Below are 121,839 nucleotides of genomic sequence, written 5' to 3' on the forward strand. Positions count from 1 at the left end.
ACACGCGCGTGTCCGTGCGGGTGCGTGAGTACGCAGCCGTGTACCTGACTGCGTGCACGGAGCGGCTCGTGGAGGAGGTGGTGGTGCGCGCGCTCCACTCCGAGCCCGGTCCCGTGAGCGCCTCGCGCCTGGACTCCGCCGTGGACCTGGACCCGGAGCTGTGGCCCCCGCTGCAGGTGCACGCGCAGCTGCTCAGCGGGAGGAACGCGCAAGGTCAGTGACGTCCCGAACATCTCTTTACACCGAACCAGGAGTTTTTGTTTCTGTTTTAAACTACATCATCATGAGTAAAAATTACCTCAGGGCTGAGCGCACGTGCACCTAAATATTCATGGATGTAACCAAACATTTGGCCTTGGTTTCACAGAGACAACCTGTTGGTCACTCATCACATCAGTCATAGACTCTGATATTAGCCACATATCTGTAGCAATGGGAACAGAATATTATTTCATATTAAGTTCAAATGATATCATAGTGGTAAGTGGTGCCTATGATTAATGTCTGCTTGTTGATGAAACACGACTCTGTTCCTCTGTGTGAATGTCATTGAGCCACAGAGCCATGAGAGAGGGCTGTGTGTTGTTAACCTTTGACCTCCAGCACACAGGGCGCTGCTTCACCTGAACTCCTCTGAGCCCTCTGTGTCTGCTCTTCAGCCGGACTCTGGTGTTACAGCCCACGTCACATCTTCACAGCACCTTTATATCTGTAAAAGTTCAAATAAACGAATGCTAAGTGACCTTCCTCCGCTCTGCCTTGGTGCCTTTGGGCCTGAGACATGTTGTTGTGTTAGCCAGGGCCAGGCGGGGCCGGTCTGTGAGAATCGCGCGGGAACCTTTTGTTTTTGAGCAGAGCGGCTCGGACTCACTCTGATCAGGAAATCCCTCAGACCAAGGCTGAACCGGGAGGTTTGGAAGAATGTCACGGCCTGTGTGCAGTTGTCCTCAAGAGTTTACATACCCTGGCAGAATTTAAATTTTTAGACAATTTTCAAAGAATATGAAGGATAACACAACACAAGGATAACATGATCAAAACTTTACATACCCCAGTTCTTAATCCTGTGTATTGCCTTTAACTTCAATGACAGCTTGGATTCTTTTGTGGTGGTTGTGGATGGGCCTCTTCATTTCCTCGGAGGGTAAAACTGTCGATCCAGTTCCTGTACATTCTTGGGCGGTCTTGCATGAACTGTATGGTCTGGGTGGCTCAATGATCTTGAGGTCAGGAGACTGAGATGGCCACTCCAGAACCTTACTTGTCCTGCTGTAGCCAATGAGAGGTCGACCTTGCCTTGTGCTTTGGATTGCTGTCATGTGGGAATGTTCAAGTGCGTCCCATGTGCAGCTTCCAGGCTGATGAGTGAGACTTTTCCTCCATTATTCTATAACAACATGCTGCATTCATCCTGAAATCAGTTTTCCTGTAGCTCACACATCCCCAGAACATCAGTGATCCACCCCCGTGTCTCACTGTAGGAATGGTGCACCCTTCATCACAGGCCTTGTCGACTCCTCCAAATGTAACGTTTATGGTTGTGGCCAAAAAGTTCCATTTTGGTTTCATCATTCCATATGACATTGTTTCAGAAATGCTGAGGCTTGTCTCTGTGCTGTTTGGTATATTGGAAGTGGATACTGGGGAAGTAATGGCTTTGTATTGCAGCTGAAGTTATTGCTTTGTTACTGAGTTGTTACTGAATAGAAGAGAAGCTTCGCACATCAATTACTCAAACGTTGACCTATCCTAATAAACTATTTCTGCAAGGTTGGCAGTGTGCGGGAAGTTTTATGTATTATGTTTACTGGAAGTTGTTACTGAAATGTTTGTTGGCCAACCTGACCGTGATTTGGTTTCAACAACTGCTGATTGATACTCTCAGTACTGTGGATATCTTTTTTTTATATCCCTTTCCCATTTTGTATAGTTCAACTACCTTTCTTGCAGATCCTCTTAGAATCCTTTTGCTTTCCTCATGACTCAGAAACCAGAAACATCAGTGCAGCTCTGGATGACAGATGCAAAGGTCTGTCAGGAGCGCAATAACTCACAGCTGTGTCAACTTGCGTGCATATTATCAGGACAAGATCACCAGGGTATGTAAAACCTGGGGGCCATTTTGGTAGTTTCTTTTTTCATTATGATTTAAAAAGAGTAAACTCAGTAGTTCTACCAACACTACCACTAACTATGAGTGAAAAAAAAAAAAATAGTATGGTATGGTATGTAAAACCTTTGTGCACAACTGTAAGTACAGTGAGAGGAAAAAGTGAGTACACCCTTTGGAATTTCTTACATTTCTGCCTAGATTGGTCATAAAATGTGGTCTGATCTTTATTAAACGAATGAGTAAACAGTGTCTGCGTAATACCACCCAAACAATATCATATTTTTATTGGCCACAACATGTAAACATAGACCAGACAGCGAGGATTCTGATTTTGTATACAGGGAATTTAGGCCTTTTAAAAAAAAATAATAATAAAAACTAAAATGAGCAAAAAAAAGGGAAACTTCCAATAATTCTGTTTCCACCCTAATATGTATGTTCACCTGCAGCGTCTCGCCTTAATTTGACTGAAAAAAGGAAAATAATTTCAAATGCATTTTTTTAAATAAAGCACTAAAGCCTAACTTTTCATCCCCAGCTCTGGTCGTATTCTCAGATTTATTACACTCATAATAACCTTCCCCTGGTGCTCCCTGTCGCTCACAATGTCCCGCTGTTATTGTGCCCTCACAGCCTCTGCATTGTACAGCCCTGTCCCGGGACCCCCCCTCTTTCTCTCTCTACGGGCCGGTCCCGGACAGAGGAGCGCGTGTGGGGGGCTCCCAGTGTAAGGGGCATGGGGGGCAGTGAATAGGGGCTTGTTCAGTTTGTAAACACTGCAGCCAATCAGCACAGCTCATTACCGGGGCACAAAGCTCAGTGTTGGGAGCCTCCATACCTGTGAAACGCCGCCTGTGTCGCGCCCGAGGGTCAATATTTATGGACCTGATGACTTCATTGGCTCAGTTGTTCATTCAGGGACTGATGCGGAGACTAAAGCCCCGTTTTGTTTCTGAAACTCGCACTCAGCAGAAAGTATTCAGCCGCAGAGAGAGAGGACGACTGTGTGAGGGCAGGCTGCGGCACAGCTTTGGGTTTTGTGCAAAGGAAACTCAAGTTGATTATTCGTGGTTCCGTAACTTTACGCACACTTATTAAGTAGCAATAATAGCAATAAGTAGCGCCTCCCACCCTCATAGAAGTTTTTCTTGTTGAGGCTCCAAAGGTTCTCAATAGGGTTGAGGTCAGGGGAGGATGGGGTCCACATCATGAGTTTCTCTCCTTTTATGCCCATAGCAGCCATGAATGAAGATGATTTTGAAAGCATGACTCCGCCCCCTCCTTGCTGACGTCACAGCCTTGTTGGGACATGGTGGCCATTCACCAACCATCCACTACTCCATCCATCTGACCATCCAGGGTTACATGGCACTCATCAGTGAACAAGACTGTTTGAAAATGAGTCTTCATGTATTTCTGAGCCCGTTGCAGCCATTTCTGTTCATGAGCTGCAATGAACAGTTTAGGGGAGGCCCAGATAGAAGGTTTATGCACAACTGCAGCCTCTGTAGGGTCCTACACCTTGATGTTCGGGAGACTCGAGAGGCACCAGCGTGTCTGCTGCTTTGTAGCCGCTGTTCTATTCATCTGATGTATTTGTCTGGCAGAAAGGTCGAAGGTTTTCACACCTAGACCAGGGCATTCAACTATTTCTCGCTTTTCATCAGCAGATAGATCCTTTTTCTTTCCCATATTGCTTGAAAATGATGGTCTGCTTAATAAAGTGGAACGGCCTTTTTCAGTGGTTTTTCCCTTAACTGGGGTTAACCTGGAAACTAATCATCCCAGGCGTCTGAGATTGATGTCAGTGATTCAAAGAGCCCTGAGACACAAAACCATCCTTTTTTTTTTTTTACCTTGACACTGAAATACAATTTGCATAATAATTTGGAATGTGGTGTAGATGAGACAGAGAAACTACTACACTTGTTTTCGTCTCATTGTTGTAACCCTTTTGGCACTTTTAGATTTGGGTAAAGCCAGGCAATGTGCTTGGTTCAGGTGGGGGGCAAGAGGTTAAATACGGAACTAAACTCTAAAATGGACAATGGTGAAAAACCTCCATATGGACCCTTGGCTTGACTTTATTTGTCAGTGATAAATATGTTTATAATCCGCCAGAAAACAGCTGAAAATAGTTTAAAATTGTGACTGTGTGCAAATGAGAGGTTATTATCTCCATCAGCAAATGTGTAACCATCTTCTTCTGTGTCGTAGGCGAGCTGTGTGCCCCCATCCTCCAAATCCCGCGGACTTCCCCGGACTCCACGGATGTGTACAATCAGATGGAGCTGCAGTGTCTGGAACAGACCCTAGGAGGCGCCACAGCAGGCAGCCTCCCCGAGCTCTGTAAGTGTTGACTTTTCGTAAACGCGTAACTCGAGCTGTTGAAAAGGGGAAACCAAAAGTCTGGACTCTCTTTGACTTCAGGCGACTTAGTGTCCCGGGCCATGCGCCTCCTGTTCAGACCACGCCCCTCCCCGTCGCCGTCAGCCAATCATGTGCCGATGTCGTGGAGCCCGGACGCTCTGCGCACTCTCTATTACTTTGTGTCCGCCCCTCAGGCTGACCCTGTGGAGAACCTGCCATCTCCGAACATGACCCTCAGTAAAGACAGGTGAGACCAGGGGCGACAAAAATGAATATCTTTTTATTTTTGGGGACTTTGTTGCTGCAAACATCTAATTTTGCATTCCTTTTTGCTCAAAAAGATCATTTCTCCTCATTAGTTTCTGAATTTTAACAATTTTCCCCAATATGTCTTTTTTTCCCCTATTTTTCCGCATTTGTTTTCTCCATTTTTAACGAATAATTATTCCCAAGTGTTTTCCCTATTTTTCACTGCCTTTTTTCTCTCAATTTTACCAATTCCCTATTTTTTTTCCTTTTTATTTATTTCTTTAATTTTCTCAAAATATTCTTTCTCCAGTATTTTTTCCCATTTTTTCCCTCAATTTTAATATTTTTCCCCCAATTTCCCCCCATTTTTCCCCCAATTGTTTTTGTCCTATTTTATTTATTTAACAATTTTTTCTCTATTTTACTTCCAAATTTCCCCAAAATGTTAATTATTTTTTCCTATTTTGTCTCTACCTTTCCTAAATTTCCTCTCAATTTCTTCATTATTTTTCTCCAATTCTTTTTCCAATTTTAACAATTTCCCCTACTTTCATCCCTCAATTTTGTAATATTTTTCTCTCAATCCCCCCCATTTTTATTCTCCATATTAATCCCCTTGTCCCTCCACATTTCCCCACATTACTTGAAATTTGGGATAACCTCGACATTGTAAATCTGCATATCTTCCAAAAAGCAATTCCGATATAATCTTGTAGACAACACATGCTCCACAAGACACATTTCCTTAGAACATAAAAAGAATGAGTGTTTGTGTTTCTGAATGTTGTGGTTCTGTCCAGGCCGGCCCCTCTGCTGCCTCCTCTGTCCGAGTGGATCCGCGTCTCCCTGGTTCATGCTGAGCACAGGCGCAGCTCTGCCGTGGCCCGGGACGATGTGAGACAGGCCTCCAGACTCCTGCTGCAGCTGGACTGTGAGCCCAGGCTGCTCAGGTAACAAGTACTTCAGTATCAGAAGGATGTTACAGTGACAGGACAAGACAGATCAACAAGTAATAGTCTTGGAAATGTAGTTGTTCACTTTCTAATACATTTCTTTTGTTTTTGTTTTTACGCCTCAAACGACTCCCTATCATATTTAAAAGCCAAAAAAAAAAAAACTGACTGTGTATAAAATTGAATGGCTATTTATCACATTGGGTCATGCTGTACGGTCGTACCATCTCTGCAGTATTATAACCTTGGCTCTCAGGCGCCGTTTGTTTTGGCCTGCATATCAGTATGACGCACAAGGAAGGTCACTCATCCCTCTTCATGTGGAAGCAAAGCCAGACTCTAATGGTCAGATTAGCTTTATGTCTTTAGGATGGGTAATTCACGACAACCTCTCAGACACATTTGTTTTCTCTCTAAAACAACTTTTTTGAATAGCCGACTGTACTGTTGACCTCATAAAGCGAGACCAACAGACCGAATTTCCATGTGTGTGTGCTGACTTACATTCAGGTGACGTGCTGTCATACACAATGTCGTTGTCAGGAGCTGCAGGATCTTGTCATGATGAGTCTCCTCTGTGGCTTGGGTCCATTAAAAGCCTTTTTTGTTGTTTGCTGGAGACGTTCAGCTGAGGCCTTTCCTCTACACTGCTGTTGCTTCCTCGATAGCGTCGCTAGCATCGGCTCGTCCGTTCTGGGCGTAGGGCATGGATCTATCAGGCGTAGGGCCACTTCCCATAGAGCAGGGGTCCTCAAACTACGATGATTTAATCCGGCCCCCAATTTGTAGAGCACAAACCGTATGTCAAAAAAAAAAGGAAGTCTATAGCCCATTCCTGTGCGGAGTTAGGATATTTTAACTAAATAACCAGTCACTAGGGAGCAATTTGAATAAATAGAAAATAATTCCACAGGTGTCCAGCAGAGGGCACTTACATAAGAGGTCAGAATAACACATTATAGCCCCGTGGTAAATTAAGCTTATCACCACAGAGTGTGGAGAGAATGAATAATGACTACAGTACTTTGAGAAACTTGTGACACAGGCTTGTAAAGCACAATACAAGTGTAAGAAGTTATTACTTTGGTCACATTACATAATGAACAAATGGAAATTAAAACAAAGTGTGAAGACTTGATCACTATTTTTGCAAACCACTACAGTGAAACAAATATGTGCCTGAATCAAGTGTTGATCTTGTGGATATAGTGGTGGGGAGGACTGTGCCAGGCGAGTAATCTCTACTTCACAATGAGGCATTTGGGTCTGGGTCATACAATGCTATGTTAGAGCCACCCCGGTCCGGCCCCCCATCAAAGTCAGGAACAATAATGTGGCCCCCAGAGAAAAAAGTCTGAGGAACCCTGCCATAGAGCCTACCTCTACAGCAACTAGCAACACAATGACAACTAGCAACATTATCCCAACACACACACATGTGACCAGAGGGAAAGAAGAACGCACACACGGTCATTAGTGCCATGGACAATGACTACGTTATATTATCCGTAACCTGCACACACAGCTTACGACCACAAACAAAACGCAAACAAATCCAATCCACTGAACACACCACGTTAGCTTACCACGTTAGCATACAGCACAACAATGGCCTCATCAAAAAGCAAACAGACACGATGGCACAGCGGCCACCAGCGAAAATAAACAAACTTTCCCTCACCCGTCTGTCTTTGCGGGCCTTTTGCTCAGCAAACTTGTTCACTGTTGTGATCAAATCCAGTTTCGTCGCTCAGTTCTTTTTTAATGTTTTGAGTTATGCAAATCCGCGCTACATCCTTCTGTCTTAAAACACGCTCTGAAACGTAATGGTCAGCAGGGGGCGCTGTGCATGCTTACAGCCAATGGAAAAGTGGAAAGGAGATCCGCACAGCTGTAAATGCTCACCAGTTTTTACTGTTCACACCGGAATGCTTACAGCCAGGGCGCACTGGAAAAGTTAGCCTGGAAAGTTAGCCTGGAAAGTTAGCCTGCAAACATTCACTGGTTTCACGCAGAAAAACAAACTTATGCAGGAGCGGCCTCTGTCAGACACCCACGGGGAAGCATAATAATGAAGCCACACACACACAATGTCACGCCCCCCATCATGATCTCAACTAAAAGATTCTGCAAAAAAACGAAAATCACCAATTTTCAAAAAATAACCTTGTTTCTCCATTTGCCGACTTGTGTCCCTGGAATCCGTGACGGGGCACAGATGTACATGTGACCCTTTATCTGCTCCACACGCTGAAAGTCGTTCATCCACATAAATATTTCCACCACTTTGCCTTGTCTGTTTTTTGTTTGGCCCATTCTCTTTCCAATTGGGTCATGTTGTCGTGGATCTTACCAGGCTTTGGCAACCAGTCTGGATATCTAGAGTCTGATTTGCACAAGAGTCTGATTTGCACAAGCCCCAAAAGTCCTTCTTCTTCTTCTTCCTCTAAAGGCGGACTGCTAGACAAACTAAAGCACATGTCGCCACCTACTGCATCATGCTTAGTCCCTTCGCGTTGGAACATGACTCAAGTCATAGACACGTATGCAAAATGTGCACTTGTTTGACTGGCTATACACCCCATGATGCTTTGAGGTGATCTATTTTTAGCTCCTGTGAAAGACACTATTAGCAGAGATTTACATGAGGGAGAGTGCACTCGAGAATGCCCCCACATTTGTCATCCTGACCTGTTTTGGTGGTCAGTGTTGTGTTCAGTGAGAACTGCATAGCAACAGTTGTTTCCTGGCACTGCTTAGAGAAAAAAACATTGCATATTGCATTTTATTTGGAAACATTAAGAACGCATTAACATGAGTCAAATCCTTTGCATTGCACTACATTACGGCTTGTTAAACTAATGTAAAGAGGGGCAGTGAAATGAATGTAAAAAAGGAAATAGTTCTCGCTCTGCGTTAACCGGTAAACGTAGCCCCACAGCGCCTCCTGTCAGTGGATTCCACAGCAGTTTAGGCCGGTTCATCCTAAAGGCACTCGAAACATAAACCAGGACTAAATCAACCCAGCTATTCTGTGTGTCCTGCAGCTGTGACTCCTCTGTCTCCTCATGGCGCTCCCTGGACGCCGCCTCGGCCCTGGAGCGCTTCAGCTCAGACCTGGGCTTCAGGATGCTCCGCTCGGGCCGGCCCGATCTGCTGCCGCAGGCCTCTGCTCTGCTGGGAGAGAAGGGCCTGGACGCGATGGACGAGAGGGTGAGACAGAGGACCTCGTCACTGATAAACAGTTGTAGTTGTGTGTCATTTAAAGCCTGTGTTGGTTTCAGGGGATGACGGCTCTGATGTACGCCTCTGCAGCCGGGGACGAGGCTCTGGTACAAGTTCTGGTCCAGGCCGGAGCTCTGCTGGACCTGCAGGTAACGCTGCTCCTCACAGGAACCTACACACCTATACAGTTTTAGACTCTGAGTAACACATAAATGCTTAACAATTGAATTGGAATAAAATCTCTTCGTGTGAGTCAGACCTCACTGGTTTGTTGGTTGCTGTTGCAGATTCCCGGGAGCTCGGCGAGACACCCGTCGGTCTCTGCAGGGTCCCGACACTGGACGGCTCTGACTCTGGCCGTGCTGCACTCACACCTCTCTGTGGCTCAGGTCAGGGCTCATCTGTTACACCACAAAAACTCGATGTATCGTATAAACCACACACTGGGTTGGCAAGTTTATGGATCGTGGACCTTTTTTAGCGCAACCAGAGCTGGGTACTGTTTTTTTGTTGTTACCAACACCAGTACGATACTTGGTTTTGATACAAATACCTATAATAAAATATTTGTCATCTAGAACCAGAAAACAGAGCAATAGTGTGTGCAAGATCTGCAATATTTTACAATATATACTCCAATGTCAGGAAATATGTGAGAAAGGGGGAATAATTTGGGGGATTTTTTGGGGGGAATAAATTAAACATTTCTTCTAATTTGTAGCAAGAAAAAAATTGGGGAAATGGGGAACATATTAGTTGTTAAATGAAAAAAGAAATTGGGAGAAAAAAAGGGAAAACACAAAATTGTGGCAAAAATAAGAAAAAAAAATGGGGTTAGCAGAGCAAATTCTTTTTGAAAAAATGTAAAAGAAAAAAACAAAACAAACAATTGGGCAGAAATGGAGAAATGGAGCCTGAATTTAGGTCACTATGTTCCCCTACTGCCCTGCACTACTGCACAGTGGAGCCGTCGAATAGCCATGGCGTACAGAAGGGCCAGCACCGGCTCTGCCTGCTTATAATCGTACCTAAACTTTTAATCATGGAGTAAATATTTATTGACTAGGTTCAGGAGCAGGACCACGCCATGACCACCCACTCTTGCATTCACCTAACCACGCCTCTTTGTTTGAAACTGTTTTACTCCACACAAAGTCTCGATGCACTTTGTTGTGGCGTGTTGCTGTAGTATTTAGAACACTCTTTGGTGTAATTCTATTTGTTCAAAACCATGTTGGGCCTGACTCACCTCACTTATGAACGGACTTGTGAACCTGAGTTTTGAATGTGTCTGATACAGCTGTTGTTGGAGGCCGGGGCGGATGTGGAGGCGCAGGTGTCGGGGGGTCAGGGCTGTCCCACGGAGACGCCCCTGCAGCTGGCGTCCTCCGCAGGTAACACCAACACCCTGCGATAAACACGACAGAGAGAGAGAGAGCGTCCTGACGGTGTCTCTCCCCTAGGGGACTACGAGATGGTGAGCCTGCTGCTGTCCTACGGAGCCGACCCCCTGCTCCCAGTGCATCATGGGAGCTCTCTGTCGGAGGATATGAACTGCTTCAGCTGTGCCGCGGCGCACGGGCACAGGTCAGACTGGCAAAGACTAGTCACACACTAGGATTTAGAGACAGGTTTAATCATCCTCAATGGTTAATCCGCTTTCACACAGCGCAGTGACTTTCCAAGCCAGCAGGGGGCAATGTGGCAATGTTGGATAGAAACCATCAAGTTATAGCCTCTATGTCCTAATCCTAGTTTCTTTGCGGCACAGTGGCTTATGGGATGGCACATAGCTCCTAATCGCCGGTTAGTTAGCACCAGAGGTCACTATGCTAAAGTAGCTATGATAGTTAGCATACAGGCTCCTTTCCCTAACTCCTTCCTAACTGACAGCCCAATTCGGAGGCTTCTTATCATGGCGGACGCTGACTCACATCCGGTTTGGCGTTAGACCTCTTGCCAATTTACTGCTTTCGGATGGGACAACAGAGGCGAACCTCAAGATTAAATTTTGATATTGACGGCGCCCCTCCCTGGAGATTTTGAGGATATTTGTGTTGTTTTGGTTTCACCAGTTGTTTGGGTAATGTTTAAACTTTGTAACATTGCGACGTTAGCGTTACTTCTACACCTAAATGAATTGAATCTGCACATTACCCGCCTGATTTTCAATACCCTGCCCCTAGATACAAGTTTATTTTCATGTCTCGTATGCTACTTGATTAATTGCTAATGGTCAAATATTACTCCCATACAAATAAAAGTTGCTCAATCAATTTTTTTTAACTTAAAAGTACTATTCAAAGAAAAACAAGTCTTTTTGAATAAGTGTAATGAATGAAACTTTCATGAAGATTACACCCAAATTTAGTCACCAGAGCCAGTTTGTTTTCATGAGCACGCCCAAAACATCTGGTGAAAATCACGGAAAGAAACAATAACAGCGATCCTCCCTATTAAGCCTGAGCAAATGGCGCCATTAATACAAAAATAATCTTGAAGCTCTGATCAGAGGGCGAGGAGAGCAGCCGCTTATGGGAAAAGTCACAATGACACTTCTGCTTTTTGTGGCATGATCTTTCTGTCAAAAACTTAGTATGACCTGTCAACTTTCATCCCAATTTCCAATAGTTCCAATACTTTTTATTATGAAACTGACTAAAACCTTTTGAGTTTTTGTCGACTAAAACCATCACATTTAGAAATGACTAAAATATGACTTGACCTAAAAGCATTTTCATCCAAAAAACCACCTCGACTGAAACTAAGAGGGCCGCCAAAAACAACACTGCATGTTTCCATCTCCGACAAAAGTCCACATTCCCATTTGTCATAAACAATATCAACCTCCACGCACTGAACTGTCTGAAATCATCCATGTTACATCATCTCTGACAGGAACATCGTGCGGAGGCTGGTGCTGCAGCCCGAGCCCTGCAGAGAGGACGTCCTGTCGCTGGAGGAGATCCTGGCTGAGGGGGTGGACCAGGGGCACCCGTGGGAGCAAGGCACCACCCGGAGGGGGACCCTCCGCGTGTGCAAGGCCCGGCTCAAGGCCCTGCAGCAGGCCTTGTACTACAGCGCGGAGCATGGGTACCTGGAGGTCACGCTGGACATCAGAGAGATGGGTGAGAACTGGAGGACATTTGCTCATACACTCATGTAGAGTATTATGGGATTAGTTTCATTGCATCGTCTTGGTTTGTGAAGTGTAATTCCCCGTGTGTCCTGCAGGGGTGGCGTGGAGCGCACACAGCTGGCTTCAGTCCGTGGTCAGGGCCCACGAGCAGAACAGAGACGAGGTCCTCATCTCTCTGCTGCAGGACTTCGGCTCCATCTGTTCAGAAAACTACAGCCCTGAGTTTGTCCTGACAGGCGTCCCTCTGCTGTTCACGCTCCTACACTCCACCAAGGTTCGTATGTGCAGACAGGAAACAGTGCCACTCGGAGAGTACGCTGAAGCCATTTTAGAAGAGTTTTGTCTCCAATAAAGTTAATATTATTTCTATCATTTTTCATGTTACAATGTTGTCCCCTCATCAAAAACAGACCTGGAGTCATGTTTCGAGCCATTCCCTTGTGTTTGAGCCATCTTCTCTGGGACTGTTCTAAGAGCCACAGGGCCAGCTTCTACATTGCTCCTTCTGTGTTAACCCGAGCTCCTCCTGCAAATGGAAGTTACCACACAGCAAGTTTTCTGTGAAGTAACTCCCTTCAGAGTTAAACTTTAGGTTAGACACAATGAGTGACAGTAACATTGTGCTCATTGTTTTCAGTATAAAGGCTTAGGCCTCATTGCCCTTAAGTCTGTCACAGACCAACAGGTGAAGAAGGAAGTCATGGAGATTCTGTTTTAGACAAAACTTCTGCTGGATGGAAGAAGTAAACACGTGAAAATGAAATTGAAAATTGAAATTGAAAATGTGTGTTTATATTATAAGAAATATTCCTTAATTTCAAAATAAAATAAAATCTATAAACAGAACACCACTTCTATCCAAAGTAGTCATGTGTGTCGCAGTTCCTCTGAGTCGTGGTGGGTCCTGGTGGACCGTGACAGATGTGGACAGGACTACTTTTACTATGGTGAAAATAGTTACTATAGTAACTGTTGAAGAAATGAACCTCATGAGCTTCTTCTGTAACATGGGCCTGTCCATCCGTCCTGCACCTGCACCATGACTCAGAGGAACTGGGAAACACAAGACTCTAGAGCAGATACTGTTTACATGTTTTATAAAGTAAGAGTAATTGAGTTTTAATTTAATACTTACTAATTTTGCTACCATTAATCCATCAGCAGAAGTCTGAAGTTCTGTCTAAAGCAGAATCTCCACGACTTCCTTCCTCACCAGTCTGTGACTGAAGAGCAATCAGCCTCAGCCTTTTCATTGAAACCGAAGAGCACATTGTGTTTAGTGTCATGTTACTGTCACTCATGGAGTCTGACCTGGTAAACTCTGAAGAGGGTCACTTCACAGTCACTCAGAGAAGTGTGGATTCATGTTTACACACAGGGTGTTAAAATTAATTTGCTGTGCAGGTTTTCTTATATTGCAAACTCTTGCAAAGCTCCTCCTTCCATTGATGAGCACCTTCAGAGAAAAACAACCACTGAAACTGAAAAAAATCACTGTTGTGCAGGAGCATGTGGCGTTGGGGTTTGAGCCAATTACAGATTACCGTCAGAGCTTGTTCTGTGGTTGTTGATTGCGGCTGTGAATTGCTCTACATTTGCATAGAATTTAATTCATTTAAACACAGCACTCTCCTGCACATTATCAGCCTGCTCATGGAAACCCACTCTCATCCAGGTTAAGAATCTACTTAAAATTATTTTATTGAGACTTTAATGTCCCCAAAACCAATTTTTCTATTGCTTATCTTTCTGAACTTGATCCCATGTTGTGTGAATGTTGACTACTTTCATGAGACATTTATTTCTATCAGTCAGGATAACGTTACAGACTGTGAAGTAGAAACTTGAATGTACAGAGCATGCTGCCTCTTCATTTTTCTATTCCCCTTCTTTACGTGTGTGGACAGGACTACGTGCTCCTGCAGCGCGTGGCCTCAGTGCTGAGTCAGTGCTATGGAGCTGCTGCTGTCCCGCCTGTGCCTGCTCTGGACACCGCTCTGTCCACTCAGCTCGGTAACTCGTACACCCCCCGCTCCAGCAAACACTGTCTCTGTCACTGACACAAACAAATGAACAGATCAATGACAGCGCGTGTCTCTTCCTGTTACAGACGTGCACTTCCTGAACAATCCGGAAATGTCCGACGTGACGTTTATGATCGAGGGCCGGCCGTTCTTTGCTCACAGAGTTCTGCTCATCTCGGCCTCAGACAGGTGCGACGCTTTTAAGATATTGTTCTATTTTCTTACATTCTTCTTTACGAGCTTCTCATTCTTTCTCTTGCGGTGAACATTTTGGTGATTGGGTGAAAAGTGCGGAAAATATATATTTTTTTGTGCTGTTAAATTGTGATCCTTAAGCCCGAGAAGTAGCATACAAGACATCCATCCATTTTCTTCCGCTTTATCCGGGGCTGGGTCACGGGGGCAGCAGTCTCAGCAGAGATGCCCAGACTTCCCGGTCCACACACACCTCCCTTAGCTGTTCTGGGGGACCCCGAGGCGACACCAGGCCAGCTCGGAGACATAGTCCCACCAGCGTGTCCTGGGCCTTCCACGAGGCCTCTTCCCAATAGGACATGCCTGGAGCACCTCCACCGACCAGGAGGCATCCGGAACAGATGCCCTAGCCACCTCAGCTGGCCCCTTTCGACGTGAAGGAGCAGCGACTCTACTCGGAGCTCCTCTCGGGTAACTGAGCTTCTCACCCGATCTCGAAGAGTGCGCCCAGCCACCCTGCAAAGGAAACTCATTTCGGGCCGCTTGTATCCGCGATCTTGTCCTTTCGGTCATGACCCAAAACTCATGACCATAGGTGAGGGTGGGAACGTAGATCGATCGGTAAATCAAGAGCTTTGCCCCGACTCACCACGACAGACCGATACAGCGACCGCATCACTGCTGACGCCGCACCGATCCGTCTGTCGATCTCACGCTCCATCCGTCCCTCACTCGTGAACAAGACCCCGAGATACTTGAACTCCTCCACTTGAGGCAAGGACTCCCCACCGACCTGAAGAGGGGAAGCCACCTTTTTCCGGTGGAGAACCATGGCCTCAGATTTGGAGGTGCTGATCCTCATCCCGGCCGCTACACACTCGGCTGCAAACCGCCCCAGAGCGCACTGGAGGTCCTGGTTCGTTGAAGCCATCAGAACAACATCATCCGCAAACAGCAGAGATGAGATCCTGAGGCTCCCAAACCGGACACCCTCCGGCCCCTGGCTGAACCTAGAAATTCTGTCCATAAAGGTAATGAACAGAACCGGTGACAAAGGGCAGCCCTGACCAACACGCACCGGGAACAGGTCTGACTTACTGCTGGTTTTGCGAACCAAGCTCCTGCTGGGTCATACAGGGGACAGACAGCCTTTAGCAGAGGGCCCTGGACCCCATACTCCCGGAGCACCCCCCACAGGGCACCACGAGCGACACAGTCGAACGCCTTCTCCAGATCCACAAAACACATGTGGACTGGTTGGGCGAACTCCCATGAACCCTCGAGCACCTGATGAAGAGTATAGAGCTGGTCCAGTGTGCCATACAAGACATTATGTTTAGCAAAACTGTGAACAAGTCAAGTTGCCTGACTATACGCTGCAAAACATATGAATAAGTTAAATGAATGAAATCAACACTTCACTGATAAACAACTATGACGGGCAGATCAGACATAAATAAGAGAGTTGTGTTGTGTGCGGCAGGTTTGCAGAGCTGCTGAGCGAGTCGCCCGACAGCATCGTCCACATCGGTCACATGACCTACTGCACTTTCCAGGTCAGACGCTCGCCCGTGTCCGTTTGTGAATCCTGTGAACGGAGATTTGACTGACGGGTGTGTTGTGCTCCTCAGCTCATGATGAAGTTTCTATACTGTGGGGGGACGCAAGGAGTCACTCTGTCTCACGCCGACGCTCTCAAGGTAAACTCTTTAAAAAAATACACAAACCGTTGGGGGAGATGGAGAGGCCGTGGAGGGTGATGTGTCTGCTGCTGCGGTGGGTGGTTGATTTGAGCGGTGGTGCGTTGTGTGTTTTCCAGTTGCTGCCGGTGAGCGCGTTCTTCCGGCTGCGCGCTCTGCAGAGGAGCTGCGAGGCCGCTCTGTCCCAGAGTCTGAGCGTGGACAACGCCGTGTCCCTCTACAGGACGGCCAAGGTCATTACAACACCTCACATTACAGGCGTCGCCCCTCAAGGTCTGCGGGGAATTGAGTGTAAAAATGTGAACATTTACATAATAAGAATTTGCCCCAATGCAGTTAGATCAATCATGTATTTAAAGCAGTACTAAGAAACTCTTGCCCCTAGAGGCCATAAGCGCAACTGCAGGTGTCACAGCAAGTCGCGATTTTTTTGCTTATCAATTTTCCGTGAGAGTTAACACTACACTGACAGAAAAGACAAAGGGACAGAGGGATATTGCACATCCAATTACACAATGGAGATCATTTTTTTCACTCAAACTTGGCTGTAAATGCTGTTTAAAGTGACGTTAGCCTGCAGTTAGCTTTTTGCCCGTTATTCCATTGGTGTGTATTGGTTGCTCCGGTCCGGTGGCAGTCAAGTTGCAATTGTGGTTTTCTGGCACCAGGGGGAGATGAAAGACCCCATTAACACTTGTATTACCCCCAGAGGGACTACGGGAAGGATTGATTAAGGTGAACAAGTTACTTGGTACTGCTTTAACATGACCTGACCAAAACAAAACTGCAAGAACGTGGTCACATGGCATTATTATGTGGAAAAGACGAATTAAAACGATCGATTTAGGTTTTTAAGTAAACCCAGCCCTAGTTGAAGGTAACTGGAAATAACAAAAAATAACAAAATAACAAAGTGAATAAATAAAGTGATCGTAAGAGGCCTCATCTCTCTGCTCCTTTTCATTTAAACTGCTTTGACTGTTTTGTTGTATATGTTAGTGTCACTTTTGAATGAAATAGGTGACTAAAATGTTTAAAATTAAATAAAACATATCGAGCGGTTGGTCACGGTGTGTCTGATCCACCTCTTCACAATTTGGTGTAAAAATATATAAAGATATATATATATATATATATATATATATATATATATATATATATATATATATATATATATAAAGAATATAAAGATGATATAAATTATGATTAAAAGACTTGAGGCTGCAGTTTGCCCCACTTCTGATCCAGAACATATTCAGCTGCAATTTCATCTGAAACTAAATATATTTTTCCATTTCTCTTTCCTCTGTTTGATAAAATGAAATGCGCCAATGTCTGATTGAAATGACTCGCACTTCGATTGCTTCGATTGCAAATTTGACTCAAAAGTTTTAGTACGAGTCAAAGTAAAAGTCCAGTTACAAAAACAACAAAGAGTTCTACTTCCTCAGCCTGAGATGCTTGTGTTTCTTTTGCAGCTGAACATGGCGTCGTCGCTCCTCGCCTTCTGTGAGGGCTTCTTCCTCCAGAACCTGTCGTCTCTGCTGCGGCGCGAGGACTTCCACCGCCTGCTGCTGGGCGGCTGTGGCCCGCGGGACACGTGCCCGGGGACGCCGCTTCCCTCTGGGGCAGGGCTCGACCGGGACCAGGACCGGGGCCCCACGTCCGGACTCCTGACGGACCTGGAGACCGCACTCAAAGACAGAATGGTGGCCCTCTACCCGTCCTGTCGGGGCTAGAGCTGAAGGCTTTTAACCGTTTAAATTATGAGAATATTTAAGTTTTGCAACGCACGCTGATCAGGCAAAACATTACGACCACAGGACTCAACGGAGGCTGAGTCCAGATCTGTAGGAATCAGGCTTTCCCCAGATTCCTTCCAAAAAAAACCAAAAAACGATATCACTTTTGGCGCCAGGACTTTCCCCCAAAAAACATTCTGAATTTCTAGGTGAACAGCATTTGTTTCATATCAACAGGAAACAACTGCTGTAGGCATTAAAGGAACAGGCCACCGTTCTTCCATACTGTGATATGTTCTTACCTGAGTTTAGACGAGTTGATGTGTACCTGTCTGGTCTTTGTGCGTGCACGTGGAAGAGCGATAGCTTCCAACTTCACCCCTGTTTGGAGCTATAGGAATACATTGGGAGAGGCCAAATGCTAAACAACTTTGGTCGTGTTGCATGACTGAGGGCACGCACAAAGACAAGACAGGTACACATCAACTCATCTAAGCTCAGGTAAGAACATATCTCAGTATGGAAAAACAGTGGCCTGCTCCTTTAAAGAAATACTGCAAGTCCTCTTTCATTTGATTCATACATTGATTCATTTTATGTGTAAACCTGAAGAATATATCAAATATATGGGTTCATTTTGTGGACATATTAGAGAAAAAAAGAATAAAGGTGGATTATGGATATGTTGTTTAGACTTGCTCAGTCTGAACTAGGCTTAACTGAGAAAAAAGAAACTCAGAAAAATCCTTTGTATAAAAAAAAACTGAGGCAAAACATAGTTAAAGCCACACTGTGTAACATTTCACTCAATGAATACAATAAAATACAAGGTTAGATCCTAGAAATAAAAAGGAGAAGCTCCTGACGTACATCGATCCTAATGTAGGTGGACAATTAGCAAGTTGGCTAGTCCTAGAAGCTGCTCAGAGTCCGTTAGCCAATTGACGATCCAGATGTTTGCAGCTGTTGTCCACAGCTGTTGGAGATTTTACTTTCGATACAAATTAGCGTCTAAAAGTGTCCTCTTAGCTAAATGCTAACTCAAATTCAGTTCCTGCTTTTTGTGGGTCAGATACACATCCAAATACCATGAAACATCATCTTATGAGATGTTGATGATAAAGAAACCACAGAAATGACAGAAATGCCATAAAAAGGACAAAACACTGTTCATTTGTGTGGAGGATGAAACGTTCAACTGAAAACAGGTCCGGGAGCCGTTGGCTAACAAAGCTCAGAGCTAAAAGCATTTCTATGATTTCTATGAGTTTGAGCCTCATCTCAATTTATTCTTCGATTACCCACTGTTGGCGGCAGCAGTAGAATCCAAAATATTACACAGTGTGCCTTTAAGTAAACAAGACTAAATCTGCAGAACATACTTTAAGTGCGGGTGTGGAGGAAAATGCATAAACCTTTTATGTTACAAATTCCCACATCAATCTACGGGGAAACACTGACTCTTCTTATATGTAAATATTTAAACATCTCATAGTGAAGACGAGGCAGTTGTCTCCAGATTAAACTGAATATGCCAAGAGCAAACTGCAGTGTCTCCCTCATTCTAACCTGGCTCATACATGCCACACAGAACCAAATCTGCTACTCGCCCACCGGTCGTAATGCTTTGGCCGATCTGCGTGCAAATCTATCCTATTTAAAGCACTATTTATATATTTACAATCTTTGCTTTATTTTGTTACTTTTGTCAAACCCAAGTGTGTGTCCTTTTGGAATTTGTACGTGAACTTTTCTAAATAAAACCAAAACTAAAACAGAGAATGACGACAGAAGACGCGCGGAGTGAAAGTCGACAGGTTTATTGTTTTAGCTTTAGCGCTGAAGTCGTTCACAGTAAACATCACAAGGGGGGAGGGGGGAGTACAATGCCAGTGCAGCGGTCCGAGTGTGCTCTGGGTAATCCCACGTTAGAAAAGGGTCGGCGCTCGATGAGTCCGCTCGGGAGGGACGCTTTATAAATGAGTTGATTGGTCTGAAAATATGAATAACCCTAACCCTATTGCCTTAACCCTAACCTTAGCGATATCCACGTTCCTAAACCTAAACTTGTGTCATGGAAATCTTTTGTTTTCACAGCAGACTGCCCCTCCCGAGCCGGCCCTCGAGCTTTTAGCCTTAGAAAAGACAGAGATAGAGAGAAAGAGAGAGGTGTGGAAAGAGTATTGCTTTAGCTGGTCGCTCTGATGGGCCCGCACCAGTCTTCGGCTGAAGCTTCCTCTCAGACAAAAGCGGCGAGTGTGTACCGGTCTATCTAAAGAAAAAAAACAAGTCCCGAAAACGCAGGGTTCCCCAAGACAGCTCCGCCTGCCTGTCCAGCCAGAACACACTGGCCAGTGATCCTCCATGTTAAGAGATACACGGGGAATCGGGGATACAGCCTGGTATTGTGCCATTTGAATTCCACCTTACAAGGAGTACGTTTTGGAATCTTTTTCGATCAATGTACGTTGGGAACGGGACGAAAAAACTTACAGTAAAGTGAAGCTATTACTGCGCGGATGTTGAACTACTGGTATTATTGCGCCTTACAATATAGTTCCCCTCTTTATCCGCTTAGGAAATCCACATTGTTTAATTTTGTGTAATTATACTTTGTAGTGTAACACTACAACGCCATGTTCAGCTGCAAAAGAAACACAAGCATCTCAGGCTGAGACAGGTACAAATGAACTCGTCTAAGCTCAGGTAAGAACATATCTCTGGACCCAGACATGTGACCGGAAGTGGGTGGGACTGTTGAGCTCTATAACGTTTTCTGTGCCTCCATGTCGCCTTAAAGCAACAGGCCTCCATTTTTCCATACTGAGATATGTTCTTGCCTGAGCATAGACGAGTTGATGCTCCCAATATATTCCTATGGCTCCAAACGGGGGTGAAGTTAGAAGAGACCACCCTCTTCCATGTGCACTCACAAGGACCAGACAGGTACACATCAACTCGTCAAAGCTCAGGTAAGAACATATCACAGTATGGAAGAACTGTGCGCCCTCAGTCACGCAAAAAGACAAAGATGTTGTTAGCATTCGGCCTCTCCCAGCATATTCCTATAGCTCCAAACACTGGGTGAAGTTGGAAGCTACCACGCTCCTCTACGGGCACGCACAAAGACCTTACCACAAGAGATCTTACAGTTAGTTCAAACCGACTCAAATTCAACATAAAGTACCTTAATTATTATTCCATTTCAATTTCAATTAAGTTTTTGTCCTCCGAACAGCTTTTGTGGGGGAAAACCCTGCGCTTCAAGGACCTGCAGACCGCAAAGTGAACTGAAACCACGTGAAACTCTGTGTCGATATGAAAACAATGCAACGCAGGAGGTGAACTTTGGAGAGAGGTCACGCGTGGGAGAAGAGCGGCGTGCTGCTGACGGACCACGTGGTGAAGGCGTCTGGAGCCGACAGAATCCTGGTTTCCAACTTTGAGGTTTTTATTTACAGATGAAAAGAGAGAGAGAGAGAGAGAGAGAGAGAGAGAGAAGGGAGGTGTTCGTATGGGCTAGACTACATTCCTCAAAGAACTCAAACATAGATCACAGAAAAAAAGTGAAAACGGTTCACAAATATTTGGAGAGTTTTACACAGAAAGAATAAATAGGAGAAAATACAAGTTCATAAATAAAGCCGTGTTTCCAGAGAGAGGCTCCGCAACCCGGGTCGGTTTTTACAGAAACATTGACCAAGTTACATTTGAGTTCTAGTGCCTTTTCGCCTGCGGGTAAAGTGGACATATCCTGCAGATCTGAGACGTAAAACAATCAATGCGCATCTCGGTGTCGATGTTTTATGTTTGTAGTAATGTCTGTGTAAAGAAGAGACAGTGAGGTCTGAGTGACTGGGCCACAGATCTAGAAAAAAACCCTCTAGATATATAGATAAGGCGCCATTGGTCATCCATCGGAACAAATGGTGGCCATTCTACTCAAAAACGTTGATTTTCTTTCAATTGTCATAATTGCTGTTCTGCGTTCTGAGCAGTTCTGAGATATTTAGGTTTAAGGTTCCGACCACTCATAGAACGAAATGGGTTATTATTATTTTGCTACTGAAAACCTTAAACATTTAGACAAAAAAGTCAGATAGAACCTCATAAATCTAAGAGGATGACTTTTTGTTGGCCTGGAACGCCCTCTGTAGGCAGCAGTGGGAATGACAGCGAAAACGAGCTTTCACTTCGCTTTGCTACAAAACAACGGCGCATTGATGAAAACACTTCCTGGTCCAGTGATGGATTATGAGTTTATATAATCTGTTGTAGAGTTTCCTGCTCCCAAAAGGCCAATCGCATGAAGAAATGGCCAAATTAAAGCTGTGTGAATGAAGCAAAATCCAAAGCAGACATGTTTTTGACTAACAAAGGTGATTTATGCGTGATATGTCCACTTATTATTTCATTTTGGCACACATGATCAAACCTAACCCCAGTGACCGACCGGTACGGCACCCCTCGTCTGGAAAAAGCCTTCGATAACAGAGACTGGGAACACATTCTTTGTATAAATAAGTCAGAATAAATTAACAACCAAAAAAGTACAAAAATATACACGTCTATTGTCTGAATCCTGCAGATAATTCAAAACAACTCAAGGTATGAAATTATAGTTAAAAAATACTAAATATATCAGAGGTGGAAACGAAAATACAAAAGTGCGTCCAACAAAAACTGGGAAAAAAATAAATAAATAAAAATCAACGTAAAAGTCAACAATTACACAAACCGTGGAGTCTAATGTACAACGCAAGTTAATGTCATTCATTCAAATCACGCGTCCTTCTTCACCCCACGCCTCGCCGCTGACCCCGACCCAAGCTGCTGTGACAATCTACAGTTTCTCCCGACGCAGATGACCGGAGAGCGCCCCCGAAAGGCCCGCACAGGAACGGCACGCGGAAGGAACCCGGTCCAGACCAGAAATGTGTTAGCAAACATGATACACTGCCCGACCAAAAAAAAAAAGTCCACTTGGATTTATCCAACTGCTGTGATCTGGGGCTGTTGGTCAAGTCTAGGTTCAGGAACTCAAACAAGGGGGCGTGGCCTAGCCGAGGGGGGAGAAAACCTCTCGTGGGAATCACAATTTTTCACAGTTTTCTGGCGGACTATGAATATATTTATCACACACGATTAAATCAAGCCAAAATCAGGTCCAACACAGATATTTTTTCACAGCAAATTGCTCACTCCAAGTGAAAAAACTGCACTCTTTGCTAACATTTGCATATGTAGCATTAAGCTAGCGTTAGGATACTGGTTAGCATTGCCCGTTCCATGTCTCTGTGTCCATATTTTGTAGAAAAATATATTCAGAATTCAGCGAGAAATGGAAGAAAGTTATTTTTCCCCCTTCTTTGTTTCCGGATCTCTCTTCTACAAATGCTGAATAACAAATATGTTTTTGTACAACTTAAGATACTGAGACATGGAGAGGAGCAAAGTGGATCAACCCTAACCCATAACAATGGACAATGCTAATCAGGAAGCTAACAAAGCTAACGTTAGCTTCATGATACAAACGCTAACGTTAGCGATGTGTGTCGTTTGTGGCTGCTCCTGAACAATTTGCTGTTAAAACACATCCATGTGGACCTCATTTTGGCTTTACCTTATTGGTGTGTGATAAATATGTTTATAGTCTGCCACAAAACGGCTAAAAAGTGGGGGGGAAATGTGATTCCCATGAGGTTTTTGTCCCTCTCTCCGCTAGGCCACACCCCTTTGTATGACACATGACCACCTATGTACCTGAAGAAAGAGATCAGCTTTTACTTGAACACCCTGAATGACCAGGCTATTTCATCAACGGGTTGCTTCTTCCCTGATGGTGCGGGCACATGATGGATTGGCTGCCACAGAGTCCCGATCTTACCCTCAGTGAGAATCTTTGGGATGTGCTGGAGAAGGCTTTGCGCAGTGGTCGCACTCTCCCATCGTCGACACAAGATCATAGCGAAAAGTGAATGCAACACTGGATCTTTGGACGTTGCAGACGCTGATTCAAAGAATGCCAGAACGAAGTTAAAGGCGAACCAAATCTTAGAATGAACTTTTTTCTTTAGTCAGGCAGTGTTGAGTAATATCATTATATCCCCAGAAATCAGAGTCCATACTGATAATACATCTAGTTAAAGATTGATTGAAGTCCAAGTACGCAAACTGGTACGGTCCGAGTGTGGCATGCCGCTCCTGTGCGGTTGTGATTAATTCGCAGTAGTGTTGTAGTTGTTTGTAATGGCTAAAACAAAAATGTCAGAAAGGGGCAGAGGTTCCGGGTTCAAATCCCGAAACAGTGTGAGGGGCCTTTCCGGGTGGGTTTCGCACGCACTTTACAATCGCTATGGGTGAACTGGAGGCTCAAGATCCCCTGACGCTGCACGAAATTTGCCATGGCAGGTCTAACTCTAGTGAAATTTAAAGCCACACCGCGAAACATTTTAGTGAATTAAAGACATTAAACATTTCATTCATCACCCATGGATTTTGGTGGGGAAAAAAACCCTTCAAAAACCATGTGCAAATAGCAAATCCACGAGGTTTAAATTACGTTAGATCCTGCTCCAAATGCAGTATTTTGATAACCCATCGCGAAAAGATCATCGTAGACGTTTTCTTTTTGAATGTCGTTGACTCTCTGGCCTGGGTTTATCACTCCTATAACAAATCTTCTTCTCACTCTTGTAATCAGACTGCAAGACTAGTAAACAATGACCACAAGTGCAAGAAGAAGCTTCTGAAGATAGAGGCGAAACGTCTTTCACTCTTGCCCAATAATAGCAGCATGTTTTGGCAGGTAAAAGAAAAATCCAAATGTTATTTTAAGAGTTGGTTGCTGTTGGGATGTATCGACATATATACGTGGGAAAGTTCCGCAGCGTGGCTTTAAAGACGTATTCAATGAGAAGCTAGATCAGACAAGTTTTACTGATCCAGCCCAGATTTTGTTTGAATCTTTTCCTGTTGAATAAATTAAAGAAACGAAACAGATTTTGGTAAAGTGCTTGTTCCATTCAACCCAGTGTCAATCGATTCAACAAATTTTAGTCAGTTTGCGCTGGAATTTGGAAGGAGATCAAGGGCAATTCTAGCAATAATTACAAAATCTATAAATACTTTTTGTTACCACAACGCTACTGCCCGAACAGAAAAGTTGTAACAATGACAAGGAGCTACTTATGGGATCGACAAACATTACTGTCTTAAGGCCTTAAGTCTGTGACATCTGCTTTCAGGAGTCTTTATTTGGGTGGGACCCCAGGGCTGGACCAGGCTGGGGGGGGTTGGGGGAGTGGTAGTACTTGAGGTGGAGGTTCCCGTGGGTGCAGGGCGGCGGATCCCCATGGCTGCCCCCCCACCTCCGGCCGCTGCTGCTGCTAAGAGTTTTTATGGCCTATCCCTGGTGGCAGAGACAGGTGAAGCCATTACAGACACGATTAGGAGAAAAAAGCTACATGGGGCTACTTATTTATTGTAAAATACTGCTAGGAGCCATTCCCGGTAAATATAGTACAAAAGTTCTTAGGCAAAAGTAGATTCTCTTCTTGTATTTGTAACTATAATAGGGGCGGAGAGGCGGCGGTGGCTGCTGTCCCGCGCTCATGCACACAGCCACGCCGCTCCGGGTCATTTCATTTCTGAGCTTGATCTTGAGTTCTCCCGCCGGTCTTAGCTTTGTCCTTGCCGCCCGTTGGCCTGGCGTCGCCGTGGGGGGCGGCCTGGGGGCAGGGTGATGTCGGGGAGGTGGCGGAGGGGGGCTTACTGCTGCTGTTGGCGCTGCCGGTCGGCAGCGGGGCATGCTTGGTGGCGGCCTGGGAGCAGGGCGAGGAGGCGGGGGAGCCGGGGGAAAAGTTTTTCTCGTCTGTGAAAAGCTGTTTTATCACGTCAAAGAAGTTACTCAACGGGCTGCCTACACACAGGAGAGAGAGAGAGGAGAGAGATGAGACATTGGGATGCGGTACAAGCGGGGCGGGGTTAGGTGTGGCTGAGGGGAGGCTGTATAGTACGGAAAAACAAAGAGATGAAAGGACGTGGCAGCGGCTCGGACGTAAACACCAAATACCATTAGTAAAGGAGATTATCAGGGTTCTCATGGTTTCATTTTGTCCCCCATGGTCTAAAAAGTCAAATTTCATGTTTATTAGCGTTTTATTAGTATTGTAATTGATTTTTTCCAAGTATCGTCAACTGTCTGGACTGGGTTGATTTCGTTGAGGATGTTTCTTCTTTCCACTCTTGCGATATAAACGGCCCATTGTGCTGATGACAATAGTCTCGAGGAACAAAATGATGAGGCGTTCAACAATAAACACTGCTTGCACGCGGCACTCGCCTCAGCTAAACACTCGCGTCTGGAGCCTGACACTCGCTACAACAAACTTTGGCCATAGCTACAATTCTCTCTTTGAACGATTTTATAATAACACTTATGTCTTGATATGTAGCATTTAAAATGTGTATGCAATGAGAAAGACAGTTCAACTTCCTGAAAACCTTTAGATGTTGCGGCTTTCCGGGGCAGCTCTGGCGCATTCTAACATATAAAGTAAGTCATTAAAGAGTATTTACATACAGTTATTGGAGTAAATATAAATGTGAGAAGCCTGAAAACCTCATATTTTGCTTTGGTGAATTCAGCCAATCTGTGTCCAGACCGGAGCTAAGACATGACCATTCTTCACTAGTCAGAGCGGGAACGATGCTTACTGTAGTATAAATGTTTTTGTTTTTTTGTACAATGACCATTATGTCGTCCTGAAGACCAGTAAGGCCATGCTTTTGGTCTGTTTGAACTTATCACCCAATGGCATCTACCTTAGAAAACTCTTTGTTATGGAAGGTGTTCAGGCCCATTGGCATTCCCAAAGGCCTGAGGCTGTTAAACTACTACAAGAGCGAGACAAAGCTCCGGAAGATGGACACGAAACATCTCAAAACTAAATCAATCCAGTCCAGTCGACGATACTTGGAAAATCTCTACACAAACATGATACATTGTACTTTTGGCATCCGTTTGGTTCTTGAATGATCAGGCTCTTGGAACTTGCACTTGTTGAATGTGACTTGCTTCAACATCCTGAATGTAAGATGGGAGTTCTTTGCTCAGCATCCGACCCTTCCATAATTTCATCACCGTGACTGCCGCGTCCTTTCCTTCTTGTTTCCGGAGTCTCGGCCCCATTGACAAAAGGCTTGACCATGAGATTTCAGAGACTTTCACGGGCGTTCTGGCGCGGAAAGCCTTTCAAATCTCATGTTTGCTTTATAAAAAAAAGATCAATCCAAACAAACCCGAAGTGATGCAAAGTCAAGTTCCAGGTGAATGGACACAAACATGCAACAGACACGTTGATCAGTCCTACGTTTTGTCATCCTAGTCATTCAGAAAGGTGTTTTTTCAGACAGTCCCATGCACAGGGTTAATCTCAAACAGTCTCGCAAACATGTCCATTTTCTCAAGACACAAGTGCTTCAAGCGCAACACTCAACGGTTTGTTCAGCTTTACACCTCCCAAAAGCTTTGCACGGTCATTTAAAATATAAATATGTGATAAGAAGGTTTTTTTAGAAGAAGGAAGAAGGTTTAACTTTGACCAAATAAAGATTTTTTAATAATGTTTATCAGTTTCTAGGCAGTGGAAAAAATACCATCTGATCCTATATATAGATGGACTTAAACATGCTTGGAATTGACAGTGATTTTCAGTAGATGTGGACTATCGAGCCAATGGAACAAGAATGACTTTTATGTCTCATTTCAAATGTATGAGATCATTTCTCTTATGCTTATTCGAATGCTTATTCCATTGGCATCTTATAATAAAACTGTCCAAACCTACTCAAATCAGCATAAATTCTCTTAATTCAAGCACATTTTAAGCCCTTTACCTAGGACAATATTCCATTTTTTCCAATGTAAGGCTAGGGGACCCCATACTGACTTTTCTGCCTCATCAGATATTATCATTTCAACATGCTTAGTTTAAAGAAGATTCATTTTCTAGCTGAAGTATGCACTGGATAATGGTCATATAGGCAATTAAGAATCTCCAAATGACTTCCCCCAGATTCCACAACACACGTGTGAGCGCTCCGCCGCGAATAAACTCCGCACACAGTAATTGCGTCGTAGTCAGCGTTATTATGTGTGAAGACTTAGCTCCAGGGCACGATTTGCCATTGTTGCAATGCATGAACAGTTCCACATCCTCTGCAGGGTTACGCCGCAGGTCCGCCGCACTCTTTGATGCTAATATGCAACAAATCCAATGTCTTTTCTCCTGGAGTCCGACCCGATCTACCTCTAGACTTTCTCTTTTTGGGTCACAGAAACTACACAATTCAATCTTTTTGGCTCTGATAGCTTTTCCCCGCCCAAGTGTTCTTCGGGAATGAGGAAAAAACATGTAGCTTTCGAGGCAATCTGAAACACGACTTCCTTCTTTGTTGTTCCTTTATGTCAACTCTCGTTCCCGCGCAGTCGGTGTTTTAGTGTGCAGTAGAATCTGGGGGTCACGTCACAAATACAGGGCCCGGTTTGCACTATACTAGAATCTACTCAAAATGAACATGTTTCTGGTTTATGCCTCAGTGAGTTAGTACGGGGGCAGCGGGGGCTCTTCAGATGGAGCTCCAGAGAACTCCATCATGGGAGTGTTTGCGGTAGGGTCCGGGACATGGGGCTTGGTCTGGGATTTTTTTTTTTTTTTTTTGGTGGGGAGGGGGGTGTTCTGGATCTTACCCCGTCTGGAGGTTTTACCAGGAGCAGGGCGCTGTGGCTCATCTGAGAGGAGAGTATGTTCAGTGGACCGTTCACTTACAGTTTTCACGCTGACGGACTCAGGAAATGTTCACCTCAGTTTACGTTTGTCTTCCAATAAATCCCACTAAGAGAGGGTTTAGGAAGTGGTTCTATACACTTGGCTGTGATTGGCTAAAACGAGGCGCGCTTGATCCAATCACCTGCACATGCACTGTCAGTAGGTGCTAAATGTTGAACTGTTGAATCAGAGCAATAACAGACCTTTCGCAAAACCCCGCCCCCAAAACGGTCATTGTCCAATCAGACCTCATAGCAACCGTTGCGTCTAGACATTCCTTCGGTGTTCTCCTGTAACGGGACCTGTTTCTCCCCTTTCATAGCTGACAAACAAGCTGGAAAGCACCGTCTGCTAACTCTTGAGCCAAGCTAATACTCGTTTACCATCCGTCTTGTTGCTTGCCGAGTTTCATGAGCTTTTGTTGCTGGATATCGTTGCAAAAAGCTTTTTCTGCCACTGGAATATCTGTCACGTTTACTGTTTTAAGTGCTGCCACTGTCTCTTCGGGCGTCTGTCAGCCACTGCCCGCACATCTTAGGTTAAATCTGCGACTTGCACCTACCCCAGACTGGACACAGGTCGTAAGAATTATGAAGCCGTCACTTTCAGATTCAACCTCTTAACCCCCGTCTTAACCAGTCGTATTTTCCATCCATCCATCCATTTTCTTCCGCTTTATCCGGGGCCGGGTCGCGGGGGCAGCAGTCTCAGCAGAGATGCCCAAACTTCCCGATCCACACACACCTCCTCCAGCTGTTCTGGGGGGACCCCGAGGCGACACCAGGCCAGCTCGGAGACATAGTCCCACCACCGTGTCCTGGGTCTTCCACGAGGCCTTGTCCCACTAGGACATGCCTGGAACACCTCCCGCGGGAGGCGACCAGGAGGCATCCGAAACAGATGCCCGAGCCACCTCAGCTGGCTCCTTTCGACGTGGAGGAGCAGCGACTCTACTCCGAGCTCCTCCCGGGTAACTGAGCTCCTCACCCGATCTCGGAGGGTGCGCCCAGCCACCCTGCGAAGGAAACTCATTTCGGCCGCTTGTATTCGCGATCTTGTCCTTTCGGTCATTACCCAAATCTCATGACCATAGGTGAGGGTGGGAACGTAGATCGATCGGTAAATCGAGAGCTTTGCCCTCCGACTCAGCTCCCTCTTCACCACGACAGACCGATACAGCGACCGCATCACTGCTGACGCCGCACCGATCCGTCTATCGATCTCACGCTCCATCCGTCCCTCACTCGTGAACAAGACCCCGAGATACTTGAACTCCTCCACTTGAGGTAAGGACTCCCCACCGACCTGTAGAGGGGAAGCCACCTTTTTCCGGTGGAGAACCATGGCCTCGGATTTGGAGGTGCTGATCCTCATCCCGGCCGCTACACACTCGGCTGCAAACCGCCCCAGTGCGTGCTGAAGGTCCTGGTTTGTTGAAGCCAACAGAACAACATCATCTGCAAACAGCAGAGATGAGACTCTGAGGCTCCCAAACCGGACACCCTCCGGCCCCTGGCTGCGCCGAGAAATTCTGTCCATAAAAGTAATGAACAGAACCGGTGACAAAGGGCAGCCCTGGCGGAGACCAACACGCACCGGGAACAGGTCTGACTTACTGCCGGCAATGCGAACCAAGCTCCTGCTGCGGTCATACAGGGAACGGACAGCCCTTAGCAGAGGGCCCCGGACCCCATACTCCCGGAGCACCCCCCACAGGGCACCACGAGGGACGCGGTCGAACGCTTTCTCCAAGTCCACAAAACACATGTGGACTGGTTGGGCGAACTCCCACGAACCCTCGAGCACCCGACGGAGGGTATAGAGCTGGTCCAGTGTGCCACGACCAGGACGAAAACCGCATTGTTCCTCCTGAATCCGAGGTTCAACCATCGGCCGGATCCTCCTCTCCAGCACCCTGGAGTAGACCTTACCGGGGAGGCTAAGGAGGGTGATTCCTCTGTAATTGGAACACACCCTCCGATCCCCCTTCTTAAAGAGAGGGACCACCACCCCGGTCTGCCAATCCAGGGGCACTGTCCCCGACCGCCACGCGATGTTGCAGAGACGTGTCAGCCAAGACAGTCCTACAACATCCAGAGACTTAAGGTACTCAGGGCGAATCTCATCCACCCCCGGAGCCTTGCCACCGAGGAGCTTTCTCACCACCTCGGTGACTTCAGCCCCGGTGATGGGCGAGCCCACCTCCGAGTCCCCAGCCTCTGCTTCCTCATCGGAAGACGTGACGGCGGGATTGAGGAGGTCCTCGAAGTACTCCTTCCACCGTCCGACGACATCCCCAGTCGAGGTCAGCAGCTCCCCACCCGCACTGTAAACAGTGTTGGTGAAGCACTGCTTCCCCCTCCTGAGGCGCCGGATGGTTTGCCAGAATTTCTTCGAGGCCGACCGATAGTCTTCCTCCATGGCCTCCCCGAACTCCTCCCAGACACGAGTTTTTGCCTCTGCGACCGCACGAGCCGCAGCACGCTTGGCCTGCCGGTACCTCTCAGCTGCCTCAGGAGTCCCACAAGCCAACAAGGTCAGGTAGGACTCCTTCTTCAGCTTGACGGCATCCCTTACTTCCGGGCGCCACCACCGGGTTCGGGGATTGCCGCCGCGACAGGCACCAGAGACCTTGCGGCCACAACTACGAGCAGCCGCATCAACAATGGAGGAGGAGAACAGAGTCCACTCGGACTCCATGTCCCCCGCCTCCCCCGGAATCTGGGTGAAGCTCTTCCGGAGGTGGGAGTTGAAGACCCCACTGACAGAGGGATCCGCCAGTCGTTCCCAGCAGACCCTCACAACACGCTTGGGCCTGCCAGGTCTGACCGGCTTCCTCCCCTGCCAGCGGATCCAGCTCACCACCAGGTGGTGATCGGTTGACAGCTCAGCCCCTCTCTTTACCCGAGTGTCCGAGACACGCGGCCGGAGGTCAGACGACACAACTACAAAGTCGATCATCGACCTCCTGCCTAGGGTGTCCTGGTGCCACGTGCACTTATGGACACCCTTGTGCTCGAACATGGTGTTCGTTATGGACAAACCGTGACTAGCACAGAAGTCCAATAACAGAACACCACTCGGGTTCAGATCGGGGAGGCCGTTCCTCCCAATCACTCCCTCCCAGGTCTCACTGTCGTTACCCACGTGGGCGTTGAAGTCCCCCAGTAGAACAATGGAGTCCCCAGTCGGAGCACTATCTAGTACCCCTCCCAGGGACTCCAAGAAGGCCGGGTACTCTGCACCGATGTTGGGCCCGTAGGCCGAGACAACGGTGAGAGACCTGTCCCCGACCCGAAGGCGTAGGGACGCGACCCTCTCGTCCACCGGGGTGAACTCCAACACGTGACGGCTGAGCTGGGGGGATATGAGCAAACCCACCCCAGCCCGCCGCCTCTCCCCGCGGGCAACTCCAGAAAAATGGAGAGTCCAGCCTCTCTCCAGGAGTTGGGATCCGGAACCCAAGCTGTGCGTGGAGGTGAGCCCGACTATATCTAGTCGGTATCTCTCAACCTCCCGCACCAGCTCAGGCTCCTTCCCCCCCAGCGAGGTGACGTTCCATGTCCCGAACGCCAGAAGCTGTGCATGCGGACCAGGTCGTCGAGGCACCCGGCCTCGACTGCCACCCAGTCCTCTTAGCACCCGACCCCTATGGATCCCTCTGCGGGTGGTGAGTCCACAGGAGGGCGGGCCCACGTCGTCCCTTCGGGCTGTGCCCGGCCGGGCCCCAGTCGTATTTTCTCAATATTAAAGTTTAATGCATCGGTTTTTATATAGCGCTTTTCTGGACACGCAAAGACGCTTTACATGGCATTATTCATTCACTCAATACTCGATAGTGGTGAGCTGGCTGACGCTGACGGATGCGAGGCAACCAGTCTGCGCCATCGGCCCCTCCGACCACCACCTACCACTCGCTCTCACACTACATTCGCTAGGCTTCCTGGTGTTACTAAACGGTCTCCCATCCAAGTACCGACCAGGCCCTTCCCTGCTTAGCTTCCAAGGTCTGACGGGATTGGGCAGAGCAAAGGCAGCAAGGCCACATACATTACACATTACCGTCTCATTTGAAAGCTAACACCTACAAAACTGATCTCTACGGTTCTTTGTTGTTGTGTTGTTGCAATCTTTTCTGACATTTCTTTTCATTGCTTTTTTGTTGCTCTTGTGTGGCGTTTTTGTCACTTTTTCATTGCATTTTTGGCACTTTTTCGTCACTTTTCTGTTACTCTTTTGTGGCTTTTTTGTTTCATATTTGTGGCCTTTTTGTCACCTTTTGATTGTATTTTTGTCGTTTTTTGTTGCATTGGCGTTACGCATTTTCATCCTTGTTCTCTGATCATTTTTGTCGCTTTTTTGATACTTTGTTCAAAACGTTTTAGATTTGGATAAGGCCAAATTGGAGGAAATGTGCCTGGTACAGGTGGGGGTTAGGAGGATATGTTTGAACAATAACGCTCATATTTTATCAGTACTGGACTAACTAACCAATAAGAAGAAAACTTACCCAGTAGTGCCGGTCCTGTGCTGGTTGCATTTAAGGTGGCAAGTTTGTTTTTTTCCAATTAGCCTCAGTAGTTAGTGTCCCCTTCGTGACACATTTTAAATATATTCCTACCGCGCTGGATTTGCACCAAAAAGAGTCACTAACACATTCCCCATTAACACATGTGGTCGACTGCACTTCTTACCGGGGCTAGCTAACAATTGCTAAAGGGGCAGGGCTTAAGCGAAAGGTTCAGTTGCACACCTGATTGTGAAGACTAGTCGATTTATTTGCTTTCAGGAGAAGAAAAAGTGTATTTGTTATGAGAGAAAACTGGCCCAAAGTGTTGCCAGCAGCGTCTCTTCTTGACGCTACTGGACCAAGTGTTGACTCTAAAACATAAATCGCAAAAAAAATACATTTAGGTATTTTCCCCCACACTGCTCAGCCCTTGCCTGTCGTGCACTGTGCCTTTCGGTAAATGTATATATCAGTGCTTGGCTGTAGTCAGAAGAGCCATGGCTGCAGATTGGCAGCTGTATTTCCTGTCTCAGGGCAGCTGCGGCCACCGAAAAAGCTAACCAAACTTTCATAGAAGTAGCGAGTTTAGTACAGTAAGTAAAATTGCCGCTCTGAAATGGGGTGACCTCATTGGACATTGACATATGGTACTGCTAATCCATAAACGGCTTCTGTAAAATAATGTCCAGCGTGTCCTTAATGTAACCTCATATTGAAAATCTGCTCACAAAACTAAATTACCTCCCATCGATGGCCCGTTTCTTGGCAGCTGACGCCGAAGCTCCGTTCAGCTACGGTTTTCGTAATTGGATTGTAAAATGAGGTGAACATTTGCGGTGCGGCTCCTTGGGTTAATCATGTTTACTCGTCTGGGGTTACACAGCTGTATGTTCCCGTTGACATTACATGCACTTCATTTCTTATGTTAAAACCCACTGCAGTCAATCATGCTGTTAGCGCCTTCTCAATCTGGCAACCCAGGCACGAGCATTAGTCCGTTAATGCCGCCGACCACTCAGCGCTTGGCCCGACACCAGCCGCGTGGCTCTCGGCGCGAGGCCAGCAAGACGGCGAGAGTGCAGCTAGCATGCAGTCCAGAGGGGGGCGGCACAGAGCGGGGTGAAGCCGAGGATGGAGTCAGTCCGGGCGGAGACGGAGTGAAGGGGGTATGCAGTGGTGTGTGGATGGTGAGAACAGCCTCTAGTGGTGCGAGGGGGTGGAGAGAATCACAAAATAGGAGAAAGAGATTCCACTGGGGGAGTTTATCATTTGTGTATGTAGAAATGAGAATCAAAGAAGCTTTATGGCAGTGGCAGACATGTTGGCTCGGAAGTGGTCTCTGCTTTTTCTTCCTATTGTCAGAAGACGGGGTTGAATATCCCAATGGTGACCCAAAGAGATATTCACATATTCTTAAACATATGTGTCATGTGCACTTTAACAATCTGGAGGTTTCATAGGACAGTTTAAAGAGACAGTATTTTTTGTGCTTTGGAGTACCTATGCTCCAAAAATATGATAAACATGCCTCCTTATTTTATCGGAGAGAAATTGCACAAACTGTTGGCTCACGTTTGTGATCATAACTGTCAGTTTTACAAACTTTAAAGGAACAGGCCACCATTTCCATACTGAGATATGTTCTTGCCTGAGCGTAGACGAGTTCATGCGTACCTGTCTGGTCTTTGTGTGTGCTCTGAGTCACGCAAAAAGACCAAAGATGTTGTTAGCATTTGGCCTCTCCCAATGTATTCCTATAGCTCCAAACGAGGTGCGGCTGGAAGCGACCACGCTCCTCCACAGGCACAAAGAACAGACAGGTACGTATCAACTCGTCTAAGCTCAGAACATATCTCACTATGGAAAAACGGTGGCCTGTTCCTTTAAGTATTATCATTTAATACTCTACATCGTATAGTTCCCAAAGTGGGGTCGGAGGCACTGTAGGGGCCCCCAATGTTGTTTACATAACAAGCAAATAAGCTGTCCATCGATAATTTATTTAATTGGATTAATCACACTTGTGAAATTCGATAAATCACGGTTAATTTTAATAATTCTACTCATTATTAATACTTAATACATATAAACCCATTTCATTAACCAAATATTCAGTTTCATAACTCTATGAGAAAAGCCCAACAGCTTAATGAGGATAATAATGAGGATCTCTCCAGCCCTTTCCTGGTTGCTCGCTCAAGGCTTTCAACTCCTGGACATGTGCTTGATAATCACATTATAGATACATTTTCTCTGGTGCTGAACATTTTGAATAGAATCTGCAAATGTTTATGTCAACATACAGAATATACGGTCAAAAAATAAAGTCATTTTTATTGAAATAGCATCATTAGACTCTCTTTGATGGATAAGCAGCTCTCTGTTGCTTTTGTTTCGTAAAACTACCTCATAATGTAAAAAGGCTGGCGACCCCTGGCTTTAATTTATGTTAGCAGGGGCCGTGACCAGCTGGACTTGAAAAAGATGTTTCAGTTTTGTGGATTTGCCTCTTCAGTCGTGTAGTCAATAGCCAAATATGACCTATCACATGACATTTGGCGATTACTTCAAATAAAAGCTTGATCTAATTCGAGCTCAGAAGTCAATGCATTTACTCCGACCCACCACCAGAGGACAGTGTCGTCACATGAATATGCACAAACGGATGAGCGCCAGAACCAAGGTGACACTTCTCTCTCTCTCTGTGAGTCCTGAGGCAGCCCCAGTCCCAGCTCGTCATAAATCTGCTGAGTCACCACGCCGAGTACTGCCACTATACGTACTGCAGTCTGTCCGTATCGGAGGAGGGTGTATTTGAACGCCCCGCAGTGTACGGTGCAGGTGTAAAGCTTGTGCATGCAGCTGTAGTGGCCCGGGACACCGACACGAGTAGACATAAAAAATAACTTGATGATAATTCTACAACTCAGTAGTGATGTGTGGTTGTGATTTCCAATTCATGAATGCTAAAAATTAAAGGTGCACTATGCAACTTTTTATGTGAAAAATAAAGTTGATATTTGTGTGTATCTGACCTTGTAGTGACCCAGTGGCTGTATGAGTGGTCAGCATGACGCCTTTACTTTCCATCACGGTGGTCCCTACAACGCCCAGGACCAATTGTTTTGTAGGTTTTCTGGTCAACAGTGAAATTCCTTCCAAACAATTGAGCCTGGAGCTTCCTAGAGACCCCTACATGAAACTTTCATAACTTTAAAATGTACACACAGGGGCACAAGTAGCTATATATATATATTTTTTTTAACTCAAGTGAGAGTAAAGATATTGCATTACAATATTACTCAAGTAAGTAAAAAGTACTGAATGATACAACTACTCTAATGAGTACAGTTTCTTCAAAAAGTTAGTCAAGGTGTTGTGCTTGACTCCTCTCTGGCTCAGTCTAAATCATTTGTCAACAGTTAATTGAGCTGACAGTCCACTTGTGTCTGGTGTCCTGGGACAGTGGCAGGGGGCGCTTGGAGGAAAGGGGGCAGGCACGGATCTGTGGGGAGGGGGACTGTGGTGGAGGACTTACCCGATATCTGAGGCTGTGTCCCGGACTGGTCGCTGAGCAGCTGGGCCTGGATGGTCTCCACGACGCGCTTGAACCTCCGACTGGGACCTGCATCACGGGAAACGACCAACGTTTCGGTAATGATATAAGGTCCATTTTTTCACGGGCTTCATCTGGGCTCGCGGCAAACTATTTCTTGCTCCTTTTAGTTTTTATCGCTCCAATCGCGGGAGAAGAAGACCCTCTCAAATCCTGTCTCATTCAGAACAAACTTTAAAAAAAATTTAAGATGGGGTCGAAACGTTGAACCGAATTATTTGACAGTGGAACATTTGTGGATGGATTTCGGTGCAGGGTTAAACCTTTGGATCCCAGACTACGGGTGAAGTCTGGCAGGCCAAGAAAACCTTTTGGTATACAAGATGTGTAGGTGTGAGGAGGACAGCATTGGCCTAGTTTCGGACCTACTTGTCAAACATGTCCTATTCTGTAAAGGTTGGGGACTTCTTATCCTCACAGGCCCCAGTGTGCTATGGAGTACCCCAAGGGTCTATTCTTGGGCCTATCCTTTTTTCTTTACAAATCTTGCCATTTTAAACAAACATGGTGTGTTGTATCTTTTTTATCCGGACGACTCGCAAATTTATGTCCCTTTAAAGAAAAACGGCTCTCTGGAACCCCTTCTAAACTGCTTGCATGATGCCAAGGCTTGATTGGAAAATAACCGTTTAAGTTTGAATGAGTCCAAGACAGAAATTATTGTTTTTAAACCTCACTCTTGTTTTGTTTTTAATTCTGACTTAGGATCTCTTCAGCATTTTATTTGCATGGACTGGCACCCGCGTACATCTCGGACCTCATCCTTACACTCCCGCGCTCGCTCAGGTCTTAGAACCAGCTCCAGCTCACTGACTCCAAAACCAGGCTAAAAAGTAGAAAGAAAAAGTAGAACTCGTTTGGGTCAACGGCCGAAATTCAGCCCCCACAACGGGTCGCGGGCCGCTTATATTGTAAGGGACTGTGGCCTAAAAAATAACAACATCTTACACTTACTGAGCTTTATCAACCTGCGTCACAAGTCATTATTCATTTACTCCACACTTGATGGCAGTAGGTTACTATTGTAGCCACAGCTGCTCTGGGGCAGACTGACCATATACCACGTGGCTATAATATGCTGTTTATTTCCTGATCTCTTATAATGTCAGTGCCCTCTGCTGGACACGTGTGGAATTCTGTCCTTTTTTACTTGAAGATGCCCCCTAGTGGCTGGAGTGAGCAAATGCGTTATTTTGTTAAAAATCCATAACTCCGCACAGGAATGGGCTAGAGACCCCCCCCCCCCCCCCACACACACACACACACACACACACACACACACACACACACATATTTCTTGACATTGGTGACAAACTCCATATTGCACATTTGCATATCTTCCAAACAGCAACATTTCGATATTGTCTTACAGACGATACATTGCCCACTTCTAAGTAAGTATAGTATATTATTCAAATGTGATATTTCCACGTAAATCTCTCCAGGTGCCGTAGACTCTAAACCAACCATATCTGCATTAATCTCACGATGTAAAGCTAACTGTGCAGTGACCCACTTACACATATATCAAACATTCATGAGCAGCTATTGTTATTGTCGCGGTTGTCTCTCCCTCGCGGTGGAAAGAAGCCTGGTTTGGTTGACAGTTTGCACCACACTTGTCTTCCCGTCTGTTACTGTTGAAACTCTGCAGAGATAAACCAGTGTTTACTGCTGCCCCCCCGCTGTCACTGCTACCAACACTGTCACACTCACTTCTAAAGTGGGCCGTGTGAGATTCAGCCTGGCATGAGGAGAAATAATGGAGAACTAAAGATATCTGGACCTATTTTTCATAGGATTTTGATGCATTTAGTTTAGTATTTACTTTTTGTCCTGTCGTCAGTTGTATGTTTTTACTTTGGTCAGGTAGTGTATTTAAGAGCCGCTGTAAAAATTAGAGATTAGTAAGGAAATCTGCAAAGTATTTTCCATCAAAAACAAAAAATCTGAATTCTCAATTTGCCATTTCAACTTTACTGAGCCGCTGAAGTAGAGTCTGACAGACCAGATTAACAATTACTAAACTAGATTGTTTAAAGAGTCAACGAGTCGGGATTCTCCCTATTAGTCGCTGCAGGCCACCCTGCCCCACATAAGGTCTGGTGCGTGTGTGTCTTTATCCCTAGCAGCATTGGTTGGAAATCTATAAGAACAACTTTAAAGTGACAAGTTGCAAGTTGGTAACTTTTGTACTCACTACTGCCACCTCAGGTCTTACGCGTAACTGCTGGTTCTATATTAAAGGAACAGGCTCTGGCTCATATCTCTGTTTACATACAGAGATATGTTTTTAAACTATGTGTAGTCCCCTAAAGTCCATCTCAGCTTTACCTGACAGAAGCGTGAATGTGACGGAGTAGATGCCGTTCTCTTTGGTGGCGCCGGAGCTCTCGCTGTATGTGATGTCCACCTGGAACTTGACCGGTTTCTGAAAGACCGTGGGGCCGGCCGAGGACTTGTACTCCGCTCTGAAAGTGGTCTGAGAGATTACACTGTGGCTCAGACTCGGGATCTGCAAAGAGAAGACCAAGGTGAGTATAATTCATGAGAAAATATCGCTCTGCAATAAGGCTTCGGAAAATATGTATATAAGTAATGAAACAGCAATTAGAGTTTTGGTTTCATTCTTATGATTATTTTTGTTGTTTGGCTTAAATAACTGCTGCCTTTGCGATTTCCCTATTGCAAACATGCAAATGCAATCTCTTGCCAAAATCACACTTTGGTGTTTGAAAAGGCAAAAATTCTATTTGTTCAAACATTAGGACAGCAATTCAAGTAGATGTATACTGAATCAAGTTGGAAAAAGGATGTCTATCTCGTCTCAACAATCGGGAGGCTGGATCAACTACTGGTGGCCAAAATGTCACCATGAATAACAAGAGAACTTAATTGGGTCATGGGGTAGGAAACATAACATTTTATTCAAAGTGCCATTAAAAGAGGAAGACATTGTATGATGAAGTTTAGAAATGAGTCAATTGCAAAGTTACCGATAGAAACGCGTGGACGATGTCTGCTTTGATGGAGCTCAGAGGTTTGTCCTTGATAACAATGAATATCTGCTCCTCCTTCTCCATGTTTATGAAGTTACCGAACCATGACTTCTTTGCCAACCTGCATCAACAACGAACCAAACATGTATGGATGCAGAGGTGGTAATTACTGGATTGCTACTCTTAATTAAGGTAGGGGTAGGGACTTACTCTGGAGAAGAGTCTGGTGTCAGGCTGGACATATCCTCCTGTGTGGGAACTGTCGACAGAAATATCACAAATTCAAACATAGACAACAGACTCGTGGCAATCTCTGACCACTTTTCGTCAGTTCTCTGTGTATTGACGGGTAGAATTTGCAGAGGCACCTTCTGGGCCCTGTTCACCACCCACGCTTCATGAAGTACTCATTAATGATATCTAAACTTCCAGTCTGTAAGTTCGATGATAAGTGCAAATACTTATAGTGAAAGAGGGCATCCCTGGCACGTTCCTCTAATTCACAAGGTCTATTGCAGTTGCAGTTTGTGTTTTACTGTTCAAAGTGTTTAGTCTTTATCATGTACACAGAACAATGGGATCATTATTTAATGAACAATTGGAAATGACAATCAATTTAATGTTTATCAATATGCATCATCTAAAAAACTTTTTTGCACAAGTTGAAGTTTGTGCAATATGTGAGATTCTTGTCTGTTATTGTTAGTTTTGTGAAACCTCTATCTTTTTAGGATAAGGACTGTACCAATCCCTGTTGTGGCTCAGATTCCGCTCAGGATATCGGTTATTAAGTTGTATCATCAATAAATGTATCACCGGAAGACCACTTGACACTTATCATTGTGATTAATGATTGGACATTATTAGTTTTCATTTTATAATAAAGTTAGAGAAACACTATACATATTAGCTTTTCCTGCTTACAGTTAGGGATGTTTACAATCCATAATTTTTGAGTCACGATTATTGTGAGAGAAAATATTGCAATTTTACAATTATTCATGATTATCAACCTAATAAAAGGAAACAACTGATATTTGTAGTTTTGATATTTAAATGCTTTTTAATGCTTGAATTTGAAAAAGGCTTTACAAAAAACGATGTACAGTTTACTACTTTATAATTATTATAATTATTATTATTTTATGAGCCTATATTATTATTAGGCCACATTCTAGGCTAGGTTTTATGTTATCAAAACTTATGCATGGTAATCGTAAAACTGGTTAATCTTGACATCCCTACTTACAGTGCATATAAAATACATCAGGATTTTTCCACTCTCCTCTACCATCCCCAATATCTAAATTAGCACCGTTACCCACAGCACTTGCATCACTTGCACTTAATAGATAGAATTAGTATGCACAAGTAGTTTCCCTTCAGGCCAAAAGAGAGACTGGCTTTGTTTTACAACACACAGATCAGAAGCTAATTATTCATTAAGAAATAATTAGCATGTGTTTTGAAGGGAGTGTGGGAGCGAGAGATAACCTGATTTTAGGGCCCCAAGAGTAAAACAAAGCACCTGCAACCATTACCATTTACATATTAATCAGGCCTGACAAGTCATTGGCAAAAAGGTCATTTATGTTGTCATAGAATTAAATAAAAAGGAAAACAGAAGAACCCACTTTTGCTGAACTTACCTGGAGAAAAAAAATGATCAATTGCAAGGTGTTTTTTTGTTTGCTATATACTAAAGGAGGACAAAACAAATTTAGTTCCGCTACTTGAAAAAAGTGCCTTTAATATAAAACGTCACCAAAAGTTAGTATCTTATTTAGGTTGTGGCTTGTCATGACAAGTTGAATTCAGGTCCTAAAACTACACTTGTTAAGAACCAGTGGTCTAAAAAAGGTGATTTTACAATTAAGCTGTTATTTCGATGAATAAAAACACATCATTTTTCATAAATATGATTTTATAGTTTGGTCTAAGCCGCGGACTTACCCTGCATTTTCCGGCGGTGGAAGCGTGGCGAGCCCAGAAAGCTGTTCTTGATGGAGTTGAGGCGCGTCCTCCAGGGCATGCCCCCGATGGAGGGGCTTGGCGGTGGCGTGGGGCTGGGTGTCCCGGTTGGGCTGTCCATGGGCGTGTGCCCTGGGGTGCCTTTGGGGGTGGGGAGAGGACTGCCGCGTGGAGAGGGGTGGGGCGTCACCTGTGAGGGCGCAGCACATTTGCCGTTGCTGTCAGGGTGCAGGTGTCTGCGGCGGGGCGAGGCCACAGGGGACAGCGGGATGGACAGTTTGGGCGGCACGGTCAGGGGCGGGTGGCGTCTGACCCGGGGGCTGTTGGGGGCGCAGGGGGCGAGCGTAGGGCATGGCGTGAGGGACTGGCAGGGCGTGGAGGGTTCGGATTTGTGCGCGGCATGGGCGGGCGTGGAGCTGGGCAGCGGGTTGGAGCGGGTGGTCTGGAGGGGTTTCTCTGATGGGCGGGGTTTGGCGGGGAGGGTCTGGGTGCGCGGGTGCATGAGTGGAGACGACAGGGGGGTCCGCGGGCCGATCCCGTTCAGCCGCGGCTCGCACGACAATGGCGACATGGGCGAGTTCGGGGACTGGCAGAGCTCCGCGGACTGTGGCGGGATGAAGAAACGCCTCTGCGGCTGCGATCGGTCATGCAGCGGCCAATGAGAGAGGGAGGCAGGAAGTGGGCGGGCCAATGAGAGAGGAGCGGGGAGTAACAAAAGCGCAGGGAAACACAGAGGCGAGTGGTGAAGGTGGAACGGATGTGAGGTGCAAGAAAGAAAGAAAGAAGAAGACATGCCATTAGCCAATCGGCACGCAGCAGTGAGGCAGTGATCGGCCAATCAGCACGCAGCAGTGAGGCAGTGAAGCAACGACAGGGATGCACTGGGGATAAACAACTGCAGTACTGTCTCTTTAATGGCCATTCAAATCCTTTGCCTAGCACCTATACCTGTATATTGCAACAAGTATTCATGGTGAATGATGCCTAAAATAACATGTGTTTACCAGTGTTGTTGGGTTTACTCCATATAAGTAATACAACTACTGATTACTTGCCTTAGTTCAAAAGTAATCTGATTGCTTTAGCCATAACTAAATTTTTGGGGTAGACATGTTAATGTGGTAACTATACATTTCACAAGTAAAGCAATATTTGACAATACTGCAATTGAACTTAACCTCAAACTTTGCCGTCTCCGCCAGTGCATCCCTGGTGAGCAGCAGTGTGTCACGGCTCATGCAGCAGAAGCACAGAATGAAAAAGCCTCCACATCTTCACACATCAAATCAATACAACAATGTGAATAAAAAAAAAGAAATAAAAACAAAGCCTTCTCATAACAGCACATTTCTTCATATTCCTTCTAGCAAAAAAATGTGCTTCATTTGCGTCAGTAGAACATTCCTAAAGCAGCTGTATGAGAACTCATGGTGAATGAACATCGATTTTACGTGGAGTTGGATGAAGCCGGTCTCTTCATCTTGTTTTTTGGGAGACACAGTCAGGCTTTAAGCTGCTAACACCGCAACGTACAAGACATTTCCAAAAGCCGAGAACTAATCATTTGATATGCCGCTTTTGTTCCAACTTTTCGAGACTTTTCGCTAATATGAAGGTCCAAATTAGCACTAAAGGCCTGTAGCTGTAAGTTCTGTTCATAATTCTGTACATTATGGTGAACCATTATAAATATATGGTGTGTATTGTACAGAAGTTTGCAGTAGGAAGGTGTGGACAGCCGAAAGCCTGACAGCTCTTAATGGATCGATGCAAATAGAAAGACTGGGCATGAAAAGCATCTGGTCACGTTTGAACAAAATTCTTTAAAAACGTAGTCACCCAGCCTGTGGCTATTCTTGAGCTGAAGACATTTCTCCTCTCATCCAAGAGGCTTCTATAATTCTGAAGTTCCACTGGTAAGAAAGCTAGAGATGAGCTAGCACCGGTTGTTTAGCCTTTCTTTGATCAAAACCGTCCGTTTATGTGAAAAAGAGAGAAGGCTTTGGACAGATGTGCTGGTTGAAACTGAATAGTATTTCAATGTTATCTTAAAAGGGCTAGATGCAAGTTCGCCATTTTATACTCATTACTGCCACCTCAGGTCATACGTGTAACTGCAGCTTCTATATTAAGCTCGTGCATGACGGCACTTCAGACCCGAATTAACATCTTTTTGAGTGACAGTGCAGGATTTTAGAGGCAGTTGTGGCAAACAGGTCTGAGATTATTCTATTGATTGATAGAATCATTGAATGGAATCACATATTCATTTTTGAAACATGTAGGGGGAGGCAAATTTTAACATTTGTAAACTCTGTATAGTCCCTTTAATATTAAGTGATGTTGAATGATGAATACTAAATATTAATATGTCTGATTTTAGTTGATCACTTTCCACCTTATCAGTATACTTTTTGCTTGGCATAATTACATCTTTCATAAATAATGCCTTCAATGAGAATCAAATAGTCAATAATAAAACTTTTGACCGGTACTGTACTGTAAATGAGACCCCAAAAAATTACATTTATAAATGATCATGCTATTCCATCCATCCATTTTCTTCCAGAGGGATCACTTTTCTGTTGCCGGGTCGTGGGGGCAGCTGTTGGAGCTGCCCATATCACATCGCACCACCCCCTTATGGCTCCTCCTGCAGGTGGTGGGTCCACAGAAGGACGGCCTCATGGTTCTAACCGGGCCTGTTGTTCTCTCATAAGGGGCTTCTGAACTGCTCTTTGTCTGACCCATCACCTAGGACCTGCCATGGGAGACCCTACCAGGGGCACCAAGCCCCCGACAGAGCTCCCGGATCATTCGGGCGCTCAAACCTCTCCACCATGTTAAGGTGGCGGTTCATGCTATTCCGTGGAACATATCGTTTCCCGACCCTGCAGTAGCTCTGAGTCTTGTCAGTGCACAAATAAACCAAAAATATGACTTTTTACTTAGGCACCATCTCAAAGACAGAATCAAACAACGTGAAGGGCCCGTCCCGTGTCACACCAGTGGAACTTCAGAACTGATGAAGCCTCTTCGACGAGAGGCTCAAAACAACCCAGTCCGGACGAATGGTACGGGCTCTTGTCACATTATTCGTCCCAACTCGTCTTGCGCTATGATCCGACCTGTTCGAGCGGGCGAGAGACTGAAGAGGAGGGGAACGGTTCATCTGTAAAAAAAAAACGGCGCTGAGGAGGTAAACATGGGGGCCGGCCGTGACCAGCGCCCCCGTGTGGTGGGAGGGAGTCAGCGACACTTACCCTGGGGCTGCTCAGCGGGCTGGTGGACAGGCCCGAAGACGCTCCACTGATGGATCGAGACCTGGGCATATGAAAACGCTCTGTCATAACCTGGGCTTTTTTTTAAAAATACACAAGTGTGTGAAGTTTTAATCATTTGATTCAATGGATGATGAAGTTAGGATGAGGAGGGGATGAAACGGCGCACACTTTTCAATTTGTGATACAGTTCGTTGCACTTTACATTACAGCAGCGGCTTTCAAGGTAGGGTGCTCCTTTCAGGTGACACTCAGGGTCATCCTTCTTCATTTTAATTAGCAATAACACCATTGACGCTTCAATATTTGTCATTTATGTTGTGTAGTCATAGTTTCCAACCAGTTTAGAGAGATTCTGGTCAGGTTTTAGACTGTTTTAGGCACTTTCTTGGCCCGATTTAGTTTGGCCTTACTTTGAAAAGTATGAGAACCGCAGCTTTACAGCACAGTGATAACGATGGAAATAACATGCCGGCGAGAAGTCAGGACATCATCATAACAAAACACATTAAAATGACACCATATCGCAAATACTTGTAACACTGATAACAATACAGAAACGGGACGTGAAGAATGCATCATTCCTCGTTATCCTTAGTCACCAACAATGCCATGCCTTTGCCGTGTTATTACTGTGCTGTTCATTAAAGTGCAACCCTAATCTCCATCGTTTAATCTCCAATCCCAATCGTCAAATGGCGAACGTACTGGCAACAAAATCTGGCAATGTTTTCTTTCTGAACTTCGACTCTCTCTCCAAACATAACCCTTCGTGCAGAGTCTTACAGTAAATAGAGGTTCAGCCCACACTGATGTTTCATTCGACCCATAAATGGAGGGCTTTGGAAGACACTGCTGCCCCCCCGTTGTGAACAAAACACTGTTGATTCTCGCATATTATTGACGATAATGTTGACGAAACTGAATCAAACATCTTTGGAACTTACCGGTATACTCTCTAGAGAAGAGGAACTGGAGGATTACAGCGTGGTGGCACTTCTCTCAACTTTTTTTTGGATTGTTTTAGCTCATGTTAGTCTCTGGGAAAGGTCCTTGTTAGTGTTGTGTGTGTGTGTGCAGTTAATTTCTTCTTTCCCTCCATGGAAACCTGGTTGCGTGAACTCTGGCCTGGGATTGGAGGACTGGTTTCCAGCTCTGTTCTGGTTGGCTGCATCTGAACACCTGGGCCTCCCTAATTAACGGGGCTGTTGGCCTTTGTGGCCAGGGCGCCATTTTGTGTTGTCTGTGTTTCTTTGTGTCTTTAAAGGAACAGGCCACAGTTTTTACATACTGAGATATGTTCTTGCCTGAGCTTAGACGAGTTGATGCGTACCTGTCTGGTCTTTGCGCGTGCCTAAGATCAAAGATGTTTGCATTTGGCCTCTCCCAGTATATTCCTATAGCTCCAAACGGGGGGTAAGTTTGAAGCTACCACGCTCTCCCACGGGCACGCACAAAGACTAGACCGGCACGCATCAACTCGTCTAAGCTCAGATAAGAACATATCACAGTATGAAAGAACTGTGTGCCCTCAGTCACGCAAAAAGACCAAAGATGTTGGTATCATTTGGCCTCTCCCAGTATATTCCTATAGCTCAAAACAGGGGTGAAGTTGGAAGCTACCACGCTCTTCCACGGGCACGCACATAGACCAGACAGGTACGCATCAACTCGTCTAAGCTCAGGTAAGAACATATCTCGGTATGGAAAAAACGGTGGCCTGTCCCTTTAAAGACTTTGTGTTTTCCAGGAACACTCATGTTTGGTTTCTTTAAGTTGTGTCTTCCGTTTTCGCGACACTCGTTTTCTTTATGTCAATGTCAATGTCAATTTGTTTTTTCTTTAGGCCTATATGTAACACTTACTTTTGAGACACTTGTTTGTTTATTTTAGTAACCTTGTTTTGTACACCTTTAGGTTTCCGTAGGTCTAGTTAACTTCTGCTAACTTGTAAATGTGTGTATATATTGTAAATAGCCTTAATTCGGTCATTTTTGTTACCCTTTGTTTTAGAAATCCTTATTAAATTCCAACTTCATTTAATCTTTTGCATGTTGTTATTTGTTTGTTCACTTCCCTCCACCCTAGCAGAGCTGGGTTGGAGGGCATATTATATGGTAAAGTTCAATTTGAAAGATTCCATCCCAAACTCCATTGGTACTGGTGATGGTTCTGCCGAAGTGCAGTCAACATGTGAACAAATGCAAAGCGAACGGTGATAAATACACACACGTATAGAAGGATCAGCCATGGCTTTCTGAACGAATAACTTGGCATGTGTTTCCAAAAGTCTGCTTCAGCTTCAATCGCATATGTTGATTATTTACCGACTGACGCAGGCTCCGCTCCAAATCTTCAACAACACAGTATGAAGCAGTACATTCGTCATACGTGGCACCGCTCCAGGCAAGCAGCATTCATCATCTCTGTCTCATTAACTTTCCTCATAAAACCGTCAGTGGTGTTGGCGTCTGCGGCAATTCTTAAGTGTAATTACAAACCAAACATCAGCTCCGAGTCCAAATAAAGTGCTAAATCACAGCTAAAGACGCGAGACTACGACGGCCAAGTACAAGAGAAGAACTGGAGACGCGACCGCTGCGATCGGTTTCCATTTTATGCTAATTCAGTCTTTTTGTGAAAAGAGCTGACACAGCATTTGTCTGCATGTAAAAATGTCTTGAGAGAGGCACAAAAAATAACACACTTTCCATTAAAGCACTCGGGTTAGACCTGAGAGTCTCTTGAATGTACCGTCATTTTCTAACTGAATATAAGCCGCCCCAACTAAACTTCAAAATGATTGCATGTTTTTTTTTTTTTACATAAATAAGATACACTTGTCTGTAAACCGCGAGTGCCCACGATGTTACAAAGCGTTGCTGAACGTGGCATTATCTCATTGGAAATACAGGACTTCTCCATGCAGGTACATTTACTTTTATAAAAGTGTGTTAAAGGAATAGGCCACCGTTTTTACATACTGGGATATGTTCTTACCTGAGCTTAGACGAGTTCATTTGTACCTGTCTGGTCGTCACGCGTGCCCTCAGTCACGTAAACACAGCGCAGACGGCGTTAGCATTTAGCCTCTCCCCCTCTCCTCTATAGCTCCGAGGTGAAGATAGAAGCTACCAAGCTCTTCCACGTTTTCCCTATTTAAATATGGTTACATGAAGTGTTACACGATCCAAGTCTAGTTACACAATGGGGATTTTCTAAGCGGATAAAATGGGGAACTACATTGTAAGTCGTAATAATACCAGGAGTACTTCGGTGTCCGCACAGTAAAGTGAAGATATTACTGCGCTATAGAGTTTGGGAAATTCCACACAGCTACCATGGACATCCGCCATCTTCGCAGCTGCTAGCATACATTTCCATTGACTAACATTAGCTAAAACAGTATAAAAAGTGGAGAAAATAGCCGTGGAACAACTCCGTTAGCTGCTGAGTTACTGCTGGTAAATTCATCACAACACACTGTGGTGTCCAAGTGTTTTAATGTGAACAATAACTCCAGCAATTAACTTTTAAAATCTCCATAAGTTTACAATTCCTGCTAATCCCATAATGCTTAGCGATATGATGTCACATTCCCGAACTCTATAGAGGAGAGGAAGAGAGGCTAAATGCTAATGCTGTCTGTGCTGTGCTTACGTGACTGAGGGCACGCGTGAAGACCAGACAGGTACAAATGAACTCGTCTAAGCTAAGGTAAGAACATATCTCAGTATGTAAAAACAATGGCCTGTTCCTTTAAGAAGTTAAATTCGATAATACTATTCTTTAAACCCATGTGTGTTTAAACTGAAGCGTTGCCTGCACAGTGGCCGCGTTCAGAGCCGCCCTCCTCAGCCTGTCTGTGCACACCAGGGTTGCCAGGTCCAGGGTTAAACCACAGAATTGGGTGGCTTTTTAAGCCTTGCCGCAGGTGAAATAAACTGTTCTTGTTTTTTTGCCATGCTATTTACAGTGTAAAATGGGCTATTCATATCTTATTTCTGGATCAAAATTACTAATTCGAATGAAAAAATCTCAAATCCAATTCCATAAGAGAGAGAGAAAGGTTGTTTGGCTCTGCCATACTCTTCCCTGTCCATTCCACGCAGGGAATGAGTCTGGTCACGGAGCAATTGGAGCAGTTTGAACGGGCGGGCCTAATGCACAGATTGTCAGTGAAATAAACCAATCAGCAACTAGCCACATGACGACAGCCGTAGTCCAATTCACAAAATATGAACTGAATATAAACTCACGCTGAGAACGCGGTGGCAAAATAGTTTATCTGTGACGGCTGGGATTGGTTCGGCCTTAGCCGCCAATCAGCAACTTGTTTACCGTGTATGGGAGGGCAGACCCACCTTCTTTCGCGCAGAAAGAAGTGGGAGTGGTTCATCAGGCTAGGAGAAAGGGCGGTTCCTCATCATCGCAGGACCACATGGGCTCTGTTAATTAGTAAAAATCTTTGAAAATTCCAGCCGCGGGTATGTCCGCGGGTTTTGTCTGGTTTTTCAGATATTTTTGGGCAGCAAAGACCTGGCAACCCTGGCGCACACGGACCCCTTGAGTTTCCCGGTGTTCGAAGTTGCTCAGACAGTGGCTGGGGTGGCTCCACGGTAAATTGCTCGTGGCTGACTTGATGAATTAAGCCTGTGCTTTGCTTCCCTCCATAATATTTCATCGGTGAAAGAATTAATCGCATTTTCTTTTTCATCCGAAGCCAAACTACAGGCGCGAGAGGGCATCCTGCAGCCCCTGCTCCGGTGTACAGCAAACACCGCGGACAGATAGAGCCAAGAGGAAGACAGCGACAGGGTTTGCGCCTGTTTGAGTTATTCTGCAGTTTTCTAAGCTCAGGTAAGAACATATCTATGTATGGAAAAACAGCGGCCTGTTAATTTAAGATGGTGGGCTCAAAAACTCAAAACTCACGACAATCCAGGAGGTCCTCTCAATGACATTTATAAGCTAATCTTTGGGCTAACTCCGACAGTCTATCAGTGCATTTGCAGGGTTAGACAGACAGGTGATCAGGACGCACATGCTTGAGGTCAGAGGACGCACAGTGACAGAGAAACTACAGCCACAGTGACGGGTGAATGGGTGCTCGATTAGAATGGAGTGAGATGGACATGAACACACACACACTTGGCCCACAGGTGGCAGTACCTCTCCTCCTTGCTGCAGTTAGCGTTTGTGATATCCAAGCTTTTACTGAAAACAGATTTGCTACAAAGAAAAAAAAAAGTGGATGGAGAGAAACAGAAAAAAAAGGGGCAGGAGACAGAGAGAAGTCACAAAGTCAGGAGGAAGAATCTACCCAGCATGCAACAGTGCAAAGTAAGGTACCGCAGGATGAGTCACCGTTAGCACAGCGCTACACGCACACACACACACACACACACACACACATGCAAACGTCAGGGGAGACAAGAGAAACTGGTGCCATAGGATTAGTACAGACACGGATCAGGCATGTGCTGGTTAGTAAAGTGAGCATGCAACTACACAGAGCTACAGCAAGGGGGCGCAGCCTGGAGATGTGGGACTCACTGCTAACAAGAGAAGAAAATACACCAGCCTATTCACTGTAAGCATTGTAAGCATATATTTGTCAGCTTCAAAATGCAGTAATTAAAGTTGTTAATCGAGTATCCAGTGACACACTCTTCCACATTAACAGGGGTTTTCGCAACAAAGTCTCTCTTCTGTCACATTTAGCCCCCGTTGGCAGGACAGGGGGCAGCGCATTTGCATGTGCACGCTAAGCTGAACAATAACGCAAATGTTCCTGTGTTAATTTGACACTGTTTGGTGTGTATGAGTCCAACCTTCTCTGTGTTAATGTGGAATGACTCTCTTCAGAGTAACTGTAGGTGAGGCCCCACGAGTGACAGTAACATGGCCCAACATTAGCTGCAATATGTACATATACAGTATATTCAACATTTGTATATGTACATCATGTGCTGTTGTTGTTGTTGTATTTGAGGGTCTATGTATTATAAATTCTTATGTTCTGTAGAAATATGAATTTTTGTCTACTGCAGAATCTCCATGACTTCCTTCTTCACTTGTCTATCTGAAATGCAATGTGGCCTCAGCCTTTTTCCTGAAAACAAATAACACATTGTATTTAGTAGGGCTGGGACAATCCACTATTGTCACGATCTGATACGTATCGCGATACTCAGGGCCCGATCCGATATGTAATGATATACACTAAGTAATTATGAAAATGTGTGAAGTGTTAAGATTGAAAAGTGCGTTAACACAAAATGTAACAAAATACTGTGTAACTGTTACTGCTACTCCAAACACAAGTATTGAAAGCATTGCGATACATCATAAAGTATCGATTCTTGGTATTGCAGCTCAAAGAATTGCAATCTGATATTTTATCCCAGCGCTAGTATTTACTGTCATGTTACTGTCACTCATGGTGTCTGACCTACAGTTAATTCTGACGAGGGTTAAATAGTTGGACTCAAACACACACCAAACAATGTCAAATGAACACTGGAACATTTGCTGTGTATGTGTCAAAGGGCATGCAGATCGCACATTTCACTACTGAAAATGAATTGAGCAAACAATGTGGCGTGCAATGAGCAGGCTTTGGTAGTTTACATAAAAATGAAGGATTCACTGAGATGTGTCTAACTGGCTTTAAATTAGTCTCTGGAGTCTGCATTTCATTTGACGATACGTCCCTTGTACACGGCCCACCTCTGGACTCATTATAAGAACGCCAGCATGCGTGAATGATGCTTTGCGTGTTCTTTTGAGGAAGCCAAGATGGTCAAGTGCCACACAAATGTTTGCCAATGCCAGAGTGAACGCTTTACAGGCCGTGCTACAAACTTTGATGTGCAGCTTTATGTGTAGACTGAACATGCCTGACAAGTGGACTAAAATGGACAACACACTATCAGTCTGGAGACATTGGCATGACTGTCTTTTTAATTTTTTGTCTAGTCCTTTTATTTTTAATGGACCACAAGTTGAATTAAATTGATATCGATTTTGCCAGCTATAATAGTGGAAATGTAGTTGCATTACACATGTCTCTTACTATTATATGTAACCATGACGTCACCAAAGTATGATTTGGTCTGATTAGAACGCATTACCCCAGAGCAGGTGCTTAAATAGTCCCTCTAAAAGTGGCCCATCCCCAGTTCTCGCCTGTCCGAAAGCGATCAAAAGGGGAACTGGTGCCGAAACAGCACCAAGAACAACGAAACCTCTTCAGTCCAGGTGACGATGAAAGAATTTGTGTATATGATTTTACGACGACGCCTTTCCTTTGACAACCAGTTTAGTTTTGTGAGTAAAACGAGGCAGTGTGAAGTGCCCCGCCAAGGAACACAATCGCACCGATTCCACAGACAAGACATGACAACAATTCAGGCAACTTTAGCGCCTTTAGTATATAGTACAGGACCTAATCCTTGTCCAACGTTTAGTTCCATAGTCTCTGTCGCTGAGGGGAAAAATCTGGTTTGTTTCTGGTCATGCGCTTGGGTCAACGGGTAAGGAAAGTTCTTCTCATTGGTCCTCATGGCATGAAGCTGACGTTGCTTTAAAACTATCCAAAAGACACTTGGTAAACAGGGTTCCAATGTAGCTTCGAGCCTCATTTAAACTGCTTAAAAGCCTGGCTCCAAAGAGTTAGTTTTTTTCTAAAAATTGCTTTAACCCTTGTGGCATCGCTGGGTAGTGGTCATTTTTCTAACCATGTTGGTTTTTGTTCATCATGAATTAAAAGTTGAAGTCTTTGTCTATGATTGACAGGCTCTGGAGCTCTGTCGAGGCTCTTAGCCGGTCCACGGGGCGGGGCTGAATGGAACAAAAACGTCCATGGTACTTTGGTGTTAAATGAAAAGAGACTGAGCGAGAGAGTGAGTGAGTGATGATGATTTAATAAAGCGCCGGCTAGCAAACCACAGCTAACTGGAGAAATCAGTTCTGCACTGGCACATTGTCCGCTATTATGGCGCGCACCTTGACCACAGAGAAAACATGCACGGCTATCGACGAGGAGTGCACTGCCCACAAGGGACTGAGACGCAAGATCCAAGTCTTCATCCTGCGCTCAATACCAGTTTGCCGTGTGTGTGTTTGTGCGTGTACAGACAGGCAACAGCACTGGCGATTCTTTGTACAAACTTACAACCATTACTGCAATTCTTCAAAACATAATTCCATTCCATTGTCATGCGTTAAAAGTCCAGACAGCACGATCGGCATGCATTTACTGCCAAAGGGACACTCCAGTGTTTCGTCGGTTTTCAGCGTAATTGTGACTGCCTGTTTCTCAAAACTGGGCTTGAGCTGAAAGGAGTCTCAGTAACACTGAAGTCACAAAACACTCAAGTATTCCTTTAAACTCACAACACACAAATTGAGTAAAGTATCACTTGTAAATATGCAGAGGAAAAGACATTTGGAGCAATTTTGGTAGACGCACAAATACAATTCACTTTTGTTTCTTCCACACACACAGGGATAAGCTCATCGCAACCAAACAACCCATAGTAAAACATTTTTTAAAAAATCCATCCTGTGCACCGCGTGTTTTAGGGATTTGTGGCTCTTCAATGGGAGCCGAATCTTTGGGCTCCCAAAGATCTCCAAGAGCTGTTCACAAGATGGCCTCATTTCAGACCAATTTTGCCAGAAAACTCACATTAACTACGACTTGGTTGAAAATATCTCAACTTGCAGTCGGGCTTATTTTTACACACGGAAAATTGTGGATGTATATTTAACTGTGGGACACTTTTTTAACGAAAAAGAGGCGACAACTGCTCTGCCGCATCATTTTTGCGTGTGTACATCTTTCACTTGTGTTGCCTGATGATTCTGACGTTTACAGAGCCATTCAAAAAGAAACGATTGCCTGTGTCCGAATGTCCACTCATGATAGCGGTCATGTAATTTGTGTCCGAATGTCCTGATAGTCGTGTCATGAATGATAGCGGTCATATGATTTGTGTCCTAATGTCCAAAGTGCGGGTCGCGGGACACCGAAGTGTGTAATGATTTAGGCAGGTTCATGTGTCCACGGAGTTATAGCTCAACTATAGTGCGTTAGCTTCATGAACCAATGATAGTAGGATCAAATCTTGCTTGAAAAAATATCATATATTTCAGCTGAAACGACTCCCTGAACCAACAGCATCAAAAAGTGGATCTAAAGATAGAAGATTTCTTTTTCCAAACCTGATTAAGATACTTTCACTTTTTTGGATACCGGTAGTGCGATCACCCAAGCGTGTGCACCAGATTTGATCACTCTGACCATTGCTAAAGATGTCGTCTCTCCTGTCCGTGTGCGTTAACGGGCTGATGTTGTCTTACCTCTGTCCGTGCGTGGCCATGTCCAGCGCTCGTCTGACCGGCACCGGAGAGCCGCCGTCCGTCACCGTGAGCACCTCCATGGACTTCCTCTCCGGACGCCGCTTCCCGTGGCGGCTCAGCATCGGCGAATCGACGCGCTTCCTGGGCGGGTCCGCTGGGGGTCGCAGAGAGGTCGGAGAAAGCGCTTTAATGCAGGGTTCATACAAGTAGCAGCATGTCAGATTTAATGCTTAATTTAAATGAATAACTTTGAAGGTTTTAACCATGAACTACACTTTCTTAAACTGTATAGCTTCTACTGCTACAACTACTTCCACTTAATTGCTTTGCAGTTCAAATAAATAAGACATTTGAGAGCAAGCGCAAACCATTGAACTTGAGGGCTGTACAATGATAGAACTAGGGCCAATACTGTATATGGGCTAATATTTGACTATTTTACAATATTGTGCAAAAATGCCAATACCTCCGGAACCGAAAGCGATAGACTTCTTGTTTTTTTGCTTTAGAAAGAGCCACAGCTTCATTGGACTTAAGGAAGTGGAGAAACATGGTGGTGAAAATCGGTCACAAGTTTATTTTATAGATTGTATTTGTATTACTTTAGTTATGATTTCGGAGCCATAAGAGTTAGAGACTTTTTTGTTTTAGAATCTGCTGATTTTTGCCTTTCAAACAGGCTCCCTCTGATGCACCTACTTTTTCTTTTATGACCAAAAACTATTGGCCAAAAATATCAGTGGTGCATATCGGCAATGGCCAATCAAACTCCCCACTAATCGGCCTTAGAAAAACCCACATCGGTCGACCTCTATAAGATATATTTCTATGATTTGAAACCTTTAGTATAATAATAAATGCTTAAAGCAGTACTAAGTAACTCATGCCCCTAGAGGCCATAAGTGCCACTGCTGGTGTCGTAGCATGTTACGTTTTTTTACTTAATAATTGTCCGTGAGAGTAAATACTACGCTGACAGAAAAGACAAAGAGAGAGAGGGATATTGTACATCCAATTACACAACGGAAATATTTTTTTTCAACCAAACTCATTTATAAATACTGTTTAAGTGGCGCTAGCCCACAGTTAGCTTTGCCCGTTAGCTTCTTCCTCGTGATTCCATAAGTGTGTATTGGTGGCTCCGACCCGGTGCAAGGACAGTTGCAAATGCGGTTTTCTGGCCAGAGACACCAGGAGGAGATGAAAGACCCCCAATCATCCCATCAACACTTGTATTACCCCCACAGGGGCTACGGAAAGAATTTATTAAGGTGAACAAGTTATTTAGTACTGCTTTAACTATAGGCTATTTTAGAAATAAAGAAAGAAAGAAAAAATTACATCAAATAAATCATCATTTGGAACTTAAATGGGGGAAAATCATGACAAGAACTGAACTTTTGCACATTTTTAAATTCCTTTATGTTTGTATTTTGGGCAGTGTCGGCACAAAATGTGTATCCGCTCTACTGCAAAATCTATACTTTTCTGTTATATTTTGTTGCTCTTTTGAACGGCGTGTAAAAGTCCCTTAAACATTTCATACCGATCTCGCTCCTCGGCGGCAGGTTCTGGTCCTCGTGACTCGGGAAACGCTCCTTTCGATCCAGAAGCAGGAAGTAGATCATTTTCTCCTGGTTTTCACTGAAACCACAACAAAACAAAACATTTTTTTTTTTTTTTAAATCAATCAACGACGATGCTTTACATAGCGTTCTCTGAGAGTTGCGTCCGCTCACTCGTCCGTCAGCAGGTCTTTGGTGAGCTTGTCCTTGTCCCTGAAGCAGCCCAGCGAGTGCATGCTCTCCAGGACGTCCGGGTCGATGTCCTCCATAGCGCACAGCTGCTTGACCGACACCTTCCTCGGCACCGGCTGCTCCGGCTCGGGCTCGTTCTTCCCCGCCCTGACGCACAAATATCTGGTTTGTATTCAGAAGGTAAACTACAATAGGTTTGAAAATAATGTTCATGTATCATGTTCACATTGGATCATTCTTCCTCTAATGCTTCCATCTATTTGTTGCATAATATACATAAAACCCAGACGTGATATGATACACATACACTTAACATAAAGATACAGCAATATAATAAAAACAACATTTATTATAGAGTAAGAATACTCACAGGTACCACGTGTGCTTTTGAATCTGCTCTAACTGTGAACACAAAAACACACGATTAGAACACAGTTTTTGCCATGACTGGGTGGAAAAGCTAATGTGAACCAAGTTATTTTCACTTTAAAGTGTAGTAATAAACACAAGTACATATGTGGTGGTTGGATTTATTTAGCGTAGAGGTTTACTGGGAAGAGGTAGCTCTGCAGCAAACTGGTGGAAAGAGAACAACGTCTCCAAAACCAAGGAGATGGCGGTGGATATGACAAGGGGGACATACTGTACCATCACACCTCTTTAACCCCCTAGCCCCCGCCTTAACCGAGCTCCTTCTCTCCAGTTCGGCTTTACCCAAATCAAAAAGATTCTTCATGAAAGCATCAAAATAGCAACAAAAACGAGATAAAGGAGGATGAAAACGCACCAAAAAAGCATCAAAAGAGCAACAAAAACACAACAAAGTAATGAAACAAAAAAGCTAGCCTGGCTAACTCCAGACTAAAATCACAAGTGACATTTGGTCTGGGGAGAATTAATTTTCTCGTAGGAGAGGTGTGGTTTACGATCATCCATAGCCGTTTATTGGGCACTACAAATGTCTATCATATGTGTCTGGATGTAGCCACAGCCAATCGCATTGTGTTCGATGACATATGTCATACCCGCTGTAAACTTTTGAACGAAACTATATAGAACATGGCAAAGCTTGATTGAAAGATGGTGTTGCGTCTGCTGCTGTCATGTTAGATCCGTAATTATGTATATATATATATTTTTAATCCCTAAACCAGATGTCTCCAACCATTTTTACCCGACGAGCTACTTTTACACAATATGAACATCAGAGAGCTACTTATGTTCAAAAACTCTTGTGACAAGCACAACTTAGGTGGAGTTCACCCAGAATAATTACTTGCCAAGATGGCGCTTCAAAGAAAGTGACTTGAGTTTAGTCCTTAAACTTTACTATATTGAACCAACTGTTCACAGATTGTGTTCAGCATGTTCAGAACAAACAGAAAATGCATCTAAAATGTGAGTTATCAAGCGTGTAGAGATGTAGAAAGTCTTTGGCGAGCTACCTGGAGAGGCTTGGCGAGTTACTGGTAGCTCCCGAGCTACTGGTAGGAGATACTTGTCCTAAACAAACTACAAGCTACGTCTATAGCTACAAGCTATATCGAATAGTGCGCCATCGTCTTGCCGTCCCTCCTCGTTCTGTGATGATTCTAGCGCACACAGCAGTCTGGCGTTAGCCAGGCTTCAAAAAAGCGACAAAAACACAATAAAACAGACTAATAAAATAAACAAAAACGTGACAAAAAAGCAACAAAATTGATCAGTGTTTTATATCTTAGCTTTCAAAATAGGCGTTACACTACACTAAGCTTTAAGATTTGGGTAGAAATGAACTGGAGAAAATCTGGTTACAGTGGGGGCTGAGAAGTTGAACATCAACAGAGCCACGGTAGAGGCATCTCAGAGGACATGAAATGGCACCAGCACATTTCCACTGCAGTGAAGCAGCCAGTGTACCATCTCAGCGAGGCTGCAGAAGAACTTGTACAATGGAATCTGTGCTCTGTGGCTGTCTGACGGTGTGCTGCTGGAATGCCACAGAGATGGATGGAAAGCACTCAGGAGGGCGGTGTGTTGTGCAGAGCGCATCACAAGGACATCTGCTTCACCCCGAGGAGCATTAAAGGGCTGTGTGAGGAGGGCACAGCGGATCTATCTATCTATCTATCTATCTATCTATCTATCTATCTATCTATCTATCTATCTATCTATCTATCTATCTATCTATCTGTCTATCTGTCTATCTGTCTATCTGTCTATCTATCTATCTATCTATCTATCTATCTATCTGTCTATCTGTATATCTATCTATCTATCTGTCTATCTGTCTATCTATCTATCTATCTATCTATCTATCTATCTATCTATTTATCTATTTATCTATTTATCTATCTATCTATCTATCTATCTATCTATCTATCTATCTATCTATCTATCTATCTATCTATCTATCTATCTATCTAAGTTTACAGACATGCCGTTTCAGCTCTAACTATTGAGGATCAACACAAACCCTGTAGGACTTGATCATGTGCAGGTGCACTGGTAGACACAGTCCCATTATGTGGATTTCAAACTGGTTTTAACCATGGAGTTTTCTGATGAGACAAAGTGAACGCCGCATTGAGAGCTGCCCTGATTGGAGCTGTCTTTCTCACATCAGAGTTCTTTTTTGGAAATAACTGAGTGTTTTTGGACTCACTTGTATTAAAGCACTTGTAGCGCTCTATGTTTAAATGTAGGTGCCTTATTATTAATAACATGACACAATAGTCAGTATGGCCATAAAATACCATAAAACATTGTTCTACAGGCTACAGGGCTCAAAGCGTGGGGGAAAGGTGGATTATACTGTCAGTGGGAACGATGGTAGTGAATTTCTGGGGATAATATTGACCGAGACATCCTACGTGCCCTGCCTTTGACTAGATAGATATTGTTATAATGTTTTCCTCTCACCGTGAGTCTCTTGGTGGGGTCGACCTGGATCATGCCCCGCAGCAGGTTCTGACAGTCCGGGGGGATAAAGTGCGGCATGTGGAACACCCCCAGCTTCACCTTCTCCAGCAGGTTACGCAGGTTATCGTCGTCGAACGGCAGAGCTCCCTGCAGATAATGAAATAATGACCACATTTATTTCATTCAAGAGAATCTCCGAAAAGGGTATTACCTGTTTAAATCTGACAAAACTCGGACTATAGCGAGACTAAACCGGGTCAAAACTTTGTGTGAATCAAGTCAAACCATGACTTGTAATGTTCTAAGGACTGTGCTAAATCAGGGCTCGGCAACGTCAAGCCCGGGGGCCAAATCCGGCCCTCCAGCACAGAACCTCTGGCCCTCAAGATGATTTTGAGAAATATTATGCAAATAAGAGATAAATAAAAATCTGAAAATGGTTCTTTACTTTGGGATACACCTGGCTTAGTAAATGAGGCCCATAGTGTTGCTGAACCTAGACCTGACCAACTGCAGCAACCCCCAGATCAGAACAGTTAGTCAAATGTCCAAATGTGGACACTTTAATTTTGTTCAGGGAGTGAATCTGCTTCTTCTGAGAGCTCGCTCAGGTTTTCTGTGTGAACTTGCGTGTGACCGGTGGTCCAATCCCACTCACCACTAAAAGTGCAAAGAGAATGACTCCACAGCTCCAGGCGTCTGCTTTCCTCCCGTCGTACTTCTCTCCCTGGGTGATAAAAGCATTTATAGCTCATTCACATTTCTAAACCATCCAAACACAGTTGCAATACTGAAGTAACAATATGTCATTTGGCTGTTATGAACCGTTTGGTATGAGACTAGAGGGGCTTACCCGGATCACCTCTGGACATGCGTAGTGTGGAGATCTGCAAAAAAACAAAAAGTGTACTTTAGTGTGTAATTCATCTACTACTACCTCGACTGCACTGAACAGCGGCGCAGTACTGCAGTACTGCCGAGTACTGCAGTTAAATGTGGACCGCAGAGTCAGGACTGGACCCGAGCCAGCCCAGCGCTATAGGATCTATATACTTCCAGAGCGAGGAGTCACCCGATTCTGTTCACAGGACATTTACATTTACAAAGTCACACTCCAGACATTTACTCACTTACCACATTCATACAAGGGGAAGTGTATTGCCCAAGGACATGATTCGATGACTGGATTCAAACCACTCAGCTTTGGACATGGACAACTGTTGCCACTGGATATTAGGATTAACTATGTGCAAGAACATGCATATAGTACATTACCACAAAAGCAGGTACATTCAACTTTCAAGTCCTGAAAGAGATGTTGAACTCATATCATCACGGTTTCCTCAGACCAGAAGTGACCTAAATCATTCATTTATTGATCTAAATTTGCCAGAGTGTCAAACTCCAGACAGGACATTCCAATTATTGCTGTGGCAAATGTGGCGGCCATCTTGCTATTGTCCTATTAGCTAAATTGCAATTGTTCAAATTGCATCAATGCATCATTAACCCTCACCTGAACCGAGCACATTTTCTCTAGTTTGACGTTATTCAAATCTAAAAGATTATTGAAAAAAAAGCATCACAATACCGACAAAAACAAGGATAAAACACACCAACGTAACAAAAAAAGAGCTGGAACAATAACACAATAAAAAAGCAACAAAAACACGACTAAAAAGTGATGAAAAAGCAAAACACAAAACAGCTTAAAAATGTGATCATCAGTTTTGTAGGTCTTAGCTTTCAAATAAACTGTTACGCTGGCCTTTAGCTTTTAGATTTGGGTAAAGCTGAACTGGAGAAAATGCGGTCAGATTAAAGTGGGGGATAAAAAGTTAATCCCTTTATGGAAAATGGTTCTTCTATCAAAGTCAATGAAAAAGAAGCAGTCTTAGTTTCGATAAGTTCATGAGAACAATCACAATATGGCCGCCCCAGATGATTTCCTTTTTCATGTGAACTGGGGAGATGGTTTTCCCGAGATGTGAAGTCAATGTTCCATGTTAGTTTGTGTTCAGGTTAAACCATTTATTTTTTTGGACCATTTTGTCCGAATACATTTCTCTCACATTGGTGCGACAATATCTCCATGCAAGTAGCACTGACAGACATCAGATTTTCCAGCCTTGGACTGAACAATATTTTGGAGGATTTTTCAGAGGGATTTTTAATCCCTAGCCTGATTTATAGTGCCTGATCTTGTGTTTCAAAACGCAGACTATAGTGTAACATTTTGGGAGGAGCACACTTTGTGATCTTGCTACTCCAGATTTAGCACATTTAAGCGGGTCGATCCGCACCACAGTGGAGGCTGCAGCTCTTTCTCTCTCCAGACATGGTTTAGCTCACGATGGGGTAAATTTTAAAATAAATATATTTTGACCTGTGAGAGTCTATCAAGCTTAAGGAAGAACACAAGGCAGCGCAAGGTCAACTAGGAAATGAATGTCAGTGGTGCATATAGCTCCGCCATTTGTAAAATAATTTGCTAGGAGCCTGCGCCACAACAAGATCTGGCCCATTGAGCTTTAAATTTCATTAAACAAGACCAAATGTAAATTTGCGCAAATTTTTCACCTACTACACTAGACATCCAAAATCCCCTCAGAAAAAGTCTATCAAACTAATATCTCAATCCATTATTCACATTTTGTCGCCGAAAATATTGAACATTTTGGGGCATTTATAGGCATAAAGTGTCTTAAACTTTTAAAAAAATGTTTTAAATATATATATATATACATGTATGCCAGTCATCTACAACAAATGTTTACAATTTAAAAAGTTTTCCTGTTCGTCTGCAGTGTCTCGCCTTAAAGGAACAGGCCACCGTTTTTCCATACTGAGATACCTGAGCTTAGACGAGTTGATGTGTACCTGTTGGAATTGACCAAGTTCTTCCACGGGCACAAAGACCAGACAGGTACGTATCAACTCGTCTAAGCTCAGGTAAGAACATATCTCAGTATGGAAGAACTGGGCCCTGTTCCTTTCAGCTCATTTCTGCAGTCAGGTTATGGAAGTTGGGAAGCTTTTTTTGATCCATGTCTTCCCCTGTTCATCAAGAGACATCCCATGAACCCAATGAGCTTCTATTGATGTTTTCAACAGATTACACTGAAAACATCAATAATCAACAGTTGTATTGTACTGTCCAGCTGTAGTTATGGTTAGCTGGTCCTCACCCGCAGCTCGTCTCCAGCAGACTTTCCCCGACCTGCAGAGACGCCATGCCGAAGTCTGCGATGCGGATGTTGTTCTTCTCGTCCAGCAGGAGGTTCTCGGGCTTCAGATCCCTGTGACTGAAACGGCAGAGGACAAGACTCCCGTTAACAAAAGACTGCGGTGACCGGACCGGGGGGCCCCTGCAGAAGCCTGCTCTGTAAACGCTCGCACCAGATGGAGTGGCTGTGGCAGAAGTCCAGCGCTGAGATGATTTGTCTGAAGAACTTGCGGGCCTCTTTGGGAGTGAGTCGTCCTTTCTTCACCAGGTAATCGAAGAGCTCCCCCCCGGACACGTGCTCCAACACCAGGTACCTGGAATACAGAGCAGAAAACATTCACAAGCTAAAATAACCCAAAGGAGGTGTAGAATGGGGGCAGAGTCCAGAAGTTCCTTATGCAACTTTTAATGCGGATAAAAGTTGATTTTAGTGCGTAGTTGACCAGACACTTTCAGGGTTTTCAGGGTTTCTTGTAGGTTTTCTGGATGGAGTGTATACATAACCATGGACATAGATCCATCAGCAGTGAAAACCTACCAGAAACCCGCATAAAAATGGGAGCAGAGGCCTAGAGGGATGGAAAGTAAAGACGCCATGTTAAACACCGAATACAGCCACTGGGTCACTGAAAGGTCAGATACACATTAACAAGAACTTTTTTCAATTAATTTCGATTAATTCATTGCATATGCTTTGATTAGATTATAAAAAAGGAATCAAAAATGAATCACACTTTACTTTAGCGGCACAGACATTGTTTCTGTTCCTTTTTTCTTACAGTTAAACCACATAAACAGGATCTTTTATGTGAAAAAAGACCCTGTCTGTCTTTGAAGTGTTTGAAATGATCACACAGGCCTCACGTCTCCACAAAAATAAGTTCAAATGGAGGAAAATACACAGAAGCCTCGAAAATATACCTCTAAAAAAATAAATACAAGCCCTATAAATAAATCATTAAATGCCATTAATTGCGATTGATTAATTAATTACAAAGACCATAATTCACTCAATTGTTATTTTACTGAGTCCCACCACTATATTAATAGTTATAAAGAAACCTGTATATTTTACAGTACATTATTTATAGATATTTAAAAAAAATAGAATAGCCTGTATTTAATTTGAAAACTGCAGACGACCTTTTTAGTTTCTCATGTTTCGTCCAAATAAACAATAGTTTGAGTAAAGGGGTTAGGGTTCATCAGTATACCATTTTGGGTATTTGTTATTTTGACCTACAAACTCAATTTTGGGTGTTTATTAAAGTTAAAAGTTATGTGTTTTAACTAGACCAGGGCTGTCAAACATACGGCCGCGGTTTAATTCAGGCCCCCTCCCTGTGGATCATAAATTGCAGAGTATGTCATGAAAAAAGTAAGTCTCTAGCCCATTCCTGTGCAGAGTTATGAATTTTTAAAGAATAACCAGGCACTAGGGGGCAGTGTTAATTTTGACAACATATTTTTATTTAGTTTTAGTCTTAGTCTTTTGACGAAAATGTAATTCGATTTTAGTCTAGTTTTAGTCGACTAAAATTGCAAGTAAATTTAGTCGACTAAATTTAAGACGACTAAATGTAAGACTTTGCATTGATAATATTCATGATAATCATATTTAATCTTGTTCCTCTGCTTCATGGAGCTGCTCCACATAAACAAAGCTCAGAGCTGATCCTTTGGCAGAGAATTTAAATGATCTGAGGCTCTTTCAGACGGTCAATAGAAGTTTGGATGATTTTAGTCTCTCCTTTTCATTTTTATTTAGTCTTATTTTAGTCGACTAAAATATCTGGACATTTTAGTCATAGTTTTAGTCTCATGAAAAACTTTTAATTTAGTTTTAGTCCAATTTTAGTCACAAAAATATCACTTTGACTAAAATTAATACTAAATATTTTAGTCGACGAAATTAACACTGCTAGGGGGCATTAAATTTTTTTAAAAAAGGGAAAGAGTTCCATACGTGTCCAGCAGAGGGCACTGACATAATAAAAGCTCAGGATATGAACAACACATTATAGCCACGTGGTAAATAGACAGTCTGCCCCAGGCCGGCTCTGGCTTCAATAACAGTTTACCACCACTGAGTGTGGAGTTAATGAATAATGACTATGTAGCACTTTGAGGAACTTGTGACACAGGCTTGTAAAGTGTAATACAAGTGTGAGCCGTAATGAAGCAACAGTCAAGTTGGGGCTTTGACCAAATCACAGCTTATTATTATTCAGTTTTTGGATAGATTTTCTCTATTATATGCAGGCCCCGACCCGCCGTGGGAGCTGAGTTTCGGCCCGCGACCCAAAATGAGTTTGACACCCCTGAACTAGACTGTTGTGACAACCAACCCCCCCACACAATGTCACAGTCGACTTTACCGCCTTTGCCGTCTAATAACTCTCTTTTACAATGAGATATAAAGATGGAACTGACGCCTACTTCAAGTCCACAGTTTAAGCTTTCAATTATTGTCTGTGTGGGAAAAAAGTGTGACAAATTGCCCTGCTCTGCCCACACACATTCCAGTCACCTTTCACCAAAAGCATCCAACGAGAGCTCAGTCATAATCCTGTCCACACCACATATCTGTATGAAAAGACATTGCTCACACATCAAACTGGATCCCGTAACCGTTTATTCAGTGATACAAGAGTCCATTCATCCACAACTATAAGATCTATCAGTCCAAGCTAAACCAACACAGTCTTGCTTTAATTCCAGCGTGAGCCTATACCTCGGCTTCAGTGTAAATGCTAAACATGTTGGTTTGGTGCTTCCTTAATCCCCTCTCATTCATCTCCGTGGCGGCTCTGATCTCTCTGTGGAGCCCCCTAGTGTTTGATTTACGAGCAGATTAATAAGTGCACTGGAGCGTTGGCCTCCATCGCATCGATTTGCCCGCGTTGTCATGTAACACTCTGAAAAGGATGAGTCTACAACGCGGCGGCAGCCTTGCTTGGACATTCATTTGACTGAGGCTGCGTAATATGTCGGCAAATTGATTTTTTTAAAGAGCGAACTCAAATCCCACTTGTTCCTCCGCGCGTTCAAACTATACCGCGGATACAGGATTGTTCTTGTTATTTTTGTTTACAGGCGTTTGAGTTTCCAGGTTACTGTATTAGTCATGTCCTGCTTATGACAGCGTTCTGGAGAGGATGTTTGTATGCGTCAGAGAAACCAGGATACTCATATGTCCCTGTATAGAAGAGCAACTGCAGTCTCCTGGATATTTAGGCTCCAGAGTGGGCGGGACGTGTCAAATAGAAGGCCATAGATACAGACGAGGGGGAAGGAAGTATGAATACACTACCGGTCAAACGTTTGGAGGAATTGTTGTTTTCTTTTATTGCTAGACCATTTACACTGTAGTTTCTCACTGAAAGCATTCATGGCAAGGCAATACAACTTTATTTATACCGCGCATTTCGTACACAAGGCAACTTTATTTATTAATTCATTCATTTATGATATGAAGCCTAGGCGTTAATTCAACCTGGTAGACTCATTTCAGCATCACCTCCAAGAGGGCCACACCTCCACCTCAGCCATCAGTGTAAGAGCCGCATCTCCATATCAGCCAATCATTGCCCTCGGTCCCGCTTTTAAGCCCCAGCAATCATGGTTCGTTCGCTTCCCAGCTGTGCTACGACCCACCTCCACCCCATCTCCAAAAGCATTGCATGGTCTCCGATACGACACACGTATCACAACAAAAACATATTGCGCTTATATCGCTTACATTATATTTTGTCCAAGGCCTATTCATTATTGTTTGAGCTGAGGTTCATACAAAAGACATGCAAGTTCATGAATTAGCTTTTTAGCTTGTAGCTTGTAGCATTAGCTTAGGGAATGCTCTCAGCATCATCAAGGCCAAGGACATCAAGGACATTTCCAGCACAGATCCAGCCACTCAGATAAGTTTTCTTGTGTTTTAATCCTCTGTGTCTTTGTAAAAGTCCCAGAGCTGCTATAGCACAATCACAATACATGATCGGAAGGTCAGGGGTTCAAATCCCGGCTCCTGAAGGTGCCCGTTGTCGTTGTATCCTTGGGCAAGACACTTCAACCTCCTTGCCTCCAGTGTCTGTGTACGTTGGTGTATTAATGAGAGTGTGAATCCTTGCTGTAAAGTGCTTTGGCCTAATGAATGCAGAAAACGCTAATTATAAGTTGAGACCATTTACCATTTATTTAAAATACACACTGAGGTCATTCAGCATTATGAAAGCCTCCCCGTGAATCTATTATTTTTTTATTATAATTTGGAACTTATCTTGCATTTTGGACACTATTGTGCTACACATGAGTTCTACTACGTATTATATGGTGAACTCTGTATCACAATACGTATCAGTTGTTGGCAACACACAGCCCTACTCCATCAGTCTACCCCAGGGCATCTGTGGCTAGTTACAGTTTACCACCAGTGACCGAGTATGGTGTGAATATCATGTCATTGGGATACTGTGATACTGTGTTTACATTCTCCGTTGATAAACTGGATACTTGAGTGCATGTAAATTAAGGCACTATATTTGCATTACTCTAATTAATAATATTCACTTTTCAAATATTCACAATTCAGGCATCAAGGGTTTAAACCCATTTGAATTGTGAATATTTGAAAGTCTGTGGGAAAATGAACAGGACTTTCTGTCCATTTTTGCAGTGCAGTGGGATGGGACGGAGCAGCGGCGTTAAATTATTGAACGGTCTGCGCAGATGACAAACGACTCCTGTTAAACATAGATTTACAGCGTGGATTCAGGAGCACGTGCTTTCCATACAGACGCATTATCAAAGATTTAGGAACACGTGATCGAAGGCCACAATTCAGCCCAGGTTTCACTTAGACTGTCTTCAGCCCACGCCGTATACAGGAGGGTTACAGGAAAATGGTGATCCGTGACATTAAGCCAATAAACAACAGAATGACGGCACGATCGCCCTAAAAAAACATTTGACTTTTGTTGGAAGACTGTATTTCGTTTCTTGATAACATCTAAACAGAAATCTAAATACAGCAGATTGCTGGAGAGAATGTGGGGAAACATATTTTAGTCTTGCCCATTCATTCAATCCATTTGGACAGATATCATTTCTTTAGCATCAACTGCTCTTTCAATCTGTTATATCTGGGATGTCCTCAGGATCAACTGACTGCAGATGTTTTACTTTTGAAAATCTTTTTGACATCAGCAAAGAAGGCCATAACAAAATGCTGGTTAAAGAAATAGTCTCTCACACAGGGGCGGATCTGGAGGGGTGGCACAGGGAGGCATAATAATAATAATAAAGGTCTTGCCACCCCATTGATGTCATGTGATGTCTCATATCTGCTCTAGAAGATACTTGGTGCTTACAGAGGCTCACTCTCAGTACTTTATTGACAGGACAAAAAATTACAACAACTTTTAAAGCTAAATAATGAGCCAGGTGCCAAGTCCTTTGGCCAAGATGATGATATTATTATTTGTTTTCTTTCTTCCAAAAGTTAAAATTTTACTTGAGTTATAAACCCCCTACTTATATTTAGGACAATGCTGCTATTTGTATATAATTTTGGAAGGCTCAGCCTGCATCTAGACGGAAAAATGGCCTTGTGATCAAGCAAAATTTGCTATAAACGTTCAACATTGTAAAAATGTGTTGCCACCCCAGAAATGATCCCTGACCCTGTTTGCCACCCCATGACTTTTTATTCTTCATCTGCCCCTGCTCCCACACGGAACATTTCTACCTCCATCAGAGATAATATAAAACTCATAACTTATTGCTTAGGTCCAAGAGGAGATAGGAAAAATCAGACTGACTTCACAAACTATGACAGTACTCATTCATTGAATTGTATATTTATCTTTCTGTCATTTGTATCAAAAGAATCATCCTGTGACATCCTATGTTTGTAGAAACTGCAACTCAAGTCTACCAGTCTTTTCTTGGACTAATTCAAACTAAATACAAAGAAAAAGAAGGGGCTTAAACATGTGAACTTCATTGATAAGGTTTGGAAAAGCCTCGTGTCATTTAAATGTGCTTTGTCCACATGGGCACAGGATACATAAAGTACTTCAAATCCAAAGAGCAGTTATTTGATGTGAACTCACAGATACTTCTTGTTCTCATACACGTCGTGCAGCTTCAGGACGTGCGGGTGTTCGATGAGCTTCAGGATGGCGATCTCCCTCTCCACCTGTACAGACACAGGAACAAACAAATACTGTACGTTAACAAGCCATAACATATAATAATAACCTTCTTTAAACAGATGAGTGTTAAGTTTACAGCAGTGGTTCTCAACTGATATGGCATCGGGACCCACAATCGAACCAAATACAACTTAGACTTGTAAAATATAATGCAGAGATTTTAACAAACTCAAGAAGTGATTCTATAAACCTTATCTGTGCGTAAATATTAATATAAATGTTTAGGCTCAGGGCCCACTGAAAACAGTTCCAAAATCCACTTTTGGCCCCGACACACCACCCACTGGTTTAAAGGCACACTGCGTAACATTCTACTGTTGCCAATACCAAACATCCTCCTGTCACCAGCTAGACACAGAAAAAGCTGTTTTTCTGGACTTAGAGGAGGACCTAACCTACATATGTGGCTGCCTTTAGCCGACATCTCCCAAATGAATAGGGAAGACAGGCGCAATGCTAATGTACGGTGAGGTATGTTTTGTCCTTTTCATGTTTTTATGTCATTTCAACCTGAAGAGACTCACAGAGACGGACTGCATTAGGAAGTTTTATTGAACACGAATCATGATTGGGGATTGCAGTAATGACATGGAATACATGGTGTTGATGGACGAGAGCCAGAATCTTCCCCTGGATCCTGGACACTGGTGGTGGTAGAACGAGACCCGGAGCGGCTGGTCGAAGTGATGAATAAAGGCTGCAGGTACGTCTTCCAGGTTGAATTTGCGCTGGAGCTTCATTTCTGTGGTTTCTTTATCATTAACGTCTACAAGATGATGTTTAGTGGCCCTTGGGACGTGTATCCGACCCACAAAAAGCAGAAAGTTGACTGACTTTGAGTTACCATTTAGCTCAAAGACACTTTTAGACGCTAATTTGCATCTAAAGTCAAATCTGTAAAGTAAAGCTCTGTACATATAATAATGAGGCTTTGGCCCAAATGTGATCACTGGTTGACAACAGCTGCAAACATCTGGGTCGTTTATAATTTGTTTGGTGCTAACAGCTTTAGGAAAAATACATTGAGCTATCCATCCGTCCATTTTCTTCCACTTTTCCGTTGCCGGGTCGTGGGGGCAGTTGCCTAAGTCACATTGCACCAGCCCCCTATGGCTCCTCCTGCAGGTGGTGGGCCCACAGAAGGACATTGAGCTAATCTCTGAAAAATCTGCAAACATTAGGATCAAACGCTGCTTTTTATTTCTAAGGAGGAGCCGCTCACAGGAAACATTGGTCATTTTTTAAGATAAAAGGAGATCAACATGTGGATCATATCCTAAAAGGATACGGAACTAAATCATTTTTTTCCTTCTGCTTCTTGTGCAGAAATAATGTCCATAATGCACTCCACCTCAGCCCCATATTGACCAAAACAGCATCCGAGATCAGCTCTCTGCCGTTTTCCTTTCATGAATGCTGCAGTTTGGACGTTTTCGCGATCATACAGTGAATATTCGTGCAGTCCTTAGTGCGATACTAATGGGTGCGTGGGTTCAGCTGTGTGAGTGTCGCTCCGGCTGTTCCCATTCACAAAGGACACGAAGGGGGCGGGGCCAATCGGAACACGCTCCTCCAGCTGAGAGAACCAATCGGAAAGCAAGGAGATGAAGTCAGCGTTTTCAGCGCCGGACCCGTGCGGAATAAAGAGAGGATGCTGATGACCGTATTTCCAGGTTTTTTTTTTTCTTTGGAAGTGTTGCCAAATAATCCCATTTTCAGCCGTAAATCACATTAGGTATAACAAAGAGGCAATGACTCTCCAGCTCCGAAAATCACAGGCTGGATTATATTACAATTCCTTCCAATGTTTCTTTGGAAATGTCCATTTGCATGTTTTCTGAAGATGTTTTAAGCAGGTTTTCGGTCAAAATCAATCTTTGGAAAGGACACAAGCACCTGTTTTGGTGTTTGTGGCACTAAAATGTTGTGTTTGACTTTCAGCTGTCTGTGGAAACCTATAGAAACGTGAACAAGGGCATTGCACTTGTGGGTTTGGCAGATCTTCCTTTCGCTCACACAAAGCAATGCGGATGAATGCCCTCATTCCCTAGCAAGTTTTTAGTTAATGTCAACTTTAAATAGCACATTTAAAGTGATAGTCTGTAAGTGTACATGTTTTGCAAATGTTATAAAATGTGCAAAATGAACCACCCGGTCTTGCATTTTGATGTAAAGTAAGTAATAATAAATATTTATTGTTTTTTGTAAGGTCCGTTCTTCCCAGATCTCAGCAACTAATCAGAGTCTAGTCTCCTCCCACGTTGGCCAATGAGACAAGCTTTTCCTGTGAACCAGCCTGTCAGGTCCAATCAGGAGGGAGGGGGAGGAGCTTCATCGTTTACTTTTGACAATCCTGTTCCTACTCTCTTCATTTTGCAAACAACGAGGGCTTTCTGAGTAAAGAGGGGAGGAATTTGACTGTAAGCGACAACGATAACGATGATGAAGCCATATTTTCGCAAAACCATCAGAAATATTGAAAAATGTGCTGCAAACAAATCTAAATTTACATCGCTTTAACAGACTACAAAACAAAAGGGCAGAACACATTTTCCACACCTTTCCCACATTTTCCCACATTTTCCGACTACAGGCCTGATAAAGTCCCGGTTTGGTCACGGCTCAGTCCCGGGAAAGAAAAGAGGGCACTGTGGCATTTGAAACCCGCCCACACGCCGACATGAACTGCATTTTTTGTATTGTACATTGTATTCATCCGCAGTTGGACATTGTTGCTTTACTCTGGAGACCGGCGACTTAATGCGACGGTTCCACTGATTTGCATAATATTATCATCAGCGTCTCATCATCGCTACGCAAAGAGGGCCATCGAAAATGCCGCTGGATAAAAAATCATCAAGTTCCCAAAGCGGAGGACATTTGGGGGAAGTGACAATCCTGGAATCTGAAAGTTTACACAAACATAAAGTGTAACAACAAGAAGTCTTTTAGTTTTTGAATAAGCAATTTATAAGTAAAAATATTTCATCTTATCTCTAATTTTTGCTATTTCCCCCCTATTTTTTTTCTATTTTTCTACTTTATTCCTTATTTTCCCCCCTATTTTCCCCAACTTGTTCCCTTATATTTTTCCGAATTTTCCATATTTTTCCCCTATTTATTTCTTTATTTTTTCAATTTTTTCCCTTATCTTCCCCAATTTGTTCCCCTATTTTTTTCCTAATTTTCCCCAATTTATTTTTTTTATTTTTTTCTAATTTTTTCCTTATCTTTCCCCCTTAATTCCCCTATTTTTTTTTAATTTTCCATATTTTCCCCAATTTATTTCTCTACTTTTTCCTTATTTATTAACCATCTTCCCCAATTTGTTCCACTATTTTTTCCTAATTTCTCCTATTTATTCTGTACTTTATTCCTAATTTCTCCTATTTATTCTCTATTTTTTCCTAATTTCCCCCTATTTTTCTCTCTATTTTTTTCCTAGTTTCCCCCTATTTTTTCCCTTTAGGCTTTAGTGGATAAATCTGGTTAAAAAAAATGTTTCCTGGGAAAGGTTCACGACCCCAGGCCCAAAGTCGTTGTAAACAGGGCTAACATGGACTAACGCGGACCTCGGTCTTTCCATAATGTCCCTGTGCAGACTGGACCTCCATTGTGTGAGGATACAAAAAAAAAAAAAAAACGCCGCTTCAGCCAATCCTCCGCCTGTCTCCATGACGACGTGCCCAAAATACCACGCAGGCACACACACACACAGATATCTGAGGCAGAGGGGGCTTTCTCTGTGAGTGCTGGGGAATCCCTCTCCTCCCGCCTCCCCCCCCTCGTCTCTCCATCTCCGTCTCTCTGCCTCTGCCTCCATCGCTGCTCCGTCTGACAAACATGACGCAATCTGTTAATGCGCGAATATGCCGAGAGAGAGTGCGCTTTTATCATGATTACTGAGGCCGGAGAATCAGCAGCCCCCCCACCCCCGCACCGCCCCCCCTCCGAGAGCTTTCATCCTCGCAATAAATGGAAGTGAATGATGGAAAGAAAGCAAGAAATGTCCTAGAAGTCACAAGCAGGCAAACGCAGACCCCATCCAGGCAAACGCAGACCCCATCCAGGCAAACGCAGACCCCATCCAGACAAACGCAGACCCCATCCAGACAAACGCAGACGCCATCCAGACAAACGCAGACCCCATCCAGACAAACGCAGACGCCATCCAGACAAAGGCAGACCCCATCCAGACAAACGCAGACGCCATCCAGACAAACGCAGACCCCATCCAGGCAAACGCAGACCCCATCCAGGCCAACGCAGACGCCATCCAGACAAACGCAGACCCCATCCAGGCAAACGCAGACCCCATCCAGGCAAACGCAGACCCCATCCAGGCAAACGCAGACCCCATCCAGACAAACGCAGACCCCATCCAGACAAACGCGGACCCCATCCAGGCCAACACAGACCCCATCCAGGCAGACGCAGACCCCATCCAGGCAAACGCAGACCCCATCCAGGGAAACACAGACCCCATCCAGACAAATGCAGACCCCATCCAGACAAATGCAGACCCCATCCAGACAAACTCAGACCCCATCCAGGCCAACGCAGACCCCATCCAGGCAAACGCAGACCCCATCCAGGCAAACGCAGACCCCATCCAGACAAACGCAGACCCCATCCAGGCAAACGCAGACCCCATCCAGACAAACGCAGACCTCATCCAGTCAAACGCAGACCCCATCCAGGCAGACGCAGACCCCATCCAGGCAAACGCAGACCCCATCCAGGGAAACACAGACCCCATCCAGACAAATGCAGACCCCATCCAGACAAATGCAGACCCCATCCAGACAAACTCAGACCCCATCCAGGCCAACGCAGACCCCATCCAGGCAAACGCAGACCCCATCCAGGCAAACGCAGACCCCATCCAGACAAACGCAGACCCCATCCAGGCAAACGCAGACCCCATCCAGACAAACGCAGACCTCATCCAGTCAAACGCAGACCCCATCCAGACAAACGCAGACCCCATCCAGGCAAACGCAGACCCCATCCAGACAAACGCAGACCTCATCCAGTCAAACGCAGACCTCATCCAGACAAACGCAGACCTCATCCAGACCAATGCAGACCCCATCCAGGCAATCGTAGACCCCATCCAGACAAACGCAGACCCCATCCAGGCAAACGCAGACCCCATCCAGGCAATCGTAGACCCCATCCAGACAAACGCAGACCCCATCCAGGCAAACGCAGACCCCATCCAGGCAAACGTAGACCCCATCCAGACAAACGCAGACCCCATCCAGACAAACGCAGACCCCATCCAGACAAATGCAGACCCCATCCAGACAAATACAGACCCCATCCAGGCAAATGCAGACCCCATCCAGACAAACGCAGACCCCATCCAGACAAACGCAGACCTCATCCAGACAAACGCAGACCCCATCCAGGCAAATGCAGACCCCATCCAGACAAATGCAGACCCCATCCAGACAAACGCAGACCTCATCCAGACAAACACAGACCCCATCCAGGCAAACACAGACCCCATCCAGACAAACGTAGACCCCATCCAGACAAACGCAGACCCCATCCGGACAAATGCAGACCCCATCCAGACAAACGCAGACCCCATCCAGGCCAACGCAGACCTCGTCCAGACAAACGCAGCCCCCATCCAGACAAACGCAGCCCCCATCCAGGCAAACGCAGACCCCATCCAGGCAAACGCAGACCCCATCCAGGCAAACGCAGACCCCATCCAGGCAAACGCAGACCCCATCCAGACAAACGCAGACCCCATCCAGACAAACGCAGACCCCATCCAGACAAACGCAGACCCCATCCAGACAAACGCAGACCCCATCCAGACAAACGCAGACCCCATCCAGACAAACGCAGACCCCATCCAGACAAACACAGACCCCATCCAGATCCAAATGCCAACGAACCATGGATCTGAAACTGGGACCTGACTGCAAGATTAGCCGTTGTATTTTGGTTGTTTTCTTGGAAAAACCTTTAGGGTACGCTCATACTTGACATCAAAACAGTACCGTGGTCTTGCTTGTTTGAGGAAAGTGGGGCAGACAGACAGGCACCTGCCGTTTTTGCTCCGTGGATTCATGGATAAAACACAGCCCTGAGCGAACACCGTTTCAACAGCATTGAGACTCCTCAAAAGGAAGCACCGAACCACCAGCAGAAAGAAGCGATCTAAACGCACAGCATTTATCTGCCTATCGCAGGGGTGTCCAAAATATAGGCTTCAATATTGAAGTGTACACAGAACGAAGGGCCACAGATCGGTGGTCAATACTGCAAAACCTTTGACTAGGTGTGTTTAGCAGAGGTTCAATTGCGCCACACACCTTTATTTATGCTTAAAACCTTAATCATCATCAAATCAGGGTCTGGTGTAGCAGAGAAATGAAAGTTGAAAAGATCATGGAGCCTGCTTCAGTCTGGACCAGCATTTTATATATTGGAAAATGCCAATTTGGTTGCAAGGAAGTGGCGCAACAGTTGATTCTTGGAGAGACTGGAGTTTGCTTCAATGAATAGTGCTCCTCTCAGTTAAAGCCACTCTAAGTGATCCCTTTTGCGGACCAGCATGGTTGCATTCCCACAGTGCATCGCTAGATGCGTCACTGTAGCAACAGAGAGGCAACTTTTTAACCACAGGAGACCAGCGCTGCACCTCCCTCACCTCACAGCACACCCCACGCCTCACCTCACCTGCCCCTCACCATGTCAACACAAACACTGCAGAGATTGCAAATGTTTGAAGCAGCAGAAGCCGCAACAGTTAGCAGCTAACAGTTTAGCAGGTCGTAAACAGATAAACATCTGACAAGATTAAATAGATTTCAACTGCATCAGACGCAGCTGAAATCCAATATCAACAGGGAGCTGTCAGGTCTTTTTTCCCCCTCCTTATGATTAAAAAGCACTGGAGGCTGAGGCGTTCAAGTGTTGCAGGGAAAAAAGCCCTGCACTGTAAACTTAGTTCTAAATGGAAGTATTATGCAAAAAAAAAAAAAAAAAGAAAAAGAGAGACTAACATGAAAGTTGCAGTTTAGCAAATAAATGTAAGTCTCAAAATGTTTACTTTGCTACATATTTTATTTATGCTGATAAATGTGTGTTTCAGTGAGGGGGGTGGGGGTGGGGGGATAGAGCAGGGTTCAGTACTGACACCTACTGACACAATTTTTTAAAATGATGTAGCTTAGTGCAGCTTTAAAGGTGCACGATGCAACTTTTTCTGTAAAAAAAACAAAACATAAAGGTTAATATCTTTGCCTATTTGACCTTTCAGTGACCCAGTGGCGGTGTGAGTGGTTAGCATAGCGCCATTGCTTTCCTATGATGCTCCAGGATCAGTTTTATATCAGGTGTTCTAAGGTTTCCTTTGTGGTTTTCTGAATGGAATGTATACCAGAAACCCTTAAAACCCTTGTTGTGCTACTTTATGTTGTGCTTTAGTTTCAAAGACTTGTTGCAACAAAACGACAGCGCTGTGGCTCTTACCTTCATGAGCACTGACTCGCTGAGCTTCTCTCTGTTGACGATCTTTATGGCCACTTTCTGATTGGTCACGCAGTGGACGCCCAGCTTCACCAGACCTGACGACAGAAAACAGAAAACACAGGTCATTCACCCCTCTGTTCACAGGCGCCCATTTGCGTTTTGGGGAAAAAAAATCGAAATGTGTCTTGTTTTTTGGGGAGATTAAAAGCGCAATGAAAAATCTCCGGCTCGCTTAAAACATCATAAAAGAAGCATCGTATAGGGAAAGTTTCTTTACTCTGAGATTAAAACTAGCACAATATCTCCACATTGGACTTTAAACCAACAGGAAAAACAACAAGAGCGAGAATTTAACCCACAGACGACCACAGAAGTGTACATTCGAATTCATTACTTTTGAACATCTATTATAAATCCCCTAAAGACGACGAAATGTGTGTCGAGGTTACACCCCCTCACTCCCCCCACACTCCAAGATGGCCGCCCCCAGCTGTGTGTACACGCCGGCTAATAAAGTATTCATCTTTCTGAACCATCTCGACCGGAGTTTTTTTTTTTTTCCCCTAACGGAGTGAAGGGGAGGAGCAAGACAAGACATGGGCTCGGAAAACAGGTCAGGCCTCCGGAGAGAGAGGGGGAGAGACGGAGGAGACAGTGAAAGCGTCACGATGCGTTCGGGTTCAAGCAGGAAGAACATCGGGGAGTAAACTCGATGACACGGGTAGATACGGCTGACGTTAACAGCGGTTTGGCAGAAGGGTTAGGATTTCTAGAAGAAACTGGACACATTTGACGCCTGATTTCTCTCCATATATTTTACACGTGGTTAATTTGGTTTTCGAGATTGCAGATTCTCAGCACTGACTCGTGGAAAACTATCAGAAAGCTGCAGTTTTCGTACAGCGGAGTGAGTGCGTCCTCAAAAGCCACATCTCCCTCTGTCAGTGCTTTCACTCACTCTCTGAAAGCACACACTAAAGACAGAGCGGAGCATAATGCAAGGGCCCCGGGGCCATGGGGGCCGACTCTCCGGCTCTGTGTGGACCGGCCATGGGGTCGACGAGGCTGCACTGTAGAAAGTAACCACTCCGGCTCAAATGACTTCAAATCAGAAGCTTGGGACCATGAAACGTCCGGATGGACAGAGCACGTGTCACTGTTTATCTATGTCCACAAACAATGAGGAGCCAGTCATATTGAGAAGGAAAAAGAAAAGCAGCATTGTAAAAGAGGAAGGTTGTTCAAAGCAGTGTTTACCAACCGTGGAACTCAAGAACTTAGCAGGGGGTACTTGGAACTATTTCAGATTGAAAAGGAAATTTAATATTATTTTAACACACTTTTGAAAAAGAAAAGCTATATTTGTGGCTTTGAGATCATTTCAGGTCTATTTTGAACACAAATAGTCCTACTTTTAAGTTTAAGGTTAAGGTTAAAGTGCATATGACAGATTATACCATGGTCTGGGTGAATACTCGATTCTGATTGACTGGTGGGGGCCAACAGGCGTATATTATTTTTGCTCCGCTGCGGGCATCGCCATAGCAACGCATAACTATTGACAGTATGCAATGGACTGTCAATGATAACACAGCTGAATCAGAAAAACGCTTAATTTTACGTTTTTGGCCAAAACAAAACGTTTGATAAATGTTTGTAGAGGAGAGTGAGCAGCTAAATTAGCTACTGTTAATAAAATATGAGCTTTCCATTTCTATTGAAAACGGTTAAGGCACTATTCATCATTTTCAGACGTAAAATGATCCTGCATTTAAGCATATTTGTCTGGATTAGTAAAGTCAAACATAAAAGTATCAGTTGGGGGGGCCCAGGTGTGAGCGACTCCACCGCAGCTGTTTCCATAAACAGTTGAGCTGGTTGAGCTAGCTAGCTAGCTTCCGGTTAAACAGCGTAAAAGTGAAATAACTCCTGCCCACGAGTGCCGCATATCGGTGTTTACTTCCACAGAAAAGTGCCGGGTTAGTCCTGTTGTGTTGTGATTCTGTGCTGATGTTGTTTCGTTGAGCCTGACTGAGATCCTCGTAGCAGCGAGAGAATGGCTCGCTCTGACGAGCGTTCAGACAGTGTAAGCCCATAAAATTGTCCCGATAGTTTGGCATATTTAGCGAGTTTAGTAAATGAGAACAACATTTGTTATGTTACGTTTGTGGGACCATGGTATAAGTGGATTTAACAGCTCAGAGCCGTGCATTCGACGGTTATAATGTACGACCTGGAGTCAAGAACACCACGACGTGCAGCGGAGTCTGCATTTGACCCATTCCAGATGTGGAGCCACGCTGATGGTCAGAAACACCAGGTTGGAGTATTCACCTATTGTATATGTTTTTAGTGGTAGGGGAAACCGGAAAACCTGGAGGAAGCCTACACAAACACGGGGAGAACATGCAAACTCCACACAGAATGGCCCCGTCCAGGTGGGCATTGAACCTGGGACCTTCTCGCTGTGAAGCACGAGTGCTGACCACTGTACCACCTGTCTAAATAAACTGCACCAGCCTTGAGAGAGGGGGTCCATGGATCACCACTGAAGGGTCCAAGGAGTAAACAAGACCAAAAGCTTTGGAACCACTGGTTCAAAGGTCAACAATAAATAGATACAGACGGCATTGGGTCAAACAAGGGGGTGTGGCCTCGCAGAGGGAGAAGGAAGTACGTTTTGGGAAACACCATTTTCACTCTTTTTAGCCATTTTCTGGTGGAATATAAGCTTATTTATCACATCCAAATAAGGTCAAGTCTAAATCTGGTCCATATGGATGTTTCACAGCAGATGTAGTATAGTCTTAGCTAGCATTAGCATGTAGCATGCTTATTTATGTATTAATGGGCTGTTGGAACCACACTGCTCCTCTCTTTGTATCTTGTGTCTTTATTTATTAACTATATTCATAATTAGGCATCTGTTAAAGCAGTTTTTCCATAGAAAGTTTCGATTTTTCTCCCCTTTGTTTTCCCGGGTGTGTACTTATGTTCCTCAGGTCCTCCACTCCGATTGACCCGGGAACTGCGGACCTGACCAAAATCTGTAGATTAAGAGAAAAAATACCAACTAGCCTATTTCCCTCTCTCTTGCTCAAGATAAACGCTTGTCATTTATTTAACAACAATTCCACATGTGCTAAACCATTGGCTAAAACCCTTTAAACACTGGCAAACATTGAGCCTATAATTGCCTAATTACGTTTTGTAAAACAGAAACCTATTTATGCTATAATATCCTTTTTTTTTAAATCACACTTGTAATCTTTTGTTTGTAACCACCTCTCTGCTGCACAACTGAACACTATCACATACGTTCTCTATTTTCGGCTGTGCTCTGTGTCATGTCTGATATGTTTATTCTTTCACTTTGAACGAACACCCGACCTGGGGAACAAAGAGTTGACCCCGTTTTCCAGAGACGATCCCAGAGGTGCCTGTGTCTGTATCTATGAACAAAGCTGAAAATGTAGCGAAGATTAACAGTTAACCGAAATGGATAGTGCAAAACTGTCTTCAATTAGGTCATGGTCCATCAAAAGTATGCAATAAAATTATAAATACACATGCAGTTATACACAGAGGGTTAAAGCGATCGTACGGCTGCTGTACTGAAAGCAAAATGGAAGCAAACTAAGCCAAAACAGAGTTTAGATTCTGAAATCCCTTTTGTGGACTTTTTTCTTTTTTTTTTCTTTTTTTTTTTACAGTGAGCGGCTTCCTGTTTCACGTCACGAAGATGGTTATTTTTAGCCGCCCTTTCTCCGTCCCCTCCGACCGCACTCAGCTGGTTCTCCTCGGTCATCTCCTCTCCTGAGTCCGTTAAAGCCACACGGCGGAACAGCGACGGCACGAGAACAAGATCACCGGTGAAGAGGATCCACACGCTCGGCCATCTATGAGCAAAACAAAGCAGCCACGTCTCCATGGCCACCGACTGGTGATGTCCCACTCCCAAAAGCCCCGAAAGTCAGGCCTGAGGAGAGGCTCACAGTAAAGATGTGTTCAGAGACTTTTCACCAATAAATGCCTGTATTTGTATTTTACCTGGGTGAATATTCACACAGTATGGCTTTAAAACGAAAAAAAATCAGTTTCCAAAAGCGAAACAAAGATTTTTTTTTTAATCAATAATGCAAGGCATGTTGAGCATGTGGGTTGGATACTAAAATAGAACTAGAAATGAAAGAAAGGGGGAGCGAAAAGGGCGTTGGAGGAGAGAGTGTCTTGTGGACGTCCGCCTGTGACTGGATCATGTGACCGGACTGAGTGAGTCTCACAGTCATTACGCTGAGAGGGACATACTATACAGCACTTTATGTAACAGGACAAACACTGTACAGGGAGATTATAATAGCGGAGAGTGCCGAGGGTGAGAGAGAGGAGGGAAGACCATCGTCATCATCATGGAAATCGCTTGAACACGCATTGCTGATGGGTTACGTTCATGTTCTCGAAGCTTCTCTGTAAAAATCAGATTTAATCACTTTTGATCAATCGTGGTTAGGCGCAGTTGATTGGAATGCACTCATTACGTTCATTAGTAATACAAAACTCACATTTCTTAAACAAACTAATAACTATTTCACAACCTTATGTGCTACAGTTTGTAATTTGTGATAAAAGTTTCAGGTCCCATGTGCTCAAGAAGGTCAGAAATCTAGGTGTAATCATGGACTCTCTGACCTAAACTTAAACAGCCACTTTAAATCAATAACATCAGCAGCGTTTTACCATCTGAAAAACAAGATCAAAGATACTGAGCCTGATTTTCCGCCTGGCGCCAGGACAGCGTTGCTCCAAGTGCGCAGCTCTTGCCCTGTGTGACTGTGCCACGGGTGAGAGTGCGGTTTAGGGCACTGGTTTGAGGGTGTGGTTTATTGAAAAAAGACAGAGACTGAGGCTTGGTTTATTAGGCTACAAGCAGCTCTGAGCACTGCCTCATGTTCTTCCTAGAGACTAGATGCAAGTTGGTCATTTTATGCTCACTACTGCCACATCAGGTCTTACGCGTAGCTGCAGGTTCTATATTAAGCTTGTGCAAGTAACAACTTTTTGAGTGACAGTGCAGGATTTTAGAGGCAGTTGTGGTGAATAGATCTGAGCTCATTCTACACATTAGCACCTGGCTGGAACATGTGGGGGGAGGAAAATACATAATTTTAACATTTTTAAACTCTGTTTTGTCCCGTTAAGCCACATGTGTCAAGGTCAAGGCCCGCAGGCCACATAAGGCCTGCAAGATGATTTAATGTGGCCCTTTGAGGAGCATGAATTCCTGAGCATGTCAAAGCCTATTCCTGTGCGGAGTTATGGATTTCTAAAGAAATAACCAGTTTGCTCACTCCAGCCACTAGGGGGCATCTTTAATTAAAAAAGGACAGAATTCCACACGTGTCCAGCAGAGGGCACTGACATAATTAGAGATCAGGATATAAACAGCATTTTATAACCACGTGGTAAATGGCCAGTCTGCCCCAGGGCGGCTGTGGCTACAATAGTAACTTACTGCCATTGAATGTGGAGTGAATGAATAATGACTTTATGTAGCACTTTGAGAAACATGTGACACAGGCTGATAAAGCTCAGTAAGTGTAAGATGTTGTTATTTATGAGGCCACAGTCCTTTACAATATATGCCGCCCACGACCCGTCGTAGGAGCTGAATTTCGGCTCTCGACCCAAACTTGTTCCCCTGCTTTAAGCATTACAGGCTCTCACAGGTCAAAAGTAAAACTTAATTTATCCCATCATGAGTCAAACACTGTCCGTGTCCGGCAGACGGTCCCGCTGCGGGGTGGGTCCATTGGCCATGGGCAGAGCTCAAGAGTAAATATGTTTCCTGGTTGCACTGGTCCATCCATAAACTTCAGTCAATGAGCTCATTTGATACAAAACTAAAAAGATCATCTTTTTGAAGAAAGTAGTTTATAGAAGATGCACAAAAAGAGTACACCCAGCCTGTTTGTGTAATATGAGTATTGACTCTGAACCCTGTTTTTAGGATTTCCTCTCACCTGCTGTCCACTGTCCACTCACTGTCCACTCTTTATATACTCTGGTCCCACAGTTCTCCATTTTATGAGGAGTTTTCAACTGGTCTGACTGTGGACGGTGAATTGATGAAGCAAAAGGTCACTCTTGCAAAAGAGATTATTAATCTCAATGAGTTTTTTACCTGGTTAAATAAAGGTTAAATAAAATAAATACATGGCTTGAGTTTCTAATTGTTAAGTTTTGGCAATCAATCCTGCTTGAAGAGAACATTTAGACGTGTCCTGATGTCCTGATGCACCTAATACTTAGACCAGAGATGTGTCTGTCCAGCCCACGTACAGCCCAACACATTTGCCTCAGGCCTGGAGCTGGAAGATCTCACAGTGCGCTCTTCTTCAGCAACAAAGTCTACGCTACAGTCTGCATTCAAAAGCAGACTTTGAGAGACTAGTCCAGCAGGTCAGACTACTGTAAAGGTCTGTCTCTACCAACATCCAACGCTGAGTCCGGCTCCGACAGAAAGGCACTTGAAAGCAGCATTACGTCAGTCTGTGCGACCCCATTGTTCTGCTGCATGACGCCCGCCAGGTCTGTTCATGAAACACGTCTTTGAAAATGAAAACATGTGTGATCCGAGCATCGCCGGGAACAGCACGACGGCTCACGTGAGTGTTTTATTTTACGCACACGAAGCGTCCGTGACATTTAAAAGGGAATTAAAAAAAACAACGCGGTTAAAATAAGGCTCGAAATGTCACTCTCCTTCTGTTTCTCTGAGTCCGGGCCAGTGAGACCTGCTGCGAGTGACATTTACTCAGAGCCGCGGACGACAGGAGCCAGCACAAAGGATTCTGGGAGATGGAGTTTCTGATACAAAAGCGGCTTTTTTGATGAGATATCGAAATGTTTACACGCTGCAGGTGAATAGGAGAGAAGATGTCAATCCAGAGATATCAAGTTGGGTCATGTGTTCTGCAGTTCAAAACTTAGGGGTATGAATTAAATATTAAAACATCTTCAAAATATTGTTGGGTCCAAGACTGGGAAGTGTGGAGTCTGTAGGAGCGACTAAAGTGGAGATGTTGTTGCAAGAGTGGAATGAAAACCTCATTTGGAGAAAGCGGATCCTAAAGTTTTGTCTGCACATGTGCCTGTGTATATTTCTCCCGTCTTTAGCCGCTGCTGTCTCTTGTAGCCATTCTCCTGCTTCTAACAATCTGCTGATAAAAACATCCATAAAACCCGATTTAGACTGTATTTGTGTGTGATAAACAAGTTTTTATTCCGCCAGAAAATGAACAAAAAGAGTGAAAAATTGCCAGAGGATGTGGCTGCAGTCGATGGAGAGTCACTGGAGCTCCATTTCTCCACAGGAAATGACGTAAGCTCCACAATTTTTCCCCGTGACACATATTTAAATGAATCACTCTACTATCTTTAAGGTTGGGATTAAGGTTAGTTTCAACTAGCTTAAGAGAGCGTTGTCCTGCTGAGGTGACATCCTTTCCGGGAGCTCCGCTGATCATGTGCCCCTCCACTGCCGCATCCAGACTCTTCTCAAAGATGGTGTTTCCCAAATCATGCTTCCTTCTCTCTTGGCGAGGCCACGCCCCTTTGCATGACGCAATGCCGTCTGTATCTATTGAGAATCTTTGGGATAATAATGTTGGAGACGGCTTTGTGCCGGGGTCACACTCTCCCATCATCAACACAGGCTCCACTGCGAATGTGCTGGAATCAAAGCTAAAGGCAAAAATAAAATATTTGAGCGTTTGACCTTTTTTTTGGTAGTTATGTTGTTTTTTGGGTGTCTGGCAGTGTTTATACAGCCCAATGTGACAACAGGAGTTCCCTTGAATGGTATAAGTGTAGAGTCTGTATTAGCTGCAAAAGTGACTTTGTTGACTTCAGTCCACAAAGATGGAAAGGCTGCTCTGAAAGAACATGTCCCTGTGTGCATTAAGCACCATGGACAGCTCCACAGCTACAAGTCCCAACCAACAACTTCCCAACAAGAGACAGAGAATCAAAACCCGGCGCAGTAATCGATATTGATATATATATTTGTACTGCGCAGTGTCCTGGCGTGTCCTCCCTGTCAAACGGGGACATGCGGTGAGTGGAAATCCGGAGCGCCGAGTGTGGGTGTGCACATATTGACGCGCCCTAGAGCCAGACTGACATCTGGAGCCATTTTGGAAAAACGTATTCACAAAACAGATGATGTTTAGGAACAACGTTTCAAAAGACGAGTAAATGAGCCTCTAGCCCTCCGCCTTAACCAAGCGCATTTTCCTCAGTTTGCCTTTACCCAAATCTAAAAGCTTCTTAACCAATGTGTCAAAATAGCCACAAAAAAGAACAAGGAAAACACAACAAATAAAGCAACAAAAGAGCGACAAAGAGGCAACAAAAATGTGCCGGAAAAGCAACAAGACTATTAACACATTGAGGGCCAAAAACTCTCTCTTATGTTTCTCTTAGTTACGAGTGAAATAGATGACGATCAAAAACTTGTGAAGAGTCAGGGCCGTGGTGTTACGCAGCGAACAGCTGTAAAGCCGACACTTCCTCTCGCTCTCTGGAGCGCGTTTGACAAAGCAGAGCAGCTTCCCATGGACAGATCAAAACAGTTGAGATTATAACACTTCTCTGAGTTTTCAAATGGTCAAAATCGGTCCACGGACGGCTGAGAAACATCCTGTTAAAGTCTTTAATCCGAGAACCAGGCTGTTTAAATGCACACGCGATAAAAAAATCGATCGATCTGCAGCAACACGCGGTGTTTCAAAACATGTCAACAATGTTGTCGTTGAAGATTGACTTGAAACTAATATATTTAGGCATATTTCTTCCCATAATGTTAGCGTCTGTCCAGAGAGAGGAGTTGCATAAAACCCCGTGTTATCTCAGTTTCTAGAAAAACATCAGTGATTTTTATCCAAACTAGCCTCTGTTTAGCTTAGATTTCTCAGGAACCGAGGGACGTAGAATTAAACTGTTTTCACCTACGGAGAGCTTAGAATTTCGTCTTTCAAAGGAAACAGAGCGGCACTCAATGTGTTAAAAAGTGATGGAAACATGACAAAAAAAGGGTTGAAAAGGCGATGAAGAAATCTTTCTCTGAAGCACTTTGGCTTTCCTTGTGTTGTTGTAAGGTGCTACATCAATAAACTTTGATTGATTGATTGAAGAAAGTAACAAAAAATGACAAAAATATGACAAAAAAAACAACAAAAAAGAGATGAAAACACAACATAAACGCTTAAAATAATGTGACAAAAACACTCTGACGATCAGTTTTGTAGGTCTCAGCTTTCAAATGAGGCGACACACTGGCCTATAGGCTGTAAACTCCTGTTACTTCCTTTTTCCTTATAATCGAAATTTAAATGAGGGACATCTGCACAAAACTTCCTAACAGCTCAATATATTTTCTTGATATTACATCTGTGCAAAGGTCCAAACCAAAACATATATAAAGTCCATTTCCTTGCTGGCGCTGGGGGCAGCTGTGTGTCGGGAGGTCCTCTGGATGTTTAGGTTAAGCCGTTATTACTCCACATTTCGATCTGGACTCAATCCTTTAAAGACAGTGAAAATAAATCCTTGGACAATAGAACCCGCCCCCCCCTTCCCCGCAGAGTTCACCCCTCTCCACCACAGCAGCCTGGAACACCCACCCACCCACCCACACGCACACACTCACCCCCCCAGCGCCGACAACATCTGTGAAGCCAATAATCCGTGTGTGTGATTCTGGCAGTAATACTTTTGTCTGAGCGAGAGACTGTTTTATTGATACAAAGCGCCTCAGGAAAAGACTCGGATACGGCCAAACAAACGGCGAAGAGCTGGGTTTGACTGGAAGCATTAGCCAGGTCTGGGTGGCACAGAGCACAGCGCAGGTTTAGTTTAATACTTTTATGAGATATACTGTATATACACCGCGCATCTGCAGCAGGAGAATATAATCTGCAATACTTGGCTTGGGCACAACAAAAACGAGCATAGACCAAGTCCAAACATCTGCATTTTAGTGGAAATCTGACCCGTTTGAAACTGTGTGGGCTCTCTTGATTACTTTGACCATATGACCACACTCTATTGACACAGTTGCAATACAAAAATGTGTCGAATAAGGATCATTTGTGTGGTCACGGACCCTTCCAGGTGATTACGCGCCATTTGCCGGCAGATTATTCATAGCACATTAGATTAGACCTGTAAACTAATCACAGCTTAGTGTTTTAGGCATAATAAAGCTCTGTCATGTGTGAAAATGTGGCTGTGTTTTGCACTCTGAACGGATCGGCACTTCTGTTGTAATGACACGTCCGGAAGCGGAGAGTGAGGGGGAGTCTGATGTTTAGTAGATTGATTTGTGTAAAATGTCCAGTGTTCATTTGCATCAACAAGTCGACACTGCACTGTTTCTCTACGAGGCTTTGTGTTCGTGTAGTAACTGAAATTCTCTGGACTTCACAAGTCAGATGTGAACAAACAAGAGTGAAGGGAAGGGCACAATTCCATGCGAACCTCTGGAATAAGGTGAAAAAGCTTGTTGATTTTTTTTTTTTACTGTGTAAAAACTTTTTACTGTGTAATTCATTTGGACACACTTTGGATATGGAAAAGGCTAGATTTATTTTATTATGATTATCACTGTTATATCATGATTATCTATTCATTAACCTCTTAACCCTCACCCTAACCCGCATTTTCTCCAGTTCGGCTTTACCCAAATCTAAACACTTCTTACAGCCTACAGGCCAGGGTAACGCCTCATTTGAAAGACTGCAAATCTGAACTTTTTGTTGTCACATCTTTTTTGCATCTTTGTAGCTTTTTGATGCTTTTTTTGGTTACATTTTATTGTGTTTTTGTTGCTTTTTCATCCTCTTTCATGTCTCGTTTTCATAGCTTTTTTGATTTTGTAGATATGGCTAAATGCCTGGATACCTGGATAATAACTGGTGTATTTACTTGTGTAGGCGAGGGTTAAGAGAACAATCTGAACATGAAACATGCACACAACAGTTATATTGGAGGAGGAACCTCTACTTCTGAAGTAAAGCTACACATTTTCATCGTGATGTTACGAGGCTCCCCACAGGCGTAGAAGGACCATGGAGAGGATCATGGTTAGCTTTAAATATGTTGTTTCCAACACAAAAGACAACAAGTCTCTATCACTTTCTATTCCAAAGTTATGTCCGACAATCGGCGATGTTGTAGATTGCGGGAGCGTGGACCTCAGCGCAATTGGGCGCCCCCTCCTGCAGATGGAGCCTGGATCTTCAACTTCAAGTACATTTACTGACCCCGTCTGGCAACCAAAGTCGATTGGTAGACTTTCTCTGGATGGATAACAGGACTAGAACAGTAAAAAAAAAAAAAAAAAAATCGGAAAGTTAACAATCAAATTCCTCCCCTTCAGACTGGACCAGAAAGCCACTCCTTAGTTTGCAAACTTGCAAAGAGTAAACGATCATGGCTCCTCCCCCTTCCCTCCTGATCGGACCTGACAGGCCACTTCACAGGAAAGCTCGTCTCATTGGTCAATGTGACAGCCTGTGGATTCTGATTTGTTGCTGAATTCAGCAAAGGGAGGGACTTTAGAACAAATAGTATTATATATATTACGTTACGTCAATATCAGGCTCAGGTGGTACAAAAAAACATTTAAACTTACAGACTGTTGCTTTAAGTTTGGTATGAAATATATGCATAAATAAGTTTAAATCCGTGTCCAGCCTGAAGCCATTTTGTACTTTGTCATTTCAAGCATTATGCATTAATATTATTATAAGGGGGCCCTCTTCGGATCAGCGGGGGCCGTGACGCTCCAGACTTTGGGAAAGGCTGGTCAAAGGGCGTCATGTAGCGGCTCGTCCTGGTGTGTTTGGTGCGCCTGCGCAAATGTACCGAGCAAAATTCCTAGTTGTGAACCTGACAATGGCAATAAAACCTATTCTGATTCTCATTCTATATATAATCATTACTTAAAGCGAGACACTGCAAGTGAATAGAAAGCACAATTTGAAACTTTTGCTGAATATTACTGATATAAATATGAGAAAAAAAATACATTGTAAGTTTTCTGTCATTTTGGGCCAGGTGTCTGAGAGCAGGGCGCTGATGATGATGACAGGCTCTCACAGGCCAAACCAAACACTTTATTAACCCCATCGTGAGCTAAACAATGTTGAAGATGCTAAGCTAGCAAAAGATCTGCACACCGACCACTGTGTGAAACTTCAACACTCTCACCCGCCGTGTCTCGCCTTACTGACAAAGTACAAACGCAGGTGTCTCTAGCGTGCTCCGCTGAAGCTGCACGTAGTCTAGACGTGATCTTTTTGTAGAGAAGCTGATGACGTCCCAGACCCCCCCCCTCCTCCTCCTCCGCCCTCCTCCCCCGGACAGATCAAAGAATGTCTGGAGGGGAAAACCGTCAGCGGCTCTGGCTCTTTCTGCTAATCCACCCACACACGGAGATACTACTCACCAAGAGCCGCCCCTGTAGGCTTTATTGCTTTATCCCCCCCCCCCCCAAACACACACACACACACAAACTGGACCGTGGCTAGACACCGGCCATCTATATTTAATGTCTACGCCGGTTTACCTCGACCCACGCCAAGGCACGGGCCCCCATCTCGCAACGGTACATCGCAGAGTTACTGTATATCCACTCAATGTGATTTCTTTTGATTGATGAAACACGATTGGATTTGGCTTGACCCCTGCGTCGCACAATAATGCACAAAAACAAACTTTAATATCGAGCCTGAGGGTACGTGCTTATTACTTTCAGCCGCAAAATCCATTGCATATGAGCTCGAGGTGCAGGGTTATGGGTTATATTCTCAAAGACTTTAGTGCGTTTCTCTGTGGAGTGCTAATCCTTCAGCGCTGTGGAGCTGAACGGACTTTCAAACTATCGCCTAAGATCACAAAACTCTACGCAAACATAACTGTCTTAAACCAACGTTTGAGACAAGTGTTCAGATTGCGATTCGATTTGCGATTGTTAAAACCCGGATTCAGTTCCCTTTTATACATTTTAAACGTGTTGTAGAAAATTAAAATCTTAACCCCCACTGAACTGATGAAGTATAAGAACAAGGGCAAGGAGGAGAAGAAGAAGCAGACAGAGAGAACTGAAGTAGAAGAAGCAGAAGATGAAGAAGGAGGAGGAGGAGGAGGAGGAGGAGGAGTGGACTGATACAACTGAAGAAGAAGAAGAAGAAGAAGAAGAAGAAGAAGAAGAAGAAGAAGAAGAAGAAGAAGGGGTGGACTGATACAACTGAAGAAGAAGAAGAAGCAGAAGAAGAAGGAGTGGACTGATACAACTGAAGAAGAAGAAGAAGAAGAAGAAGGAGAAGAAGAAGGAGTGGACTGATACAACTGAAGAAGAGAGGAAGAAGAAGAAGAAGAAGAAGAAGAAGAAGGAGAAGAAGAAGGAGTGGACTGATACAACTGAAGAAGAGAGGAAGAAGAAGAAGAAGAAGAAGAAGAAGAAGAAGAAGAAGAAAAAGAAGAAGAAGAAGAAGAAGAAGAAGAAGAAGAAGAAGGAGTGGACTGATACAACTGAAGAAGAGAGGAAGAAGAAGAAGAAGAGGAGGAAGAAGAAGAAGAAGAAGAAGAAAGAGAAGAAGAAGAGGAGAAGAAGAAGAAGAAGAAGAAGAAGAAGAAGAAGAAGGAGGAGGAGGAAGAGGAGTGGACTGATGCAAGTAAAGAAGAAGAAGTAGTGGAAAGTAGAAGAAGAAGAGAAGTAGAAGAAGAAGCGGACTGATACAACTGAAGAAGAAGAAGAAGAAGAAGAAGAAGAAGAAAGTAGAAGAAGAAAGTAGAAGAGGATGAGAAGTAGAAGAAGAAGCGAACTGATACAACTGAAGAAGAAGAAGAAGAAGAAGAAGAAGAAGAAGAAGAAGAAGAAGAAGAAGAAGAAGAAGAAGAAGAAGAAGAAGAAGATCTTTATTTTATATAGCGCAGTTTCCTCTGGGGGAGACTGACAGAAGCGCTGTCGTGACAGCACGCGTCTGCGCCAACGGTCCCTCTGACACCACCATGCATTCACTCCTTCACTCATTCATCCTGGCCTATTGTGCATGTTTTTAGTGGTAGGGGAAACCGGAGAACCCGGAGGAAACCTGAAGAAGAAGAGGTAGAAGAAGAAAGAGAAGAAGGAGTGAACTGATACAACTGAAGAAGAAGAAAAAAAGAAGAAGTAGGAGGAGCGGACTGATAGAACTGCAGAAGAAGAAGAAGAAGAGAAGTAGTCAGAGAAGAAGTGGACTGATATAACTGAAGAAAACGAAGAAGCAGAAGAAGAAGAAGTGGTAGAGCGTTTCAAAAGAGACACAAGTAAAATAGAAGCAGCCACAAGCCTTGTCAAAATGTCCGGTCATAATCCAGTTCGATTTTAGTCATGCTTTGTATTTTCCAAGTCTTGTTTTGGCACATTTTCAGGGCAAACGATTGATTACACATTTTGGTTTACTTAATGGAACATATTGAGCTGAAACATCAAATCAGTTATTGAATATTGCATTTTCCCCTCATGTCTCACGGTCCGACAGCACGAGTCTTTGGTTTATCACCGGGCCTATCGTTAAATACTACGGGGGTAAAAAGCCGGCGGGGGAAGCGCGGTCTGAGAGGCCCGGAGAGTGAATTACATTACATGATATGACTTATTCATAGCGGCTGCAGGACACTGGGCCCAACGGGACGGCACTGAGGAGGAGACTGACGAAAACAAGGTGCATCTGAAGCGCAGACGGAACACTCCACCATCAAAAGCTTGCGGATCGCCGGGGGCAATGGACATCCCAACACTCCCAACATTTGAAGATTCGAAGAAGGAAGAAGTGTTGGATTGATAACGTCACATTCAAGCAACACGTTTATGTCCTAACATGATTCCACGCATTATGACAATGGGGATTTCTATCATTGCTTTGCCCCGTGAGAGGCATTTTCGTCATAAAGATGTCTGCTCTGAGGACGCTTGAGTGATTGCGGAACATTGTCCTCACCTAAACGCCGACAGATTGTGTCTGACACGTTCATTACTCACTCGAGACGATGCATCTGTGAATGTGGCCTGATACTCCACGACTTGTTTTGCCGGGAAAGTCGTCAAATTTGACTCACCGCTCTAATGCTTCCTTTAGCGTGGACTACAGCCCGGTAAGACCCAGCGTTTGTTTGGTTTTTCACCGAGATCTTGTGTTGATGATGGGAGAGTGTGTCTGATGCAACTGACGAAGAGGAAGTAGAGGAAGAAGACAAGGAGAAGAAGAAGAAGAAGCTGACTGATACAACTGAAGAAGTAGAAGTAGAAAAAGAAGTAGAGGAAAGTAGATGAAGAAGTAAAAGTAGAAGAAAAAGCTGCCTGATAGAACTGAAGAAGAAGAAGAAGAAGTAGTGGAAAGTAGAAGAAGAAGCTGACTGATACAACTGAAGAAGTAGAAGTAGAAGAAGAGTGGAAGAAGGAGCGGACTGATACAACTGAAGAAGTAGAAGTAGAGGAAGAGAAGAAGAGAAGAAGAAGGAGCGGACTGATACAACTGAAGAAGTAGAAGAAGAAGAAAGAGAAGAAGAAGGAGCGGACTGATACTACTGAAGAAGTAGAAGAAGAAAGAGAAGAAGAAGGAGCAGACTGATACAACTGAAGAAGAAGTAGAAGAAGAAAGAGAAGAAGAAGGAGCGGACTGATACAACTGAAGAAGAAGAAGTAGCGGAAAGTAGAAGAAGAAGAGAAGGAGAAGAAGAAGCTGACTGATACAACTGAAGAAGAAGAAGTAGAAGAAGAAAGAGAAGAAGAAGGAGCGGACTGATACAATTGAAGAAGAAGAAGTAGAAGAAGAAAGAGAACAAGAAGGAGTGAACTGATACCACTGAAGAAGAAGGGAGGAAGTAGTGGAAAGTAGAAGAAGAAGAGAAGGAGAAGAAGAAGCTGACTGATACAACTGAAGAAGTAGAAGTAAAACTGAAGAAGAAAGAGAAGAAGAAGGAGCGGACTGATACAACTGAAGAAGAAGAAGTAGAAAAAGAAGAAGTGGAAAGTAGAAGAATTAGAAGTAGAATAAAAAGCTGCCTGATACAACTGAAGAAGAAGAAAAAGTAGTGGAAAGTAGAAGAAGAAGAAAAGGAGAAGAAGGAGCGGACTGATAGAACTGAAGAAGAAGAAGAAGAAGTAGAAGAAGTAGTGGAAAGTAGAAGAAGAAGCTGACTGATACAACTGAAGAAGTAGAAGAAGAAGAAGAAAGAGAAGAAGAAGAAGGAGCAGACTGATACAACTGAAGAAGAAGAAGTAGAAGAAGAAAGAGAAGAAGAAGGAGCGGACTGATACAATTGAAGAAGAAGAAGTAGAAGAAGAAAGAGAACAAGAAGGAGTGAACTGATACCACTGAAGAAGAAGGGAGGAAGTAGTGGAAAGTAGAAGAAGAAGAGAAGGAGAAGAAGAAGCTGACTGATACAACTGAAGAAGTAGAAGTAAAACTGAAGAAGAAAGAGAAGAAGAAGGAGCGGACTGATACAACTGAAGAAGAAGAAGTAGAAAAAGAAGAAGTGGAAAGTAGAAGAATTAGAAGTAGAATAAAAAGCTGCCTGATACAACTGAAGAAGAAGAAAAAGTAGTGGAAAGTAGAAGAAGAAGAGAAGGAGAAGAAGGAGCGGACTGATAGAACTGAAGAAGAAGAAGAAGAAGTAGAAGAAGTAGTGGAAAGTAGAAGAAGAAGCTGACTGATACAACTGAAGAAGTAGAAGAAGAAGAAGAAAGAGAAGAAGAAGAAGGAGCAGACTGATACAACTGAAGAAGAACAAGAAGAAGTAGTGGAAAGTAGAAGAAGAAGCTGACTGATACAACTGAAGAAGTAGAAGTAGAAGAAGAAAGAGAAGAAGAGGAAGGAGCAGACTGATACAACTGAAGAAGAAGAAGTAGTGTAAAGTAGAAGAAGAAGAGAAGTAGAAGAAGAAGAAGCTGACTGATACAACTGAAGAAGTAGAAGAAGAAAGAGAAGAAGAAGGAGCGGACTGATACAATTGAAGAAGAAGAAGTAGAAGAATAAGTAGTGGAATGTAGAAGAAGTAGAAGAAGAAGCTGACTGATACAACTGAAGAAGAAGAAGAAGAAGAAGAAGAAGAAGAAGAAGAAGAAGAAGAAGAAGAAGAAGAAGAAGAAGAAGGAGTGGACTGATACAACTGAAGAAGAAGAAGAAGAAAGAGAAGAGGAAGGAGCGGACTGATACAACTGAAGAAGGAGTAGAAGTAGAAGAAGACATAAAGGTATGATGGTGTTTAATGAGATTGTTCCGAATCCATTACTTCAGACCAAAAGTGTTCTTGAAACTACAAATTTACAAATGAAGCCCTGTGTCCGTGTCAGTTTATGCTCTACGAATTGTGGGCCGGACTGAATCATCCGCATTTTGCCCAGGTCTGGGTTAGGTGCTACATTTTTGTCATGCCAAAACATGAACAAGAAGCTTATTTTGTTTTGTCTGAGCTTTCTAATGAGGCGCTACTCTGGCCTACAGTCTGTAAGCTCCAGTCAAGAAACCGAACTGGAGAAAATGCACTCGGTTAAGAGGTTAAAAAGCACTAAAAGTCATTGACTGAAGTATGTCCAAATTAAAAAGCATTACACTGGATCTTCGGCATTAAAATGGCATAAAAAGCATCAAATTTGACCTTCTGTCACCTGCTACCTGCTGACAAAGTAAACTGTTTAAATGCATATCACTAAATCATACGATTCATGTCTTATCTCTGGCTTGATATCGATCATTAATTCACTTTTATGATTTCTGGATTGCTCCCATGGGCTACTGGGGGTAACCCTTGCTATATCACAATGAATGAATATGGCAGGTAAAAAACAAAAACAGCTGTAATCTCGCACTCACACTCTCTCTCAGGTGTGAACGCGGCAAGTGTCAAATTTGAAGCAATGACATCATTCCGCCCGGTAACAGAGCGAGGGCTGCGCGGCGATTGGTCGTCTCCTCCTCCTCCTCTGCTATAATGGGACAATTACACACATTTAATGACATCATGGTTTGGATCGGAGCCAGCGGCGGCGGCGGCGGCAGCGGCTTCTTCTTCACGTGCCGCGCTGCCAACTCTCTGCCTCTTTGTGTTCTTTTTTTTTTTTTTTACCAGTGACTTCCCTAACGCAACAGAGGATCAGGTCTGCGTTTGTCCACGGCTGAATTCGAAGCATCATTTCAGCAGGTTTTTTTTGAAAATAACGTTTGTAAAATGCAAAAACATATATATATGGTTAATAACTGACATTTGACTGAAATTACTGAAGAATTATCTGTAATTGTGACTTGCCAAGTGTGTCTTCACTCACACCGAGGACAAATGTAGGCTACTTATTTCAAGAATGTGTTACTTATTGTCGACTACTTTTTGCAGGGAGACAACAATATGAACTAACTGCAGCATAACCATGACACTTTTGCTCTTCTATTCCTTGCGAGATAACCTTTCTTTTAAATTGGCTAAATAATCTCACAAAGCACTACCTTGACAGTCAAGTAATACATAATTTTTAAATATATCTTTAATATATTCCTTTCTGAGCGAGAAACGTGTCGCATTTGGGAGGAAAACTGCAAAATATATATATATGCATCCATGCTCAAAACCGTTGAGTCCCAGTTCAGATTTTCCTCCCCCTCCCCCAGAGCACTTTCTCCCCCTCTCTCTCTCTCTCTCTCCCCTCCCCCCGTCACTCTCTCTTCCTCTGCCGCTCCACTTTAGCCCCCTGCCGAAGCGCTGCCTTTGTCTGGTCCCGGTTGCAGAGCGGATGGAGACCGAGCGCTCTCCTTGAGTGACAGAGATGGAGGAGGTTTACCCGAGTGCGTGGCTGAAAATACACGCCGCGAGTCAACAGGCAATAACCGACAAAGTGAAAATGTACAGAATTTAGGACGGGTTTTTTTTCACTTCGGAAACTAGGTTAGGACGTGCAATTTTGACATTGAAACTGCAGTAAAAGAACGAAATGAAGTCACAAAAGTGCAACAGTGGCGCGCAAAAGACGTGACATTTCCTTTTATTGCAGGCAGTGACACCGGGAACATTTCATTTGGGTACAATGAGGAATTGAACAGACGGCGTCCTTGGCATCGCCCAAATATGGTCATGTTTGAAGCAGCCAAACTAAACTTCCCACCACTGCTTTAACAAATGCTGAATTGTTAATCTATTTTTTCTACTTAATACAGATCCAGAGACATGGATAGGAGCCAAGTGGTTCAACAGGCCATAAATTCTTTTAAAAAACAGACATCGCTAACCGCAGAAATCGCCGAAATGCCTTTAGCTATCTGAGCCTGTTCTTACAAATGCGCACATTTTGTTCGCCGTCGATTCCCAGACACGTTTTAAATTGAACGTTCCATCCCATATACATGAATAGGGAGGCAACGTATTAAAAGATGAAGTTTATTGGCCATTGGAGGTGTATCCGACCCCACAAAAAGCAGAAACGTGACTGAATTTGGGTTAGCATTTAGCTCAGAGAACACTTTTAGATGCTAATTTGTATCTCAAATATATTCTGAAACAGTCTGTACATTCACTAATGATTTCTAACGAGACTTTCACCTAAATGTGGTCGATGAGTCGACAACAGCTGAAAACACCTGGGTCGTTCAGAATTCGCGATGGTTGCCGGCTAATGCTAACAGGAACAATGCATTGAGCAGGCTAACGGGCTCTGCAAAGTCTCCCGGACTAGCCGAGTTGCTAACTGTCACATACATTAGGATCAAACGCTGCTTCTCCTATTTGATTTCTATGATGCTAGCCAGGACGCTAACGCTAGCTTCATGCTACAAATGGTCTTACAAATGCGCACATTTTGTTTGTGGTCGAATCCCAGGCACGTGTTAAATTGAACTTTCCATCCCATGTACATGAATAGGGAGGCAACGTATTAAAAGATGAAGTTTTGTAGCCAGTGGATGTGTATCCGACCCCACAAAAAGCAGAAACTTCACTGAATTTGCGTTAGCATTTAGCTCAGCGGACACTTGAAAGCGCTAGTTTGCATCTAAAATACAATTCTGAAACGGTCTGTACATTCACTAATGATTTCTAATGAGACTTTCACCTAAATGTGGTTAATGAGTCGACAACAGCTGAAAACAACTGGATTGTTCAGAATTTGCGATGTTTGGTGGCTAATGCTACAGGAACAATACATTGAGCAGGCTAACAGGCTCTGAAAAGTCTCCCGGACTAGCCGAGTTGCTAACTGTCACATACATTAGGATCAAACGCTGCTTTGCCTTATTTATCTCTATGATGCTAGCCAGGAAGCTAATGTTAGCTTCATGCTACAAATGCTTTAGCCTACGAGGGCTTTCTTTTTGCTTCTGTTGAACAATTTGCTGTGAAAAAACAAAACATCAATACTGCAAGTGTTTATTTTGATATTAAGCCATGAACATGCTTTTTGAGGGCCCCCTCTCTGCTCTGGGCCCCGGGTATACCGCACTCTTTATCACCCCCGGTCCGACACCCCTGGCTCCACATCCAAAAAGATCCGGGAATTAAACCTAGGACCACCCTGCCTCCCGTCACCGCCCCCCACGTGTTTCCTACTGTCACTCCAGAAGAAAGATGCAACACGGCCTTTCCAAATCTTTATATTTATCATCTCAGTTTGGTTTACATTTCCATAAATTACTGTCAATTACTGAATGTACTGTTGCCGAGTAAATCATTGTCATATTTCTGTTCTTGACAGCACAAACGTGAACAGCACAAATTACGCACAGCTATAAATGCTTTGGTGTGACAGAGGACTGTAAAATGTTTGACTCTTTAATAAACATTAGGCAAACAAAGAGAAAAAGGCCATAAAATCGGACACGTCTTGTTCTGTGCGACCGACCAGCAGTGAAATGATTAAAAACAACTTGAACAACATAAAAAATATAGGTATTATAGGCATAAATGTGCAAACAAAACACCACTCTTGCAGCAGCATTAGCATTAGTCTGTGTAGGAAAGGAAATTTGAATGCTGAAACGGAAACTGACTTTTAAAGGAGACACTTTTGTTTTTCTGCTTTTAGTCAAAAACATACCTAGTTTTCCACATCAGGATCAAACGCTGCTTCTTTTATTTCTATGATGCTAGCCAGGAAGCCAACGTTAGCTTCATGCTACAAATGCTAACTTTAGCTACAAGTTTGTTTTTTTGTTGCTTCTATTGAACAATTTGCTGTGAAAAAAACCTCAAAACTCAAGCAGTTTTGAGTTTAATGCTCACTTCGGTTGTTTCTTCTTATACTTCTAGTGCTCTGATAAGCATGTCCTTGATATTATTTGGTGATATCAGTTTGAAACCTCTGCTGTACTACTGACTTAAATATGAGGAAAACATGTACAGTGAGTTTTCTGTAATTGCATGTTTCCATATGAAATAAGATATTACATGCATAAAAATGGTCAAAACTGCCAATATATTCAGCGACAAACTCTAAATAATGGACAGGCCCAAGTTTAAAGTTACAGTTTTCTTCTGTTGACATATTAAAAAAATATAAATTTAGAATTTTGTTTAGTTTTTGAATAAGCTATATCATAATTGAGAGAAAAAAATGGCCTTGTTTTTTGGGTTTAAAGCTGAATAAATCAGGCTGAGATTTAGATATTAAAAAATCTCTCTGAAAAAAACATTCAAAATATTGTTAAGTCCAAGACGGAAAAGTTTGGAGTTTGTAGGAGGACTAAACAAAAATTATGTGACGTGACTTAGTAGCTACTCCCGGGAACTCTCCGCAAAATCTACACATTGATCACTGCTTTAAAAATCGATGTTTTTACCTGCCGTGTCTCGCCTTTAATCCTTAACCAATCACTTACTAGTTCTGTGCCGTTCAGGACTCAGAGTGCGTTCATCACAGCGCCATCGATTTGTTAGTAAGCTTGTTTTCACTCTCCTATCACCGGTTTTTCCCTCTGCCTACAGGGGGCGCTCCATGCCCAGTTCCTCTCTCCTTACTGTCTTACATAAACAATAATAGAGGTGTCTGAGCCTACTTTACGCGGGATATGTCTGTTTTAAAGCACGAAGAAGCATTTCCCGGACAAGCAGGGCACCACTTCATGACATCAGCAGGTGGAACAGAGCGTGTGGAGCTCTTGAGCAGGAGACAAATGTATCAAATGTGAGATTATTCCACGCAAGCACACAAAAAAAAATCAACATTGTACAACATTACAAGCCGACGCCTCCATGTTAACCAGTCTAATTAAACATTATAACAGGGAGATGCACAGCTGATGGTGCGTTCACTGACTCATCCAGGCTGGGGCAGGAGGGAAGTCCCAGAGGAGAGGGGAGGGGGACCATCTGGCAGGTGCAGTAATGAGGGTCATGACCCTGACACCCCCCTCCAACGGGACCCCCAACGATCAACATCCTGCCCGGGCTGATACGGCGAGGCACAGGGGGTACAGTGACTAGTGATGACATTATTATTTACATTTTTACCTTTTTATCATGTGAGCCGAGCAGGAGATTTATGGAGGTCGTGCTGACGGCCAGACAGAAGCCAAACGACTGCCAGAAGAGTCATTTGCTTTGACCCGTTTGGATTTTTTTGGGGGGGCTGATGTCATTATCCACATTGAGGAAGTTTTTGTCAATATGATTCGTCGCACAAATTGTAGATATTGCTTTTTGGAATAAAACCCATTGTCTTTACTGCTTTATTACTTAATTCACTCAGCATTGACCACTGTGGGAAATGTCCATGTTTTCTAATTTGACAGTTTTGACAGTTTCCCAAACAGTCACAAAGTCACAGCTGAAGAAACACAACAAGGTGAGTGAATTTGAACTGTAGCGACCTGTCGACTCACTCAGACCAAATGCTTTTTTTTGGCCCTGAGCCCAACTCGCCGACTCCTGAGTGCTGACAGTCTCTCCTCACTCACTCTCTGTCCCATATCCCACGCTTGTATCTCCTGATATCTGATCTGTGACAGGACACACCATTCAGACACTAGCCCCAGTGCGGGGCTGATATTCAAATTGTTGTCAATAATTATCAAACCATTTCTAAAGAGGAATTTGAATGTTTAGTTTTCATTACTCATCTGCTAAAAAAATACATCCATAAATTTGACTTGAAAAATAACTTGTGTTTCTGGGATGAAGATGTTACAACAGCTGATCTTGGGCATCTTGTTTACTGAATGGAAGTTTAGCATTTAGCATTGTAGCAGCTACAAGCTACCGCTAACACAAAAACACAGGCTGTGAAGGCTCTGCAGAAAATACAGTTTTTAACAATCACAGAGAAAGCATTTTTAACACGAAACAGATCTTTGGCTGGATCACGCTGCAGCTGGACTGATGGTGCAGTGGGAGTGCACTTTGTTTACATTAGCCATGTGCTCTGGAGCCGTGTCATTTTGCCGATTGTCTTCATGAACGATCAACCTGATTATGAAAACATACTTTGAACGATCAACAGTGCTTCTTTTCACCATGATCAGCAATTATATTGTCCCACCCTAATTACCAAAAATGACGTGGTATGTTTTAAAGCCACACTGCAGAACATTTCACCCATTCATCCAGAGCATATTGTCAATCCTTGTCTTTGAGGACGACCCACAGCTTGTTTGGTGTATATTCGAAAAACACTATATTTGCACTCAGCTGGGACCTCATTCTGTAATGATTTAGGCGATATCCACACGAAGACAAAAAGCTTATGTTTTCAGAAACTTTGTTTGTAGGCTCGAAGCCAGCTTGGTAAATGTGTTCGTCCACAAGGGTCGACTCAGGTCTGTGAAAACAGCGCAATTCATCTTCCAGGCCTGTGTGAGGCGCTGTGACGCTAACACAGCTGACAGAACAAGATGTAGAGGGCACATGCGCAGCAAACTTTTGTGGAATGTAAACAGTGAAAATGAAACTGATTCAAGGATTTAGGATCTACAGAAGAGACGAGGAGGAGAGTTTATTCTTCAGACGTAACGGAACTAAAGCAGAAAAACCTGTCATGGACCGGACTTTTACTGTCAGTCCAAAAACACAGACTGACTCGGCCGTGTTTTTCTACTTGTCACCTGTGGCTTTTGGACTGCCGTGGAGCAAAGAGGAGCGGAGTAAAACCATCCATAGATCCATGAGGAAAACTCATTCTAAGGTCAGTAGATTATGGATCATAGACACCACGCTGGAGCTGTGATGTCATCGTTTTAGTAAATGTTGCGGAGACGTTGTAACAACGGCGCCACGTAAACAGCGTTTTGAGATCTTTCCACTCTGGGACCTAGTTTGGAAAATGTTCGTTTACAGACCCCCAAAACGCCGGGCTCGTATGGACCATACACTGGATTGATAAAATATCTTTGCGTTTGGTCCTCAGCTTGACTTCGTATGGACAGGGCTTTAGACCGACCCAAGTGTCCATGGAGTTATACCCAAACGACAGTGTGCTGACTTTGTAAAAGAAAACTGAAGGTTCAATTATCACAATTTTCTACCAACTTCTCTTTTCACATGGGCCACAGTCAGAGCCTGATACAACTCCACAGTCAGCACCAAGTCATGGAGATAAAAATATAGATTATTTGTTCACTTTTTCTACATTGAACGCTAATGCTTTTTCCCCTTCCCTTCTTCTCTGTCTCCGCTGGATTGGACCAACTTGAATTAAAGCAGAGGGGTGTTCCACTTAAATATCACCAGTTAGTGCAATGTTAAATAGTGTCTCTCTGCCACAATGAATGAAAAGTGCGACGCTAAAGTTCTTTCTGATTTTGATCATCAGTCATTATTTGCTTGTGTAACTTCAATTATATCTGGAACAGCCCAGGCTCCTGCTGCAGTTAAAGCCTTTAGGCCTGGAACAGCACAACTGTGAGTCTGTTATGTACTCATTATTTAATTCTGACGGCCCAAAAGCACCACCGGAAAACTCCCCCTATTTTCCTCCCCGTTTGCCTGCCTCCGTGTTGTGAGTTCGAGTCCACTCCAGAGCTTCATCTCACTTTTATATTACATAACGCCCGTGACATGAGCTGTAAAATCCGTGCGACTTTGAAAAGGAGCTGGTCTAAAAGCACTCGCTCCGCTCCGAGGTCCGACACTTGTAGCTCAGCGAGGAGCCGGGCGGGGGCCATTTGGCTTCAGTGATTCTGCCGCTTCATTGATGAGTCAGGGGGAAAGTCTGCTGCAGGGTTTGTGCTCAATCATAGAGCGAGAGCGAGAGCGGAGGAGATAAAGGGCTGTACTCTGTCTGATTGCAGATATTGACAGACATAATTAAAGTGCTCTCAGCTGGATCAGGGACGGGAAGTGAAGGAACAGTTTTTTGGCAGATTGAAAAACTTTAATGGATGTAATGACTCGGTCTAACCACATGTGGAGACAAGTGTGATTAAAGCTGATTGTGCCACAACTGTGTCATTTTTGCAATAAAGTTTAGATATTTCTAAACTTACTCAGCTCCTCAAAGTCTAAAACAGGTTTCTGTGAATCACATGAAGCTCATATTCACCTGATTAAAGCTGTTGATATTGTACTGCAAACTTTAGCACATCAATCTGGAACGACTCCCAGTCAAATCATTCGTAAAGAGGATGTACTTTGGATTTTTGTGAGTTTGTGAACTTAAAAAAAACACTTTATGCATTGCACTGGTTTACGATCACTTTAGTGATTTAGGACAGTTGATGTGCAGAATCCAAAAATGACATTGGTTTTGCTCAATCAGGTCAAGTTTTTTGTACCCCTGTGTATTGTCTCTCTAAAGTCTCCGTCCTGGAGCCTGTCTGTCCTCACTTTGGGGGAGGCTGGGGCTGGTTGTAGCATCATTTGCGCACAAGGACAGCACAAACTCTAAACGTGATGGTTATCTTCCGAGCGGCGCTGTTGTTGCGCTTTGTGCCTGTGCCACTAGCGAGAGGGCGTGGCTTACTGGTTCCAGTCGACTGAGGAAACAGTTTCGTACACAGGCCATCGGGAAGATGAACTCCCTGAACTCCTTGAACTCCCTGAACTCCCATTCTACCATTCACATGGTTTGACAAACAAAAATCTTGAATCTTGAATCTTATAGGTCGACGGAGGCGGTTTATTACAAGCAGCACTGAGAGCGGCTGTCACGATAAATAAAGTGTGTGGAAAAAAAGTTGATATTTGTGCGTATTTGACCTTGTAGTGACCCAGCGGCTGTATGAGTGGTCAGCATGGTCATTTACTTTCCATCACAGCATGGGCGCAGATAGCGGGGGGGACGGGGGGGACATGACGTACCCAGATTTTCATTCACCTGGATCCGTCCCCCTCACTTTTATGAAGAAAAATATCTTGCAAGCATTTTGCAATGTGCGAAACAGCGCCTCCCTTGACCATTCACTTTGATATGCGGCGAGAAACGGTATTGCGCTCATGTGTTTGTGTTGACTGGGCTGTGCGTGTGTCAAAATGCGAAACGCGAGCTGTTGGTTTACTTGGTTATCAGACAGTGTAGCCTACGTCAGGACTGCTTTTTCATACGTCATGTGGCATGCTTGGTGAGTGATTAGAAACCGTACCAATACGCATTATTGTCTTGCAATGATGGGCAATTAAGTTTGATAGGTTGTCATGCCTGAGCAGCTTTGTCCCCCCCAGTTTCAAAAACCTATCTGCGCCCCTGCATCACAGTGGTCTCTAGGACGCTCCAGGACCAAATATGTGGAAGGAATTGCACTGCTGACGGAGCCTCTCCCCAGAAAACCTTTCAAACAATTGATCCTGGAGCGTCCTCCAGACCACTGTGATGGAAAGTAAAAACGCCACGCTGACCACTCATACAGCTGCTGGGTCACTACAAGGTCAAATACACACAAATATCAACTTTTTTTCCACATAAAAAGTTGCATAGTGCACCATTATTTTTTTCCTCTCATATGTGCTCATTTTTATTACTAAAAACACTAGTCGGGACAATTCTTTATCACTGCATGAATAAGAAGCCAGTGTAAAGTGCGGAAACATGATGTGAAAAACTGGGTTGAGACATTTGCATTTACGGCTGCTGTTAATTCTACATCCCCCGTGGTGGAGGGTCTGTGACTTACGACAAAGGAAGGGGAGTTTCGCCTTTATCTCTATGCAAATGCAGCAGATATCTTTTTACATTCAGCGTGACCGAATGGGAGATATATCTGCGGTAAACGCTACACACACAGAGGACGATTTATTCCTGTCATTTCAGAGGACATTGGGAGGCCGAGGCGCTTTTACCCCCGACATGACCACGATTCACGGTTCATACAAGCAGACGCACAAATGTTACGCTTCCAATGATGCTAAGGCAGTCATTGAAATTTCAGAATAACTGAAGGCGAGACGCTGCAGGTGAATAGGGAAACAAACACATTTAGCGATATTTATCTGAAACTTTTGCTGAACATTAATGATGTAAATATGAGTAAAAATGCATTGTAAGTTTTCTGTCAATTTCTGTTTTCATATAAAAATAAGACATTTTGTTAATCTGGGGACCACCAATGCATTTTCTCATAAGAGAGGTGTGCTTTACGATCATCCATAGCCGTTTATTGGGCGCTACAAATGTCTATCATGTGTGCATTTCCAAATGATTTGAGTGGGGACCATGGCCGAAATTTTCGCATGGATCTGGGACCAATCATAGAACGAGGAGGGACGGCACGACGATGGCACACTATTCGATATACAGGAGCTTGTTGTTTGTTTAGGGATAACATTTAAAAACAAAAAAGTTCATTTACAGATCCAACATAACAGCAACAGACGAGACGCCATCTTTGGATCAAGCTTTAGACCGTGTTCTAAAACGTTTAGCACGAAAGTTTACAGCAGGTATGTCATACGTCATCTGATACTTTGATACTATTGGCTGTGGCTACATCCAGACACATAATAGACATTTGTAGCGCCCAATAAACGGCTATGGACGATCGTAAACCACACCTCTCCTTCGAGAACAGGAATTGGTCGTCCCCAGACTAAATATCACTTGTGATTTTAGTTTGGCCTTAGCCAGGCTAGGAATTTTCAGCAACGAAATATAAATAATGGATGACCCAGATTTAGATATATTTTGTGACATTTGAGTGACAAAGATGTTTTTCAGAGGCGATTTTGTTTCATTATAAATTTTGTGAAAACATTTGTAAACAAAATTATTTCGTCTTATATTTGGGGGTTTTAAAGCTGAATAATCAGGCTTAGGACGTAAAATATGTGAATATTTATAATAAATGTGTGAGGGAAAGCCGGCTTTGCAAAGCTACAGGTCGGATATCTCCGCTTCTCTAACGACAAAACGTGATAAAATAAGCACTGTGCAGGGTAAATGTTGTCTTTTTTCTGATTCATTTTGAGCACGTATTGAAACTGCGTGTTTATGTCATTGCAAAGCACTGGAGGCTGAGGGAGACAGAGCTGGGAGTCGTAGGTTGATAATGAAGGTGTATTTCAGCTCCAGGGGGCGGACATTGCCGCGGGGGGTCCTGACTGCCCCCTGGACCCTCTTCTATATTTATAACCAAAAACGAAGTGGTGATCAATATTACAGCCTCAGGAGAACAACAGGATTTCAAAGTGTTTGTTCCCGGAAAAGAACTTGTGTATAAAAACCTGTGCAAAAGTTATCCTCATTTGGAAAAAAAAAGAATTCTCGACAGTTTCGAAATGGTATTGATAAAATATTCAAGGGCTTTATGCTACTATGTGAATAATTATTATAGATTTGAAAAAGAAAGAAAAAAGCAACCCGGTATATTTTTCTCAGATAGACTACTTTCAATTTTATATTTGGCTTAATTTTTTTCAGAGAGAAAAAAAAACTTTTATAACCTTTTTCCGCCAAATAATTGCCTGTAAAGGAGCCTGTATGAGACTGACTAAAGCGAGTGGTGTCGGAGGGAGACAAACTGGTAGTTCCAGGGCGGCTGTGGCTACAATAGTAGCTTACCATCACCGGATGTCGTGTGAACGAATAATGACAGTGATACACTGAATACGTATCTGATCGGCCCTGAGTATCGTGATACGTATCTGATCGGCCCTGAGTATCGTGATACGTATCTGATCGGCCCTGAGTATCGTGATACGTATCTGATCGGCCCTGAGTATCGTGATACGTATCTGATCGGCCCTGAGTATCGTGATACGTATCTGATCGGCCCTGAGTATCGTGATACGTATCTGATCGGCCCTGAGTATCGTGATGCGTATCTGATCGGCCCTGAGTATCGTGATACATATCTGATCGGCCCTGAGTATCATGATGCATATCTGATCGGCCCTGAGTATCGTGATACATATCTGATCGGCCCTGAGTATCATGATGCATATCTGATCGGCCCTGAGTATCGTGATACATATCTGATCGGCCCTGAGTATCGTGATACGTATCTGATCGGCCCTGAGTATCGTGATACATATCTGATCGGCCCTGAGTATCATGATACATATCTGATCGGCCCTGAGTATCGTGATACGTATCTGATCGGCCCTGAGTATCGTGATGCGTATCTGATCGGCCCTGAGTATCGTGATACATATCTGATCGGCCCTGAGTATCATGATACATATCTGATCGGCCCTGAGTATCGTGATACGTATCTGATCGGCCCTGAGTATCGTGATACATATCTGATCGGCCCTGAGTATCGTGATACGTATCTGATCGGCCCTGAGTATCGTGATGCGTATCTGATCGGCCCTGAGTATCGTGATACATATCTGATCGGCCCTGAGTATCATGATGCATATCTGATCGGCCCTGAGTATCGTGATACATATCTGATCGGCCCTGAGTATCGTGATGCATATCTGATCGGCCCTGAGTATCATGATGCATATCTGATCGGCCCTGAGTATCGTGATACATATCTGATCGGCCCTGAGTATCATGATGCATATCTGATCGGCCCTGAGTATCGTGATACATATCTGATCGGCCCTGAGTATCGTGATGCATATCTGATCGGCCCTGAGTATCATGATGCATATCTGATCGGCCCTGAGTATCGTGATACATATCTGATCGGCCCTGAGTATCGTGATTCGTATCTGATCGGCCCTGAGTATCGTGATGCGTATCTGATCGGCCCTGAGTATCGTGATACATATCTGATCGGCCCTGAGTATCGTGATACATATCTGATCGGCCCTGAGTATCGTGATACATATCTGATCGGCCCTGAGTATCGTGATACATATCGCATCATGACAAAAGTGTTTCGTCCCAGCCCTAGTCATTATTATTGCCTTCACATGAGCCTAAAACCATGAATGAATGTGTCGTCAATACAACTGAATCAAGTTCGTGCTTCATTGAGAGCTGCTTCCCCTGCACAGGTCCGGGGGGGGGCGGGGGGCCGTGCGGGGAGAGGGTAAACACAGGGGGAGGGGCAGACCGACAGTGATTACAGACAACGTGAAGGAGGCCATTAGACAGAAGAGACCTGCCGCTCCGTGTAATTATGTGTTTATGGCCAATACAAGAGCGCAAATCAATACTGTTGTCATGAAGAAGAAGAGACTGCAATCTCCCTGAGTGCGTGTGCGTGTGCATGTCCCGCCCGCCACTAGGGCTGGTACCATTACTTATTTTAAATATATATATAAACGCCGGTGCTTTGACAGTACTTGGTTTCCGATACGGATAACTGGACGATACCTATAATAAAATACTTGTAATCTAGAGCCAGAATCATCATCATAATCCTGAAACAACTCACTTCCTTTAATGCTGTCCCAAACTTCAGGTTATGTTTCCACTTTTCACACACGTATAAAAAAAAACGGATGTTGCAACTGTCCTCTCCATGCCGTTCACACAGATGGACCCATCTTCGGTCTACTTGATCAGGGCAACAGCATGAGGGGAGTGCATCCACATCATTAAGTTTCCCACAAGGACAGACAGAGAGAAAGAGAGCACAGGCTGCAGACTCAGCTTCATTCATTCACAAAAAGCTCAACTGGCCAAAACCAGCGATCAACAAGCAGCAAACACACAGCCGGCCCATGTGAGGCTGGCCGGAATTATGACCCAAAAAACAGCCATGACAGTGAAGAGTAACAGAGTGTGATCACATGAATATCGTGGTCTCTCGGCTCAAGATAGAAATGTTTCATCTCATGGCCCGGGCCCAACATCACGTATTTGCCCCACAAACCATTGTCGAATAAGCATGAGATAAGATCATGATGAAAACGAGCAGTCAACAGACTCAGATGGCGTCGTTTATACTTTATCAGAAGATGAACATCTAAAGAAACCCAGTGACCCACTGAAAACGGCTGACCCACACTCGTCACCGCTCACATTTAAAAAGCAGCGGCGCCTTTGCTCTTCAAGTAACGTCCTACATACATTTAAGGCCTTTTTTTTTTTCAAGACAGACTTGACGACTCCACAGGTGAAACGTCTTGGCCACAGTAACTGAGATCCATGATTTTTAAAAAAGTACCAGCGTCAGAGCCCAGCGGAACAGGAATGAAACTCTGCTGACTCTGAACTTGCCAACCTCAGTAACTAACGAAGCACAATGGACTCCTCGCACGCCGACCATATTCATCATCCGGCGCTCTGTATTCCACTGTGGGACGCGAACTCGTGCCCCCGCTGCAGAGAGGGGCTGCACTGTCAGCACGGCCCGACAGGTCCAAGACTATATTACTGTATATGTTTGCTGTGGCGCAAAAACAAGACGAAAGTGGGGGAGGAAGGGCCCATACTTGATTAAGTGTTGTTGTAACTGTACTTCATGCATGTAGCAGAATACTTACAAGGATAGACTGTTGTTTTGAACTCTTAAGTCTGTGGATCTGATTGAATATGGCTGATTTTATGTTTTCGGTGCTTCAGATGTGGAGCCTGTTTAAAAGACTCCAAGACAGATTCCAAGACAAAAAGTCTCGATCTCGTATGGTTATGAAATCATAAACAAAAGTCTGCAGCATAAAATATATAAATTCCGAGGTTTACAAACTTGTGAGCGATGTTTCTCAGATCCTCTGAGGCTGAGGACGTTGTGGTTCATTTTAAAGCTGTGATTGATTGAGCTCTTTCCAATGCCACAAACAGGAAGCCTCTATTAATTCTGGTTCCGGAGATATTGGACTTTAATCTGCATGGCATCGTCCAATAGCCGATAGAGTAAAAGACCCTCATACTGGCCCGATATATCGGCCGATATATAAGTCCATCTCAACACATAAACACACTTGCCTCGGCCGATACTCCTTCTGATTTCTCATTGACAATGACAGGGTGTGAATTTGAAAATGAAGAATGTAAATTGCTCATATAAACTACTAAACTAGAACTATTTCAGAATCTGAATGTAGTTTTTTGCCAGTGTCAGAGAAAGTCAGGGCTGCGCAATATTGAAAAAACGTGCAATACGGGTGTGCATTATTTCAATAACTGTTTTATTGTAGTATTATAATGATAATATGGCATCGGTTTTATATAGTGTTTAGTCATTCACTCCATACTTGGTGGTGGTAAGCTACAATTGTAGCCATAGCTGCCCTGGGGTAGACTGACAGAAGCGAGGCAACTAGTCTGCACCATCGGCCCCTCAGATCACCACCTCTCACTCACTCACTCACTTCACCCAGGCGTCCTGGTCCCAAACAGGCTCCCATCCAAGAACGGACCAGGCCCTTCCTGCTGAGCGTCAGGTCTGACGGGATCAGGCGGAGCAAAGTATGAAGTATGAAAATACTTTTACTTATAATAATACTTCATACGTCTCAACATGTGCTCCACATGTGCAACACCACTCAACATGGACATGGATTTTGTTCCGGGCTTGGCTTCAAGGTATAAGAGGACACTCTCTGATATATTTGGCGGTCTGTCGACTGTTTAGGAATGGAAAATATAACGCAAAAAGAAAAATTGTGAGCTCTCGCAATAACAGGTGACGCATTCGGTATCGCATCTCTCCATATTCTTTTTTTTGCAAACTCAGCCTTAAACAAAAAATGCATTGAAGGTGTAAATGTGCAAAAGCTTAGTTTTAATCTGGGCTTATTTTTCTCATGTTGTTTAGACGTCTTGTCTTGTTGACACAATTTGCTGAAAAGCTAAGTATGATTTGTGAATGTCACATATATGTTGTAGTCTGTTGGTGTCTTCTAAGCCGTAAGTGCATGGGCCGGGCACTTTAGTGCTGCATGACAGCAAACGAGTAGGCTCATCAAATTAACTAATCTGGAATGTACACTCCTATACTACAATTTTACTTCTCCTTGAGTGAAAATGTTTTTTGTTTTTTAGAGGAAATTCTTCTCAAACACTTTTTGTCTATAGCCTACTTTACCCACCTCTGAGCTGCACCGACTAAACCAAAGATCCTAGAGCTAAACCTTGGAAACTGAACCGGCTCAACAAACCAAGACTAAACCAGAACATGTAATAAAGCAGGTGTAAAACAGATTCTTGGCTAGATCTGAACCAGGTCTGAACTTGGACCAAAGGTATACCACGGTCGTAAATGACTCTCAAATGTGCAGAGTACAGAGTATTAGAGAGACACTGTCCTGGGACAAAGAGTCCAAACCCCGCTGTTCCGCCCGGGGTCCTGTAACATTTGGACCGACACGAGCACTGCACCAGCCCCGCTCCGCCGCTGCAGTGCGCGCGCGTGTGAGTACGTGTGTGCGCGTGTGTGTGCGTGCGCGGCAGATGGACCGAACAGACACGGGAGCACTCTGCCTGACAACAAGCGCTTTTAAAGACACAACCGCCAGATCCGGCTCCATAACACACCATCATCACCATCACCATCATCACCGACGTTTCTCTGTGACGAGGCGCGCGGTGATGCAACCCCCCCTCCCCGTCAGCGCTGTCCCGTCAGCCGCAGTTCTCCCATTTTCCCGCAGTCAGAGGAGCACCGGTGATGTCAGAGCAGCGGCCCCCACCTCCCCCCCGTCACCCCGCAGCCCCTCTCCCGGCCAAAAAACTAACCTGTCTGCCCCTTGCCCAGCGTCTTCTCCAGGCGGTAGGGCCCCACGTAGTTGGTGTAGTGGCCGCTGTTGGCCTCCTTCCCCGCGGATGTCATGTTCCGTGCCGGCCGTGGTGGAGGTGGAGGCGGAGGAGGTGGTGGTGGTGGTGCTGCTGCTGCTGGGGGGATGCTCGCCTCCTGCTCCCGCTCGGGGCGTCCGTCAGGGTGAGGTAAAATCCCAGTGCGCGCACGGGCGGAGAGCGCATGTATGGCGGTGCGGAGGGGCTCGCACTCACGAGGCGGACGGGACCCCGGGGATCATGGCGCTGTGGCCCCGCTGGGTGTGATCTGAGGACGGGACAGCAGCGACTGATGCTGCCGCTTGCTCTGCCTCCACCAGCTGCGTCCGCCACCGCAGAGGCGCACGGGCGTTTCCGGCGCGTGCGTAAAAGTAAAAGCTCCGCCACCGGGGCCAGAGAGTACACGGAGGGGGGGCGAAAACGAACCTATTAACCCCCACCTGAACCGAGCACATTTTCTCCAGTTTGGTTTTACCCAAATTTAAGGCGAGACACTGCAGGTGAATAGGGAAACAATGTATATTTACAGATATCAATTTGAAACTTTTGCTGTAGATCACTGGCATAAATGTGAGAAAAAAAATACATTGCAAGTTTTCTGTCATTTTATCTTTTCATATAAGAACAAGGTGTTTTATGCCTAAAAATGCCCCAAATTTCCCATCTTTTCGGCAACGAAATCTGAATAATGGATAGAGCTACATTCAAATTTATTGTTTCATTTTATTGATAAATGAGTTACCAAGACTTTCTCAGAGGGGATTCTGGATTTCTTGTTTAGTTTTAAAACAAGCTGTTTTTTAGTGGAAAAATTTGTAAAAATGTAATTTTCGCCTCATTTTTGACATTCAAAACTCAATAAATGGGGCTAGGGATTAGATAATATAAAATCCCTCTGAAAAAATCTTCCAAGTACTGTTTAGTCCAAGGCTGGAAAATTTGTAGTCTTTAGGTCCGGCTGACATGGACATAGTGTCGCCACAATGACAGAAAAATGTGTTTTGAGAAAAAGGCCCTTGAAATCGCATTCTCCCATACAAGTCTATGGGGGAACATTGAATCAGCGCAATATTTAACCATGTTGTTGTGAAGATTAGGCATATTTTCTGTTTCCGGGTGAAAGCTTGTATGTTCAGAGACCAATTTGGCCCAAAACCTGAAAACTGAAAAAAATTGAGTTTTGCCTCTAGCGTCTCCCCTTAAAAGCGCCTTGAAAAAAAGCGTCAAAAGTGCGACGAAAGCGAGGATGAAAACGCAACAAACAAAACAACGTCAACAAAAAAGCAACAAACGAGCGACAAAAGTATTACCAAAAAAGGCGATTAATATGTTGTACAAAAATGTTACAAAGACACAACAAAAAAGTGCCCAAAAAGCGACTAAAATGTAAACTGTCGGTGAAAAGCGCTATATACATAAAGTTCTCCTCCTTCTTCTTCTAAAATGTAAAAAAAAACAAAAAAGATAAAAGTGTGTCAAAAAAGCAATGGAAAAGATCAATTTATATCAGTTTTGTGGGTCTCAGCTTTCAAATAAGGTGTTGCACTGGCCTGTTGTATGCTTTTTAGATTTGGGTAAAGCTGGACAAAATGCACTTGGCTAAGGTGGGGGTTATGAGGTTTACATTTTCATCTGTTTATCCATACTGAGGATTATAAAAGCTGTCCATTCATCATTGCCGTTGTTTTAAAGAAATTTCTTAAATAAAGGCAGATAAATTAGGGTTTAATTTGCCCCCTATTTGTGGGAAAATGCCTTCCCCCATCTCTCGGTTCCCGGGGTAAAAGTTTCAGGTAAATTTGAGACGATATAATGGCAGTCAGTCAGTGTAAATCTAGCCATTCATGAATGACTATTATTACACTATAATATCATCAAGAGTAAGACCTCGACAATGTCTATTCTTGGGAAGTTAGAAGAACACACAGAAGAACACCCACTGGGACTTCAAATCGGCCCTGGACTCTGACCAGTGTGGCCCAAATTAGCGTAAATGCGCACAGCACAAATGCATATTGACACTACCCAAATCTCAAAGCTCCTGAACTGGAGAGCAACAGTGTAACGCCTCATTTGAAAGCTAAGACCTACAAGAGTGATTGCAACTCTTTGTCACGATTTTGTTGTTTTTTTCATTACTTTTGTGGCTTTGTCATTGTGTTTTTACACTTTTTTGTGACTTTTTTTGTTGCTTTTTTCATTGCTTTGTTGCTGTGTTTTTGTCTCTTTTTTGTTTTGGTTTTTTTTGTCATGTTTTTGTTGTTGTTTGTCTTGTTTATGCCACGTTTTTGTCACATTTTTTTGTTGCTTCTACGGCACATTTTTGTCCCGTGTTCATTCTCGTTTTAGTTTTTTCTGTTTTGGCGCTTTTCTTTTGAGCTGTTAGATTTGGGCAAAGCTCGGTTAAGAAAATTAGAGATTAAGGAGAAAATTGAGAGGCCAAACCAGTGGCCCTTGAGCCAGTGGCCCTTCTGTGCTCTTCCAGAATGGACATATGGCCAGTCCGCCCCTGAGAACACCCATTGTCTTGTGCAGCCTACAGACCTAGTGTATATTTGACTGTGCCGTGAGAAGATGGGGAGCCAGGGGGATTATCACATAGGGACAAGTCACAAAAGCTCTTCTCTAGTCGACTTTCATAATGAACCATTGTAGCTTGAGGAGCCACTGTCGCTCTCGGGGGCAGACTGACAGAAGCGCGACTGCCATCAGCCATATCGATCACCACCTACCACTCGCCCACACAGCGATAGGCCTACACGAGCACGTTCCCGCATCACGCCACAAAATGTTTCATCCCAGCCTTTATCGGGCCGTGTTTTATTTTGAAAGCGCCCCCCCGCCTCACTTCCGCTCTGAACTCGGGAGGCTTCACGCCAGAACGGACATGCGCATGAGTCATGGACCTGGGCGCACTCGGGATGGAGCGCCGTGGAGAGTTTCGTGGGATTCTGCAGAGATTTGAGTGAGGAGGAGGGGGGGGGGGCAGATTTTTTCGCTCAAGTTTGTTTGGTCAAAGCGTACAAATGAATTCAGTGGCACGCGCACTGATAACAACAGAAAAAAGTTACAGCAGTTTCTTGCAGCTAGTTTGCAGCTAAAAGGAGATTCAAGTACGTGCTCTGTGCTAAAAACGGACCGCATGTTTTGTGTCGACTCTCAGTCTTCCAGGAGTCTTCCATCCATCGCAGTGGACACGTGGGGGCCCCCGATCTCGAGCACACATGTCAGAGAGACTTTATGGCGTTGTTTGTGCCTTTCAGATAAAAGTCCCTCTGTGCCACTGGTCATGACCTCATCCACGGAGCGCACGGGACGTCCCACGGAAGAGGGGTCCAGCGTACGGTGCGACGGGGACATTGGCATCGCACGGGATACAGCACATATTGTGATGGTGAAGGAGAAGTGATCATCGGCTTTGATTTACAGCCCCCGATCCCCTCTTTCTGCCCCCACCCTCCGTCCCTCTATTTCCCCTTTCTCTCGCCCCTCTTTCCCGTCCCTTTCCGACTCTCTCTGCTTCCTTCCCTCATTTCCCCTCTCTCTCGTCTTTCTCTCGCCTCTCTTCCCCATCCCCTCTCTGCCCTCTATATCCCTCCCTCTGTTTTCTCTATTCCCCCATCTCCCCTCTTTTTTTCCTTTTCTCTCTCTGCCCCGTAGTTCCCTCGCTCCCAGCCGTTTCTCTCCCCTCCCTCTCCCCTCTTTTTCCTTCTCTGTCCCCTCTCTCTGTCCTCTATAGTCCCCTCTCTTCCCCTTTCTCTCTCCTTTCTCTTTTCCATCTCACTTTCGGTCTTTTCCCCCCCTCTCACCTCTGTCTCTTCTCTTTCTCACCTCTTTCCCCCCTCTCTCTCACCATATCTCTTCCCTCTCCCATGTCTCCTCTCTCTCTCCTCCCCTTTCTCTCTCTCTCTCTCTCTCCTTTCTCTTTTCCCACTCACTTCTGTCTCTTCCCCCTCTCTCTCCTCTTTCTCCCCTCTCTTCCCATCTCTCATCTCTCTTCCCTCCCTCCCATCTCTCCTCTCTCTTCCCTTCCCTCTCTCTACCCCTTTTTCTCTCGCTCTTCTCTCTCTCCTTTCTCTTTTCCCACTCACTTCCGTCTCTTGCCCCCTCACTCCTCTCTCTCTCTCCTCTTTCTCCCCTCTCTTCCCTCTCTTTCCAGTCTCTCTTCCCTTCCCTCTCTCTTCTCCTTTCTCTCTCTCTCGCTCTTCTTTTTCTCTCCTTTCTCTTTTCCCACTCACTTCCGTCTCTTCCCCCTCTCACTCCTCTCTCTCCTCTTTCTCCCCTCTCTTCCCTCTCTTTCATCCCTCCCTCCCATCTCTCCTCTCTCTCCCTTCCCCTCTCTCCTTTCTCTTTTCCCGCTCATATCCGTCTCTTACCCCCCTCTCACTCCTCTCTCTCCCCTCTCTTCCCCCTCTCTCCCATCTCTCATCTCTCCCTCCCATCTCTCCTCTTCTCCCTTCCCCCCCTCTCTCTCTCTCTCTCTTCTCTGTCTCTCTCTCTCCTTTCTCTTTTCCCGCTCATTTCCGTCTCTTCCCCCCTCTCACTCATCTCTCCTCTTTCTCCCCTCTCTTACCATCTCTCATCTCTCTTCCCTCCCTCCCATCTCTCCTCCCTTCCCTCTCTCTACCCCTTTTTTCTCTCTCTCGCTCTTCTCTCTCTCCTTTCTCTTTTCCCACTCACTCCTGTCTCTTACCCCCTCACTCCTCTCTATCTCCTCTTTCTCCCCTCTCTTCCCTCTCTCTCCAATCTCTCTTCCTTTCCTTCTCTTCTCCTTTCTCTCTTTCTCGCTCTTCTTTTTCTCTCCTTTCTCTTTTCCCACTCACTTCTGTCTCTTACCCCCTCACTCCTCTCTCTCTCCAATCTCTCTTCCTTTCCTTCTCCTTTCTCTCTCTCTCTTCTTTTTCTCTCCTTTCTCTTTTCCCACTGACTTCCGTCTCTTCCACCTCTCACTCCTCTCTCTCCTCACTCTCCTCTCTCTCCCTCCCCCTGTCTCTCTCTCTCACTCTTCTCTGTCTCTCTCTCTCTCTCCTTTCTCTTTTCCCGCTCATTTCCGTCTCTTCCCCCCTCTCACTCCTCTCTCTCCTCTTTCTCCCCTCTCTTCCCCCTCTCTCCCCCATCTCTCATCTCTCTTCCCTCCCTCCCATCTCTCCTCTCTCTCCCCTTCTCCCCCCCCTCTCTCTCCCGTCTGTCCCGGTGACAGTTGAGTCTAATTTAATGTTCGGAGGGTGACACCCGTTTATCGCTCGTCACTCGTTCGGCACAAAGACCCCTCTCCTCTGTGACAGATGGTTCCCCCACCCGCTCTCTCTCTCCTGATCCAAAACCCTCCCCCGCCCATCCTGCTCGCCCCCGCAGGACGCCCCCGTCCCAGACAAAGAAACACCAGGGGACACCGCACAACATCTACTGTAGGGAAGAAAAAAAACAATTCATAAAGACATAGGTTTGACTATTTTACACATCTGTCCAGCCTTGTTTGTATTCACCTGTTTTCAGATGTATTTTGTAAATGGAAAATAATGATATTTTATTTTTTTAAAAACAGATAAATTTTTCCAAATCAGACATTATGTTTGCAGAGCAGACCTGGTGCCTGTTGATGAATGCTCAGCCTCTGTGCCCCCGGGTTGGCCCCCAAACACACCCCTCTCTCTCTCTCTCTCTCTCTCTCTCTCTCTCTCTCTCTGTTACTGTCCCATCACCCCTCTGTCCCAGTGCAGCAGATCAATCTTCGTATGAATTGCAAACCTGCTCAAAATCAGGTCTTAGCTTTCAAATGAGGCGTCACATCGACCTATACCCAGATAGCAAAATTGGTATGGCCCAGATGTGGCCCACATCAGACACGTTGATTTGGCCCACATACCGCGTGGATTATCGGCCATAACGCGGTCCACATCCGGTTACCACATCTGGCCCACAATAAACCCAGAACAGGTCCAACTCTTAGCCAGTAGTAAACCAGATTATTCAAAGGTGGTCCAGACATGGCCCACTGATGGTACACACACTGAGAAAAGTAAAACATTGGCTTAATCTGAAAAATGTATAGAAATCATTTACATCTGCATTTTACCAGTTGTTCATAATGATATATATTCATTAGTCCAACTATAAATGTTTCATCTGTAACTGTGAATATTTTAAATTGGTTCAACAAAAAAATGTTCCTGACTTGAATGTTCAAAGATTCATTGAGTCAATTTAAAACTCTTCATTGAGCCAATGTACTTTTAAGATATGACTCTTACATGCAGCAGAAGTCTGAAGTTCTGGCTAAAGCAGAAGCTCCACGACTTCCTTCTTCACTTCTCAGTCAGTGACTGAAGAGCAACGACGCCTCAGCCTTTATACTGCAAACAAAGAGCTCACTGTATTTAGCGTCATGTTACTGTCACTCATGGTGTCTGACCTAAAGTCTCACTCTGAAGAAAGTCAACTCACATTTACACTGAGAAGGTTGGAAGGGCGCCCCCTTGTGTCAGACTGAGACTTTCGGTCAGACACCATGAGTGACAGTAACATGACGCTAAATACAGTGTGCTCTTTGTTTCCATTAAAAAGGCTGAGGCCTCATTGCTCTTCAGTCACAGACTGAGAAGTGAAGAAGGAAGTCACGGAGCTTCTGCTTTAGACAGAACTTCAGACTTCTGCTGCATGTAGCGGTCATATTACATCATATCAAATGTTGTAATCTGTAAAGCACTTTGTGATACCTTTTGGTATGAAAAGCACTTTATAAATAAAGTTTGATTGATCATATTCTCAAACTCTGTAGGAAAAACATAATATATGGAAAATAATTACAATTACAAAAATGCTGTATCTAATTTTTTTTTATTTTAAATTTACTCTCATTTTAAAAACAAAAAAACAAACCCTAACCATTTGTATCTGCTGTCATGTTTGTCCCAGTTCCTCTGAGTCATGGTGGGTCATGGTGGACCATGACAGATGTGGACAGGACTGTGGTAGATCTACTTTTACTTTGGAGAAAATAGTTACTATAGTAACTGTTGAAGAAATGAACCTCATGAGCTTCTCCTGTAACATCTGTCCACATCAGTCCTGCTGCACCACGACTCAGAGGGACTGGGACAAACATGACCTAAAACAGACACAAGTGACCTGGGTTTGTTTGTGTTTTTTTTTTTTTTTGAATTGTAATTGTAATAATAAGTTTCCATATATTAGGTTTTTACAACATAATTGAGTTTCAGAATATGATATGACTCTTGCATAACACATGACATGCAGCAGAAGTCTGAAGTTCTGGCTAAAGCAGAAGCTCCACGACTTGCTTCTTCACTTCTCAGTCTGTGACTGAAGAGCAATGAGGCCTCAGCCTTTTCAAGAGCTCACTGTATTTAGCGTCATGTTACTGTCACTCATGGTGTCTGGCCTAAAGTCTAAGTCTGAAGAAAGTCAACTCACATTTACACTGAGAAGGTTGGAAGGGCGCCCCCTTGTGTCACCTTGCATCCAAATGCCCAGAACATGACAGTGGGTCAAAATGACCCGCGAAGGCAACACGAGGGCTAAAAGTACATTGGTTCAATGGACATTTTTCAATTAGCTCATATCTGCTAATGAAGAGTTTTAAATTGACTCAATGAACCTTTGAACATTCAAGTCAGGAACATTTTTTTGTTGAACCAATTTAAAATATTCACAGTTACAGATGAAACATTTATAGTTGGACTAATGAATATATCATTATGAACAACTAGCAAAATGCAGATGTAAATGATTTCTATACATTTTGCAGATTAAGCCAATGTTTTACTTTTCTCAGTGTATGTTTGCCACCATTGGCCCACAGATGTTTTGCCATTTTTGGGCCACTTTTGGTATTTTGTATATGGGCCATATTTGGTTTGCCTCTGGTTATTCCGGTTTAAACTATCCTGGAACTGCCATGTCTTTGCCATAAGTGGCCCATATATGTGTTTTCATTAATGGGCCATAGTTGGTCATTTGCATCTGGGCCACATTTGGTTAACTGCTGGTTTATCTGGAGATATTGAAGCCACACGTGCCATGTCTTTGCCATAAGTGGCCCATATATGTTTTTTCATTAATGGGCCATAGTTGGTCATTTGCATGTGGGCCACATTTGGTTAACTGCTGGTTTATCTGGAGATATTGAAGCCACACGTGCCATGTCTTTGCCATAAGTGGCCCATATATGTTTTTTCATTAATGGGCCATAGTTGGTCATTTGCATGTGGGCCACATTTGGTTAACTGCTGGTTTATCTGGAGATATTGAGGCCACACGTGCCATGTCTTTGCCATAAGTGGCCCATAAACGTTATTCCATTAATGGGCCATGTGTTGTTATGTTTTACATGGCCCACTTCTGGTTTACATCTGTTTCCCGCGGGCCACACCAATGCCGCAAGTGCCACATCTTTGCCTGATGTGGGCCACATCGGCTTGCTATCTGGGTAGGCTGTGAGCTCTCCTGCCTAGAAGCTTTTAGATAAAACCGGAGAACATGTGCTCAGTTCAGGTGGGCTAAGTGAAAAAGGAGATGTTAATGTTAAGTTACTTGAATTAAGAGTGTTTCAAGAAAGAAAAAAACTGCTTATTTAAACTGTGGCGTTCCTTTGTTCACCCTGCCTTCCTGTGTGTGACATGCAGTCTTTGTGAAACATCCACTGCGAGACTTTGGTGTAAAAAGTGCCTGCCGTGCATCTTTCCTGCGCTCCATCAGCTCCACAGTGTCCAACTGGGAAATCACTGTCCACAAACACACACAGACATGCGACATGAGAGACGACACACTGCGGCGTTGGCCCAAAAGTCCAGATATAAGGCCTGAAACACCCCCATTTGTGTGGCTCTTCCGAACGATCCCCCCGGTTTTGTTTTGCCTTGTGTCGCCTCTCTGCTGCTGCTGCGGGTAATTCAGTGAAAGTAATGTTTTAATGACGACGCTCTTGTGTGTCCTCTCTCTGCATTAGAACTGTGTAATTAAACTCCACAGGCTGCAATTACCCGCCGCTGCAGACACACACTGACCCACATGGAACTTTAGACCGATTACCAAATTGTGTCAAAATAGATGAAAGTTAAATCATTTGTACAAATAATTCCACTGCAGTGACGTCTAAACACGGAGAACAGAGGAAATTGGATGAAACATTGTGTAAATGACATTACAGTGCTCTCCATGGCGTGGATTAGCTGTGTGAGTGGCTCCCTCTACTGGAGATGAAACCTGGCTACTACTGCTGATATTACAGGACTGTAAGTTAAAGCAGTACTAAGTAACTCATGCCCCTAGAGGCCATAAGCACCACTGCAGGTGTCGTTGGATGTTGCAGTTTTTTTTTACTCATTAATTGTCCGTGAGAGTAAATACTCTGACAGAAAAGACAAAGGGAGAGAGGGATATTGGACATCCAGTTACACAATGGAGATCATTTATTTCACTCACACCTGGCTGTAAACACTGTTAGCCGCAGTTAGCTTTGCCCATTAGCCTGTTAGCTTCTTCTTAGTGATTCCATTAGTGTGTTTTGGTGACTCCGACCCGGTGCAGCAATTGTGGTTTTCTGGCCAGAGACACCAGGGGGAGATGAAAACCCCCCCAATCATCCCATTAATACTTGTATTACTCCCAGAGGGACTATACAGAAAGGATTTATTAGTTACCAGTATGGTACCAAGTTACCATACTGCTTTAAAAAATAATGCCACGGTTTTGCTGAGAAAATGAATGAATGAACAATATGAAATGAAATAAATGTCTCCAGTGAAAGAAGTTGCACATTCTTTCCCATGTAGAGCAGGGTGCGGTATTTATTTATTTGACACCACACCAGATTGTAGCCTTGGGCTAATTTTTGTCCGTTGTGTGTTTGAGAGTGTTGTCACACTCTCAAACACACTTGTATTCATCCTGGCCAATTGTACATGTTTTTAGTGGGAAAAAAGTATGACTCTAAGAAATACACAAAAAGTAAGCTGGAAGCAGTGGCGTAGCAAGGGTTGTAGGAGCGGGTCACCTGACAACTCCCATAATGCAGTTCTCTGCATAGGTTTTCCTCAGAACAGAAAGCTGGGGTTCTGTAGGTCATGAAGAGTGTTGCAATAAACTGCTTTCACTATTACAAATATAATCTGGTGGAGCCATGAGTAAAAAAGTCTGTTCACTGCTCATTATAAGTTAACATTAGTGAACCATGACCCACTAAAGCAACTGTAAATCAAGCGTTTACACGTTGGTTCATGGAGGCCCTTGACTGTTGGGGGCCCCGGGCAGCTGCCTGCTATGCCTCTGGCTGGAAGTACACTCTTTTATCTAAGGGATATGACAGATATGAGAAGGCTTTGATATGGGTCTTCTCCCTATTTTTTTTTTTTTTTTTATCATCATGGAAACTTAAACACAGCACGTTTTCTAAGTGAAATGCTTAATTACAGTTCTTGTTGATATATAATAGTTTGCACAACATTTGCCAAATATTGCCTAATTTTCTGTGCATAACTTTACTCTATGTTTCCAACCTATACGGATTGTCCAACTTATCAAACTCCTAAAGTACTAACATGAGAGTGAGTGGGAAAACCTTTGTCAGGAATGTTTTGTGTTGCTTCAAGTTCAGCAGAGTTCACACTGGACTGGCGTATACGCTTTCCCCGTAGAAGAATGAGGTCACACACAAACTGCAGCTGATAAACTCTCTTGACTGGAGCCGAGTTTATCTCCAGTTTCTGTGCAAAGCGAGCTGAAAGAATCCCAAATATGTGCTCCTCCTCTTGGTTTATCAACGGGCCAGGCTCTGCTCCAGGGCTACTGTGACCACCTCAGCCTTTACTCACTCTCCCACGTAAACAAAAGCCGACTGTGCAGGTCAGGTTTAGAGGAGAGGCTGACGATCCGGTTTGTAGTGACAGAGCTGAAGAACTGGCTACGACTTCATTCCACTGACGCTCTTGTCTACGATGTGTGAGTCTGCATGTGAACACCAGAGGGCAGTGATGAGAGGAAATAAAAAAAAAATCATGAATGAATGTGCAGACCTTTTCACATTTGACTGAAGATTCAAATTAGCGTCTAACAGTGTCCTTTGAGCTAAATGCTAACTCAAATTCAGTTACGTTTCTTCGAGTTCTGACAAGAACCAAGAAATACGTCCATATTAGTCCAGTGCTAATATGGGAGCAAAGTACCTCTCTGACATGTTACATATGAACCATCTCGGGCCCTGAGAACTTCAGGGAGGGGTCTCCTGGTGGTTCCCAGAGTCAGGACTAAACACACTGAGGCTAAAGCTGAAATCTGGAACAGTCTCATGAAGGATGTGAAACTCTGACAATCTTTAAATCCAGGCTGAAAACAGTTCTTTTTACCTGTGTACATGTAGTATTTTATCTACACACTTGCTTTTACTGTGATTCATGATTTTTTTATGTTGATGTTTTATGGATTGTTTTTTATCTGTTTTCTTGTAATTTTATGCAACTGTGAAGTACTTTGAATTGCCTTGTTGAGCTCTACAAATAAACTTGCCCGAAGTTTCTGATTTTCATGGGTCGGATACACATCCAATAGCCACTAAACTTCATCTTATAATATGCCAACGATAAAGAGATCAAAGAAATGCTATAAATGCCAAGAAAAGGTCAAACCGTACCTCCCCATATGTTATTGTGCCTCTTTTCATGTGTACGGGAGATGGAACGTTCACAACTTACATCTGGTCCGGAGCTGTTGACTAACAAATGTGCACATTTGTATTACAGGCTCAGAGCTAAAGGCACTTCTGTGAGCTGAGCCTGTACGGTTTAAAATTGACGGTTTGCTTTGCGATGCTAATGTTGCTAACGTCTACTGCGGGCTTTTGACACAAAC

General features: G+C 44.1%; 2 protein-coding genes across 5 annotated transcripts in view; one reads left to right on the forward strand and one right to left on the reverse strand.

The window, feature by feature from the left end:
* The window catches only part of LOC306961929 (ankyrin repeat and BTB/POZ domain-containing protein 2-like), an 18,556-nt gene extending 560 nt beyond the window's left edge, over positions 1-17,996 (forward strand). Inside the window, exons 1-17 of the mRNA XM_079554896.1 lie at positions 1-213; positions 4,331-4,462; positions 4,544-4,730; positions 5,533-5,682; positions 8,733-8,898; positions 8,970-9,059; positions 9,198-9,299; positions 10,211-10,304; positions 10,374-10,497; positions 11,809-12,038; positions 12,145-12,323; positions 13,957-14,062; positions 14,160-14,262; positions 15,752-15,824; positions 15,900-15,968; positions 16,088-16,201; positions 17,447-17,996. The exon at positions 1-213 is cut by the window's left edge and continues 560 nt beyond it. Coding sequence (XP_079411022.1) covers positions 1-213; positions 4,331-4,462; positions 4,544-4,730; positions 5,533-5,682; positions 8,733-8,898; positions 8,970-9,059; positions 9,198-9,299; positions 10,211-10,304; positions 10,374-10,497; positions 11,809-12,038; positions 12,145-12,323; positions 13,957-14,062; positions 14,160-14,262; positions 15,752-15,824; positions 15,900-15,968; positions 16,088-16,201; positions 17,447-17,707 — 2,393 coding nt within the window. The 3' untranslated portion in view covers positions 17,708-17,996. The remainder of the gene's footprint in view (positions 214-4,330; positions 4,463-4,543; positions 4,731-5,532; positions 5,683-8,732; positions 8,899-8,969; positions 9,060-9,197; positions 9,300-10,210; positions 10,305-10,373; positions 10,498-11,808; positions 12,039-12,144; positions 12,324-13,956; positions 14,063-14,159; positions 14,263-15,751; positions 15,825-15,899; positions 15,969-16,087; positions 16,202-17,446) is intronic.
* A 5,808-nt stretch (positions 17,997-23,804) lies between these two features.
* Positions 23,805-110,310, reverse strand: LOC306961930 (serine/threonine-protein kinase BRSK2-like). 4 transcript variants are annotated; one of them, XM_079554897.1, is made up of 20 exons: positions 109,918-110,310; positions 75,885-75,979; positions 68,286-68,371; positions 62,346-62,486; positions 62,135-62,251; positions 59,800-59,833; positions 59,605-59,673; positions 58,947-59,093; positions 56,416-56,447; positions 56,028-56,192; positions 55,835-55,932; positions 54,289-54,442; positions 50,092-50,151; positions 44,902-44,962; positions 41,621-42,272; positions 39,878-39,926; positions 39,665-39,788; positions 39,003-39,183; positions 36,591-36,677; positions 23,805-25,631 (listed from the first exon to the last, which is right to left on the reverse strand). In XM_079554897.1, the coding sequence occupies exons 1-20, from the start codon at positions 110,009-110,011 to the stop codon at positions 25,354-25,356; spliced, it is 2,724 nt and encodes a 907-aa protein (XP_079411023.1). In that variant the 5' UTR covers positions 110,012-110,310; the 3' UTR covers positions 23,805-25,353. The 4 variants fall into 4 exon arrangements, with proteins under 4 accessions (XP_079411023.1, XP_079411025.1, XP_079411024.1 ...); XM_079554899.1 differs by having other exon boundaries at positions 41,621-41,828; positions 109,918-110,309; XM_079554898.1 differs by lacking the exon at positions 50,092-50,151.
* Between the last annotated feature and the right edge of the window lie 11,529 nt (positions 110,311-121,839).

This window comes from Gobius niger (assembly GCF_951799975.1).
Source record: "Gobius niger genome assembly, chromosome: 4".
In the NCBI taxonomy this organism is placed as follows: Eukaryota; Metazoa; Chordata; class Actinopteri; order Gobiiformes; family Gobiidae; genus Gobius; species Gobius niger.

Bases quoted from the DNA above. Each gene is read 5' to 3' on its own strand.
- LOC306961930 (XM_079554897.1), bottom strand. From the start codon at position 110,011: ATGACATCCGCGGGGAAGGAGGCCAACAGCGGCCACTACACCAACTAC. The intron at 56,193-56,415 runs GTGAGTATTCTT...TTTGTGCGTCAG, and splicing joins CAAAAGCACACGTGGTACCT to GGCGGGGAAGAACGAGCCCG. The intron at 44,963-50,091 runs GTACTGCCACCT...TCATATGCCCAG, and splicing joins AACTGCAGCAAGGAGGAGAG to GTCTCGATCCATCAGTGGAG.